The sequence below is a fragment of the Chaetodon trifascialis genome, chromosome 1, assembly GCF_039877785.1.
Source record: "Chaetodon trifascialis isolate fChaTrf1 chromosome 1, fChaTrf1.hap1, whole genome shotgun sequence".
Lineage (NCBI taxonomy): Eukaryota > Metazoa > Chordata > Actinopteri > Chaetodontiformes > Chaetodontidae > Chaetodon > Chaetodon trifascialis.
The window spans coordinates 4,591,470-4,735,648 of NC_092056.1; positions in this window are offsets into that span (position 1 = coordinate 4,591,470).

A 144,179-nucleotide genomic window follows, 5' to 3' on the forward strand; every position below is an offset into this window, starting at 1 on the left:
TGGCTGAGCCTCTCATTAGCTGTCTGCATCCACAGGGCGACAGCTGGCTTCGGGTCAAATCTCTCCGTGGTCATCTTTGACAGGTTTATATGCATCAGGGCTCATGAGATCTGCACCTGGTTTTTGTGATGTTGAGATGTAAGAATCCCCTTTCACATGCTGCACTGCTCAGAATCAGTGGACGAGACAAATTAACCACTTTGTTGATGTTGGATTAATCTGGATAGCTTGTATTTACTGTTTGGACCAAGTCGTACTCAGAGGATGCTGCCAAGTGCATCCATTCTCTCACAGTGGAGTCTCTGTCAAGTTGCTCGGTGGTTTTTGTGATGTCCTCCAAAGATTCAGCAAACTTTGCTCTTAACTCCCCGTTGATAGTTGGTGCAATTCTCTGATTATCTTTGTTCAGCTTTCACATCAGTATGCATCCCCAACCTTCACTCCTAGCCGCTTCAGTAAAGCAAAAGCCTCAGCACAGGAAGTCATAGACCGGCGTGTTTAGCCTTATATATATGTTTATAGCCAGTTGTTCTTCATTCAACTTGTAAGAGATAACTAAGGTAGAACTCTTATAGCGGAGTAAAATCTAAAGTACAATGGGATACAATGCCTGAGTACAGATGCTCAGTTACTTTCCAACACTGTCAGCTACCATTTGTTCTGTCTGATGGCGTCTCTGACTACTCCCTGGATAACATACGTACACACTGTTCACTTGTGAAGATTACATGCACTGTCAAAGGCAATTTTTGATTGCATCTGTCTTTGTTCATGTTTACATTCCCATTTATTTGCCCTTTCCAGGATGCTCTGTGAAGTTTCTTGGGTATTGTCTTAACCTTGCAGATAAAAGGCCCCTGGATGTCCTTATAGCATTGCCACGGGGAGGCCAGCGAAGCAGAAACTATACAGCTCTGATTCCATGGCTGTCCCCAGACCGTTCATGTCAGCGAACCCAGCTTGTGGAAGCCTTGTCAAGGGACGCACTACCACACTGAAGCTGGGCATCTGCTGCAGCGCGATAGCCTTTCAGCACATTATCACGTAAGGCTATTCTTCTTGAGCATGCTCTAAAAGGATTTGTAATAGATTCATAACACACCAGGCTAAATAATGTGTGTGTAGGGGGTGCTGGCTTTGTTCCTCTCCCCATCATCTTTATGCCAGTATACACATGGTGACAGAAGCTGGGTTTTTGTGTCTGGCATTTTTCATTCACAACCTGGAACTCTGTGCGCATAAGGATTTCAAGGGATTGCCTTGTTCTTATTTACAAAATAGGAGGAGGCAGAACACAGAGCATCTCAAAGTATGAAAAACCTGTGTGTTGCGGCTATTGGTCTAGCATCTGACAGCCATTTTTTATTCAATAAACATGCTCTTTATAGTGTGTTTGTGTTACTGTATTGGATATATTTACTTCTCAATGCAGTGAAAAAGATTTAATGTAAAGAGGTACCTCCATTCACACATGCAAATATGTGTTTTCTTCTACTGGATAAACAAAATGTACCACCGAGCTTAAAAAAAAAAAAAAAAAAACACCTTCTAAAGCAGCAGAATAAAATTCAACAATATATGAGAGTCAAGCTTGAAAGTACACAGAGCTGTTTACAGTATTGTGTACTGTTTATATTAACATAAGTTTATCTTTCGGAGATACAAGGCTTCCATCAGACAGCACCGGAATGATTTTCTCAGACGTTTACTCGAAAGGGAACGCGGTTGTTAATTGATCGTATATAATCTGTGGAAATTAACAGTCTCGGCTATTACGGAGGAAACTGATCCTAAAAGTCAGACAGCATCAGTTATCTCCCTCGTGTCGTCCTTTCTTGAATTGGTTGACCTGAAACTCACATTTCTTCTGAATATCTTCTGAACAAAGCAATGCCTGAATGTGATTTCAAGCAAAGAAAGCACAAAATCATTTTTGAAGCACAGCACAGATATACAATATACAATATTTGTACATTTTAGATTCTTAATATTGAGTTCACAACAGATATACTCACTCTTGCACAGGAGGGATGTTGCATGCTCTAAGCCCTGAAAGGCCAAAATTTGAGATTTAGACTCCATTTGGAGCTAAGTTATAGAGGCTGCAGAGGGGTCTGTCTCTGATGGCCTTAACATTCACTGTTCAGTACTTGTTCTAATTAAAATATGCCAAAATCATCCAAAGCACATTAAAACTACCTAAATTTACTGTAACTACTTATTGGAGAAGTAGCATTATGATCCTGAGCAGCAGCTGCAACTGTGACCACCGGCAGCTTTGTGGGGCGTCAGAGAGGTGATGAGGCTGGCTCCTCTCAAATCAAAGGAGCGTTATCAAACCAGCCAATCAGCGGTATCGCAGCAAAACGCAGAGCATTGATCTGTCAAAAACCCCTTCAGTCATTCTCATCAGTGATGTTTTGAGAGAGAGCAGAAACTGAGTCGAGCGAGGGCCGGTGGGCTTTAAGTGGGCGCAGACGAGCCCTCTGTGAGCAGGACGCACTCGACTCTTGACTCCTCTGCACGACTCCACACAGTTTTCTTTTTTGACCTCTCAGCTCTCTGTCTGTGCTGTTGACATGCTCATCTGTGCCCTCAGCATCTTTTCATGCGCTTTCACTATGCTGTACCTGCACTCAGCATACACTCTGCATGTGCAGCTGTGGGCTCAAGATTAAGAAAATGCAGCCATAGAAAATGCCATAGAAGTATGGCTGGTCAAATGATGAGGTAATGACATGTTTAATTATAACGAGCAGCACTGAAGGTTTCTCATTAGGATCTTAGATACAAATGGCCTCCACAGAGAAATGGCTGCTTGACTGATTGATAATTTTTGTTATTTTCTCATTTCAGTCTTTCTATCCAATGTTGTCAAGTTGATAATTTTGTTTGCAATTGTGGTTTCCAATTACACTTCAACCAAATTACATGGCTGTTACGTGACTCGGATGATGCAATTACTGTACGTTTTGGAAACCAGAACAAAGTGTTCTAATTGCTTGTATGCATTAGTAAAAGGAGGATTTTTTGGTTTGAACCAGTTGGAATGATAGCTCTAAGAGTCTAATTCACAGTTACATCCATTCCCCAAAGAAGCATACTTAGGCTTGGTACATTTTCTCCTTCTTGCTCAGCACCTTGCCAGTTGTCGGAGTTTGTGGTGCTTCTGTATGCTTATCGGTTGAAGAGAATAGGTTTTGGGCAACTGTTTGCTATTCACTACAGACAAGAAAAGCCCAATCTGCATCCCCTACACTGAATATGTAAGTGACCTGAAAAAGCTCCCATCTCGTCAGTTCTCCAGCAGCAATGGTGCTGCTGTACGTGCTCCAGACTGCTTGAAATTCCAACTAGATGTCGGTCCCTCAGGAAGAGCTTTATGCAGTGTAAACCCACAGAGCTTCAGCTGTCATTCTGCTGCACTGGCTCCTTTGTCAAAGGTCTCCTTAATCAAATAGACACCGTATATCCCTTCTCTCGACGCATCCATATGTATGGGCTCCCGGATTTGATAAATGACCTCATAGCGTTGGCAAAATAACAACATGACATTTGAAACACACACACACACAACGATAAACCACATTCAGCTGCGATGAAAATCTGAAGCTAATATGCCACTGGAGCCCATGTGGACAAATGGTTAGCTAAAAGACAGTCGACATACAAAAATATTCTCAAAGAAGAGCACAACTCCTCCTCGTTTAGGGTGTTTGTTAAGTGCTGCGAAGCAAAATCAAGTCTAACGGGAATATTAACAATTTGCCTCAGCTACCTTTTCATCTGTGGTAGTGCAATCAGTGACTTCTGTGTTGCTGATGATGTTTTATTAATCACTTTTCTCAAAATAATCAAATGAATTTCTTCATGTGATCATATGTATGTTTTTGTGTACTTGTATAGTCACAAAACACAGACATGAATCTTTTCACACAGTCAGATTGCAGGGACTCAAGTTCAGCACCCACAAACAAGTAAAAAAAAACATTTTATTTTAGGATTATGACATGATTTTAGAGTTAGGGTTAGAAAGCTTAGGTTAAGGGTTGGGGTTAGACATGCAACCATTATGCCTCCAGGAGAAGAACTAAGAAACTGATGCCAATCAGTACTTTCATTGTTGTATTTGTTTGGATAGTAGAATATGCAAATATCTCTTACTATTTTGGGAAAGCATCTCTGTTATGTTGCAGTAATATGTGTGATAGCATATATTGGGATCATTGAAGCCTCCCATGAGGAAACATCTGGAAGAATTAGCGGGACATCTGGCCATCACAGACCCACACACCACACTTAAACGGTAAATTCAGCACATTATATTAAGGTTTGTGGACTTTCGGTAGAGAAAGCGGATCTAGTTGGAGAAGAGTCAAAGGGACACGACTGTGGAGACCAGGCATAAATATACCAAGGTCCATTCCAACCTGCTATCAACCTACAAACAGCGCCAAGATATTCATTATGGAAATCATAAATCCTGCATATTTTCATTACAACTCAGTTACCTCATTTAAATATCATCTCCAGTCCCACGCTGCCTGGTATTTAAGCCAATCCTAAACTTGGAATTACTGTAGTTAAGTCTCCATTAGCCCCACTCCATCCTTCACCAGAACCACCGCTGCTGCAGACCTCCACCTCCTGTAACCAGCTGATACACACTGTAATAATGCTAATGCAATACAATCTCCACTGCCAACAGCAGATTAACGGGGAGCTTCAGATGAGTCTGGCCCATCTTTATCCTTATCCTGTGCCCTTAATCATTGGGTGTGCTAAACACTGGATTGTTGGCTGGCCGGTGGACTACAGCTGCTGGCCCGACGGCTAGGTGATAACATTGGGAGCAGACAGTAAACTGGGCTAGTACTGAACACTTCAAAATAAACCACAGAGACCGGCATTGGCTACTATTCATAAATAAAAGACAATTTCTGTTACAATACAAACATGCACAAATTTCACAATTTTAGCAAATTTAACATGCTCTTAACTGCTAACAGCAAACGAGTCAGTATTATAAAGGAAGTGAGTCAATGTCATGTTTGCTGATAATGAATCAGCTAGCATGTGGTTGCTACACTTTGAAAGACTCCATCAATGTCTGTTGCTATTTACTCACTTTCATTTGTAATTTGCATTTGTGGCGAAAGAAGTTTGGGCTGGATAATGACATGATTCATTATGTTGAGAGATTAGCTGGATTTAAACTTTTGTCTCCCCCATCTGGCAGTGAGGACAAAAACACAAACCATGTCCACACGCTAATGACGTACTCCATCGCTCCAGCTGCTCCCCTCTTCATCTGGCTGACCGATCATTGCTGGCTGACATAACATACATCACTACTGGTTCGCTAGCGTGGAAATGTCACTGCAGACACCAGATTTAAAAACTATTGGTGTACTGCAAAATACAGAGAGCTTTATCTAGTGGCGGTAGGCACAATCAGCATTGTCTGAGCTCGTTTGTCAAGGGCTTGCATGTAAAGGACGTTCATCTGTATGTAAAAAACACACTACAGCTTTAAGTGTTCATTGACACTGTTGGGACTAGTTTACATGTACTCAAAGGCACTGCTCAGTTGTATCATGGGAAGTTTGTAATCCTCACACAATGAATTGAGACACGTAGAACTTTTCTGGGATCATTGTTGCAGGAGCTGCTGAACCTTCACAAATCGGTCTGCTCCTTTGACTGGCATGCAGTGTGCTTGTGGGATGACTCATTTACATGTGACAGACGTCCTAAATGCTAGATTAGAGTACTGTGCCTTATCTAAAAGAACTAAAAGGGAACGAAAAGCCTTCCAGTTAAATCATTCTCTCCCTGCAGGATACCCATCAAACCCTGTTATTTTTATCTTATATACTGACAGACTAGGAGATTATGTGTAATTATGGAGATAAGAGAAATTAAAGGGCTCTGTTCTTATTGACCTGCCTAATGCAGTGGACTAAAATCTGGGTCCCTGAAAGCCTGTTTGCGAGTGCCGGATGTGCATTATCATGACATATTATGAGAGATGCTTTAAGTCAGCTTTTATTTTATTTTTTTTATTATTATTTGGCACTGGCTTGACTCGCTGCAAATGAAATGAGAAACAATCAAAACACCTCATCAGGAACAGGAATTAGAGTGCATGGAAGCTGGGATTGCAGTAATGTAAGATTTTTCATGCAATTTTGCTTTGAATGTTTTCTTTTTTTCTCTCTCCAAATTGTTGGTGTGGCAATATCACATTTCTCTAATTTGATTGGCCATTCATGCAAATAAGTGCTTAAGAACAAAACCAATTGGTAAGGCCACTGTCCTTAGATCTGGAGATAACTGTATACAGTACTTACCCCATAAGTAAAGGCCTCCATGATTGCAGGGCAAAGTAATTTATTATGCTTACTTTGCTCCCTGCTGTTCACATAACTCAGTGTGCTATCTGACAAGGAGTCCAGATAAAGGCTCTATGAAATATATACTGTATATACTACATCACACATGTCTGAAAAACACAGAGAAAACCTGTTCCAGCCTACTGACTCAAGACAATTGTCAGTAGGATGAAACCAGTTGTCAGCAGGATCATCTCACGCTATTGTCAGGGCTGACCCAAATTTGTGTTTGTTGCTATGGTAATCAACACCAAAAATCAGTATTTGAATCTTCTCACTGGGAAAGGAGGGAGGGCAACACACTCTGCTGTTCAACATAAAACAGCAGGCGTAGCTTTGTACTTAAGAATGCACTTAAGATATAAGGGCTGATGTAATTGCTAAGCATGCAGCAGGGGAGCAAATCGCTCCTCATCTCTGAAATTTGGACATTGGATGAATGTCCAAAATCTCTCTTAACAGCCTCCTCCTCAGGCCATCTGTCGTAATCCAAATGTGACAATGCTATGGGCTGATGGTAAGAAACACTCTGAGGTTTGTCCTTTTTTACTGTACATGCACTAAAAGCTTCAAGACTCAGCTGAATCATATTGAGGATGGTCATTAATGTAGACTCCAAGTCATGTCGTTATGCTCCCTAAAGTCCTGGAAGAATTTTTCTGTCTGAGTCTGTCCTTTGTAAACGGACATTCATGACTAAAAGCACGCCTTGCTAATTTAAACTGCAATTGATGGAGCGATGATGGCAACACAGAACTCCATAGAGAACCCTGGAGAAAAGCGTCAGATTGAGGTGAACTTGTTAAATAAAAGCCACTTGGCTTGTTAAATAATAGCCACTTCAGTCAGAGAAGCTGATGTCAAGAAACTGACCATTCGGTGGATATACAGTTAGAAAAATCTCTGTCTCTCTGCTGAAAGAGCTTATCCCCCTCAGACATGATCATAAATCTTAGTTAAATCAACAATATAAAATAGCACATAGACTGGGGTGATTGGGGTTGTGAGGGGAGCTGCAGCAGCAAGTGGCATCAGCAGAGTGATAAGTGTCAGGTCAGTGCTTCACACCTGAACGAGTAAAACTGGATGCTGCTCGTCGCACAGCTGTCATTGTAAAGCATGCTGCAAACAGCTGATGCCAATCAGCCAATACAAGCTCAGCTTCTTTTTCCCCATGCCTCATTCTCTCGCTCACAGTTGGCCTTTTGCTGTCAAGCACTCTGCTTTGTTTTTCTTTCTCTAGCTCGCACATGCGATGGCAATGGTCCTGATTCCAGCCGTAATTATCAAAGCTGTTAATCTTAATGAGAATGACGGGCAGTGACTGTTCCAGGAGACAAAGAAACACAAACAATCAAAATTGAATTATAGTGAAAGTGGTTGGACAAATGTAATGCACATCCCTGCGTCAAGTCTGTATGTTCTCTGTTTAACCTTCTCTTTAACTTGATTTAAATCGTATGACATCAGCCTCTTTGGGTTCCCAAACAAATGCTATCTGAAGAGATCGACTGTAGCAGAAAACAGATACGGCATGCTTTCTTCTTAATCTTATTATCTTGCTTTATTTTTAATGTAAGGGCTTCACTTTGTCGAATTAAGCACCATCACCCAGTATAACCAGTTACACTCTGAACTTAAAAAGATGAGATGAATATTCAGTTCTTTTAAAAAATGTTGCTGCATAACCAAATGTGGCTGCAAACATTAGAGAAGCCATTCCTGTTAGTACAAATAAAGCTCGTTATGTGTTTCAGTTGGATTTTTGAGAGAGAAACCTTAATGAAGAACGACGTCCTTGTGCGCATACATAATGTGGCTTGTGTGGTAATGAAACCATCTTGTATACACACTTATACAACTATTTACAAGCTAATTTCTATTTGTCAGAGCAGCGAAAGATCCAGTCATTTGTAGTGTCCTTGTCGCACATGTCTTAGACGGATGAAAGAGCTGAGAATGAGCTGAGATGCGTTCAGTGTGATTCAGAGAATAAGTCTGTCAATTAAAGATGATTAGTTTGAATTCAGAGTCTGTTCTGCTTTAATTTATAACTTTTAACTGATGCTAGAAGGTTGTGCAGAATAAATGTGAAGACCTGACCTAAGTGCATAAAGATTTCTAGAAAGTCATTTAGCTGCTCTTAGGTGTTATTTCCTTCAGCTGAAATTCATTGTTAGGACTGTTCTGTGCTAGCCAGTACCTGACCCAGATATGCCATCAGACATTCCTTCACAACTTCATGGACGCCAACACAATTAAACAACCTGTCCACAAAACATTTAATACACGTGCTCAATAAAGGGTTCAAAATGAATCGCATAGCTCCGGTTATTGTGATTTGTGTAGGATTTTCAATGGGCAAAGCTCGCTGCCATAAAGTTAAATAAGCAAAGGACACAAACACAGACATACGTGGTCTGCTCTGTCTTTTGTGTCTAGTTTCTAACCTAAGTGCCTCCTTTGTATGGCCTTTCACAAAAGCTGAGAAGCAGAAAAGCAGGATAAGGCCGAATATCTAAGAAGTGGCTTATTTATTTGTTTTGTACACTAAAAAAATGTATGTAAAATATATGATTTAGTTTTATTCGTCGCACATGCTTTGTTTGTTTTATCTTGTAATCTTGTAGCGTTCTTCAAAAAGGCATTTTCAAACTTAGGAAACCACTCTGTCAAACTCTTCGCCTTGATGCCTCTTGCGTTAGTCATTCTGCCATTGTGAGCTTGTCAACTTTACTGTCAGCTTCAACTGCAGCATCAAGCTAGCTTAGCGTGCAGGAATAAAGGCATAAATCAGAGGACTCTGTCAATCAAGGATTGCCTTTTGAACAGCAAAATTATTTTCTACTCTTCACATACACACACACACACACACACACACACACACACACACACACACACACACACACACCCACATACAGCAGACTCGATAAACACCACACGACCAGCTCCTTTGAACCAACACAAAGGCGCAGTCCTGCTACAAGAAAGCTGATTTTCAGTTTCTGCTGGATTGGCTGTCAGTTACCTGTGAGCTGGGAGGAATCAGAGTCTAAGGAGAGGAAGGGCAGAGCATACAGGATGCAAGCGAAAGCGGTTAGTATCAGCTGCAACCAGGGTTGAGAGGACAGATTCAGGTGTCTGATAGCTGCCACCAGTTTGGTGTTCCTCTTTGTCTCACCAAAATATGTGATAGCCAACCCCCCCAGAAACCCCTTTTATTGAAAAGCTGGAACCGGGGTGAAAAGGAACGAGGTCGGTTGGGGGGGTTAAGAAGAGGGAGGGAGTGTAGAGGGACATAAACCCAAGACAGGCTGCTTTTTTCCCAATCCTTGCCCAAAGCAAGGTCCCCTTTCACCCAACAACCTCCTTCTGTGAAGCTTCCAGCCCCCCTCCAATGCCCCCCCCATTTGCTGTCCTTAACCCCTCCTTCCTCTGGGAAATCCATTCAACTGAGCAGCAGCAGCATGAATGCGAGGATGTGCTGGGGCAGCCACTCAAAGTATATCATTTACATGTGTAGGGAGCACCCACCCGCAAGATGCAGCCTATAGGGTCTTTATGTTTCCTGTTCCACTCGGTTCAGTGTCTGGGTTTTCAGTGCGGCTGTCCCATCTTTCATGCCTCATTGGAGCCTCGCACTGACTGAAAGGAGGCATTTCAAACTCTGTAATGCTGAAAGGAGATCCTTGGGCGTCTCTTTATATGAATTATCCATGTGTGTTTAGGGTAGTCAGCGATAAAAGGAGGCTGTGTTTAAATGCTGGCCCCATAAGGCAATTGGACGGGGAAATAAAAGGATGTTTGCACAAATGGCCAAATGTCAAGGCACAGGTTGATGGAAACAGATTTCATTAGGTGTTATTAATAATATTACCTTCATGCATGGTTGGTTTGTGTTTGTGGAGTTTCATTTAATTTCTTTTTTAGTACATATAGACGTATTTGTACTTATGAGAACACCAAAATCCAGTTCCAGTGAGAGTCCAGATGGGATGGCTTACGTTTTTAAAATCAAGCACAGCATTGGTGGTTTTTGTATAATTTTTCAAATATCTAACTTCTACAGGTATGTGGTTTCTCAGGGGAAACCACAGAAGGTTGTCAGTAGGCTCCTTGAGCTTCCTTGTGGTTTAGAGTTAATAAGCTTTTTCTAAACCAAAAACGGGAGAAAATAGGTGGAAATTTGTACAGATACAAGTAAATAAATAACTAGATAATTGAATTAACTTGAGTTATTCATGTTTTTATCCAATTTAAATGTCATTCACCCTTTGATCAGGTGACAATTTACTGTTCAAAAACTCTATGAAACTGGTGCTAATGGTGGTTTTTGAGGCTGCAGTTGGTGGTCGTACATGATTGTGAAAATAAGACTTGCCATGATTGGTCAGGGTTGTAAGCACAGTCTTGCCAAACACCAGACGAAGACACGGCAAGAGTTCATGGCACTGTAATCGTTAGATCTGACACGTTGATCATCTTTAAAGACAAAACTTGTGTGAAGTCTGATCCCTGCATTACAGGAGATTTAACGTAGTGTGCTCATGTGGAGGCTTGTGGTGTTGTTGAATTGTACTGTGTTAGAGGTGTTTCTAATATTTAGTCTACCCTCATTGCTATGAACATGGTGGACAAAGCATCTCTGCATCCTCCACAATCACCGTAGAACATAATCACACCAGTCTAAAGACAGAAACTGAACACAATAACTGTCATGACGGTTGGATTTCCTGCACAGCTGTTGGTTTGACTGCATTAGTCTTAGTCTTAGCTTGATGTGCCTGATGAAAAGGTGAATGTGTGTATACATTAACTGTGTTTCATTAGCCATCACTCTCCAATTGGCTTTGAAGTGAAATGTTTTAGTCCCGAACATAAAGGTTACTTTCAACAGCTGAGGTCATTTTAAGACTTTTTGGTTCACCTGAGCTGCAAGTGTTTGGACTGTGGACAGAAAGCAGAGCGTCTGGAGGGGCCCTGCAGTCTTCCTCTATGTGGGAGCTCTGAAATAAGTAAATAAACACAGAGCACATTTTTCATTGTCCTTCATCTTAAAGATTGTTTATCAAAGCAACTTTAAAAAAAACTCTGACTCAAAGTGGTCTTCTCAGCTGCTAATTACCTAAAAACTGATGTGTTTTTCCATGACTGCTCAGTCTGTGTCGTGATAATGCACCATATTGTTTGTCTGAATGAGATAAGTTGGTATTTACTGCACGGGACTGTTCTCATGTTTATTATCATGTCATTCTTTTTTCTACTGAATACTGAGTGCTCACCCAAGGCTGATTACCTTGCAGATAATATTTTCTTTCCATACATTACCTTTTGCCATTGTGTGGTTTATTGTCTCGTTCCATTTGCTGCTATGGCAACATTGTTGAATTAAATCAATTACATCACACAATCCCTCGTTCAACTATTGCAGCTGCAGAGGATGAGATGCGCAGAGGCCTTTCATTTATCTTATTCACACTGTTGAATATGTGCAGACTAAAATAATTTGTTTATATTAAAATTGGCCTATACAATGAAAATTTCGTCACTGCTGACATTAATCCTGTGAGTCATCATTGTATTTGTCCAACTTAGAGTTCTGAATAAACACCTGCAAAATGTAATTCTCATCAGCCTCTTTTGTACTTTGTATTTGCTGCAAATGTAAAAACACTACACAGTAAGCATCGTATTAATATGCTGATATTAGCATTTTGCTCAAAGTACTGCTGTGCCTAATTCTGCATTCACGTTAAGTCTAATGGGAAAAACAGTTAGCATGACTGCAGACTGTTTAATCCTGGTTTGTGGCCATCATCGCTGCCCTGGCTGAACAGACCTAATTGCTGAGGGCTGGCTTGGATAGAGCGGTGGCGCTGAACCTTGAGCACCAAACACAAGCTTGGATTTTCTCAAAGTTCTTAATATTTAAGCTTCATTTAAACAAAGCAAAGCATCTAAATTTCAAGAAATGTAGTCGTAATCTTACTTGAAAACATATGTTTATCTGCTTTTCTGCATCATGAATTTGACTTTTTTTTGTTAACACTAAATATGCTGTATATCATTATATATTATATTAATTAGAATTAGAGCAGGGCTGAGTTGAGCAGCAATGAATGCAACTGATATCATGTGTAGATACCATTAGTTTGTCAGTGGTAAAGTCTATATATTCTTCAAATACATTAAACGGCTAATTAAAACCATGCTACAAAGTCTCATGGGAGTTCTGCACAGGGCACGTCAGAAATGAATTTTCTCTATCCGCTGCTGTTGTCCCCACAGTAGTTCAAACTCTAAAGTGAAGGTAAGTATAAAAAGCAACACCGTAAAAAAAAAATTGTAAATCAGTGAAGTTTATTTTCAGAAGACTAAGTGCTGCTGCCCAGTGAGCCATTATTTTGTCTGTCGACTCGATGCTAAAAGTGGCTACACAAGGGAAAGAAAGAGTGGAGCTCCTGCTTGTGAGCGTGCATGCATGTGTGCTTACGGATTGTGTGTGGTACTCTTCTTTACTGTGTGACTGTAACACTGTGGGCTTGATTTGTGCACAAGTTAAAGGATAAAGTGCTTCTGTAACTTCTGCTTGCTGAAAGGTACTTTGCATTTTTGGTTCAGGTTTGTTAACGCTGCAGTTTGTTGACATTTAAAGGAACTCTGCACCCAATAGTGAAACATGGCATTGTTTTTCCCCACCAGCATTAATGAGTCGTGGCTATATAGACACACATATGGCTGTATATGTTGATGTATTCATAGTTTTAGGCGGTTAGTTTTGGAGTTAAGAGGGAAAGCAGCAGATTTCAGTCTTGCCAAAGTGCAATAAACACCCAACCCACATGTGGATTGCTGGTTTTCTGCAAGTGCAAATCCTCTGAGACCTTACTTAGTATTTATGTGCAGGCAGTATACAGTACTGCAGTACATGTTCCATTCCAGACGTGCTCTGGGGTTGAAATTCAACATCTGTCAGTCATGTTTGTTTGCCCTAGGTGAACACATTCTTTCCTAGATCTCTGGTGGTTGAACCGATAAAAGCGTAAATGCAGAGTGCTAATTAGCATCGTTGACTTAATGATGAACATCTAGCAGGCGGGATGTTTTTTCTTCCTCCTGGCAGTTACACTTGATCCTCGGCATATGTCTGCTTACTTTGATGGGTAAAAATCCTGCCTCAGCTTTTTCTAAGCAACTTTGGAATCTCTTTGCTGCACTGCACCGAAGCTTTATCAACACCCACATACGCACGCGCACGCACACACACTTGTGTCACTTTAATTTCTCCACCTGCTCTCAGTCCCTGCTGCTTTGTGCAATCTGCACTGTACCTTCAGGGCAGGTTGATATCAAACATTCACAACTGCAAAAAAATAAAAAATAAATAAAGAAAAAAATATGGCTACATCTGGTCTGCAACTTTATGAAACCAGAAAAATTTGAACATTGAAGCAACAAAAATGTGGTACTTTATTATGTTTCTACAACCACACAGACACCTATTTTGTTGATGTTGGTGGTCGGATATTTCTTGCACTGAGCATCTTTCATGTCGAAGTATATGTCATAATATAGCAGTAACAGCGAGTTGGTATCTGCAGCTGCCATTGTATTGTTGCTGAAATGCCAGAAAAGCAAAGAGCCACTAAGGTCAAGGATTTGGAGATGGATACAGGTGAATAAACACACATGCTGCAAACTGACGACTGGAGATGGAGCATCTTTTATTAATTCCCACCAGATGCTGTGTAGCAGAGCCGGTGTCACCTTTAATATGCAGCAAAGACACTAACTTTCAAGACAGCGTCGCACCAAGAGAGTGATATCGCTGTTCAACCCGGCAACAGATGAGATCAATACTTAATACTGTACCTGCTGTCCACACAGTGTCATTTTTTGAGATTCTTCAGACAGCAGCACAGGATGAAACACTGTGAGACCTTTAAGTTTCTATTCAGGATTAATTTAGAAATTTCTTAGAAGAATTTTCAGCATTGATTCAATGAAGATGACAACTGAAATGCATCCGAACGCACTCAGGATTGCAGTTGTTCTGCTTTTCAGGGTCACTTTGCCTCATTCTGTTCTGGCTGACTTTCTGCTGGCTGGTGGCTCATTTTCCTCTATTCCTGCCCCTGTCCCCACTTTTGTCCCTGTATAATATCTTCTAACTCATCATTCACTGCCACATTGATCTTCCTCTCAGCACCTGCAGCAGCATCCTGGTAAAATGATCTTGATAAAAATAGCAGCAAATAACATTTGAGAGTGTTTTTTTTTCCATCACTGTCCTGCCCAAAGGCAGTGAAAGGGGATTGGAAGGAGAAGGCTTTGAGGAAAAGTGGAATTTTTCTGACTGCCTCCGTGCTTCAAATGGCAAATGTATCAATCATTCCCCATCATGCTCTGGCTCGGCATTAATATTGGTCAATTCACTGGATATCTTACATCCTTTCTGCCATAAGCCAGTGTGAGCATACATACTGTATGCACTACTGACTGAAACTACAAATCTTCTATTGTCCTCAGCTGCTGACAGCACCTACTTACAGAGAAAACCATATTTAGAAGATGTATGTTCGGCGCGTCTGTGAAGAGTAGGACAGCCGGTGTCCTACTCAACCGGTGGCACGGTGGAACGGTGGAAACACTGTCGCCTCACAGCTAGAAGGTCCCGGGTTTGATTTTCATCTGGGGCGCTGTGGGCGCTGAGGGCACTGAGGGCGCTGAGGGCATGTCCTCCACCATGCCTTCAGTTCCTGCTGCCCCTTATCTCGACGAAAGGGGCCTTTCTCTGTGGAGTTTGCATGTTCTCCCTGTGTTCACCTGGGGTATCCTCCATAAAATGAAACCCCCCTCTAAAAAAATATGCATGAAGATCACCACCTGACCAATGGTGACGACGAAGAAAGCTGGGTCCCCAGGTGCCGGTCGGGTGGCAGCCCACCGCTCCTGGTCTGCAGTGGGGGAAAAATTTCACCAGTGCATGGCGTGTGTGTGCATGTGCATGTAGTGTGTGTGGTTCTTCTTATTCTTCCACCCAACCCCAAACCACAGCTGGGGGTGGAGCAGCTGGCTCCACCTGCAAAAGGAACACATTGGCAAAAAGACAAAGTGTGTGATGTTGTCAAAGAGAAGGATGAATCTTATTTAATCACACGTTTGCAACCCAAAAGTCATTATTTATACATATTTTATTGACAATACATTTTACCAGCAGACTATAGCGTAGGGTGTGCACATGGTTTATCTTTTGCTAAAAACAGCTGCAGCATCTGGAGATGGGATTGGTGTGAACGGCAAACGTAAAGCTGCAGTCTGTAAAACCCAAATAAAGACACTCAATTACTCCATAGAGACGATGCTGAGTGCAGCTGTGGTCATTCTCTATGGGCTCATCACTTTTTGTGACACCTTACACGACACCATAGGTGTCATTCTGGTATTAATGAGACACTTCCTGACCAGTGTAAAGATGGTGCTAAATTGTGCCTACTGTTGCTTTTACAGATCTCAAAAGACCTTCTCGTTTAAACTCTGCCTGCAGATTCTATGCAGAGATATAAAGTAAAGTCTGTTTTAAAGTGGAAAAGGGTGCGATATGGGGATACCTGACCTGGTGACCCTCTGTGCTATGCTGTCAGCTAACTGACAGCGCTCTGAACTCTCTAAAGCGTCTGAAGTCTAAACAACAACGAATGAACTGCTGAAGAGCTTCGTGTTTATAGTTTGAAAGTTTCAAACACAGCAGAGTGAAAAAAGTCATTGTTGGATGTTCGTAACTAACATCAATCAAAGTACATTATATTTTAATTTATGTGTAAGACGTTGTAAGTGATTTGATTAAAATAGGAGAATGAAATCACATGGCACGTGTCCTGTTTGAAGAAAGGTATATAAGTGAATACATATTGACTGAAAGGAGCTTTTTGTGTTCACTGTATGTGTTCTTATAGAGGAGAGGAAGAGTTACATTGGCTAATGGACACTTACAAAACATCTCCACCAAACGTAGAAAGATGAAGTGCAGTTTTCAGTACATTTGAGTTAGAGCAATGATTACAGCGCACACTGGGCAAAATCATTTTAGCATTCCATTCAAAAACACTTGCTCAAGAAATAAAAAGCAATACTGAGTATGAAGTGAACTGCAGTGAAATGAAACAGGACAGCAGGAACGGACCACGATGCTGCTGCTCAGACACTCAGTGCTGTTGTAAAAAGAGAAAACAATCCATGCACCCTTCCTATGAATTTAATAAGAAAAGAAATCTAATTGTGTTGACCAAAAGGTTGAGCTATTGTGTCTTTGAGAGGAAAAGACGTGTTCACTGTTGTGTTGTTGAAGGAGCAGTTCACACCACTCACCATGATACACATTATGCTTTTACACTTAATTCCGGAAATACTTCAAATTGCCAATTTAAAGTCTTCTGAAAAGTCACTTCTTGAAGTTGAGTATATCCACACATTCAGCACAAGAGCACTTAGATGACTCAGCTTTATTATCTAAACATGCTGCAAAAAACACACCACATTCTCCTGCTATTTTCAGTGAGATGTGACCTTAAGTTTCTGGCTCGTAGTCCTGTGAGTGTGTGGGAGTTGTTTCCACTCCCTGTGGGAGGAAGTTCTCAAATACCATGCCAACTCCTCACAGATGCCCTCTCTCTCCCTCCTACTCTTCATCATGACTACCATCTCGGGCATCTCTAAAAGCCGTTCTGTCAGATATGGACTCTGGGGTCACTGAAGGCTTCGGGGCATCTCCACCGTCAGCATACAGAGAGCCTTGAAAAAGCAGCTGACCACACAGTTCCTACTGGGCGAACCTGTTGATATCGATCTTCACTTGAGAATAAGGTCTTCTCTCCATTTCCGGCTTTCGGTGATAAGGAATAGGATATAAATATATTATTCCTCTTCCTTTTTGCAGTGGAATAGTTTTGTGGTCTCCTGCTTTGAGAAGAGAACATGGCAGCTGCTGCAGCACAGTATGTACTGCTCATATGTGGACACTTTTAATCATTAAATTGCCACATCCAGGGTGACAGGATTGTAATGAGATGGTATTTAGAGATGAGATTAGATGAGCAGAAATGTCTGGACGGAAATGTGTGCTGGGACGAGCTCCAGCTCTCCGTGATCCTGAAATGGATAAGCAGCTGATAGAAAGGATGGTTGGGAATATGGCTGCCCAGTTATTCCTCACGTGGACTTGACTGACTGAGGAGAAATGTGGAACCTGAGGCTCGAGCAACCGGAAACCACAGATGTTAAGTTGCTCCAAAAGTGGTCACAGATACATTTGCTCACATGTGAATCAAACAGGAATTCAACGCAGAGAAGCAGCTACAAGCCCAATTTTGTTTCTGCATCCAACCAGGCAGAACACAAACAAATGTACTGTCAAGATATTTGTGCACGGAGAGGTGAGATGCAGTGTGTGTGGGGAATAGTAAATACTTCAGTTGTCAGCATTATCAGATCAGAATTTGAATAACAAGTAAAACTTTATTCATGTAGCACCTTTCAAGAGCAGAAACATCACTGACATGAATGTAGACATAAAAGCAGACTTAGGTTGAATAAAACACAATAAAATAAACAGGTATGTCCACATATCCAAAGTCCAAAAACTTAGAAACACAGTCTCCTTTAGTTTTAAGCCCCAACCGAGGAGCCACCAGCAATCCCTGATCAGAGACCTGCAGGTAATATACGGCTGATCTCTAAAGAAGGCAGGTGCCTGACCATGCAGAGCTCTGTAAGTAAGAACTTTGAATTGGATTCTGAATTTGATGAGGAGCCAGTGAAGGGAATCAATCGAAATCGATGTCTCATGCGACCTTTTGGGGTACCTGGTCAAAAGCTTAACAGCACAGTTTGGACTGCTTACAAATAATCTGGGATGCTTTGCTGAGGCAGGTGAAAAGGGAGTTAAAAATACAAGATAAAAGCATGAATTATCATTTTCAGCTCCGCTTGAGTCACCATGGGCCTGAGTTCATGGTCTTTGACAGTCATTTAAAACTCACAATTCAGCTATGTTTTGAGTTTTAAATGAGATGTGTAGTTTGATATCATCAGCTTAGAGATGATAGGAGATACCATCAAAGTCACCTGGAAAGCATAAACAAGGCAAACACAGAAGGACCAAGATCAGAACCTTGAGGCACACCACGAAAGTTTCAGAAGAGGAGAGATAGATATCAGGAGCAATGGAGAAAGTCTCATCAGAGAGGTGGAAGGAGAACAATCATTATTTACCATGAATAAGTATTTTACCTCTGCTTACAGTTATTTACCATCACACTGTAGTTATTTCTTATAGTGCTCATTTATGGTTGCTTTCACACCTGTATGTCAGTTTAATTGCTTCTGACCACGATACAACGCACTCACACATTGTTCTCTGTTAATTCTGGTTGGTTTCATGTTCCCACTGTTTTTTTAAAAATAAACCCAGAGCTGCATAAGTGACACTCATTAATAGGCAGCTGTCATCCTGCATCATCGCCACTGCATGGATCAAAATCCAGAGACTGACATTAATTCATGCTGCACTTTTACAGTGCCCTCTGGGTTTATTCATCTCTTATGTAATTTATCATCTCGTCACAATGAGCTTGTGAAAAATTGGGCAATATGCGCATTAATAGTCTGGTCTGCAGTTGGACCTCAAATGTCATGAATAAAGATGAAAAGGAAAAGGCAGGACACTTACTTGGTAAATATATAGTACTCTTATCCAGAGTGCTTTACAGTGTTTTCGCAGCTGATTCACTCATTCACGCTCAGCACACTCAGACACAGCGGGCGGCGAGATACCAGGCAGGGTGCTAGTCTGACCATCAGGAGCAATCTGGGGCTCATGCACGTCTTCATGTGGACCGGAGGACGTGTGGATCAGACCGCAGAGCACGCGTTTCACTCACTTTATTATGGGGAGCTGCCGAAATGCACGCAACTCATTCTCAACACCTCTGATCAAACTCATTTTCACTTTCTGACATGTCAAGGTAAATCCCAACAGATATGCGCTGCATACATGTTACCATGGTTACCAAACAACCTGGCATAATCATACAGTGGATCATTTCTATGTTTCGTTGACGATTCCCATTGACCTGCAGATGGAGATACAGATAGCGTAATACCTTTGTCACTAAAATGGCTTTAGAGTGATGTCATTTATGGCACTTTAGTTTGTTTTACTTCCTTGTGTTTCTCTCATTTCTGTATAAAATATGGACGCAGTCTCCATGATGTCACCCACAAGTTTCTTGAGAGTCATTGTGAGCTCGGTGACAGCGGCTCCAGATGCTGCCATCTTGGCAGTGCCTGACTTCACCACACTCCCGGACCAAGAGGTGGAAGCTGTGTGGAGCTGAAGTGGGCCAAATGAAACCTGGTTGGAGAAACGTAGCAGCTAACTGCCGTGCCTACGATTACGCATAACTTTAAGCCTTAATATAATTTAAATGACTGTACAATTGTCATGAATGTGGAAATTCTACAGATCTACAGAGAGCAAAACCATTGTTTGTAGCAGGCTGTAAACATGTTTATTTATGTTGTAAAGCTGGACATTTTAATGAGGGGGTCTATGGGGATTGACTCGCTTTCGCAGCTAGCCTCAAGTGGCCATTCGAGGAACTGCAGTCGTTGGCACTTCTGTGTTACGTTTGTTTGGTTCATTGCTGCTTGGTTTTAAATGTCGTCTGTTTTTATTTTAAAGCACTCTAAGGAGTCATTGGTATGGTACAGGTTTATTTTTATTAGTAGTAATAGTTGTAGTAATAGTGCAACTCCTTCAACAACAATACTAGACATCATTTGAACATTTTTTCCACCTTCCCAACTTCTGTTTTTCTCACAAAGCCCCAAAAGTGCTTCTCAGGAGATGTCACTTCAGTGCTGAAAGTTGAATTTTGACATTGTTCTTGAAGGAAATGGCAGTTTAGCAATGTTCATCATTTCCAGCTGTCAGTCAAATACTGTTGCAAAGGGTTAATTAGAGGAGACAGCTCCTTCAGAGAAAAGTGTATTCGGCACGAGCCAAGAAGATGCTTTGGAGACTGTGACCTTGTCAGCAGCAGCAGCAGCGAGTGAGGAATGATGGACTGCGGTGACATGCGAGGCCCTCAGGATCCTCACAGCTCAAGTCAAGTCGCTACTCATTCAGAAATGCTGTGCGTGCCCTTGTTTTGCACACAGCCTATTGTGCCTCGTGGATGTTATTTGGCTCGAATGTGTAAGTGTGTGTGCGTGTGTGTGCCTTTGTGTTTCTGTATGAGCATCTAGCCTGCAGAGGCGGCTGATCAGGCCTTGAGAATATCCTCTGTGACAGCACATCAGGACTAGCCTCTCTCTCTTCTGACATCCCCCTCTCATTACTGCGCTGTGACTCTTTGACTGTTCATTCATTGTGCTTTGTCCAAGTCGCTGTTGTGAAGGGGATGATGTGACAACCCATGAGCTCTGCGAATTTAGGGGCTTACCAAAGGGAGAGATGGAGAATTCAGTGTTTGGACAAAAAGAGTGAAAACACAAAAAGAGCAAAGGATTCTTATGAGTTTGTCCTAGCTTGTATTTCATTCTTTTATGACTCTGTTTGGAGGAAAAAAAAGACATCACTTTCATCCTATGATGAAATTATTGCCTGAAGGTAGCAATGATTTCCAGGATGCTAATTGTCCAAGAAGTACAGACTGAGTTGTCAATGCTAATTGAGCTGCAGTTTATTATAAATTCATAACGTCAAAGTGCATAATATGCTCATTTGATATGTTTGTGCAACTGCGTAAATCTGAGCAAAAGCCTCCCAAATGAAAATGGAGCGGCTGATTACCGGCTTGGAAACATGTTGAGTTAGAGACAGTAATTTGTGATGCTGCGAGATTTCAGGCATCAGATAAATCAAAGTGTTCTCCAAATTAAATACAAATCCAGGACGTATCCTACCTTGTCACAACGTGTCAATCCCAAGCATAACCCATCTCTGTAGCCACACTTTAGGCAGCCCCTTCCCAAGAAATTATGTATCTGCAACTAATTTGTTTTGTCAACAATTTGAGGGAAATTTAATCGCTGCTTGGAGTATGTTTACTGGCAATATTTCTATCACAGAAGGAAGTGCCACATTCTTGCACCATTTTTAGGATGTGACTATAGTGGGTGATGTGAGTTTACACGCTAAGTCTTGTGGTCGTTGGATTCAGGCTACAGAAACACTTGACCCTGGGAAAGATCGTGGTTTTAGTTCAATAATGTAAAAGTAAACGTGTTCTGTCTGCTTGTTGCTGGTGTTGACTGTTTCAGTAAACCAGCTAAGACAGCAAGCTGACCTTAAAAATGTCAATCATGCTTTGGTGGATACTGTCTTACTGTCTTATCTTAAATGCTTACATCCACTACATCTTGTGCAATGTTTTCTTTGTTGTATATTATTTTCTGCTGTGCAATAGTACAAACATTATATTTATTGTCCAATTCAGCCCAACAAATGGTAACAGTATTCTAATACTTTTGTTCATAATTTTGTTCATATATGTACATATTCATAGTTTTTACTATTATTATTATTATTATTATTATTATTATTATTATTATTATTATGTATCCTTTTTATCTTGATCTTTCTATGCCATTGCTTTTGTCTGTCTTTTCATGCTTTGCTGGCTGTAACACCTTAATTTCCCCAGCGTGGGATTAATACTTTTGTCTTTCTTATTGTAGGGAAACAACATATGCTGTCAGTAAACGTTTTATAGAATTCTTTTAAAAATGTGTTTTTCATCTGATGAATATGAATAAAATAGTGAAAAATGACCAAGTTATGTCCTGTGTGTTCAGGGTGATGCCATCACGCTGCTGATTTTATCTGAGCAACAGTCTGAAATCCAAAGATTTAAAATGAACAAGTGATATAAAATCATCAAACCCTCACGTCTGACAGGCAAGAGCCAGAAACAGTTCAGTTTATTATCATACAATTTCTGCTGATTAACTTTCTGTACAGACCAATCAGCCAACGGCACTGTTTTATATTTTCAGACTGTCCCAAGTGCTCATTTGGAGAGACAAATAAGTAATGAAGGTAAGCATAGAGTGTCTGCATGGAGTCAGTAAAACACTGGAAAACAGCTGCCCTTAAAAATCACTCATGGTACACTTTACATTGTCTTCACATCAAAATAATTATAACTCCTGTAGCACAAAACCAAACAACTGTCCTCTTGAATGGAGACTGTCTGATTACCATGGGTGAGGATAATGAGCCGCTGCAGAGCACATCCCTCCTCCATCCAGCACTGATTGGATTACAACTTATTGCTTGAGAGGGCTGATCAGTTTTGCATTGATACACAGCAGGAAAAAATAAGAAAGAAAAGAACGCCCACCACTAATGAAAATGTCAACTGGCACTATGTCATTAACTAGATAGAATTTAATAAAATCATATATATATATCCAGCCATATATATTTTTTATCTGTTCTGATAGGAAAAACAGAAGTCGGAAGTGATCAGAAAAAATCTGGGTAGTGATGAGAACCACCACCTTCATCATTGCCGGACTAAGAATTTCAGCTGACGCTTGCACAATTTTCTGCTCAGTCTGCATATTCTTAGCAAAAACAAATGGGAGAGGGAACCGTTAAGTGTGTTTTTCATGAGGACTGTATTCCTAGTTTGTGCACCGCATGAAATGGTAACACTGTAGAGGCACTAATGGCTCCGTGCACAACTGGCTGGCTTATGCTGAGATCAGGTTATTTGGGAATACCTCTCTGATAATGGTTAGCTCTGTGTCCATTGAATGAAATACTTTTCAGTTTAATCATGAGCAGCAATTAAAGCAGCAGAGTTCCCCCTCTTTATTATTTCTAAGTGAGCGCATCATACTGCTGGGCTGTACACTGCGGTTTGCCGCTCAGTCAGGTCTCCCTGCAGTGATGTCGGCTCTCCTTTATGAATAGCTTAACAGCCACTGTAGATCACAGTGAAAGCAATTACTGAGGTGAGTCAAAGGGAGCTGAGATTGAGCCTGCATGAATTCAGATTCAGGAGACCTCGAGCTTGTAGCTGGTGTTCTATCACTGAGACATTCTGATCAGATCAGAGGCATCTCAGATAATCCTGATTAAACAGAGGTCTGAAATTGTTCTTAGATCCTTTGATCAGGAGGCGGCATTGTTGTTTTTCAACACAGCATGTGGTGGTGATCACGATGGCTGGAATTTTTGGATCATAAACCAATTCAAGCCCTGACAGTCCTGTAATGGTCCGCATAAAATATTCAAAAGTATCATCTTAAAGTTTAAGTTGGTTTTTAACTTGGTTTCATTTATCTTATAAATCATTCTTAAAGCATCTATTACAGTAGCCATCATACTGGACTGGAGCAATATGGAATAAATAGTGGTCAGTGGACATTTCAGTGGATTTATTTGTGTCTGTTCAAAGCTGGAGCGACGCAACTGTGCTTTGATCAGTGGATGGTACAAAACAACAGACTGCTAAACTTTCTGCAATGAAATTTACATTTTAAAGGTATAAGTTTCATAGATGTCTCTGTTGTACATTAGGGTACAGATGTAATTACTCTTAAGGGAGCAGTCCTGCAGCTGCACCACACATCATGCACAGCATCCCTGGAGGCTAAAGGCTAAGTGGTTTAGAGAAGGGATGGACAGATGGTTAAGGATGGAACATGCATTTAGATTTCATCTGCGTTACACTGACTTTCATCGCAACAGTGGAATTTTCAGCTGACTCGTTTGGCTGTTTACAGGGTAACTGAACTGAGCTGAACGAAAAGAAATAGATACTTTTTGGCATCTCAGTCATGCAGCAGGCAAACAATAATACATTTTCTTGTCCTGTCCCCTGCTCACTTTGTTAAATAGCAAATGACAAGATGCAGCAAAGGCAATTCTACATGGGATTTTTTTAAAAGATTTGAAGTGTTTGTAATAGAACTTGATTCAGCCAGACTTTAATATTCAGATCAGGGTTTGTCTGAAACACGCAGGACAGCACACAAAAGGGTTTTTTGTTTTTTTTCATGGCGGTTATTTTTACTTGTCATAGCAAGAAAAGCACAGATAGAACTAATGATGGCTCTACTCCAAGAATCCCAGGACACCGTGGCAGTAAGTCAGCATGAATAATAACCGGGTCTGGGATACAACACAAGTAATTTTAATTGAACCTGGAGTCCAACCTCCTTTTGGATTTTAGCAAACTGTGTAGTGACCATTCCAGCTCGCAGTCAGGATTGTATACGAGTTTTAAAAAGGACAAATACACAGCACATGTCAGATGGTTTGGAGACTCCAGAATTAGACACCCATGGAGGAAAGTGTGATTGTCTCAATATACTGGACCAACTAATCATTCAGCTTCATGAACTACAACTTCACCTCACAGTGTTGGTTATTATTTATAATACAAGCAGTACTTATTTGTTGTTGAATATTTCATGAGACTGTCAATAGTCCACATATCAGCTTCTTTGTGGTGTGTACAGTCTGTGCTGCAGATCCAGTATGTTCTCATTTTTAAAGCCAGCCAAGGAGACATTTTGCTGAGAATATAAATACTGTCTGATGGGCTGTGTTGGCGCACACTTTGTTTTGTAAGATGCATGTGTGGGTGAGGAACACAGTGGGGGACTGTTTGAGTGAGACAGGTGTACTCCCATTACATACCACAGTGCCTGGGTTAAATAAAGGGTGATACCAAGTTGTATTTGTCTCACAGCCAGATCCTTTCAAGAGTTCCTGCTGTGATCTGTAAATGAGGCTTGTGAGGATAGAATCTTCCTTTTGTCCACAGCCTTTAGCATTTCCCCTGTTACTGTGGACGATGCATGTGTGCGATGTTGAAGGAGCTGCAGTGTTTTCCACTGAAAAATCACAATATAATCCGATCCTGTGATTTCATTTCTGCTTGCTGCTGCTGCACAGCTGCCACAGATCTATGGTCACAGAGATTGTGCAGGATATTTGCTTGGATGGAGCACACTAAAGGTTTCTGAAATGCACTTCTACGACATGATTGGAAAGTAGAAGAAAACACACACTCAAATCACCAAACAAATGACACTTGATTTGCGATGTAGTCATCTCATTGCTTAACTCTAGCCACAGCACATCCAGCGAAGCCTTTTAGAGCTAATATGAGGCACTGCGGTGCACATGGATGAAGAGAGGAACCACACAGAGCTGGACAAACAACATTATCCTGCATGAAACTCCAAGTATGTCTATGCCTTAACAACCTCTTGACAACCTGTCATCTGCATATAGATGGAGGAAATTGTATGTAGGATGTGTCAAAAAGGGAGTGAGCTCTAAAAAACAAAGGGTGCTACTTTTTAGGGGTGTGTGAGTTTACACAGAATATTATGGGGCATTATGGCAGCAGTGTATTTTGCATTTGTAATTAAGCTCAAGGATTAAGAAAGAAAGCTGACCACCCGGGCTTAAAATCAAAACCAACCAACCAGATCAAAATAATAGCACAGAAGAGCAGGCAAATAATATGCAGATATTTGTTACTCTCAGTGTGTCCACCCTTCAAAACAGCCATGTTTTAAATGTGTTGTCAGCAGTTTGAATTTAATTTGCTGAACCACGGTTCTCTTTCTGCGGAGCTCAAGGTAACCTTTTGCTAACTTGGAGTTAGTTGCCAAGTCTGCACAGTTTTCAGTTATAATCTCTTGGCTGAAGTTGGACTCCAGCACTTACCAAGTTACAAAGACAAACAAATGTTAGACCAGCTGCTCCTCTCTTCTGTGCTTAGTTCTTAATCATTTCCAAACAACTTCAGTTCCAGCAGGTTAACTCCAGTCACGTTGATGGAACAACTCGTGTTGCAAAGAAACTGGTCATACTTTGATTAAGAGCTCCAGCCCTTCCATGTTAACATAGCTGCATTCCTTGTCATAATTTGTGTCATCGTGAGGTCAAAAACGCTTTCTCAGAATAGAAGCTAATTGTAAAAGCAGATACAACTGCTTTATGTAGACTGGTTCAAAGGACTACCTGTGAAGCATTTCTAGAATTTAGACATGTTGTTTAAAGAAATGAAAGCTGGATATAAGTAGACATTTTCAAGGACTATGGCAGCAAAGAGTTGAAGGGGATGCGCTGAGTGTATTTAGTCGAACATTTTATTACAACCCAGATGCTCAATTGAAAACAGCACATTATTTAATCTTTGACCTCATCAGATTCATTGATTTTTGTAAATATCTGCGTATTCTGAATTTGATGCAGCAACAGATGTCAAACAAGTCAGGACAGGAGTAAAGTGGGAAACGGGAAAATTGTGCAATGCTCCAAAAACACCAGTTTGGATCATTCCACAGGTAAACAGGTTCGTTGGGAACAGGTGAGAGCATCATGACTGGGTATGAAAGGGGCATCCTGGAAAGGCTCAGTTGTTCACAAGCGAGGATGGAGCGAGGTTCACCGCTTTGTTAAAAACTGCATGGGAAAATATTCCAGAAGAATTTAAGGATTTGACCAACTACAATCCATAAACCAACCGAAAACCAACATTTAATGCCTGTGACCTTCAACCCCTCGGGTGGCACTGCAGTAAAAACCAACATGGATGTATAAAGGATATTGCTATGGTACATGGGCTCGGGAGCTTTTTAAAAAAAGCAGTTTGTCACTGCATCTATAAGTACAAGTAAAGACTTTCCCATGTAAAGCAAAAACCAGATTTCAGCGACATGCAGAGAGGTTTCTCTCGGCCTGAGCTCATCTGAGATGGACTGATGCAAAGTGGAAAAGTGTGCTGTGGCCTGATGAGTCCACATTTCAAACTGTTTTTGGAGATCATCGACAGTGTGTCCTCAGGGCTAAAGAGAAAATGAACCATCCAGACTGTTACCAGCGCAGAAGTTCAAAAGCCATCATCTGTCATGGCATGGGTAATTTGCACTTCTGTGAGGACATTATTCACAAAATCTGGAGCAACATAATCTGCCATCCCTGCTTATTCCAGCATGATAATATGACGCCACCAAATTCTACTATACTGCTAATAGTAGACAGGTCTGCCTGCAGTCCAGACTTGTCTCCTGTGTGGTGCATTATGAAGCACAGAAAACAACAATGGAGACTCCAGACTAGAGGAACTGAAGTCCTCTATCAAGCAAGACTGGGGAAGAATTTCTCTTTCGAAGGTTCAACAATTAGAGTCCTCAGACTCTAAGTCCAAACTCTTACTGAGAGAAAAGGTGATGTACCACAGTGGTAAACACGCCCCTGGGATCAAATTCAGAATGAGTGTATTTTCACGAAAACAATAGTTCATCCGTTTTTGAGTTTTTGGAAAGGATTCTTAGCTTGGCAGAAATCTAAAGGCAGAGTTGACATCCCTGACAATCATCCACATACACACACCAACCAACTGGAATATGACAGGAAATGATGCAGAGCACGCTGACCAATACAACACTGTAAGTGCCAATGCACATATACATAAAGATACCACACACATGTATAAGAACAGTACCACTGCTAAGGCAAAACATGACAGCTGTGCAGACGGATGATGAAAGTTCATGTGTCGGCTTACTCATATTTTCTATTTACACTGATTCGCCAGACAGTCATCTGACAGGCCGCAAAATTGACACTTGTCAGTCTGACACAGATTGTAATAAAAATTTTATTAGACCCATCTTGCACAGTGTGACTTGTAACAAACCTGTAAGACTGCTGTCTTCACATACTGGGGGACAGATGTGAATGTGCTCAGGGTTCATAATGTTGTTGTCCTCTCATGAACACAGGGATCAAGGAACCTCAGTAATGACAGAGGCTTTCACATCTGGGCTCCCGCAGATCCCTTGTTTCTTTCTTTCTCACTGCATGTTCCTTTGCTGTATTGATCACTTTAAATCCCACCACTTTTCTCACAGCCACTGCTGTACTGCGAAAGGGCAACACAGCAAAACACGAATAACATTGTTAGACAGCCACACAATTTTTTTTTAAAGCAGTTTGGGTTGGTTTAAGTGCACACTACTACAGAACAAAATGAAGAAGAAGAATGTTAAAAGGTGGAAGTCGCCCACATTTATTACTGGGCAAGTGAGACGTCAATCAAGCACCGTCTGCAAATGCCCACAATGTTCTGGCAGGAGGTCTAATCAGCCAAAACAAGTGAAAACACCTGTGTGGGTGGATTTTAAGTGTTCAGGGCCATGAATCCCCGCTGCGGCACCAGCTTGGTTAGGCGCTCTATTTAACACAGTTGGCAGTGTTTGTGATTGAGACTCTGGTAAGGGTTCTTCCTGTACCAGAAACAGCTGGGGTGTATCATGAACCATTTATGTTCATCCCTTAGTGAAGGCCATGTCAGGCTGAGAACAATGAGGTCCTTTGGAGTATGTAGGACACTGTTAAAAACTTTTTATGAGTCTGTGGTGGCATCTGCAGTGGTCTGCTGGGGTTGTGGAAGGTCTGGGAGTGACAGGAAAATACTAAACAAACTGGTCTGGCTCTGTTCTGGACTGGCCCCTGGACACCATCGAGGAGGTGGGTGAGAGTAGGATGTTAGCCAAGCTGACATCAATCATTGACAACCCATCCCACCCCCTGCATGAGACAACGGGGGACTTAAGCTGCTCCTTCAGTAACAGACTGCAGCATCCATTGGGTAAGACAGAATGCTACTGCAGATCCTTCATCCCAACAGCTGTCAGACTGTTTAACTCCAGCATCATGTAAAGCGGCTCTGTGTTGATGCTATTTTTCCCATTTCCCATCATAAACCTACTGTTTTGCACTAGTGTTATCTATGCTAATATATGCTCATATTATCCACTACATCTGGTGCAGTACCATTACATCTTGAATTTGTTGTATATAACTGTGTGATAGTACAAACATTGTATTTATCATCCATATTGGCAACAGTTTTTTTTATAAACCGTACATATTGTACATATACATGACCTTATGCAATTCAGTGTCCTCCTTATACAACAGCAATTCTCAAGTGGAATTCAGCATATGGCATTGGTAATAGTATTTTGAGGTGCAGTAGTATTTTATGGCAATTGGTATTTTTATAATCTGTACATGATGTACATATACATAGTCGATTGTTTATTCTTTATCCTGCATCCTCCTTATCTTGACCCTATCTATGCCACTGCTGTTTTTGCTGTTTTTGCTTTTTTATACTGCTGCCTCTAACGACTTAATATTCTAAGCGTGGGTTCAATAAAAGTCTTATCTTATCTAATCTTATAAGGATTGCAAAAACTTCTCAACCTGCAAGGCAGTGCGAACAGGCAAACATGTTGAAAAAAGGTCAGGTAACGAGCAGCAACAGGGTTCTGGGTAACAGCGTCCAGAAGCTCAAAAGCCATAAAACCACAAAATAAACTTTGAATATCTGGCAAGGAGTGAGTGGAAAAGGTCTGAGGGGGGTACTATGAGGTTACATTACCGGGTTTGTGAGGTTTTCAATGTCATGAAGGCTGCTCTTTTCACCTGCTCCGGCAGAGGTTATATTCAGCTTCGTATTTAAAAAGTGCCATACTTTCACTGATTCTCTTCTTGATGATCGTTTCTATAACAGGTGCGATTCTCGGCTGAGGGACACTTTATATATGCAAACTAGCTGAGCAGCACATTAGCAGTGTTACTGAAGGAAGCTGTCTGAATGCAGCAGAGCAAACTGTTAGCATCACGTTGAGGTTTCTTTAACCCAGAAACCTTCATGCAGCAAATCATTTCTTTTCCCCGCTTGCTTCATGCAATATTAACACTTTAAATTTTACACATGGTATCATTGAATGATGAAGGCACAGCAGCTGTCGACCACTTCGAATTATGTTTTGATGCTTGGTCCAGTCTGCTACCAAGTCCATTTTACACTGCTGGTGTTACAGCTAATATAACATCGATTAGAAAATCGCGTAGTCATCATATCACATGTAGTATTCAATCAATAAAATTCATTTCAAAAACTATTACGATTTCCATGTATCATTTATTATGGGACAGTGTCAGACCTAAATGCAATTCTTGAGTTTGATATAAATATGCTGCATCAAGTTTAAAGTTTAAGAACTTGAGAATGTGCAACTGTCACATTCGAATAAATCATAAATATATTTACTTATAAATTTAAACGATTATCCATATCTGCCACCATTCCTCTCTTGCCTTAGTGACAGCTGTAATCATTTTTTACATTCTTCATAACTCTCGACATGTTCCTCTGATGTAGACCACACGCCATTGGTCCATTTTGTGTGGAAGCACATTGACTCGCCAAACGCCCCCCTTTAATGAGAACATGCATGGAGCCTGATGAAGAAGACCCGGTCGTGGTATAGCCTGCGCACGCAAAGAAAGCGTAGTTATATCAAACTTGCTTTGTACCACATGTCTCAGGTTGAGTACTGCAGGGCTGAAGAGGGAGATGAGCAGGTGGGTGGGGAAGGTCGGGAGACTGGGACTGGAGGGTTATTACGGGGCAGGAGTGGGAGTGGGTGACTGGGACAGGAGCAAAAGTCAGTGGTATGAGGGGAGACAGGAAGAAAATGGCAATGAATGGGTTTAAAGGAGGAGAGACAGAGAGGCAGAAAATGAGAATCCATGTTATCAATAACTTCTCTGTATAAAGGTGGTTAATAAGCTGTATTTAACTGTGAGCATTAAAGCTTGAGCCAAGGAATCAATGTGTGTCATATTACATTAAAGTCAAATTAAATAGCTGCAGATACAACAGTCTTACTGTAAGTCAACGACCAAGCTTCAAGAACCTGACACATATGACATGGCCTTTGTCACCTTAATCTTCTGTTTATTATATTTTGCTTTGTTTTCAGTCTTTGTTTACTCCCCTCTTCAAACACCATTTCATAACAGTGAATGCATTTCTTCTTCTTCTTTTTTAAGCGAATCAGTCCAGGAGGACTAAAAGTGGTGCAAAGTGGTAATAGCAATGGATTAAGATGGACTCAGAGGAGATTTGACTTGATACTGAGTTGCATTTCCAGCGCTGCAAAGCAATTTTTGACAGGTGCTCTAGAGGAATACAGTGACGGAGTGAAAATACATTGATATTGAATTTTCATGAGGACTTTCAGAGCAGTGCAATTACTATGCCTGTTTTTCAGCGTAGCACAATTGTGCTGGGAATAGTTTCACTCAATGCCTGAAAAGGCTCAACTGCAGGGGTTAGATGACACAGGAATAACATAGAATGCTTCGGCATAACTGGCTAATCTTTGCAGAATTTTAATTTGGCTAAAACAAAGGATGCAGAAGACTTGTGGTAAATTTCTGTCATTTATTTTGAACCTTTGGCAAAATTTCATTCTTGACTGTTAATGACAAGCCATCAATGCACGGTTATGCACACAAAATTGTAAATGTAAAAAAGAATCAATAAAGGTTAAAAAATGCAAAGAAATGTTTCCCTTAATGTCAAAGTTGCAAGACCGGAACTGCTGTTGCATCAGATATTCCAGATTAGCAGAACAGTGGCTCCCAGTGATGATACTGAGTCTGTATACCATGTTTTTTTCCACGTAGTTACACAGTCCTCCATCCCTGGTCTTACCTGAGTGCTCTGCCACTCTGCCCGCTCTGAAGACACGGCATCCCTGCTGCTCTTTCTCATTGTCTGGGATGCTGCTGTTAAGCCACGTTTCAGTGAGGCGTAGCTGAATCAGTTGGCCTCGCTGTCCTGCCGATCTCTTTGGGGAGCTGAAGTTTGTCGAATACACTGCTTGTGCATTGAAATCTTAAATCCAAAAGTTGCTGTCTGGTGCGGGAGGTGTTTGCAAAGCTGTAATGAGCTAACAGGCTCGAAACCAGTAGGAAAATGATAACTGTATCACAAATTCCAGTGAGACGCTGAGCCTCGCATTGTGCATGTGCCACCATCTTGGTTGTCGATTGGGAGCTAGGTGTCTCTTGAGAAAAAAATATGAACACTGATGGTGATGACATTTGATATTTACGATGATATTTCGGCAAGATATACCTAAAGAGGTACTGAATATGCCTGATCTTTGTTAATAGCGTTCAGCTGTTGAAACCAAATTTGTAGGAATGTGCTTTTATAGCACTTTACATTTTTGAGTTTATCTAATTTTTGACGTGTGGTTTTTATTTAAGGTGAAACATGAACATGAAAGCATCACCACAGTATGAGAAATAAACTTTCCTGTCTTCCCTCTCTGCTATTGTCATAGCAGTACTTAGTATTTGCTCACTGAAACTGGTTTAAAAAATCTGTTGCAGCACGCCAACTATACTAGGTTACTGGTACTTAATGGTATTGGTTCTGAATGATCTCTGACTGAAACTCCATGTTTGAATATATCATCTTGATTATATCTTATGTGCGTGCATTAGACCTGTGTAAGACCAGTAATATTTGCAAACTGCCCTTTTGACAAACAATTTTAACTTTATAATGGTGGCACATTTTGGTCCACACTATCTGTTGCACATCAGCTGCTCCAAGAGACCCAAACATGGTGAGAGGTTAGCTGTCCGACTGTCATGTGTGGATGGACTAAGGAACAAGGAATAGTTCACTCAAAATGTATAATTATGTAGTTGTCTCGCCCTATAGTCTATGGCCCGTATTGATCGCAATATCTGCACTCCATCTGTGGCTAATGTTAATTTCATAATGATCGTTAATTTTTCTGAAGTCAAGCAGCAGAAGTTAAGTGACAATGTGCAAATACTACTAGCATATTTTTAGGTGAACTAAATATGCAAAAGTAGTTTCATATGTCAGTCTTAATAACATAGGGCGTTTATCCTTTGCTGGACGGGTCGCTTTAAAAAAAGGGGGGGCATAAATTAAGAGTATACACTTCTTCAGGCACCACTACACTACTGGTGGTCGCAGTAGTAGTAGTGGCAAAGACAAAGTGTCTGTGCCTCAGAGTACAGGAAATACCGGAGTGGAGACTTTCACTCCACAAGGCGATTTCACACAGGAACTTGGTTTTATAATTGACTTTATAATGGATTGTGTCACACTGCCTGCTCTGCTTCAAATAAAATTCACAAAGGTTAAAGCAAGCACTTTAAAATTGCAAATGTGTTCCTCAAGCCTACATTAAATGGGAATATTTCTCAAATTAAGAATCAATGTTATTTCTCTGTTTAATGGCTTAATGCAAACAGGTGAGACATCATTATGGTTCGTTTTATCTTTTCATCCTCCAAGACGTAAGAGGAACAATTGAAGCATTAAACTGTATTTGCAATTGTTCATGTGTCGCTGAGAAAGTCTGAGTCTCAGTCTAATTTACTGACTTACTTTCCTGGAATTCATTGCTGTTGCAGTTTTCTGGGACAGTCAAACTCAAGGGCAAGCAAAAGCACATCACACAGTTAAGCTTTGAAAGCTGGACAATTATTCACTACTGCAGGAATTTTACATTTTTATTTAGTCCTCAATGAATGCAGATGTCCTCACACAGGAAGGTCTCATGCTTTCTTTTCAGAAACCCTGCAGAAAATGTTGTTTTGGGTTTCTTGGGTGTCTTGGGTTTCTTCATTGTGGCTTTCCTCCGTTAAAGCCGCAGCCAATGGAGAACGTATCATTAATTTATCTGCAGAAATGATGGACAGAAATGGAACATTTGTGTTCTACATTTAATATGCATATAGGTTTCTGCTGGCCAGTGTCCGGTCTTGTGGTGTGGGTACTCCACATGCATGCAGCAGAAGTGCTCCCATTAATGTTTAAGCAGTTTCAGTGCATACATTTTCTGTAGGCAGGATTTGCTGCCCCTCTCAGCAGATGCTCATTTTGGAGAGCTACTTTGATCCATTTGGTGCTCCATCTTTCTCACAGGTCAGCTAACCTACCTATCCACAGATGCAACTATTCTTGTATGTATATATACAGTAAAAAAGCTGCTAGCCGTGCCGTATGTTATCTGCTGAAAATGAAAAACAGAAAAACAACTGGTAGCAAAGCTGTGAAGTATAAATTGTTTAATCAATTTTCATTTCAGTTCACCTTATTCTAAAGCTGCAGTCTACAGAGAAAGTTTGCTTTGAAGATGTGATTGACATCGCTGCTACCACCTTTGTCTTCGTTTTCTTGCTTTTGTAGACATTCACCATCTTTTGTCCGGCTGTCGTTAAGGCAGTTGAATAGTGATGAAAATAGGTCAAAGCAAGCTCATTAGACAATAGCCCAGGAATGGATGCTGTTGAGGAGCAGGTCCACTTCAGATACTGTACAGGCCAGCTTATACAACACTTTTGAAATGAACTAGCTCATGTCGGACCTCATTAAGGACGTCACACAAGAAGCTCTCACCGAATGAGATAAAACTGTAACAGTGCATATTTGTGTCTGGAGCTTTTGTTTATTATGTATTGTTCCCTGGTGTGTACACTGTGATTATTGTGCTTTGTGCAAGCAGACCTCCATTTTTTTTCTTTACAATAACTCCTATTATTATAGGTGAATGATAACAGCAGTCACGAGGACTGATGGACTGAAAGCAGCATTTAACTGTCAGTTAGACACCGCCATCAATCACTTTACACTCAAAGTTAACTAGAATCAACCATAATCTGCAATTGATTTAAGTCACATGAATCATGTTATTCAATTTGTTCAGCGTTTACCTTCTTAAAGGAAGGGCAATTACAAAAACCTGGACAAAGTGATATGTCTCTTAAACTGAATAAATACTTGTTTTAAATACTAAAATGAATCTAGAGATCTTTGCTAATGACATGGGGGTGCTGGTGAAGACTCTTTTTACCAATACCTGTGGTCAAAGAAACATGGATTTTCTACCGAAACATGGGCTGGAATGAATACAGTCCTTAAGTGCTGCATATTTCACTGTTCATCCAACTTCCATTACTGAGTGCAGCCAGGAATGCAGCCAGAGGAAGATATATTCAACATTAAACTGGCAATGGACAAGTTTTTTGCTTTAACTTATCACTGTGAAGTAAATGTTGATTGTACACTGTTATGGCGACAGAATAATGATATCATTAGCAGCTGACGTTCCCTTTAAGCCCAACGTCCCAGTAAAATGAAGACTCGACTTATCGCACAAAGTGCACGAGCCACAGTTGATAGATCGTCTACTTGTTTATACGAAAATCAACTGGCAGAAGATGTGTTAGCGCTGTGTCTGTTGTGCAGTTTCTTTCATTTTCTGAAAAAATGAAATAACTAAACCAACCCAGTCCGCTTTTCTCAGCAGATACTAAAGACATTCGATCTGCCTTCATGTCTCCAATGTCGACTAAATGAATGAATAAACATCCACTCTTCTTCTGCTCCACCCTGCTGTAGTTTGCATGAAGGAATATTCTATATTATTACTCCACAATTTACCTCTCACGCTTCAATCCTCTCTCTTTTTTTCCAAAGTGGTAACGATCAATTCTTCATGGATATTTGGAAACAAATGGAGCCGATCCTGAGTTTTCGGTTGCGAAGCGATCTGCTCGGAAAGCCCTCAAATGTTAGTTTATTAGTTGTTTTTGCAGGTTTCTGTTTGTGGCAACCATTTGTATGTAGCTGTGGCTCAGTTCTCAGAGCGTCAGCCACTGATCTCAGGCTGACTTCTTGCTCTGGGATCTGTTCTCAAGACTACGAACCCCAAATGGCTCCAAATGTTTGCGTCTGTCACTTATGACAAAATGGATTTCGACTAATGCAAGAGGGAGAACTGTGAGAAGTGGAAACCACCATATCCGTGTGAGATATGCTGTTCTGGTTTCTGCTGCTGATGAAATGAAAAGCTTTTAAACTTTGAAGCTTATTTAACCTTATATATAGGGCTTATGGAAAGGTTTCCATTTAGAGACAGATTTCCAGTAAATACAACAGCAGCTCCACACTGCAGAAAACAACGTATATACCGAGAACTAGCTTGCATTTAAGAAAAAAACTACTGCTTTTCTCTCAAATTAAATGTCTTACTCTTAATATCTACGTATGTGGCTTCTATATCCCAACTATTAACAGCACAAAGTGTTTGTGTGCAGTGTATCTCTTTTGTCTTTATATTAACACTAGTTGGATATTTCTTGTTCGTCAAATGTTGGAGGAGGAACACAAATGCAAATATGGTTCAGGGATGGGAACATAAAAGTGAGTACATTGAATAAAATACATTTTCTATAATAACCTTTTTTATCAGCGCTAAATGCTTAATGAAAATGTGAAACTTACATAAAAATGTCTTTCCAAGGTGAAAGCTGGTGTCTTTCCTATCAGCAAAAGGACCAGCTCTCGGGGAAGGTGAAGAAATGCCTCCCGGGCATGTTTGATGTGTTGGATGTCAATGAGGCTTCTCCTGGGCTCCCAGTCAATGAACAGCCTCACTGCTGCAAGTGCTGAACTGACAGGAAATGCCTGGGAGCAGAATAACTGCAGACTAGATGCAACCGACTGCATCAATAAGATGGCCTACTTAAACCTTTGTGTTTTGACAATAATGTGTGCGACTGGCATCAGGTAAGGGAAACTCTATGTGTAGTTAATACAGGTGTGAGGTGTGCAAACAGACCTTGAAGGTTAAAATCTGTGGTGAAATGTTCCCTTAACTTTACTGAAAGTCAGAATGTTGCACCTCTGAGGGATTAATGATCAGGTGAAATAAAATTGCTGTTACGTATCAAAATACATGTAAAATTCACTGCAGTATTGTGCAAGGCGTTTCATTGTGTGCAGAGCAATGTTGTACATTCAAAGTGCTCATTTCTGCCGGGTAACATTAAGAAGTCCTGTCATTCACCTTGGTCTCACTGCTTCCCTTTTATTGGCTGACTTTTCATCTTTGTTTTCCTTTAAGTACCGCAGGTGTAAGGTTAATGGGAGATGTGCTTTGTGCTTCGAATCGCACCGTATTTAAAGTTTAAACTGTCTAATAAGTAAAAACACCTGGCGCCGATGCCCACAAACTCCTTGACACTGAGCCATATTGCAGTACAGTAAAAATAGTACAGCTATATTCCTACGTGCATGCACACACATACATAGATGTCAAAGGGGGCTTGAGCACCTTCCTATTGGCCTCCTATTGAGACAGCGCCCTTTTTCTGTTTTCTTTTTATAGTAAATAAATAAATAAATTCCTGTTTACACATGTCCTGCCCTGCTGAGCAGATATATTGATTGAATCAAAATATCAGGACCCTGTGGTGTACTTTGTCCTCCCTCTACACCCACAACGTTGACTTTCACAGCAGCAGGCACAGAGGAAACAAGACGAAATCAGAGATCTTCAACATTAAAACCTGGATAGTAACAGACATTTGAAGCAGCTCTACTTCAGTGCATCACATGGAAACAAGTATTGAGTCAAGAAAATGGACTTTACGCAGGAGAGTGCAAAGTAAAGCAGGCAGGTTTCGTTGTTTTGGTGTTGGCTATGGCCTACAGTAGCCTTGGTACCGCCTGCTAATAAAATGCTAGTGTAGGGCTTCTCAAAGTCTGGACCTTGGTCCGCAACCAAGGTCTGTACAGCAAGTCAATCTGGACCCAAGCCATTACTCAGCCATTATCAACAAGACCCAGTCTATCCAGAGAGTGTTCTATTTGCCAACGCCTGGCAACAAGCGAAAAAGTCTGAACTTCCCAGTTCACCCCTTGCTGTAGAATCAGGTTATTCTCCAACTCCAACCTCTCTACTCTGTGGACCCACCATCCAACCGCTCGGCTTCCAGGCTGATCGTTCCCTGGAGCCGACAGCAGCACAGCGAGACTGCAGGGGAAACTCCGGAGCTGAAGAAGAATTACTAAACTAGATGGAAGAGGTAACATTTTTTTAACATTTTGAAATATATTTTCTATTCGGTCCATTTATTGTGTCTCATGACCTTAAAATAAATAAATCAATAAAGAAGCAGTCTAAAGTCTAAAAGAACAGTTTTGTTGCACCACAGCATCTTTAATGTCTGTCCATTACTTACTTAATTACTTATTATAAGAGTTGGGCTGATTAACATGTGAGGATAATTCACTGAAATACATGTCACTACTCTGCGTGTATCATCAATTAACTGTCATGTAGCAGTGTTTAAACCAAGCTAACTCTAAGTGCATACATTTTAATACCCCTTTAACAGCATTGCAAAAGTAGTCATTCCATGCACAGGCTCTACTAATTACCTGCAAAAAACACTTTTCATGAAATTGAGCCCCTCTCACATCCTCTGCATGTCTTTTCCTACCTGCAAGATAATGCTAAATAATAATCCCGCCTGCAGATGCAGGTCAGCTGTGTTCGTGGATGAATGCAAGGGTATGGGTTTACTATGCATCCAGACATTTTTTGTTAAAAGAGAGTCACTGCCTGGTGAGCGGCTGAGGAGGTTAAGATGAATACAGCAGTCATGCAGGTTAGTGGGAACATCAGTAGAAGATCCATTATCCTTCACATCTTACACTGACGTGTTGAGTAGATTTTAGAGGTTAGTCATAAAATTTCAATTTTGATGCTAATTATAGTCAAGATTGCCATTACAGAGAGGGAAATGTCTTTTAATCATCTCATACAATCAGTATCAGTGCATACGCAGACAGCATGTCTGTCTTTACCTTTATTCGTCACCTGCTTCTGCGCTTGATACAACCCAATTTCATGCTTTTGTTTGCTGCTAATGGCCTGTGTTTGCTGTGACCCATGTAAAGCGAGAACAAAAGAGGTCATGGAGGAGCGTAACCTCGAAACACACAGCAAATTGGGGTCTTTGTGTATAGCTGCCATTAAATGCTCGCTAGGTACAATCAAGCTATTATGCTTTTTCTGCCTTTCAGTGGCTGACCCTGCACTAACCTTTCCCTTCAGTCCCGTTTCTCCTTCCACATCCTCACACACAGTATGCACGAGTGCACCCTTGTCTGTCTTTTCCAAATGCTCCACAGATTACTCATGATAACAGAAGGTAACCAGTCAAAAGAATGACCCCAGAATGAAACATGAAGCATGACGCATTTTATTTTTCATCCGCCTTGAATTGGTACCCTTTAATCTTTTCACTGAGCAGTAGCCCTCATGCTTCACGAGAAGGCAATACAATGCCAAATACCACTGGTATAAATTAATCTGACATGGCAGCTGCAGGAAAAAAGTACCTATCTCAGAGCTGAGCTTGCAAAAACGTTTGGCTTTCAAATCTTTTTTTCAATCCCAATTTTTTAGCAGTTTACTAAAGCAAGTACTAACAGATTCGAAAATATTCTGCTACAACAAATCGCAGCACTTTCAGTTAACTATAAATTCTGTGGGGGTCTTTTTTTCATTGAAATGCGCCCATTATCTAAATTATAGTATTACTATGTATCTAGCATTATTATGTGTCTTAACTGGACACTAATGCAATGAGTGTAATGCTACAATATGCAGTTTAAACGTTCCATTAAGTGTATTGTTCTAAGATAACACGCTGCAGGATTTAAGGTCACACAAACAAGTTTTGCTGTACGTGGTGTTTTTTTTAATTAAGTGCTTTTAATTAATGACTGTTTCAAGAGCAACCGCATGTTCACTGAGATAAACTCTGCGAAAATGTCTGCCGTTGCTGGAAGACACTGCTTGTGTATCAGTGTGTTTGTGTAAGTGTCCATTAGACTATGTCAAGAAAGCGTAGATTTCTACATGACAATTAAATTATAATTAGCTCCTGCAGAATTGTTGGAGTGAATGACTTTAGTGTGCCATTGGTTTGACTCAGGCATATCAAATGAACATGAAGTGAGCGCAGTGGTTTGGCCTTATGAAAGGCGTGTGATGAGCCGCTGTGCACACAAACCAAGCAGTGCAAGGTAAAGATTAATTAGATGCGTGAAAGAATTATTTAATCAATTCTGTCGCTTTGTGTGCATGTGTGTATGAATGTCCTTTGGAGTGTTTCCATACCATCTCTTAGGACACACTGGGTTGCTAAATATAATGACAGAGAGAGAGGATTACAGTAGATTCAGACTGGATTAATGATGTAATCTAAAGCCCACTCTCAACATGCACTCTTCTCAGATCACAACCTGTGTTGACCTTTTGCTCCCATTTTCCTTTTTATCCTTAATGAGGGTTGAATGTATTGTGCTTTGGACATTTTTACTCTTTTCAGTATTTCTGTTTCTTGGAAGTGCTTCTGTGGATGTGTTTATATATATATGAATAGATAAAGGGATTTGAAAAGACATTCAATAATGTAATATTTCATACTTATACATCTTTTTCTCATGTATTACTCACTGGCTTTTGAGCAGCTAAGTTCACTTACTGTTGGCTAGGATCCATTTCATATAATGTTAATTTATAATAGGTTGGCACAGTGGTGCAGCAGGTAGTGTGCGTGCCTCACAGCAAGAAGGTCGCTGGTTCGATCCCCGGGTCGGGCAGGGCCTTTCTGTGTGAAGTTTGCATGTTCTTCCTGTGCATGCGTGGGTTCTCTCCGGGCCCTCCGGCTTCCTCCCACAGACCAAAAACATGCTCATTAGGTTAAATGGTTACTCTCAAATTGTCCGTAGATGTGAGTGTGAGCGTGAATGGTTGTTTGTCTGTATATGTTGCCCTGCGATCGACTGGCGACCGGCTCAGGGTGTACCTCACCTCTCGCCCGTTGACAGCTGGGATACGCTCCAGCCCCCCCGCAACCCTGGAAAGGGATAGTCAGGTATAGACGATGGATGGATGGATGGATGGATGGATGGATGGATGGATGGATGGATGGATGGATGGATGGATGGATGGTTAATAGATAATATAATCTTATATTGCTTAATGCAGATTTAAAGGATTTCCAACTCACGAGGGCGTTCATGTAAATGATCCCATGATTTGTTTTATTCATGATGTTGTTTTATTCACATGCCTTTCTGACTGTTAAACTGGTTTATAACATACATCAAAAGGTTTCACATCAGTCTTGGAGGTCACGTGTCTGAGAATTGTTTGCTGTTGCAGGAGCTGCCTTGGACTGTTACTGTTGTCACTATACATGCTGTCTGTTGTTGAGATTAAGGTTTCCATAGTTATGCAGATGTACATCTGTGCTGAACCAAATGGGGCTGCAGCTAATGAGGACAAAACTGAAATCCTAAGAGTCGGCCCGAAAAAACAAAACAGAAATATTGTTTAATAATCTCGGGAAAGTAACTCCCTGGATTAAATCTGAGGTTATAAATCCTTGTGTTATCCTGAATTAAGATCTAAGATTCAAGTCCCACATCATCAAGATGACAAAGACTACCGTTTTTTCTGATTCATGCCTTCATTTCAAGCCAACTTGGTTACTTTAACACACTATTTGCTGGTTTCCTGAAACCACACTGCGAGAATTCAGCTCTGTCAAACATTTGCAGCTCGGCTGTTAACCAACACCAAGAGGAGAGAGCATGTCAGTCCAGTTTCAGCTGCACTGGCTTCCTGTAACACACACAAACTGATCCCTTCACTTTAGCCTTTATGACTGTTCTGCTACAGACCTGGAACTTGTCCTCACACTTCTGCACTGCTGCACTTGTTTTACTTGATTTTATACATTCTATGTACTCCCTTTTTAACTTTATCATTATAATTTATTGGCTTTTATTTCCCATCTTATGATAAACATCTTCTTTATTGTGTCTATATTCTATTTTAGCACATTTTTGGGTTTTATTCTCCATCTTGTTTTTCATGAAGTTTCTGTCCCTGTTTTATGTTCTTTCTATGTCTTTTTTATGTGAAGAACTTGATGCATGTATTTTTTTTTTCTTGTAAAGCACTTTGGAAGTACCAGTGCTGATTCATGTAAACATTTTATATTGCTCGTTAGAAGCTGAATGGGATAATGGGCCATTAGCGTTGAGGTAACAGATGTTGCCATGGTAACTGCATACATTTCTGTGCTAATGTGGGCATGTTTACTCGCGACATGTTTGTAGCAGCCTCTGAATTACAAGGGTCAAGGCAGTAATTTGAGTTTAATCAATGAACATTGTTGGTGTGTACCTGTGAGATAATATACAGGCAGGAGGTCAATATAAGGTGATTCAAAAGAAGTCTGTGAAATCACTTCCTGTTTGTTTATCAATGAGTAACACTAAGCAGTAAATGTGCTGCTGTAGACGAACACAGGCGGACTGAGAAAAGATCACACATCAATCAAAGAAGCTTGCTTCCTGTTCAGATACTGCATCGATGTTCAGCGGTTATCTTATTTACAGCAACACCACCAAACTTGCCAAAACCCGATTAGTGTAAAAGCTCACTTAAAGTGATTCTGCTTGAGAGGCTGATGTGTCGATGTAACCTGCTGGGACATTGTTCACTTTTGTAATTGGTTCATTGGACATTAGCTTTTATTTTCATCTCACCCTTCCGACCAATTTCAGCTGGAGCAATAATAAAATTCCCACCAGTGGCTTTGAGTTTACTGTATCTGGAATCTGGGAAAACATTTTCATTTCATTAAAGTGCAGTCACATGACTTGCATGTAGAAAGTTTTTTTTGTCGGTGTTTTATATAGAAATATGGTATGACACACATCTGGCCACTTTGTATGCACCATTCGAACCATTTATAAAGAATGAGGCAAAGTGCATTTTAATTATGGTGTACTTCAAAATCCTCTTAAGCAGAAATGAACTCAACTCGTGAACCCACTCCAGTGAAATGGTAATTAATGAGAGGGAGTTTAATGGAGTTCTTCCAAAATGTGATTTCGTGTCAGCCGAGTGTGAAGTAATATAGGCGTGGTAACACGTAATGGAGAGAGTGTATTTTTAATGTTCTTTTTAGTGTGACAAGCAAGTAAGGTGTACATTTGTATACAGTATGTCAATGCTTTGTGCAGCAAGATCGAACACTGGGGGGTACTAATATATCATGTATATGTATAACTTTGACATTGACTTCCTTATTATAGCAGAGGGTACTTTGTGATAGATTATAGCCACTTGGAAAGGAACTGCAATATCAATATTGGACTAATAAAATAAAGTCAGACCCTGTATTGAAACTTCACTATTCAAACCAATATGCTCCAACACAAGCTGGGCAACAACTGCAAACTCACTGACAGTGAAGTTCATTATTTTGGATGAGGCCACTCTAAGGTTGGCTAATTGGTGCCATTGGTATTGGCATTAGAAACAAATCTAGCTAGACTCAGCCAAGACCTCTGATTAACCAGTCTGTGAAAGGTGGTTCAAATCTCCATCTTAAATTCTGCAGTGGACGTGCCTCTGAGCAGTGCACGAATGCTTTCACTTGATTGAACTTCACAGCGTTTGCACTGGACAGCTCTCACAAATGCGTCATTTAATGATTTTAAAGCAAAGCTAAATAGCAGAGATGTACTGCAGAGCTCTTAATGCATGACCTTTTCAATAAATGTTCTCCATTTAAGATGCCTTTTTGTTCCAGCAGTGCCAAAGCTGGACATAACAGACATAATGCTCTCTAATGACAGCAATTTTATTACTGCTGAAATTGCTGAATTCATTGCAGTAATATGGTTTTTCTATAATTATCTTTTCAGCAGATGCCATGCATGAATTATGACAACCTGAAAAACTGTAAGCTCTGCTTGCAGGAGATTTCAAAATTTCACAACCTGAAGCCACAATCTGGATCCAAATGTGAATTAAAGGTCAGCTTCACTTTTAAGATTCAAAACACAGATTTGGAAGCTGCTATCATTTCCAAACTGATTTCTTAAAGAGATGCAAAGAGTAATGCACCAGTTTATCATTGCACTCTTTCCCCCCTTGCATTCTCCTTCCTGTCAGATCCTGGTGCTTACATTACCCAAAGACTTGACTGCTGACAGTTCAGTTGGAGACTTGGGTGTGTTATGCTGGTAGCAGCTAATGTAGCCTGACCTGCTAGCCTCAAGCAGACATGAGAAGCAGCAGGCAGCAGAGGTCTGGTAACCTCTCGTCACCTCAGATTTCATTTTCAAACTTGGATTCTTCATCATGTCGGATTGTTTTTTCTTATCTACTGTATGTATGAAAACACACATTTCTATGTTCATAAAATTACACCCTGGGCTCTTACTTATTATACTGAGGTACTTAGCTTGCAATTAGTTTGAAAACTGTGCACATTGTGCAGATTTAGAAACATTCCACTTTACAGTAAACCACTATGCATAATCTTATTATACTCATATCTTTGTAAAAGTGAGAGAGAAGTATTGCAAATCTGTGACACATCTGCTGTTCAGTGTGTCTACAACCCACATTTCAACCCTGCTCAAAACACGTCCATATGGTGTCGAGCGGTGCTCCTTAAATCTAGTCCTTGGGGTCCAGAACAGTGCTGGTTTTCTATCTCACCAGGTGGTTAATTGCATTCACCTGCCATCTCAGGTCAAAATCAGCCCCGGATCACAAACACAGAGTGAAGATTGTCTGGCAGAGTAGAAACTCAGCAGTGCTCTGAACTCCGAGAGCTGCATAAGTGCAGCTATAAACACTCTTTTAATTATATCAGTGTCAAATCTTGCATGTGAAGTTTTACTCAACTTCTTAAGCACCCAACTTTGGAGCAATGTCATCCAATCGTGATGGGATAGGAGGACATATGGGAGACATAGGAGGTTAGAATTGTAATGTAGGAAAGATAAACACTTAAAACATGCCTGTTTGGTTAAGGGACAGCGTTGTATAGTAATGCAAAGTGGGAATTTGGATTTCACTTGCCTTTCAGCACCATTTCTCTCGACACAAGAGCTTCACTGATTGAGTTAATACTGCAGAAGGTGCTTAATTACACACTCAGTGCTGTGACTGAGCAAGAAACGGTCACCTGCTATGACATGCAGCTTGCAGCTTTCAGTCCACCTTCATTAGACTGCACAATCAGCAAAGTGAAGTTGTCTGCTCAAGAGGCAGGCTCATGGCAGTCCTTTGTTCATAATTACCGCAGCTACTCATGCCTCCGCTGTCAGCTAAAGCTGGCCCAATTAACAAGTTTTCCCACATTTTTTTGTTTTCTGTTGTATCTGTTCTTTTGCTGTTTTAGTGTTTGCTGTTCTTTACATCACGTTTAGAGCTTAGCGAACATCGTGATTGAGTCTTTACACAGTGCAATACTGCTGCGTGACCACTTGAGCTGCATTTTCTTTACAGTTAATTAACTGTTTCCACTTGTGCTCTTTGCTCGTTTTAAGTGACTTTAAAAGAGAAGTGTGTGCACAGTATGGGTTAAGTGTGACTCTATGACAGTTGAATAAGGGTAAACATAAAGGAGGTTAAGTCAAAGGTAGACAACGTGTCATGCATGTAAATTGTAACAAACTTAGATATGTGTCAATGGCATTAACAGGATGAACTGTCACACATGATACTTGAACACAGCGTGGGGTTGCTTAGCAATGGGGAGCAGTGTTTTTGAGTCAAAAGGCTGAAATTCATTTATGAAAGAAAACCAAGTGCCTGTTTTCGTTTTATGCAGCGTAGATCATTTTGTCATATGTTGTATAAGAGCAATAACATACGTGAGTCTGTGCTACGGCTGAGATACTAATACCTTTATGACAAAGCTGAAGGCTGGCTGCTATAGGTCATCACAGTAGAGCCTCAGGGTCTCAGATACGCCATGACTTTCATTATGTTTTCTGTCCTCTGAGCACAGACAGCATCCTCCAGCAGCTGTGTGATTGATCACTTTATAATATATTGCGGAGCACTTCCAAATCGGGTTTTGAGATCACATGGTCATGCGGTAGTTTCTGAAGGTCCTGCTACCTCTCCGCTGCTCTGCTCTCAGATGGCTGCTCTGATGTCTTATTCTGTCAGCGAGATGATGGCCACCGGGGCTTAACAGCAGGTAGGCATATACCTCTGTTTATATCACAGTGCCCACGCTCAGTAGCTCTCAACAGGTGATAAAGGACTTGTGGAGAAATCCTGCTAGAGTAAGCCCTGTGGGCTTCATTGTTAATAAGACCAGTCACCACCCGCATGTTTGGAATACTAAAAGATCTGCTGCCTTTACTGCTTGCAGATGGTCAGTAATGTTGTGTATCAATAAGAGTGTGTGAGTGTGAGTGTGTCTGTGTGTGCATTTGATGCAAAGACAGAAAACAAGCGAACTAGCAAATTAGTGGGCGACAGCATATATTAAACATTTCACTAACGTATGCATATATAATGAACATTTAATGTGTAATGTCTCAAGTATTCTCAATATACTACTCTATTTTGCACTATAATATACTGTTAGTCAAGCTTGTATCAGTATCAGGGTTGGTTGTATATTCAACAGGGATTTAAAGCAATTTATTTGACACAATAAATATAATCTGAAGGTGGATGAATATCTTGGGCAGCATACGTTTATTACTGAAACATCATGAAGAGAGTGGTAGAGACAGTAAAGTGATCTTTGACTGACTCTTTTACATCTCAAGTTTTCTTTTTAACATTTAACAGCCCAAAATGAATGAGTAAAGAAAAATCAGAGCAAGTATTGATCCCGTTATTGGAGGTCTCTTAATGTACCATTGAACAATATTGCAATGCATGTTTTATGTCCACTGCCGGCATTTGATGCCAGTGCAGGAAATAGTTCAGCAAAAGTCCTGCAAATGAAACAACAAAACACATCGCTGTTGTCCAGAACAAAGCGTAATAATGTTTTCTGACTGGCAAGACGGAGCCTTTGATTGGATTGGACCATTGTCTGATCTGACACCACTGCGGGGTTCTCACTGGAAAAATCCAACTATAAGGTGAAGTTTTGGACAAGAATAACTACTTGTTAAGGTTTAAGCGAGCATTACTGGTTTGAGTGAAATTCATGTTCAATGTTCACTCCTCCACCTGCTCCCTCAGTGTGCTTTGTGGCTCTGTAACCATGTCAAAACTATCTCCTCCTTTGCTCCTGAAGGACAAGAGTAATAATGGTTTTAATAGACCCATAACAAATGTTAAATTTCCATTCAAAGAGGCTCCCTGCACAGTGATGCATGGAGGTTATGCACTGGTGCAGCTGCACCTGTTCAGATGGATTAAAGTCAGATAATCAGACACCGTCCTCAGTGGCACCAGCGTGAAGTTTCTGCTGCAGAAACTATACAATGAGTATATCCTGGAAGAATGGGCGGTTGACCTGTAATGGCTGATAGTATAACTGTTTCTATTCAGTTGTCTAGTCTGCCATAGATCATGCTGAGCTGAGCTTTGGATATTTAAAAACTAGCTACTACTATAAATATTGCAACTATTACAACCACATTTACCTAACATACACCTGCAAGAATGACACAAATGTTCCTGAAAAAAAGTTGAAGCGAGTGCCTTAAAATGACTTCATCCTAACAATTTAACAAAGCACTTAACAAAAACCTGACTGGATTCAGCCAACTCATCACACACTTTACACACCCTAACTGATGAACACGTAGCTTAAAGTAAAACCAATGTATTTGTATGTTACTTTTGTTTCAGGTAAGATTTTAATGGAATTTGGTATATTGGTACCACAAAGTGCTGCATGTCTGAAATAATGTGATTTGTCAAGTCAACATGTGCACTGCCGACTATGTTTTGGAAGTTTCTAAATTTTCATACAGTGCTTAGGAATATACAGTATTTACACTACTATGTACTGTCCATCTATATATATTGTATTATGGGTATGCAACCTTTTGAATTTCAGAACTAACCTTGGTATCAGAGAAATGCATGAGGCACTGAATGGAACTCAGACAGCACCAAATATTCACTGTCCCTCTCTTTATCCACTTATCCTTTAACCTTGCCCTGTTCAATCGACAGCACATAATCCCTTTTACTCTACTCGCTGGTGGGTTTCTATTCCTCTTTCACTAAACCTTAACAATACGGGTTAATGATAGACGATGTTATGAGGTAGCTCCCACGTGTAATCACTGGTTTTCATTTTGCTCATTGTTACAGTAATCCCGGATAACAAAAGCGTGTTTTAGACAACAGCGGGGGTTCTTCAGTTATCCAGAGATAATGAGCAAAACACTGAAGTATCAACAAATGTAAAAACTGCAAATATTAATAGATCTTATTATTATTATAATGATCATTATTATTGTTATCATTAACAGTACTTAAAGTAGTAGTGTTTTTGTTCAGTTTTTCGGATCTTTTAAGGATAAAAGAAATAGAATCAAATGTGATGTCATGACATACAGGCTTGTATGAAGGTGCAGTACCAGCAGGTGGCGATAATGACACGATGAATGTAGTATAAAAAGTGAGTCTGTGTCGGTATTGGTCAAACACAGGACTTTACCGCAGGTAATTGTTCATGTGTGAAACCAAAAGTCAACACTGACTCGCATGCAAGGACGCGTACGCAAGTTAACCTACATCACGTACCTGCGTAACCTGCTTAGCTTACGTCACATACGTAATTCAATCCATGATTTTTTCCTAAACTTGACCATTAGTTTTGGAGCCTAAACGTAAACAAACTGTGACCGTCATCTGAAATGTTTCCCAGCAAGCTTTATTTTGAAAGACTAAGTGGACATGCATATTTATTCATTCTGACTTGACCGCAGAATGAGAACTTTTACTTTTCATGGCTGGGCAAAGGTAAAACTTGACATTGGCAAAGAGGACTGGCAGGTCTATTACATGCTTGGGCATGATTCCAGGTTGTACTTCTGTGTGTGCTTTCACCTCTCATGAAGCTTCTGATCTGAAGATTGAGTCCATCTTTGGAAAGTAAGAACATTCATGAATGGGACAGAGAGAAAAAGAAGAAGGGTTCAGTATGTTTTACGTGCCAAGGTTCATCGATAAAAAAGCTTTCAGAATCATAAAAATGGCTAAAAAATATCATGTATTTTATTGACACTGTGCATGCCACATTTGTGCATCGTATCAACAGAGTGCTGTCCCAGTCTTCTAACTAGATGTACTCCAGCTCGCTCTCACTCCGTTTTGACAGGAGGCTTAATGTGGGATTAACTGTTGGATGGCCTCCATTAAGGGCTTGTGAAGAGGTCAAATGCAGGGGGGGGGGTATAGGTTCTGCCAGGCCGACCGACCCCTGGGAGATGAGGTTCCAGAGAGCAGTTCAAAATGTCTGATGCTTCACACTCACTTCTCTTAACTGAAACTGTGATAGAACCCTGAACAATAAATGTAAATGCACTTACAGGCCTTTGTCTTTAAGCAGTGCAAATGCCTGCCTTTCCCATTACCTGCATCCAAATAATGCGGTTATAATGGACTGAGAGTGACTGTCCACTGGGACGATAGACCAGGAAATCAGTGCGGTCAGCAAAAGTGATTGAAAGCACCATGGAGGAACCCTTTCACATTACAGAAGGTTGTGTTTTTCAAAGCAAGTAATGGTTATCTAAAAATAATATCTCAAAACAATAAGACCTTGGAAAAATGTTTTTCAAACATCTATTCAGCATTTGAGAAAGGAAAAATAAGGTGCGTTGTGCAGTAGTTTAGGTACTGGAGTTTTGCTTTATTATAAAAATGCTGTAGCGCTTCATGACATATTGCGTTAATGCACAGACTTGAACCATCGAGTATTTCTCTCTGCTTCCTTTTTTCTGACTGTGTTCATGCATCTAAACTGCATGTGCTCATTTTGGTTGTGTAAGTCTCAGTGCACACTCAGAAGCCACCATTGTTTGAATAACCATTTCACATAGGCGCACAGAATGGGAACGCAGATGTACAATAAACATAGGATGCACCCACGTAAAGCTGGACTGACTCAACAAATAGATCCCTTGGGTGAAAAGCATTATAAAATGCAGCATGCTCCTTTATATTGCGATTAAAAATAAAGAAAAACAAAACAACAATACAATTTAAAGCTAAACTTGAGGTCAGAGGTGCAGCAAATCATGGATTTTGTGGAGCTCACAGAGCTATGGGAGGACGTGGTAGATGAAGCATGTCAATGAAAAATCATTCATAACCCCAGGTCTCCTAACAGACGCAGTTGGAGGCCTACAGCCTGGAGCCCATGGAAGATGGATGCCGAGGATTTGTACCATAGGCGGTGTAACAGCACTAGGTGAATCAGGTATTCATGTGTTGAGTTTAAAGCAGGCTGTAAGGGCTGTGTTAGAAACAGCAGTGGGAGCAACTGTATGTGAGTGGCTGAGCAGAGGCACTGCTGCTGGGCTTTACGTGTTTTGCAAATGCATATATATTAAAAAGTAATGCTGTTTTAATTATTTTAAGAGGCATGTGAAAAAATACGAACAGCATAGTTTGGGATATGTTTTCCTTTCATTGCACCCTGTCGACACCAGCGACTGTATACACTCTCACTCTTTGCTGGACGGCTCTCTGAAGCCTCTTTATGTGATTCATGTCAATTTTGTTTAGCATTTGTTTTTCTGGGGTGGTACATTACTTGCCTGAGGCATGTTTGTTAAAAATTGAGCTTGTTAGTTGAAAAATTGCAGATATGCTTTGCTACCAGCATGCTTGATAAAGATGACTAGTTTTCTAGTACTTTGCCACGATGGAGTATTTTTCTTTTGTTTGCTAATATGTTGCCTTTCTGCCATAAGCTCATTAACAAACTAGTTCACATTTTTAGTTTCAATATGTTGGCATAGCTTGGTTGCTTGTACTGCTCTCTGTACCTTAATTAGTGTGTGTATCACTAGCTTATCCTGATACTTAGCGGCCCTGCGCACCCACACAGGTGTTTTTAGTTATGTTGCTTAATTAGGCCTCTGCTCAGGTTGAAGCTGAGCAGAGCTTTAGTGTGTTGTATGTGCCACCAAGAAAGTTAAGGTACAAGTCTTCACACCCTTTCTCACTGCAGACATCTTGTTATATCAGGAAAGGCACACGTGTAATTTTTAACATTTATGATGGATCTGTTCTGTCCAGGAGCCCCAGTGAGTCACGACAAAGAGCCTGCATGCACAATATCGAGGTCCTGGAAATGGAGCAGCTAAATAGTTTGCAGCCATTATTAAGGTTATTAGCTACAGCTGTGTTTGAGCAGAGTCAGTATGACACCCCCACACAGCCCTGAGAGAGGGTTGAAGACAAAATTGGAAACACCTGAATGGATGGATGTATGGTACCATGTATGGCAACTAAATGACATGTTCAAGGCTGGCAAACATTTTAGGAACACAGACCAATAATTACACTTCAGCTTAAGCAAGATTTCAGCAAAGCAACAGGTTGAGCTGGATAGCTTCATGTTTTTCCCATCAAAATTCGTATACACAAATTTAAGCGACCTAAAAAGATAGAATAGCAGCAACAAGATGAAGGAAGCTTCCTCAGCCTTCGAGCAGTTGTGCCACTGCTGTCATCGTGGTGCAGCACTTTGCTGTACTTTACAGACAAAGCCTCTATTGAGATATACATTAGTATTCTCATTCCTCTCTCAGTGTAAATGCTGCTCATACCATTTAGACGAGTAACATTCACTAGTGCAGCACACTAGAGGACGGGAAATTAAATTACTGCGTTATCTGGGATAGTCAGAGCTCCCACTTCTGTCTCCATCTCAATCCACTCTTTACCCCTTGGCTGTCTCACACGACTCTCTCACTGAAAAAAAACGGAAAAATCATTGAGTAAAGCAGTGAAACATGACAATCGTGAGACTCTGACTGGAATTAAATTAGGCACAAATCACTCCAAAACATGGTTATAGCTATGAAAAACAAATCAGTTTATGGGCTGTCATGCACAACAAAGCTGCATGTAGCTGTATGCTCACCTGTTTTAATTAAGGGAGTTATCCTTGCACGTCTGTCCTCTCTGCTATCAGTAACAGCATAAAAATTATATGACTTGCGTGCAAATTATGCTGTTAATTGTTACTTTTTGTCACTATCATACTCTGGGCACAGTATTGTGTGATACATTTAATTTAACATATTGCAAAAACGTTTAAATCAATAATTACCTGTAAATTATCTTATTGTGCTGTGAGGTCTCAAATATTATTTGCAGTAAGGGAATGTTAAGTTTTGAATAATTAATAATCATTTGTAATCATTTTGCAAGAATTCCAGACAAATGCAGAGATGAAATCTGTAATTTATCTTCTTCTTTCATGATGGGAAAGCGTAAGCGACAAATTCATAATTGCCTCGGCTCACATTACAACATGTCAGCCTCATCGCATGTATTAAAGCTTTGGAGAATAATGCCCCCTGTCAAGTGGATGTCAATATAGGTGCATTATGCATACGCATTCATTAAGATTTTCACTCTGGGGAGGGTGTAATGAAATGAAGACCTGTGGGTATTGTGCCAGTGCATTTGATACCTTCCATAATGAGGAAGTTATTACGTGTCTTTGACAATGTGGTCTCTTGTGTGAGCTTTGTCCTAATACCCACTAATGAACTGCGGTTGTCAAAACCCACAATCATTGTCAGCAGAGAGTCGAGTACCCAACAGGGACTACCCTCTCAATTATCTTTAATAGCATTGGTATGCTGCCTGCACACTTTAAAATCATTTAAATATACTATGTAAAGGAGTCGGTGCTGGACCTTGTCTCAGCTGTTTTTCTATCTTTTTGGCCTTGTAATATTTGAGTTTGCATTGTGGAGGGTGGTGTAGGTTTTGGATGGGTACCATGAAAGGCAGAGTGACTTTTAATGATGGATTATACTTGGCTTAAATCTGTCCCTGGTATGTTGTTAACTGTTTTAGGAAAGTGGGACTGTTTTCTTAAATGCAAGCAAGTAGGAAAGGTTGGAAGCTGCAACTCATTAAACTGTGAAAAGCATAGCACAAATTTTCACTTTTTAGATTACTACCCATTACTTTATGCTGCTCCGATCACTTCTTCAAGTGCAATAGACTTAATTTATGCAATTTATTTATGTCACACTTTAACTCCTGAGCCTCTCTCAGACCTCTTTATGTTGCTCACATGACATTTTATGGTAGCACTGCAATGATGAACTGTTAATGAGACACTTGAGCTCATTGTGGATCATGACCCCCAATGGGGGTGAGAATATTAAACCTAACATTGTGATGGAGATGACACAGACATCAATACTAAACATTAATTCAGACCATGTCAGTCAAGTAATCCTGAAGAATCAATACAGAGGCACATGTCAACTGCAACACTGTCACACACTTCACTGGTTTAAATTGATTTTGATGGACAATCATAAACAGACATCGTGCTAAAGGACACATGGAAGACTCAAAAACACATAAGAAAGGAAACATACTTCTATTCCTCTGTAAACAATGTCTTGACAGTTGATAGTGGAGAGGGAATGTGAGAAATGGACTTGAACTGGAGACGCTGTGGTTTGTGGTCCTCATACCACAAAGCCATCAAAGACCCCCGAAAGACGTGGACTATGGTACAAAGATTAAAATGTTTCTGAGGATGTTTTGGTACCTTTTTTTGTCATATACCTTAGTCAGCACTGGAATCAGTCTTAACTGTTGACAATCCAAACTTACCACTGCTGTCCTCTGCAAAGGATTAAATACATAACCAAATACTCTCCCCTTTAGCGTCGACATATTACCCCACCGTAAGATCACCTTATATTAGAATGATAGCATACGAATATGTATATGTATACAGTATATATTGGCTATTAATGACCCAGCTGTTATGAAAAAGGATCTTGAGATTCATTTTCCAGTCACAGGTAGTTAGACAAACTTGATCACTGTCAGTAGTGTATTCATCACACACCCTCATGAGGATTACCACATCCTGCAATACTGCATGGCAGTAACAGAAGATTGGGATATACTGTAGAGGAGTAGTAGCATTCACTTTGGACAGGACTATTTGCAGGACAAAGGTCCATAACTGGTGGCAGTCTAACTTTCCACAGTAGGTACTGTAAAGTGAACAATGGGCCGATCCATCAAGGTCCATTTTTTATTCTTGTGTAAATAACTTGGCCAATGGTTCAATATGGCAACAGTAAACACAATTTAGCATTCCCTCCCTGCTCTACATACATGCCTGTTTGGCTTTCTTACATATTTATTTATTTATTTTTTCCCATATCCTTCTCCCTTGATTGTTCCACATACAGGAGCATAAAGAAACAGTGCATACATATCTGTCATCACAAGCAACAGTGATCGGCAGCCTTGCCTATCCATTATTACCCATGAAATTCAACGAGTGAAGCATAAAATTGAAATGAAGAGCTGATCTGTATTGTGATGGCTCATTTCCTTATTCCACATCTCTGCATTAATTCTAATTATGCCCAAGCTGTCCCCACTTCCCTTCTAGGAGAGGTTTCTGTGTCAGGGATTCTGTCAGAGCTGCCTCTCCATGATGAAGTAGCAGGGAGAGCCAATATTCCTCACTGCCAGAGATAGGCTTCACACACATCTGGAGGCCTATTTATCAGGCAGTGCCACCACTGGTGCACGAGGACACACATACATGCATCTAAATATGCTCAGAACAGCACACAAACAAAGGCTATACATGCGTTTTATATGTACATACTTCATGTGCAATTACCATACATACATAATTACACATTCTGTTACTCACTGGTGGATAGTTTGAACTTGACATCATCTACACAACAAGGAATGCAGCTTAAAGCACATCAGAGAGTCCTGCTTGTAATTCTGGAAAACAGCAACCTTGAATGTTGCTGTATGATGCTGTATGGAAGATTATATAAAACATGTTTCTGCATGTTAATGTAAATGAAGATACATATGTTGAGCTTATATGCTGTGCTGCATTTACGATATGCTGTAAATGACTTTTCAGGGTCGCAAGAGGCTTGGCTTGTTAGTGCCTATCATAAGAAAGTGACAAAATAGCTTTTGCTGGGAGCTTGCCAACATTATAACGACTCGCCCTCTTGGTCTCTTGCACAGTTATTTTATTTATTTCATTTATTTAAAAGGGAGGGTGTACAGCTCAAACATAAATGTCACCGTTTGATGCCCCATACCAGATGATAGCTTCATGCTAATTCGAACCTGTAGTCCCTCTGCAGGTCAGAGCAGAGAAACAACACAATGACAAGCAGTATAAAGTAAAAGCAACATGCAAAGCTACACAAAAGTGAACACACAAGACAGGCGATTCAAAACTACACACAAAAGCACATCACAAACATGTGCTTGTCAAGTAAAAGACAGCCACAAAGACCACGAGATAGAAAATCAAAATCAGCGAGTGCAGAACTAAGCAGCTTTTACAGACTTTCTAACTTGGTTTTGAAAATGCCAACAGAGCTGCAGCTCCTCACATCATCAAGTTCGGTGTTCCATCGATTTGTCTCTGTTACAGAGAGACCTGATTGTACAAATGCAATGTGGCAAAATGGTATGGTACAAAGGATATTCTGGATGATCTAATAGAATTTAAAGAGCGAGTGCACACATGTGGAGGAGCGGTTAAACCATTTAAACCAGACAAATTTGAAATTTGAAATTTCCTAGTCATGCTACCCTACAGTGATGGAAATGCATTACTTTTTGTTCACAGAGTTTGTTTGTAGATGAGCCATAAGTCCTCAACCAGCACCAACACATAACGCAATAAGATATATGGGAAAGCATTGTACCACGCCAAGATATTTAAAACTGATGACCATGTCAGTCCTTTCACCTTTGATGAGAATATCAGTGTTAGGAGGTTGTACTATGATGCAGACATGTGCGATCCCTTCTAGTGCAACTGTTAGCTTGGCAGCTTGTAACTCAGCTGACTTTGCATGTGAGTAAACAACAGTGTCATCTGCATAGATTTGCATATATAAAAGCTAAACAATAAGGGTCCTAACACTGATCCTTGTGGAACACCCACTGTACACTTCATCTTATTGGATAGTGCGTCACAAACTAGTTGATAAATATGAAGACATCCATGCCATTGTTCTAGATGAGAAGATAAATTGATTAACTGTATCAGACGCTTTCTGCAGATCTAACAGCAGAACAGAAGCAACTACTCCTTCTTCATTGATCCTTGAATTCATTCTCTATGAAGTGTAAGGTAGCAGCTTTGCAGATGTCCAAGGACATCTTTGTCAGCAACATCTAAGAGTATTGGTAGTATACTTATAGGTCTATGGCCACTGGCTTCAGGGTGGCCTCAAGGAGTGGGTAACACTCTGTATTATACACACAGTATTTTTCTCTTGAAGTATTTTCACGTTGTGTTGATAGTTTTCGTGAGTGACTTAGAATAAACTGCAAAAGTTTTTTTTTATTGTATTTTTTTCAACTGTATTCTCTCTCTGTATTTCTCTCACATTATCTCATAAACATTTAATTTCCGTCTCCTCAGCCTGAGCTGGCTCTCAGGACAGTCCCACACAAAGTCAAATTATATGGGCCACTGCTTCACAGACAAATGCCTAGAATTAGCATCTGAATATGCATTGTGCCCCAATCTCCCACACCAGCAAATTTTAATTTAAATATACAGCCTTACTGGAAGTCTGAGCGCGCTCATTCAAATGAGACCAGAGTACCTTTTTATTATGTTATGTCTACAATTTTTTATCGCAGAGTTGCTCAGGGTTACAATAGGCCATTCATTAAACTGTAATGGATTTTCTAGTTGATACATTCTGTGATGAAACTGCACACTGAACAACTGGCTGAATTGTCTGATTTTGCATGAGAGTGCATCATGTGTGAAAAACACTTTTTTTTTTTTTTTGCACAAATTTTCACTATTTTATGTAATTTGGAGAACATGTTTAAAGTCACTTGCAGCTTTGATGAATGGATGTTTCTCTTTCCCAAAAAGAGAATCAGATACCATAACAGCCTGGTTCTGTCTCAGGGGGAGATAAGCCTTTATTGATTGCCTTTAGGGAAATTCAGGTGTTGCAGCAGCAAAAGGACATATATAAATCCAGATAAATAGAGAGAAGTAAAAATAATAAAAATAATTAGTGTTTTCACTGATACAGAACACAGAACAAAAACAGAAAAGCATCAGATTTTATCTCATTTTTAAAATATGACTTTTAAAAAAATGTTTTATTTCAGTGCCGTTTAACTCTACTGATATTAGGGTGACAGCAGATGGCATGAAAAAAATCTCAAAAAAACCTCATCTATCACACTGTAACTGACAGATATTTTTTCTCTCATCCTCTAAAAAAATCTTGCGGAGAGCAGTTGAAGGGGAGAGTGTGAGGTTTGATGGCAGGCTAGTTGAAAGGCTGGGACTGATGGTGCAGCCTTTACCCTGAGCTGAAACTAAGCAAAAAATAAATAAATAAAAGAAAATGAAAATCCCAGGATCACTGCAGCTGCCTGGCACAAAGAGGGTTAAAAGATTACATACCTAGTCAGGTGCCAAACCTTAAAAGTGATCATTAATATTTCAAAATTAATCCTGTTTCATAGGATTTCCTGGGAAGCTTCAGCTAATGTATAAAGATAAGGAGCCATGTTCTCTGTGAAAGATTCAGGCCACTGCATTCAGGAAGAGTTGAGGTCATTCTGTTTCTCAGGGAGACCATAGAGAATTTGTTCTAATCTACTTAAAAATGACGAAGCCACAAGTTTCTAAGATAGTAATTACAAGATTTAGTAAAGAAATTACAATGAGAAGAATCGGAATCAAAGATTAGACTCAGATTTCTTGCTGTTTTTTGCAGGTTGAAAGAGTCAATTCTGCCATTATACATCACAGTTGAATCTGCGCGGTAATTGGCCATAATTTGCAAGTTTCCGCCATTTCATTATAACACTTACAGAAAGTTACAGCGAGAAGAGAGGAGGAGAAAAATACTGCAGCCACATGAAGTTATTTAAATCTCCTGCAGCAGTTAATCACTTCCTGCGTGGAGAGATCATTAGACCATGACCACTGTGTCCATGCTCCACACCTGAATTTAATTTGGGCAAATCTTATATGTCCCAATTAGGGGAAACATAACTGACTCACCTCCTTTGATTTCTGCCAATAAAACAGGTGCATTCAATAGAAGGTTTGATAAGTTACACTCAATAAATACACACAAAGCTCCTTAAATGATAGATAGTAGATAAAAGAGGACAAAAGGCTTTCCTCAGGGAATTTGCATGTGCTATTAATTGTTTTTTTTTTTTTTTTAAGTAAGCAATGACGAGGCAATTTGAAAACATTTTTTTTTTTTAGTAGTAGTTTGACAGGGTCTTTTTCTTGCTTTGTCATTCTCACAAGGCCCCATTCACCACAATGAACTGTTGACCTGAAAGAGAACATGAAATTCATTCTGCCTTCTCCAAATTGTCGGGCAAATTAGCTCTGTCAAAGTCAGAAAGAGGCAATTACCTCAATCATATGAAAGCTTCAATCTGTAGCTCCTCCATGAATAATACACAGCCCTCCAAAGGACTCATCTGGGTATATTTTTAGGTTGTTTCCTTTCTTCTTCTGTCATAATGTTTCTCTTAATCGTGTAAGAGTAAAATTAGTTTCTCGCTGACATCTCTGGGTTTCCTTAAGTGCATTTTACAATACTTGAGTGCATGCATGTTATGTTGCTTTTCACATATATATCAATGAGAACAATTTCAAAACATTAAGTTATCTGTTGAAATGGGGAACAAAACAACATCAGGTACATTATGCAAAATATCCACTAAAAGAAAATGGGGTCAAAAAAGCCTTTTTGCCTTTTTGATTTGAAGGGTTAAAGGTTCCCTGCTTGTGTTGTAAAATGCTAATTCTTGATCACATTCTTCTTTCTCCTCACAAATCGCACTCAGTCTTCCACATTTCTTTTTAATTACTAATTCAGCACAACCCTCCGGGCTATGCCACCTTGCTCTTTATTCATTCTTGCAGGCATTCATCCCCTTGGCCTTCAATCTCCTCCTGCCACCCTGTACCTTTCTCTCCCCTTCACTGTCTCATTTTTCTCCTCATATTTACTCCTTTTTTCCGACTCATTTCCAGCGATCCTGCTTCAGTGTAAGAAGAATCACAGCTCTGGTCTATGCAATCTATTCTCTCCCTCCCTCTCAGTCCTTTCCTTGCAGCACTCTCCTTTCCATTTGTTAATGATTTGCTTTGACTCTCTTTAACTCCACTAACACCAGCATCCTGGTCTGTATTTGAGAGACAGGATTATGTCCTCTGTTAAGCACCACTTCAGCGTGACTGGCCTTGAGAGCTTGTGTTAGGCCTTGTGCTCCTCCACTATGTGAAACAGAAAATGAGAAAGTATTGACAAAGCACATAATGTGGAAATCAGAAAAGGATTTGAATTCAGTGCTGGATTCGGACATTACTGCTTCTTTGGATTAAACTGTTTATATGCAGCTTTAATAATATGAAGCAATGTCTCCCTACTGTAGTGTACAGCAGTGGAAAAGACCAAAACTATCTGGTCTTTTTCATAAAGCATGATGGTTAATTTAAGTTACACTTCAAATATAGATGGAAAAAGACCTCAGATGCTGAAAAGAAATTAAATCTAAAAAAGAATTAAATATTGCAAATGGTTAGATGAATAATACAAACAATAACGGCTGGTGTGAAATAAGTTTGAGAAATCAGTGCTCTTTATACAGCACAACACTGGAAGACCTTCTATAAATTGAAAGGTATGGAAGTATGTCCACACAGCTAAAAACACAATCACAATAAATAACCATTAATTTCCAATAGCCCGCAGGGTTGGCCATACACTAGGCAACAGTTCATCTAACCTGCACATCATTGCACCAATAAGTCCTTGGCAAAATAGGTTGTTTGCAATTGCGCTCCAGAACATCACACATAAGCACTTTCTGGTCTGATACTGCATCGTCATATTTCAGCACCTTCCAGAAAGTATCAACAAATCACTGTTGCTAAAGTAAAACCTGATCTGGCTTCACTATTGTTACGGCTTAGGTTTAGACTGTTAGTTAAGGTAAGAAAGCAATTGTGTTCATGGTTATAAGCAGCGGTGCACATAACCAGCACGCAGTTGTTGTTTCAAAATGTGTTTAGCATAGCAGGCAGCAACTGTCATTGGTCATCAATACATGTTTCTTGGATACAAATATATCCTGAGACGTCCAAAAACAACTGACATTAAGTCTCCACTAAGTCAACAGAAAAAGAACTGACAAACCGAATCTGAGCAGAAGACTCTGCGGTTTGTTAAGACTAAAGGCAGGTATACTAAAGCTTGAAGAAATGGAACCCTATGATTTAGCCTGGGGTTCAATGATATCATTCAGATTACAAAAACTGTCATCAAAAAGATGACCCGAGGCAACAAAATGATTATCAAAAGCAGTGCAAATTTCATTAAGATCTTTTAGTTGATTGTGCCCACTGCCAATGTGAGTTGGAAATGAGCTGTCACAATTAGGAAGTGATTTAACAACCATACAAAATTTACCTAGATCATGGCAAGAGCTTGTAAAAGAATGCAGGTAATAATCAGACTTCGCTTTTCTTAGTGCAGCAGTACAGCGATTCCTCAACTGTCCAAATAAAAGCCAATGGGAGGGGCTTTTGTGCTAATTTTCGGAAAAGGAACATCCATCCGTCCATCCATTGTCTATATCCTACTATCCCTTTTCGGGGTTGTGGGGGGCTGGAGCCTATCCCAGCTGTCAACGGGCGAGAGGCGGGGTACACCCTGAGCCGATCGCCAGTCGATTGCAGGGCAACATATACAGACAGACAACCATTTATACTCACACTCATTCCTAAGGACAATTTAGGGTCACCAGTAACATGTTTATTAAAAATTAAGTTGAAATATGAGTTGCGATATCAAGTAAACTGGATTTTGAGATGTCATTGATCGTGTGGGTTCAGAAATTAATCAAATTCATACCAATACAAATCAATTTCAGCTTGTTTTTTGCAGACGATAACCAGTAAAGATTGAGATCACTCAGGTTAGTAGAGGTGACAGGAGCTCAGCCAGCTTATCCTTAGCTGGGGTAACTGAGTCTGGATTTAATATAAACAGCTACCCCATCAGATTTAAAAACATTATAGTTAGTTAGCGCCACCTCAGCATCACTAATACTTCTCTTTAACCAGGATTTAGAAACAACAAAGATATCTGGCTCCATCTGAGATATAAAGATGCTTATGTGATCAATTCTATTTTTCTGTAATAGGCTTATTGTATTTAAATGCATTAAGCCCAAACCTCTCCTTGACTTAAAGGAATGTAAATCTGTTTTTTGAGAGGAAGAGCTTGATGCATTTTGCCACTCCTTACAATGCCTGTAAGTGGAGGTATGGGTAAATGGAATAAAAATATTTTGCTTCCCGAAAATATTCACTGCAGCAGACGGCTTCGATCTGTTTGAGATTCTGACTGGAATGGCCATGGGTGTATGAGTGAGGTCCAACTCAGTAACATCATAACCCATTGGGTTGAACAGTTTAAAACTTAAGCTCAAACGGGGCAGGCCAAGCACATCAAGATGAACGCAGTTCAACGCGGAACTAAACCTGTGAGTTCTCAGCCTCTGTCGACATCAGGTGGAGACAGGACTGTCTGCATGTGTCTGTGAAGGCAGACTATTGTCAACAAGTCCAGTGCATGGTTACCGACCAGAGTGATGGAGAATTTGCAATAAAATAAGTTTGCCGCCAGCATTTGAGAGCCTGCTCTATTGAGATGGAGTCCATTGCATTTAAAAGCTGTGGAGCATCGCCAGAACAAATTAGAATTGTCAATAAAACCAACCTTAAGCAGCATCACTGAGACTGAGGCCAGTTGTTCAACTGCAACAGTTGAAAGGGGAAAGGAGAGAAAAAAAAATGTCCTTCTCAGTGAGTATCAGGTGGTTAAAAAGACACTTAAAATCACATTTTAAGAGCTTGGACTATTGCCGGGAGGTGTCATTAGTACCAATGTGGATAACAGCCTTCTTAATGGAAGTATGTTGAGACAACAGATGAGGAAGTTGTACCAGAATGTCATTTATCTTGGCCCCTGGGAGACAGTGTGTGATAGCCCTGCTGGACCTGACGTCTCGGATAATGAAATCACCCACAATCAGGACTGAAGGCTGCTGTGGAATGGGTTTTGCAGATGAGCGCACCCAGCTTACATGCACAGGGGGATGTGGGTTTTCACCCCAAGCAGACGAGGCTTCCTTGTCGTGGATGTCATTCTTCAGCTGATGATCAGAAGGAACCATCGGTGAGGATGTAATTGGCTCAGGGGAATGAGGAACAACGGCAAACTCTGTGTAATGTTTTCCTCATGTGAGAATGGATTTTCTTATCTTCAATATAATAAAAACCAAGCAGAGATCTTAAATCTCACACGCGTCTCTCAGCCCTGATGCACATTTACCTGTCAAAGACAGCCACAGGGGACATTTGACACAAAACCAGCTGTTGATTGGTGGATGCAGACAGCTAATTGGAGGCTCAGCAAGGAAGTAGAAGGCGAATCTCCATCATCTACCATGCAGGAAGCTGAAGGGGAGGGCAGTGAGGGACACTGTGGTCATTAAGACAATGATATGTATCAGGTGAGTACCAAACACCATCTCCTGGAACACACCTGACTAAATACGCATCGTCCCCTCGGCACGATGAATACTGAGAAATCAGTATTGACTGTCAGCAGGAGGTGGGAAGCAAAAAGTGGTCTCTGTCAAATTTTCTGTTTTGTTGACCCATCTAGCCTCCTGACCACTCCCTTTACAGACTCTGTGGCTGTAAAACAACATCACATTACCTTCACCTTTACTTCCAATGCATTTAAGTTATTCCTAAAGGCACTAGAGGGCTTCATCAGTCGAACATAAACACTATTGTTGGCCATTTGCTGAAATGACTGATGTTGATGGGTTTTTTTGGTGGACTGTTTCCATTGGAACAGAAGGTGGAAGCCAGGAGGATACAGGACCTTAAATGACGTATATAACCATACAACAAATTACCTTAAATGTGATAAATGTAAAAGCACATCACAGTACAAAGGTAGGTTAAAAGACGTGGATGATTTAAATGCTTTATTTTAATAGCCCCTTTTGTGCCCTGAGTGCCCTTTCATTAGTATATGTCTGGGCCCAATGAGACACTTTCATGCTTCATTGTTTCTGTAATATCATACCAAAGTGCTTTTCTCATCCCCTACATGCCTCAAGTTGGCCCTAGTGCCTCATTGGTCTGCCAGATGCACCTTTGGGAACCATAACTGTTACCCTAACTGTAAGCAAAGGTGCTCCTTTTTCCTTCTCGTCCTTGGTCCTTGGAGAGTCTGTGCACATCAGTAGAGACCAGGGACATCTGCTGCTGTCTAATGACCGCCAAACAGTTCTTCAAGCAAAAACTGGGGCACCAGTGAAAGAGGAGAGAGGGCCTCAATTCCCACGTCCAGGTCAACATCATCACACAAGGGCTGGAGAAAGAGCCAAAAGTGGAAGCCAGTCAGTATTTTATATGCCCCGGGCAGACACTGCAGTGAGTCAGGGGCAGAAGGAGTAGCATCATATAAAGGGGAGCAGAGATAAGACAATCCTTGACCGCAGGTAATTGTCTCATTTGTCACGTTGTTGTGTCAGTCACTAAAAAAAAAGTGGGAGGCAAAGCTTAGTTTCGGCAGGTCCTGGCACAGTTTAAACCAAAAATAAATATCCTGCAAACATAAAGAAACCCTATTGTTTATTATATGTAGGCACAAGCTACCACAGTGGAGATCACAGCCAAGTATAGTGTCACCCTTTGGTCACAAATCCATTGTTTGGCTTGCAAAAGGTCAAATTCTGATTTGTTTAGACTTTACTGCCACTTCTGTCAGGCTGTCCTCTCACTGTGCAGTTGCGATTTGCCAAAATGAAGTTGTGGTAGACATGTTGGGCCCACAAACATGATGTCTGCATCAAAGCATTCCATTTATGGACAGAAAACAGAAAATTAATTGTTTCAGTCATTTTTCAAGCAAAAATAACATATTTGCTTGAATGAATTGCTTGCTCAAGCTTTTAAAATGGGAGGACTTGGAACTTTTTCATTTGTACATGGTAATAAAATGAATTCAAATGCGCCACCTTGGCGTCTAGGACTCATTGATTTACAGAGAAAAAAAGCTCCACTCTAAGAATCATGTTTAGGGACTTATGTGGATTACGTTGCTGAACAGAACCTTCTTTACATTAGACCACATTTGATGAGGCTCTGGGTTTTATTAAATCACACATATAACTCAGTAAATGAGTTTCTTGGAACAGGCCCTGGATTATTTTCAGTTTTCTAACACGCATCCAGCATGCAGTCCACTGTTGTTGCACACACTGGGGCTGGATTTTCAGAGCGGGTATCAAATACATCATATGGCAGCCCACTTCTAAGCTGGCAGTCACCTTCCTCTTATTAACCAAATATGTAACTAAACATCACATAAAATCACTCGACTGGGAGCAAATGTTCATCTCATTACCAGGAGCTTATAAATGTTCTGCTCAGTTGATTATTTTTCAGAATGGATTGCAGACAGAATTTAGAGAAACTGCATATTTTATTTTAGATTTTACTTACTATTTGAGAGAAAAAAAAAAAAGTGTTTTCTATATTGTAAAACAGAGAAAACCTGAAACTTGACACAAAAAACCACTGTGAATAGTTACTGCATGTAATCCTGCAGCACCAAGACAAGGATTATTCTAACTTGGTTGTAATGTTGACATGATTGTGTTGACATCTTCTTGGTTAGAAATTACCAGGTTAAAAATAGACCTGTATGTGAATGAAGCCACAACTAGGAATTCATGACTTTTAATGTTTCTGTTACTTGGAGATAAAAATGATGTGGTAAAAAGGTGTCATAAACATGTGGGGAGGGTTTTTGCAAGGTGTCAGGGAGCTGATTAGTGGAAGACAAAAATCTGTTAAGTAGCAGATTGGTTTTCTTTGCTTTGCATTTGATCTGACAGCTAATACCTCGACGCTGCCAGCATTTGCTTCTTCTCGAGGCTTGATGTTGCCACCGCAGTGAGGGGACTCTGCACTGGTGTACAGTCGGAGACGCTCAAGGCGCAACTTGAAATCCAAGTGAAAACACTTAAATAATGCAATCTCCACCTTCATGGTAGCCACAGGGCACATTCAGGAAAACTGAATATTGTGTGCTGTCTTTCATACGGTGGCTGTGCTCTTGTGAATGCAGTATGTCATTTTTGACATGGAGCGATTCATAATATAGTCCTACACATGCTTAAAATGGCAATAGTTGTATATAACTTTGTACATTTGATTAGCTTGTTCCTGAGGAAAATATATTTTTATATGTCACAGTAGACACAGTGTGCACTGCTATATGCTGAAATTCCTCATTTTAACGATACTGAATTTAGAGAGTAAAATTCCTCTGTTTGACAGACACAGTTTGATTGATACTCTCCTATTTGTGCTTTCTCCCTCAACTTATCTTCATATGAAAGGTACACAGACAGAAGAGAAGAGAGTGACTCCGAAAATAGTGCTGTTTCATAACAAACAGCATGCAGCAGTGGACATGACAGCTTCCCACTCCTCTCTCCCCTTCAGCCTTAAGTTAACAAAGAGTGAGGAGTGGGTAGAACTGGAAAACTTTCAGAGCATTCACACAGCAAATTCTTAATACATTCAAGATTTATTACCATTTATTGTGAGGTGAGAACAAGTAAGCATTTATCCATGAGAGACTTATTCCTCTGGCAATCCTTGGCTTTCTTAGCGTGCATCATTTATCAACCTGAGCCCAAACAATGGACGATTATTGTCATGCCGACAATCATCAAGACCCTTAGTGAATATAAAACTGAATAATGAAGGATTTTATTTTCTATTGAGTATATAAAACGAATTGCTGCAGCTGTGTCTTGATTTTACTGGACTAGGGAGTACCGCTGACAGTCATCAGAGGATCCAATCAAAGCACTGCTCACACTGGCTCAATCCTGCTTGTGATGCGTTGTTACCTCTGTCACACACTGTAGGTGAGAAATGTGTGAAATGAGCGATGAGAATATTGAAATTAATGAATGAAACAGATCGTATATAGCCTGTACCATGAGTTTATCTATTAATCTGTATGTCTGTGTTGGCTTTCTTACTGTACCTCGTATTGTCAACATTAGCCATTAAATGTGTTTCAGATTCAGATGATTCTCGATGGGGAACTCAAGATGCAAACACAAAGACATGAGGAAGTCAGACTCCAAACATGGTGGGTTATTTTGTCAGAGCAGACACAAAACATGGAATAGCTGGCATCTGTTGATGCCCACCAAATAGCCCTCCACCAGAAACTGCCCTCCACCAGAAAACCAAGGCTGGTTGCCTGTTTCAGCATTTCTAAGATGAGATTTAATCACCTATCCTTTTACACTTCTTAAATGAAAAGACATTTCGAAGATCAATACCATCCTCTGGTCTGTCCATTAAATACTGTTTGTTCAACGGTGCAAAAACCAAACTCTAAAAACAACAATTTGCCATTTTACAGTCAGGGGTCATGTGCTGGACTTTCTTAGCCAAAACCAGTTGCCTGGCAACCAGTGGAGACTCCAGGAAGTTCTTACGCTTTGGTTTTTGTATGTATTAGATAAATGAGATAAAAAGCATTGATTAGTGAGCTTTAGAGGTGCTAGTAGGTGGATTTTGTTTCCATTGTTTTGAGTCTTAGTGTTAAACTAAACTAATTTGCTGCTGTAGGATCGTTTCTACAGACAGATAGGCCAACCATGAGAGTGTTTTCAATCTTCTAATCAAACTGAAAATTCAGATTTCTTTCACTCTGGTAGAACATATTCTGACAATACTGAGATCAGAGTGGGTATCAGAGATATCGTATCCAGTCCAGTTCCAAAGCGGTGGTCACCTTACTCAGTTGCTTGACTAAACACCACATAAAATCGCTGTTTATTTTATTAGTAGGAGCTTATAAACTTGCCACTCAGCTAATTATTTTTCAGAATTGAATGATGTTTTTGCAGACATTGAAGATAGAGCTGCAGTAGACACAACCAGTGCCAGCAGGCTAATGAAATAATAACCTCAGATTTTGCATACTACTGCTTCAGCTAACCATTTGAGAAAAAAAAAAAATGTTGTAGACACTATAAAAGCAAAAGGAACACAAAGTCGATACTGTAACACAGAGTCACACTACAGCATCAAGCCAGCAGTGCAGTTTGACCAAGACTGGCATTGTGTTGTGAAGTGAAGAAAGACCCTCGTTAAAAACATAAAAGGTTATGTTCCACAGAACAGAATGTGTCACAATGTGCAAATACAAGTCAGAAGAAATAATGAAACAACATGATTTTCAAATGTGGAGTTCATCTGCATACTGTATGACTTGTTTGATCAGAATAACCATCCTCAGTTCATCAAGGACAAGTGCTCCTCATTATTGTAGTCATCTTTGAATGAGGCCTAATGAAAATTCTCTGGTCATGATACCACCGCCTCTAACCATTGTAGTATAGAGCATTGTCTTTGAATGCACAGAATTAAGTTTAATGAAAGGACTCATATCAAGATGGCACTATGTATTATGTGCTCAAGTTGCAGTGATAGTCAAGCATACTGCACTAGACTACACTACTACAATTTATCAGCATCACAGTTTCAATCTGGTATCATAGAGCAGGGGTCCTCAACCAGATTTATCCAATGGTCAGAATTTTTCTAAGCACTGCAAGGGACACTCAAACACTAAATTATTTAAGCCTGATTAGCCTATTGTTGTTCACTACTTTTGCTTTCGTGCAAAAGTAATGTCATCTTTATGAGCCTCTATAAATGCGAACAGATTCCTAAAAAACATGGAAAATCTGTAATGATAACTGTATACTGAACTAGAAAATGCTCTTAAACCTCAGCCAAGGAAGCAATCAATACAAAACCCACAGTTCAACCACCGATGAATGAGTCTCAATCAATCAATCTCAATCAATCTCAAATAAAACTCCTCTTCATGATCCAGGGAAGCAAACAGAAATACTCAATGAAAATCAACCCAAACCTAACTCGTCTTAACCTAAATAATGCAACCAAAGAAGGCAATGAGTACTGCCATTCATAGGCAGAGTAGGGCACGTCATTCCCTCGCCATCCTAAAATAAAAAAAATGTTTTTTCCAATGTTGAGTTAATATGAGAGGTGCATTTTCTGAATTCAAGAATATTCAGCTGGCCCAATGGGAAGCTTTGGCAGGCCAGATGTGACAATCACTGTCTCGCAGGTTGGGCCAGTCTTAATTTGAGACTGTTGCACAAGCTGTCCAACCGGACGAATCCATTTTGATACTGTGCATTATGTTCAGCGCCTTATTGTGTGAGCTGCAAACATCTCTTGTCTTCGAATTGCTGGGATTTTTTAACACAATGTAAAACGTCTGTTCAATATACATTCAGAGTAGTTCGCACCCTGGGTGGTAAGAAACACATTCGGTTATATCTTCTGTTTGTCTGTGCAGATCTTATCAATTTTACATTTCACCTTAATTGGAAGACTTCTCAATTTCATGATTCGTACACAGCAATGTTCCTATCCCACTCTGCATTAATGATTGAAATTTTCTTACTCCCTATAAGTCGAAAAACAAGACAGAAAATTTCATCAGAATGTAATTTTTGTACTGCCTGGGAGATGGATTTGGAGCTGACACTATGAGTTTTGAATTAGAAAATGTGCCCTAAATCATCTGGAGTTCTATCATAAGCGTTCACTCTGTTGGGTACTGTCAAAATCCCTCCGTCTTTATCAATTGCTTTTCCATAGAGCTGTCCAACTCTCTGCAACTTTATATTAGGTGACTTGCAGTCTCTCAACTCTTGTTTATTGCCATGGGAAAATAAAGTCAATTTTAATATAACAACTTACACAACACAGAGGAACAGTTATAGTATATAAAAGTTGAAATTAAGGTATAGTCAGTAACTTTCATCGAGAAAATATGCTTTCAGTTTAATTTACCCACTTCTATTTCACTGTGATTCTTTCTGTTGTCCAGTCAATTGGCACCATGCTCAATGGTCAGTGGAGATAACTACTGTAGTGATGGAAACCTTCTTACATTTATTCATCTTTTTTTTTTTTTTTTTTTTTTACATGATTTTGTTTCTAGGTGGTATATGTGCTAGAATGGTAAACAACCAATGCTCAAAATATTAGATATTTCTTAAATTCCAAGATATTTCTGATGATTTTTCCAACCTGTGACTCAGTAGTGTATTGTGGCACGACAACCATTAATAATTCAAACCAAAAATATGCATGCTGCAAAATAGATAAATAATTAAACACATTTTTCATCAGCTGCAGGCATTGCCTACTACAGCAAAGATCAAAGCAAAGGGAACACTTTTATGTTCACTAACTTGATGTCATCATTAAAGCAGCAGATTGACATGAACATTATATGAATGTGGGTCTCAAATTCAGTAAATTGATTGACTAGTTTCATGCTTTTCTGGCATTTGCACCCACCCAAGTTCATGATTATGCTTCTAGTGCTTGCATGAAAAACTGCCACTCTTCACCTTGTAATTATAACCTTCAGCTGGTTTAGCAATGCATTGTTACACCGAGCAGGAACCGGGAATAAACTTGTTAGCTCATACACCCATTAGCGATTAGCTCCCCTAAATGGACATGTCAGCAACACTGGTGACAGCCTTTCCAAGGTTGCTCCACTATCCCTACTGAATATGAGAATGTGTTCCGTCCTTCGGTTTAGCTCTTCTGCATTCACTCGCTCCTTCGCCTCCTCAATAGCCTTTAGCTTCTCACAGCAGTGTAATGTCCAGGTGGAAACCCAGCACTTCCTGCTCCTAAAGCAACGCTACAACACTGCCAACAGGCATACAGTATCTGTTTCTTTCAAACACTGTAACAACCCTAGGGCCACTGATTGACCCAACACCAAACAGGACATCCAACAAACAGGATACCCATGTTGGCACAGTGGAAGCGTCTTAGCTTGAGGTCCATGACGTCCTGGGTTTGCCCCAGTCCATGGAGCTAAAGGTGCGACACAAAGTATAACAAAGTGAAAACATCCCTGAAGATAATCCTGCTGATAGTAGAAGCTGACTGACCTGGCTGTCGTCATGCCTGCCTCTTTCAAGGTCTCGCTAATTCTTTCCCACGGGAAAGTACAGAATCCTCCTATCTGATATAATGCAACTCCTATACATTACCTTTTACCAGTGATGCTCAGCATGTAGCAGGTATTAGTGACACTTTGAATCTAACTGTAGTGGCAGTTTGACCTTCTGTGCCCTCCTCCCCAAAGAGAGAATGACAGGTCGGAACAGGACTGCAAATGTCACTCCTTTCACTCCTGGGCTCTGGCCATTCTGGGTGGCTTTTACACTAATTTGAACATACAGAATGGTGATGTACAGTATCTAAAACAGAAGCAAAGGAACAGTCTGCATTCAAAGCTATGTTTGTACAATCAGTTGTTAGCGCTTGTAATAGGATTACTCATTAAAATTCAACACCTAAAGCTTTAAAAGATAACACTTAAACGCCTGAGAAAATATTCCACTCTGTGCCTTTTTAGTCGAATCAAAGGATATATAAAACTTTGTGACTTTCAACTCAAGTACAGTCAACTCAGTCATTGCCACAGCAAAACGATAAGCGTGATATCTATGACCAAAGGGTTTCGATTTATGTTACAGCATTGCCAGTCCCAAATGTATTTCTATGCTCAGTCTGGTAAAATTAGGATTTATGTTCAATGGAGGAGGGTATAGTTCAAGAGAAATAAAAGGCAGTTTGGTGTAGGAGAAAGGTGGATGTGGGAGTCTTTTCATCCCCTCAGGTAGCTTCAACTTTCCTGGCAGAGGGAGTAAAGGAAGAATACCTTTTTGTCGAGAAGTTGATTGAATCTTTAAAAGTGCCGATAGAAACATAACACACATGTTTTAAGCAAAGGATATTCCCCTGTGGAGGACCTTGTAGAGTTTGTTGCCATGGGCGAGTTTCCTGAAACTCCATCGATAGACAGGATATCATCGCGGCAGAGCAAAGAGGAATGAAGTGCAGGTTGGTACAGCAGGTTCAATGGTTTCCCCACACTCATATGACCTCTCTGTGTTCGACCACGGGGAAAGCCTCCGAGAGGCTCCACCATTCTCCTCCACCGTACGTCTGCATGACTAATGAAGTAAGCCAAGAAGGCTGGGGCACGACTCGAGGAGAAAGATTAAGAAAGAAGACAAAAAGCCTCCTTTTCTGAGGGAGAAACTGTACTCTTGTTCAATCTGCCCACATTACCTTACACTGTTATCCGATATAAAGAGACACACAATGCCAGTCAGTGTCGATGTGCTAGTGTACAGAAAAAGAGAGAAAGGACAGCAGCCTGTGAGAGGGGGGTGGGGGTGAGGGGTTGTGATTGAGCCGCTGAAGTGATTGTCTCCCAAACAATCCTGATTAAAAACTGATGAGTCAAGTACCAACATCAACTAGAGGGTGCCCGTATTGCATTCAGTGTTAATGAAAGAATTAGGCAATGGTTGCAAGTTTATCTTACCCAATAGCAAAAGACCAAAGTACCCTTATCTGTCATTTTGTGCACTGGTGTTTATACAATGTTTGGCGGCCCTATTGCAACATTTAATGTTCATCTCAGTTCATATGCACAGATTTTAACCACTTACAGTGCTACTGGAATAAACTAAACTGAAACAAATAAAAATTATAAGACCTTCTTGATTTAAACAGGCGCAAGAAAACCTTTTTAAAAAATACACAGGAGGCTTATGTCTCAGCATTTCATTCATTTCTGTGAAGAAAACAAAATGAGATTGTTATTTTCAAAGTTTAGATTATTATTTAAGATACAATCGAAGTAAAAATCTCCCAGGATAAAAGCAGCTGTATCCACAGAGCCTTCACTCTCTGCTAAACAGCCTCGTCCGGCATTTATACAAACTTTCTGCACGTATTGCATTCTCTTTTTTCGGTTAATTGCAGTTTTTCTGGTGTTCTGTGCTGTTACGCATTGAATTTAATATGGAATATCGATACAGTTGATCACTTGGTCAGTTAAGGAGTCCCTTAAGGGAAAATGTTAGAGACCGTTGCTCTGGTGGCCATCATGATTACAGTATGACAGTATTTTGGAATTTCCCCTCGTGGGACTAATAAAGGAATATTGAATTGAATTAAAGGTCATTAAAACATCAGACTTTAACACAGGAGATGGCTGATTGCTTCCCATTCAAACCATGAGTCACATTTTTTCCCACAGCATGACCACAATCATCCATTTAACCAACCTTATCCATGATGACAAAGCTCCCCTTATCTTAAGGATGCAGCCATCTTAGCCCAAACCATGACATGTCTCTTAGCCTGTGCCAAACCAGTCCATAACCACAGCTGTGTCACATCATAAAACAGATTAACAGTCCACCAGTGATTTGTAAGTCACGTCATCCTGTTGACGGGGGTGTCACATCAGAAAATGCTTCTGTGTTTGTCTGGAGGGCACGCACAAATATTTTAGCATTTAATTTGGAGCATTTGTTGGAAGGTCAGGACTGGTTCTATAAAAGAAGATTTGTGAAATAATGTAATCTCGTTGCTCTTTCTTACACCACCTCAGTATTCTTGACAATACAAGTATACCAAGAGACTTCAAGTTTCCAAACTTTGGCCGAAGCTCCCAGTGGTGGGTTTTTTAGCACTTAAATTAAAAAAATATGTCATTTTTATGCCAAGGAATCCCATTTTATACACAGTCACTGAAAGTAATTCTAATTCATTGACGTTCGGCATAATTGGCCATGTGTGTTATTTGTTTCAAATTCGTTTCAATAATACTGACCTTCAGCGCTTGAACACTCAACTTGGAATCCTTTTCTGTCCTCAAACAAAAACCACCTGAGATTCTGCTCATTCTTTCATTCTGAAAGGATTTTTAGATAATAATAAAAAAAATTCTCTGTCTGGGGCATTGCTTTGAAAAGTTGAATAGAGAAACTCCACAAGACCTCAAACATATCTTGCATTCCTCTATCCAGTCTGTCAGAGTGGTATTCATACAGGAGACTAGGAGACAGGAGAGTGGCTGATATTCAGGCGGCTAAGGCATGTCCTCCTCTCTATGTGGTACTTTAGTAGGATGTTTTGCATACAGACCTTTTGTGCAACCATACGTGCTTTAAGGGGCATAGCATTCATCTACGAGCAAGATGGTGCGAGTGTTTGAAAGGTTACTGCCATAAATATAGTCCATTGCAGACCACTGGTTATCTGAATACATGTTTTAAGAGTACTTAAAGCATTGGTATTACTCCAACTTCATCTGATTGTAATTGCTAATGGGCTGCATTTTGGAAGATTGACTGAATATTGAGTTGAATTGTGGGGTGGAGAGCCATCCAATCATCATCTGCAGCCATGATTAGCCATAATTTGAATGTTCCAAAATGATCTGCGTTTCCCTAATCTCCCAACTAACACACCCTGACAGAAGATAAGCAGATAATGAATTTAATCAAAATGCTGATGTTTCCTGTTGGAGTCCAAGGGAGAAATATGTTGTAATCATTAAGGTGTGTTTGTTACAGTAATCAGTCACTTGTCGCTCTTGTTTTGCTCCAAAGGAAATATATCTTAATGTTTTCTGGTTAACTTTATTTCCTGTCTTCTGTGTCTAGTAATTTGTCAGCTTCAGCATAGTAGCACAAGTAATAAAAGCACCTGTGGCTGTCATTGAATTTTTTGCACTGATGACATTTTAACTGAACTTTGCTGTGTCTAAACAGGCTTTAGGGAGTTTAAATTAGTCTTTGGATAGCATAATCACACTTTATCGTCTGATAAGAGGGCAGTTACAGTCCATGACAGCAACGTCCCATCAAAATGGATCATTTTCTTTTTTAATTTCACAGTCTTTTAATTCTGACCTCTTTAAACTCCCAAGACCTGAAAAATGAGCATTCTAAATATAAACATACAGAAACGTGTTAAAGTGTCCCCGGGGAGAAAAGTGAAACAATTTTATGCTCATATGCACGACTGTCTGCTGCAAGTGTGGGCTCTTTTTTCCAATCCACATAAGCACACACTTCACAGGCACGCAGATGCCGAAGACAAAGTGCTCCGCTTCCTCCTCTGCTCTCAGGTGGGACATATAAAACGGCCAGCAGGACTGGTAGTCTGTGCACAAACTCAATATTCCTCTCATAAATCTTTCGGTCTCTTAATAGAGACAAAGTGCAAGTGAGCATCTGGGTCGAAATTCCATTGAAGGGGTGGAAAGTTTGTTTTCCTTTGCCCCTCATATGCTCTCCTGCTTGGGGGATCAATTTATCGTGCAAGCAAATGATCCTTTTCCTTTTTTTTTTTCCTCCTGTTTCGCTGCGGCATGGTAAATCGTTCTGCAGTTTTGACATAAATTGTAAAGTACGGACTTAAGAGATGGTTTCGCAGTGCATGCAGCAGTGGGCGTCTCCATCCTCTGCTGAGTGGAGCTGCTTTCTCTTCTGTGCTGGCTTGGCTACAGAGAGAAGGCGTATCGGGACTGTTGTTCAGGTTCAAGAGCGGGCAGCAAAAACCATTCTCCTCTCGAGTGCTGTTTGGTAAGATACTCCCTCAACTCCCACACAAATAGATGAATAGCCTTGCCTCCGTTTTTTTGCTAGTGTGCCAAACATGAAGCGCTGAATTGTCCTGCTGATCCTCCACCTCCAAACAACCCACAGTGAGAAAATGGATAGATCTGACATGCTTCCATGCATTGAAGAACACAAATACCACTTTGATGCACATTTGTTTTTTTCACCAACGGCTCTTGTCGGTCAGATTATCTTGCATTCCACACATCTTTGTTTTGCAGCCACTGCAAATCAAAACGACCTGTCCCATAAGTCATTGCAGCTGAGAGAGAGGGTGGGTGTGATTTTTTTCTGGTGATTTGCAAAGGAAAGGAAAAGGTATGTTAAAGAGACGAGGAGACGAAGATGAGGCCTTTTGAATGTGACATTCCAGGCATGGTTCACTGGTTTAACTGAAGCCACATAACAGCTCTCATATAACCTTTTCTTTTTACTGTATCCCTTTGGCGGCTGCTGAGGTAAGCAGTTGATCTCATTAAAACATGCGCTGAGGCTGACAACAGTTTGGAAGTTGTCCTTGAGAAACAGACAGAGCAGCCTTGGAGTATTTGCACGTCTCATAACAAAAGGACGCCTTTTTTGGCAATTTCTGCTTTTTATTCAATAAACCTTCAAAGGTTTTGTGTCCCGCTTAATTAGCATGATAATAGGATTCAAGAGGACACAGTACGATGTTGCAGGGCAGACCTTGATACCCTGCAGGATGGGCATGCAAGGCCCTGAAATTCTTTGCATGCAGCGTCTTGGGCAAGTGCTGTGAATCTAGAATACCTCTGCTAAGGTGTTCACACAAACAAAAGCTGATATTTAACACAATGACACAAGGAACACAAATGTTTTTGTTGAAAATAAGCATAAGCATACATGGCATGTAAATATACAGGATATGATAATTATTACCGTTACTGTGTAGAACTTCCTCTCTCGTCTATTCTGGCCTCAAACCATAGACATTGCAACAGGTTACCTGGGGCCCCTGCCTCTATTATTCTCTATTTTCTGGGAAAATAGAGGTGTGCAACAGGAAGCAGCGGCAAGCCATGGAGGCTTTGTTTAAGGTGAGAAAACAGGCACAGTGGCATTGTTTATTCGAAGCAACTGTTCACTTTTTATGCCTCCTTTTTGAGTTAACTCCTGTGCAGCACGTGTATTTGCTTGTGTGTTCTTTGAAGCATTTTGAAGCAAGTGCAAATTTATAAGGATACTGTCTTTATTTCTTAATTTGCCTCTAAGCTGCAGTACACTGAGCTCTCAGGGCGACTGTAAAACACAGGACAACTCTTAAAAGTACGACTGCGTTCATCCAGTTAATGCGTTCGGATATTTGCATTCACAGCGAAACAGATTCCAGTCCTGATCTCTGTGTGTGTACGTGGTAACAACTAAGAATGCTGCAGCTGGTGTTTACTCTCAGGGCACTGGCATTCCCACCTGAGCTTTAACTGCTGTGGCAGAATTTTATCAAAGATAGTCGTCATGGTCAGGGTCAGCTCCCCATGGGAAAGTGAGGAAGGTAATCCTGTTAGAGGTGTTATTATCACCTCTGACAGCTACACACATGCTGTGACCATCTCAACTGCAACCACGTCCGCTGAGCCACTGGCTCCTGCATTTTGTCTTGTTTTCTTTTTTAATCAAGTTGCGTATTTCACATACTATCGTCTGACATTTACAAACACCAGAGGATGGTAACCATGCGTTTGTTAGTACTTTAAACTCAATAAATATGTCTGGACAAGTCATTCATTTATTCATTGTGAGACTTGGTAGTCATCAGGATGCATTCAGCTTATATCTCAGACACTAATTTTAGAGGCAGTTTGTTTGGCAGAATTGGTTGCATTTAATTTAATAACAACAACAAGAAAAAGATTTCAGCTTTTTCTGCCAAAACTGTAGCTGCTGTGTTTTTCAGTGACTAATCTGAATAGTAATTATGTTGACAGACAGTTCACTGCATTGGATGGATGCCACAGAGACCTCATCAGCTTTGCACAAAAGATGTTTGTAAAACTAAACATAATGCTTCAGATACCTTCAAGGAATAAAAGCTTGCCTGCAATCACAGCTTAAAGCTACCTTGACAATATCAACCTTGTGGGATTTTAACACTGCCTGCTCATTTAATGTTGAGTGACACATAAGGAGCAAAGTAGAACTCATCATTTTAGTGTGCTCTCACGAGGTGTGGAATTAGAATGAAGCAGACTTAGAGTTTCCAGAAAGCCTCCTGAATTTGTATTGGATGACTGAGTTTAATTGTAAATATTTAATTTACCATTCGGCGGCTGTGGCTCAGGAGGTAGAGCGGTCATCCACCTATCGGGAGGTCGGTGGTTAGATCTGACTGCAGTTCTTGCTTGGGCTGCCCCAGAAAGCAGATCTCCCCATTGACTTTCTCTATGCTGCACCTCACAATAGTGCACAATGACTATAGTAACTTAGGACCTAAGGTATGACATCGCATATAATACATGCTGTTTCTGTACATGTGAAGTTGCACTCAATTCTATAACACCTGCAAAAATCAGGTGAATCAACAGCCTGCCTTGGTCAAATAACACTTGAGAAAGAAAACACTCAGGAGAATGGACATTGAAAAGAACAGTCTGGTGGTGTCTAACTTCCACTTATTAAAAAGCAGTGAAAACAAGTAGGTCTTCCTATTTCTCCAACATCATTGCAGCAAACTTTCATAAGAGTCTTTTTCAAACCTACCAAATCTGTAACAAACCCTCCTTCTAGTCAACAGCCTGAAACCTCCCTCATGTTCTGTGAATGTCCGTCCTTCTTTACAAACAAAATAAATGAAATCAAACTCCAGATCAGTTGTGCCACCTGTGATCCTGCTCTACACTGCGACCCTCTGCCTTGCCTATTCATTACGAGGCTCTTTCATTGTGCATTCTGAATTCTCCCCTGCAACCACTTCTATCACAGTTATGCATTACTATGTATGACTGTATGCTCAAAGACCTCTCCTTTTGAAAAACAATCATATTGCTCTGTTCTATTGTGTCATTGACTGCTGACTAGAGGCTACAAGTGATCAACACCAGCTTCAGTTTGCCTCCGGACACACCTTGCGAAGATCTGCACTCTACTGCGTGCACTTTTGTATTCATCAAGGGTTTCTGAGAGGCTGATTATTGAAGTTGAGTTTATCTATAAACAATTATGTTTTTGATCATCCTCCAGGTTTACATTGGCGTCACAGCACTTTTTGTGAGTCTGACCTTTGGTGTTCCCCAAGGCTCCATCATTGGCCTCTTGTTTTTCTGTGTATACTGTCCCTGGGAAATTTCATACATAAACACAAAATTCTGTACCATTGTTATGCAGATGACATGCAAATTTATCTCCCATGAAAAACCAGTGAAGCCAGTTTTCATGAATTATTATCTTATCTGTCAGAAATAAAGTGCTGGATGTGCTTCTTTCTCCAGCCAAAGACAAATATGAAATAATTAATTGTGGTCCTCCGAAGTCTGTAACAGTTTTACAGAAACATCTTGGCTCCCTGCCAACAAATGTCAAACCTGTAGCCAGAAGCTCTGATGTAATATTAAACAGTGACCTTTCATTTGAAAAACTAGTTGCAAAAGTCATTCAATCATGTTTTTTATCAACTAAGGAGCATCGGAAAGTCAGGCCTTTTCTCTCATGGCCTGATCTTGAGAAGGTCATTCATGCTTTCATATCATTATTGCAATTCACGGTGTTGAAGGTTATGCCAAAAAACCATCTCACACTGTCAGCTATTAAAAATGCAGCTGCTCCCCTTTTAATAAACACAAGAAGACAAGATCATTTCAGCCCTGTTTTAGCCTCTCTTCACTGGTTATTAATACATTTTAGAATTGATTTTGAGATTTTATTGATTAGTTTTAAAGCGCTTCATGGTGTAGCTCCAAGTTATATTGCTGAATTGATGCTCCTCTATGATCCAGAGCTCAGCCTTAGATCCTCAGGCAGGGTTCTGCTGGCTTTCTCTAAGTCCTGGCTCAAGACTAAAGGTAAGCAGGATTTTACAGGCAGGGCCCCTCAACTGTAAACTCCCTGCCTGAAGATTTGAGGCTGCAGAATTGGTGACCATCTTTAAAATCACCTCTCAAAACCTCTATTAATGCAAGTATACTTTTTTGTGTTTCTTCAATGGAAAATTACGTATTGTAATATGACAGATGTCATTAATAGCCATACAAATAATGCTGAAAAATATCTAGTGAGTTACTGAGCAGATAAAGTAAAATATTTGAAATGCTCTTGGATACTAGGTTATGTATACTCATGTCATTTGTAAAGTTAAATTTAAGATAATTAATAACAATATGATAGAAAAAAAATATATATATTTGATATGTACAACAGGATATGTTTTCCAGTATATGGAATTATATTTGTAAAATAATATCTTGCTGTGCATTTTTTATATAAAGGTTCAATGTCACTTCAGCCTCAGATCATCTTCAATGAGTTGAAAGTGAGCACAGTTTTCTGCCTGGTTTCTGTCTTCAGATAAGTGCTGTTCATATTTATAATTGATTAGTCTGCACCAGACTGCAGCAATAACAGATCCATGCATTCTAAGACTGACTGGTAGCTGTTTTTAAATGATATAAACATAGCACAAAGATGCACAGTGATGAATCTTTAGAAATCATGATTACCCATTAGTGCTTCATTAATCATAACGCACAATTATGAACGGGAGATGTAAACCCCTCTGAAAGAAAAGCTGTGAGTTGATTGAGAGGTAAGTCAGTTTTACAGGCAAGCTGCCACCTCATTCAGTCGGGAGCAAATTCCATCAGGAGCAAGACTTTAAGAGGCAAAGATGAGGTTTTAAAAACCAGAGCCTATTCTAGCATTTGAGTGTGAAAGGAGCAATTCACGAAAGAGATCCATAGAAATGGACTGCCATCCAAAAGTAGCTGCAGATCCACTCATGGTCTAACTAACTGTAGAGAAAACAGCTAATGAAATACACACATGTAAGACCAGATAGACCAAACACATGAAGACAGACCATCCAGGAAATGATTTGGGGTTGATAGATACTACACATTTGTGCCTCAGTGAATGTGTATGTTCCTGCATATTTATTTGCATCTGTGAATGCACCAGGGTATCACATACAACAGTCACACAGTTATGTACACACATTTCATTGTCATTTTCCATCTCTATCTGTTGCTTGCACAAGTGAAGTTGTTCTCTCTGGCTGACAGATCGGGATAACAGATTGCCTTGGGTATTTGCACTCCAAGATTGCTATTAAAATCCACATTGATAAAACCTCTTCTCACCCTAGATATAAGGCACATTGAAAGCCATCGTAAAATAACTGACAAAGATGCCTGAGACACTATAGGGGCTATTATAATAGAGTGATATTAATACTCTTAGCAGAAATCTTATCTAACATCTCCATTTGTATCTTAGAAATCTTGCAGTTTGGACATTTTTCACTAATTACACTGTTCATTAATTGATTAATTATTGGCCATTAAAAATGAAGTTTAGACAGTTGGACAGTTTCTCCAGGAATGCATTGCACTACATGGGCCTGAAATTATACTTCAAGTACCTGTCCAACAAGAAACAAATAACTTGTTATTTAAGTCAAGTATCTCAAGACCAAAAAAAATGTTTTTGTCAGGACCTGGAGAGCCAAAATGGAGCTAAAATATGTTGGGCCTATACAATATATGCCATTATTTATTTCCCATAAAAAGCCAATGCATCGGCCATAAATATATAGATGTAACTATACTTTTAACTCTGTGTGTGTGTGTATGTGTGTGTGTGTGTGGGAGAGAGAGAGAGAGAGAGAGAGAGAGAGAGAGAGAGAGAGAGAGAGAAAGACTAAATAATAAATCAGGGCAGTCAAAATTCAGTTGAGGCAGCTTTAACTTTTTAAAGGATAGTAAAAAAAAAATGGCCACATGCATTCTTGTGAGTAAACTTGAATGAATATTGCAGAAGTGATAATGACATTAGGTCACAGCCGGTGACAGCGTGGGATTTCTGAACTCAGATCAGTTTCATGACAGAAACTGTCTGTGAATAGGAATGAGTGTTAAAGCTGTAAAGTGCAGGCTGAAGCTGCTGTTGTTGTTGTGTTGATGGTGTACCCTGTATGTTGAGCTAAAAAAGAGAACAAATATATATTTATTTAAGTTGTACTCACAGCTCAGAGTGAGTCACTCTGCTCTCTGTCCTTACTTCCAAGTTCAACAAGATTAGCACGGTAAGCTAACCAGCACACTGCTCTTCAACAGGAAACGGGCCAACCGTGTGTCACCTTGTCTGCTTCTCGTTTTGTCTTTCCGTCTCCTCAAATGTGTGTCCCCCATTTTTGTTACTTCTACTCCGCTGCCACTGAGCATTTCTTCCCGCTGAATGCTGCTGTTGCAGAGAATCATGCCTGTTGGGACACTGAGGAGTCACTGACCTGCGACATGATTCTGAGGTTGTACATGGCAGCGATGTTAGATCAACAGCAGATGCAAACAGCGGCTTTCGCAACTCAGCCTACTGCCTTCTGCAGCTGAAGTCTGGGCCAAAGACATAAATAATAGTTGTTACATTACCGGTATTGTTGTTCCTGCTGTTGCTGTTATTCTCATATTGTAATAATTATTGAGACAATGCTCCTGTATATGTTTTCAGTATCATCGTTGGAGACCGAGAAGGAACTCAATCCACACTGTGCTTTATCATAATGCAGGTGATTTCCTCTGCAGTTATGGCGGGTTTGTATGGTCTACAGTGTGTTTGATTGGCTATTATTAGTGCTGAGTGCTCCTTGTGGAAGCTGTTTGTGGCTGTTGCCTCCAACCTTTGTAATATTAAGAATGTGGATTTTATTTCTATGCTATTTCTATGCTTTAATAATTTTCTTTTTAATTCCTTGTTGGTTGGAAACTGTTTGTCACATTGCATTAGATGCCTTAGAGTGCAGAGTTGCCCAACACTGTAATGGGCCATTTGCAGACTGTGTTTTGCTATGGTGAATTTAACTTCATGCAGTCGTACAGTCAAGCCTGCGACTGAGAACACTGCGGGTAATAATAAGGTTAGCCCTGCAATTGTGAAATTATTTAAATAGCTCTTTTACATTGCCCTGTATTAATTTGTTAATTTGTGTTTGTGTTCTCCGACCGGACTATCTGACTGACGTGTATACCTGCCAACCAAAACCAATTACATTTCCCAGCTCTTGGTCTAATTTTTCATATCTCAAATAAAATTCCTGTTGTTAAACCACAGTATTGGGTGACTGGACAGTGACAACACACAGTGGTTCCATTTCTAATCAGATCATTCAGGATGACAAATGCAATTGCGATTGTTATGCAATAGCCATGCTTATATCAGATTCATTTTTGGGTCACTTCACTGTGGATTCATGACTTTTACATACTGTACAATGGAATATTCTGTACTTTATTCAGAGCATGTATCTTCTCATCAGTTTTTCATCGAGCCACAGCTCGTCAAAACTTCTGTGAATATGCCCACGTGTCAATAATCCATCCGGAGTTAAAGACAGTGTAAAACTTTATGAACAATAAAGAAGACCATATTCAAACTGTTTAACATACTCTGTGTAACTAAGACAATACATTTGCAAATGAATCTCAGTCTGTTGTCCTTGGCGTGACTCCACCTCTCAAGTGAAAGTGAAATAAAAGTGTAGCGAGGCTGTGAGGAGAGATAACAATGCTGCTCACTGGTTTTTACAGTGCAGGATGGGAATTTTCTTGGCAGCTGAACTTCCTATGAACTGGAACAGTTTTAGCACTGGGACATCCTGGGATATGTCTGGCTCCCCCGACAGTTCACTACCTACTGAACTAGTTTGAGCCACACCCATGTGACTTCTGCTGCCCATGACTTCCTGGACTGTGAAGGCACAGAGGCGGCCAACAGAAGGACATAAGCTGCTGCCTGACAGCTTAAAGAGCCACCGGAGGGTTCAGTGTCTTTCACCTTCCAGCATGTGAACAGTTGCAGCAGCCAATCTACACATCGCCTCGACTGTTGACCTCGCCGCCCCAGATCACAGCCATTTTCTCCTGACCCCCCGCGTGGAAACTGACCAGAGGATGATAGTGACAGTGCTGTCATGCAAGAGGGCAGTGAAAGAGGGAGGTAGGGAATAAGAGGGAAGATTTTACTGATAGAAAAGAGGGAGTCAGGTGCTTTTTGGAAGGGGAGAAGATACCAGGAGGAGGGAGCTGTGTGTGCATAGTAATCCAGTAGAGCTGGTAGAACGTGGCTCAGCTCAGAAAATCCTCTGTCTCTTCTGTAAGAGACTGCTGCAGGCCAGGCAAGCTACCAACAAGGCTGTGGAGATAAAAATGTGAGTGCGTGCACACGTGCAAGCCCATGTTTTATACATACCTAAGTACCTAGTTACTGCAAGTGTATGTGCGCGCTTCTTTGTACTGTGTGTGTTTTCTGCGTGTGTGTAAGAGACGGCATCCAGACGGGAAATTGTTGCTCATATCAGTGGCTGGCCAGTAGCTTTGGTGAGGGAGGAGAGCTGGGTGAGGGAAGGAGGCGATGCACGGCTGCCTCGCTGTCCCCTTAGCCCTGAATTTTGGCAGCCCATCAGAGGCGAACAGATAAGGCCTCGCACATGCTTCGTGTTTGGTGAACTGGCAGTCGGCTATTCAGAGACAGATGCTGTGGCCCGGTGGGAGGAGTGGACATCGCACTTTCCGTCTCCTGTCTTTCTCTATTTCCTTCAGCAGGATGCTGATTTACACTAGAGTAGCAGCTTCTAATTTATATGAATAATGCATGTCTCCCTTTTCCTATCACTACCCGCCTTCTTTATTCTCCTAACAAATAGTGCACAGGAAAAGAAATCAAGCTCCAACAACAGCAGTGAGGTTAAGTCACACATGTAGCACAGGAGAACAAAATGGATGAGCACCAGACTCTCTACCATTAAACCTAATGGCTTTAATTACTTACTGTTAATGGCGGGAGTGTACCACCATCCATTTTGGAACAAATGCTGAAATTTGGTGCAGAAGAAATGGTCACAGTGTATTGGAACATTTTGTCATATCGAAATTCAACCTTGATCTCACTGAAAGAAATCACAACCTTTCTGATTTCATGCTGCGCTCTCAAGATAATATTCGCATTCCAATTATAGCGAGATAAAAATTGTGCTCCGTTCCATTATTCAAAAAGTCACCCTTTCATCTTTAAATGTCACACATTACCTTTCAGAAAGTATTCACCGTCCCTCCCACCTCTGTGATTTCTTTTCCTGCATTTTGTAGCATTGAAGCCCGACTTGACAATAGAATGGATTTTTTCAATCGCAGATCTTCACACGATTTTCCATAACGGCAAATTGGGTATTTAATTTGCAAAGTAAAAAGAATGAAAAGTTGAAATGCTGTGTGTCAACACGCTCAGTCCCTCTTCCCATCAATGACACTTAAATCTGAATTACTGCAAAGGTGTGACCCTGTTAAATTTAATACACTGTGATTTCCAGAACCCTTTGAATGTTTTTTGAATGCATCGTAGTTGTTTCTCGCCTGGTAGTGAAATTTCTGAGCATACCTGAACGCATCACCTGCAGCTCTCCGTGTGTGCGAAATGAGGAAAAAAAGAAAAAAAAGATAAAAAGAAAAACCTCGTGCAGCCGCAGAGCAAAGAGTCCTCTTCGATGACTAAATGTGATGATATTTTGTGTTGAAGTGTGACAGAACTGCCGTTAGAAACGGAGTGTGAAGAAAAACTCACCTGGTAGCACCTGGTAGAAGTGAAACTGATCACGGGAGAGATTCGGACGAGTGTTTCCTGATCTTTCTGGACTATTCTGGTGAGTTAGCGGCCTGTTAGCTCTGTTAGCAGTGTCATCCTGCTTTGGTATATAGGGAAAAAAAACAGTCAGAATAGCTGACCAATGTTTAATGATACTGACATATGTTTTTTCGTGACGATGTGATGATATGCTATTAATGTGCATTACCGTGACGAACGGGTAGCGAGTTAACGAGCAGTTAACAAGCGTTAGCTCAGCTGCGGCCTATTAGCAAGGCCGAGCACGGCTCCACGGCCGTTGCTGTTGCTTATGCTAAAATGATGTGTTGCTGCACATGTTCGTGGTCCCTGTTGTTTATTCTGTTTAATTAAGCCATATAGTTTAATGGACACTGAAAGAGCTAACAGAGAGTTGTTTAAGTTGATAAATAATTCCGCTGCATATTATGCAGGCTGGTTTTTTGTGAGGACGAGTTCTTCGTTTCAACTGTGATTCCACACCACCGCCGCTGCCGCCGCGTGGAGGCTCTTGGTTCAACTGCGACCCGCATTACCGCCATGCTGCATGGAGGCTTTTGGTTCAACGGGATCACAGTGTGGATACCAGTGTGGTAGGACAGGCTCAGTCCTGAGGAGTGACACCTTTTATTTGCGCTTTATTTTCTGAGATCTCTGTTTTTTTAAATTCATTTTCCCTATTTTTTTTTTTTTACATTTTTGCTAAAAATCTGATTGAGGAAATAAAACTGTTTTCTCATTGGAGGACCCTGAAAGACAATAAATAAATTGAGTAAACAACGGAAAACCGTGAATAAAAAGGACAACTTAACACATTAAAGGGGAAAGAAACATTATTTTTTAAACTTTTTTATTTTATCTTTATTTTCTTAATATACCGGTACTGGTCAGGTAATTTCCAGTTCATACTGTGAAATTAATTTCATTTAATGTGGAAAAGCCAAAAAGCTGCTTAATGTGTGAAAACTGGACATTCCAAGTTGAAGAAAAGGAAATTGAATACCTGAACATAAACGTTTAAGCTACATTCTGTGTTGTGTGTTGTGTGGGTTGGAAATCATTTGCTTTAATGCTCAGTGCTACTGCCAATCTCCTTACCCGAACCTAGTGAATAGACAGGACCTAATAGAACCCAAGAAGACTAAGAAAAAGGTTACAGGTGCATCTGGACTCATTTGCAACACTCTTGAGTTACAACTTGAACAGAATCATCAGTAGATATTTTAAATGAAGAGCGAGAAAAACCTGCAGGAGAGAAAAACAAAATCAACATGACTCTTAGATGCGGTCCACTGAAAGTACTGGCTCAGAAGGTTTTAAGTCAAACGTGGTCATTTATGAGCAAACTGCAGTTTGCAAAAGCACAATACACCAAAAAATAAGGCTTCTAAAGATTCTAGAGGAACTGTATTGTGTTTTATTTTTGCAATGAAGATTTCAAATGATTCAAATCTTGTAATACTGCAACCACTGATGCAAAGAAAACATTTATTAAATCTACTTTTTAAAAGACTTGACTGTCAAATCTGACTTGATGCAAAATACACTTAAAGCTGCAGAGGGCTAAACTTGTGCAAACCCTCCACCTGCCTCTGCTGCTGCATCAGTCCGCCAAGCCCCTTGCACCAAACCCACAAGTTCAAACAGCAGCAGAGGGACTCAGTTGCCCTGCGAAACCTCATACCTTGTGGGGTCTCCCAGCCCTCTCTCCGCAGTTTGAGCCTCACCCAGACCCTAGTCCTTCTTGCTGTGACTGGTCTTCTCAGGGGCTCCTCATGGCCCCGGGGCAGAGCGCCTGAGGCTTCAGAGGCAGCTGCAACGGCGTCTAACAGCAGGATGAGAGGCTAGTGTATCTCACACACACACACACACACACACACACACACACACACACACACACACACACACACACACACACACACACACACACACCACTGTCCCCCCTTAATAGGGGTTCCCCACAGTTTGTCATCATGCTACTCGTTGATACGAGCACCATGGCTTCGAGCACAATGCGCCTGAAACTCGGAGCTGGGACGTCTTCACACACATTTTCTACTACATGCCGCTGGAAGCAAAGGAGGTATTTCAAATTTAACACAAGTTGCAGGATTTTCTGCAGGATTTTCCACCACTGAATGAGGCTGTCACCATCTGAAGGGACGTGCACACGCATCTGTATCTGTAGAACAGCCAATAGGAACGTGCTCTCTCTGAAATGACCTGTGATTGGCCACTGTCTCCCATCACAGGCTACATTTCTAAAGCCTGAAAACAGAGCCAAGAAGTCTAGTTTTCTCTCAGACCACCTGAATTACAATATGCTGAAAGGAGTGGAATTTTTATCCAATGATGGCAACAAATTACTGCCTACCCAAGCTTTAATTTATGTGAATGGGCTACATTTACTGTTTAGGCATGTGACTACACCAATGCACACATTGGAGTGTGTTAAGAAAATGTTGGAAACCTCATATTCCACAAGCTACGTCAATCGCACTGGTCATCGCTGCCCTCAAAGACCATATCTGGACCTGCATTATTAATTCATCTGAGGAAAATTTAATAAATTATTCAAGAGAGTAAATCCCCAATGAAAATACAGGGGAGCTGAGGAGTTGTCCAACTGTATTAGTTATCAACAGATGAGCTTTGAAGGAAGATTTCCATCTGTAAATGTTTGTAATTAAGCATGAATAAATCATGATGCTCAGTGTATTTGGATTGAAAGGACACTCGCACTGTAGCAGGTCCGACTTCAGATGAACAATCAGGCAAAATTATGACAGAAAATGATAGTTTGATTATGTTTCTGGTTGTATTACTTTAGTACTTTCTGTAATTTGATCAGGTGACAGACATTTAATTCACTATTTGGAAATATGAACGTTGACATGAAAGTTGACTGTTTAGGATATAACAACACCCTTACAGACACAGGAGGTATAGCAATTAGTTGTGCTCTGGTGGTCCATGCAAAATTCTTACCTACTGGTAGGCTGACTGGTTAGCCAATCACTCCAATGAAAACAAATGTTTGTGGATGGGAGGCCGGCTGAGCATTATATCCTTGCTTCTGCACTTGCAGCCCCCGTTGTGAGGCCTCGTGAAGCTCCGTGCTGGCAGATGAAATGAAGCAGCTGACAACACTGTGTGTACCACATGTCTGTCTGCAGCTCTTTCCAAGCCAACACCAGTTTACTGTTTACAGTGCATCTAAAGTAGGAGGAAAAGGGGAAAAATCGATAAAAATATGTTGAATCGCTACTTTTTTTGCTTATAAAAGAGTCAACGTCATAAGCTTTGCAAGAATTTCTGTGTCTTCTATATTTATATTTTAGCCCAACTAAGCACTTTCTGCCGCTGGAAGAAAATAAATGCCTTTATTGCGAAGAGAAAAACGCCAATTGTTCTTTATTACAGCTTCAATGACGCATCAGAAATCTGTGGGCCTTGTGCTTAATGGAGCAGAGACAGTAGCTGAGCTGTCCGTTCACATATTGGTTCCACCTTTAGTTGCCATATGTTTTTCTGCTCTCAGTCTTTTCTCACTGTGTTACAACCATCTGGACGGCTGCATGATCAGAATATCCAAAGAGAGCACAGCAGAGCTGACCTTTAAGTGTTTATCCTCGCTGCTCATACACCTGGAAAAACACTACATATATATATTTATGATAATTATTAACAATTGTAATTGTCAGCTGTGCTGTTGGCCTTATGATAAAGCTGACATACTGTCATTATTTTGGCTCTTCTACTCTAAACACTTTATGCAAACAAGCCCACCATGTTGAAATATCAAACCTGCTATTTCCTGTTTCCTCTATCAGAACATTATGAAGAGAAACACTCACTTTTATGGATTCTGTATTGATTTTGCTTTCGATTTCAAGGTGTCAATACACCTTTGTTTTTCTACCTGTGAGGATATATTTGAAAGAGCTGTGACAACACTAGATATAAGCTGTTAACTATTTTGTCTATTTTTTTTTTAAATATTTAGTTGAATAGAACAGTATTATTGAAATCAAGTTTGACATTTTAATTGCCAATAACCTTCAGTTTCCAGCCTATTTTTGAACAAATAAATGTTTCTCATCATGCTGTGATGAGTGGTTTCAATGCAACAAAACAGCATTTTTCTTCCCCGTATTTGATTGTGGAGTATTCTAACTTTATTGGTGACTCATAGTCTGTGATAAATACTCACAAATTAGTATCTACTCTTGGAATTATTCATGTACAATGCAGACATTCAGTTCATTTCAGCTTTGCAAACTCTAGAATGTTTGCATAAGATGTAATCACCTAGACAAATGCTGCTGCGTCTCAGTGGAGCGCAGAAAGTTGATTAGCTGCAGAGGAAATGTCAAGAGCTGAACTGGATGTTGACTGATGAAAATGTCCTTGACATTATTCTGATCCCTGTATTGTTTCCTGCAAAGTAGCCTCCAACGTATTTAAATCAGGAGGTTAATTTGGGCCAATGTCAGTTTTACTGCCCTGTCATTGTTTGTGGATCAGCCAGCAGTTATTGCTGTCTCTGTGACACTTCATTACTGCCTAATTAGCATTCTGGATTAATTGGCCATCTTGTTAACTGTAACCTCTAAATATTATGATAAAGCTGCTGAGCAATTAAAATGAGGTGGGTTAGAGGCCGTACAGCTACAACAGAGAGGAGTGTAAACTGCACTCCGTCCTCAGCGGAGGGGGAGGATGGTGGATTTAGCAGGTCCAAACTGGAACATCAACCATTATCTTGATGCTTGTGCTTTGTAAGAAAAACTGAAAAATGCATTGATTTGTTCATGAAAATTAGGTCATTTTAGTGGCAATGTCAGATAGAATTTATTCCTATGCTAAGTCACAGTTCTGTGGCAAAAGAAGATGATTCAAGCCCGACTTCTGAAACAGTGCGCTCGTTAAATTTAATGCATGTGGCTTCATTTGCACCAACTGAATTCATCATCAGTAACACCTTCAGTGCCATATAGTGTTTGGAATATACTGAACATGTGAACAGACAGGACAGATGTGAGTGATTGCTAAGTTTCTGTTGAAACTGAAGCTACGAGACTGTCCTCCCAAGAAAAAGAATGGCATCAGTTGCTTCAACAAAAGCCCAAAAGCAATGTTTACGTTCAAGTGAGAGCCCTCCAGGAAATATGACTCTTGTCTGTGAGGAGCAAAAGGAGGAAGTCGGGTGGCATTATTATAAAGCCACAAAGTCCACATATGGACGGCACTGGGGTGGACAGATGAGTCAACAAAATGTCCGACTTTAACACAGAGGACAGCTGTTCATTTCCTGCTTCCTACTGAAAGTCAACACAGGGTCCTTTTAACCACGATCGTCCCTGAAGAGGTAATTTTTTTAAGCCCAAACAAGATGTTTTTCCAGCTTAAACTTTTAACACAAACTATCAAACCAAAGCTTAACCATGGCATTGTCAGATCATCACTATGTTGTTGCTGGCTACAACAGATGCCCTCCAGGAAGGAGCAAGCTACAAATCGCTTAAAGAATGTTTGAAGTCGAGTGTCTCAAAAGATCGATTTTAGGTGGAATATTTCTTTAAGACATAAGGTGCCTGGAACACCTCCCTGGGGAGGCGCCCAGGGGGCATCCTTACCAGATGCCCGAACCACCTCAACTGGCTCCTTTCAATGCAAAGGAGCAGCGGCTCTACTCCAAGTCCCTCACGGATGACTAAGCCTCTCACCCTATCTCTAAGGGAGACGCCAGCCACCCTCCTGAGGAAACCCATTTCGGCCACTTGAAACCGTGATCTGATTCTTTTGGTCATGAGGGCTGGATCATGACCATAGGTGAGAGTTGGAACGAAGATTGACCGGTAGATCGAGAGCTTTGCCTTCTGGCTCAGCTCTCTTTTCGTCACAACGGTGCAGTAGAGCGAACGCAATCCCGCCCCCGCTGCTCCGATAAGTAGAACATTTTTGTTGGAAATAAGTCTCCCTGTGTGGAGGGTTAGTGACAAGTCGTGCTGAACACCCCTCGCCTCAGCCTCCCTTACTAAACTCTAAAAACAAACAAAAAAAAAAAAGAAAAGAAAGAAAAAGGCGACCTCTACAGCAAGTGTTTGGTTTGTCCTTTCTGGGCTACAGTAGAAACATGGCGGTGCAACATGGCGGACTCTGGGAAAAGATCTGCTCCCTCCGTAGTTACAAAGAGCTCATTTTAAGGTCATGAAAATGATTCTCATTTTTACAGGATTATTTACAATGAAAACACACTCACGTATATTTTCTTCTGCCACGTTCTGCCCACAGATCTGCCTGAATGGACTTTTAAACTGTTACCAAATTTACAAGTTCAAAGCATCTTATAGGTTTATATATTTATACTGGTGTACTATTTATGCTTCCAAACATCAGCAGAGGATTCAGACCTCTTGTTTTTGGCACCGTTCACTGTGACCCAGATCTTAGAAGATAGAAGTTGATTAATCTCAGTGTGCAGAAGAGGCAATTTATATGTTTACTGATTATATGTGATTTAGACGTGTTTTTTTTTTGTTTGTTTATTTATTTATTTGAAGGGGCAACCAGAAATGAACTCGCTAAATCATTCCACTATGTAATCTTCTTCTGTGCACGCACTAAGCTAAAAACTGACAGGTGCTCGCGTCTCGCTGCTTGTCACAGTTTCTGTGACGCTCTAAATCTAACCGCTGAAGGTCAGATTTACGAGTCTGATTTGGATAACGAGAAGCAGTCGGTCAGTAAATCAGGTCAATGGGCATAATCCAATATAATCCACTCTAATCTCACAGAGTACTCATAGTAGGAGATTACCTCGGTGATTCATTTTAATTGCTATGTTAAAATCCTTATTTGGCTGCATATGATTTCCGAAACTAAAATGAAGGGACTGGGAAGTGTCCTGAAATCGCAGGGACATTAAAAGTCTACAGCCATTTGTTTAATTTCAGTAAGCTTTCCCTTTATAAAAGAAATGCCCTAAATAATAACTCCATTCAGAACCAAATACAACAATTAGTGGCCTTCATTTGTTGCTTACAGCATAGTCATGTTGCTTTACTGGTCGGCTCTCATTGCAATGAAACATGCACAATGGCAAGTAAAACCTTTTACTGGCAATTCTATCAAAATGAAACCAAAATAACCCATTAATCCCCAACAGAAAATACCCACTAATCTTACCAAACATACAGCTAAACAAAAGGATTCAGACCACAAGACAGCACTGCAGTTCATGCACACCACGCCCAGCGTCCTCCATCAGCCGCAGAGCCAGAACGCTGGTAGCAGAAAGGAACAAGAATGAATCTCTTGGTAGTTTCTAACCCACAGAAAATCTTGTTAATATGAAAATCTTAAAGGGCACAAACAAGATATTCTGTGCGCTAAAGCAAGATATTGTATCTGCAGGGTGTATGCGGTGCAGAGAGCAAAATCTAACTGATGAAAATACACAAAATAAAAGTGAAATATGTTTGTTTTTTGTCTGAAAAGCTCTTTTTTCTTACCACGCAGTTTTTATGTTAGTTAATTTCACTTTATTCAAGCTTTTTTGACCTTCATTTTCTAAAGATTCAAAAGTAGTAAATAAAAGGCTTTGCCATGGGCTGACTGATTGGATCATCAGTGCAACTAGCTGCACCTGTGAGACAGGAGAGGTGTTTTCTATAAAAGGATTCCTCCTAGGTGGTTGCTCTCCCTTGCTGGGCTGGACTGTGCAACCATTTACAATTCCTTAGTGGACCTGTGCTCTAAACGCTCACATTCCTACCATCACCCATCCAGGCTTGCTTCACACCATCAGCTCTTTCCACATCTTATTCCTCTGATACTTTAATACATTTAAGCAGCATTTATAATCTTTGTGTGCCCACTCTCATGAGCTGGGACCTGTGACATCATTAGGACATCATGATCATTTCAGATTATGTAAGTGAATGTTGGAGCATTTAAACATTACTTCCACCATGTAAAGTGAATAGTCCATGTTCCATGACCGTGCATCATTTGAGCTTTAATGCACATGCGGTGCAATAATCAGACAGTGACTGAACAGAACAGAAAGGATTTTTGTGTTCTGACACGAGGGCACAGTTGGCCAGGGTTCGCCTACGTACGTGGCGAACTGATGAATGGATTCCTGTTGAGATGGGGAGGCATAATGAGAGCAGTGGGTGGCAAGCCGGCTACGGAGGAGTCATGGCACATCATTCTTCTGGGGATGGATGCAGAGCCACAGGTCTTCCAGCACTTCAATCCATTGCTGAATGGCAGGGATGCATTGATGAGGGCAGACATCTGAATGATTGTGGCTCGCATCAACAGGCAACAGGGGTTCTTAGTTTGCTTCCTTTCCAGCTCCGGAGAGTCTCTACCACAAAGTTGTCCACAGTCATGTGACGATAAAGGGCAAGAAAGTCAGCATATGGAAGAAAGCGTGGACGGGCCAGAGAAACACACTTTGAACCAGGAGATGACTGTTTGTATCTATGTGAAACTGAAAGTTAACATTCAATTATTTTAACTTAAACAATGTACTTAAGTTACGTTTTAACCCATGATCTTTTCCTAAGCCTAACCAAGTACTTCTGGTGTCTAAACCAAACTGAGACCGTTTCACAAAGTTAACCACGTGAAGATGAAGTTCCAGTACGCCTGTTGCTGCAGCTCTGCAGCTGTGACTCAAATGTTGTTTTGGTAATGGTCATATATGTCGTTCTGGGAGTCATTGCCAATCAACCTACTGGGTTCCTTAAATGAACCTAGAGTTTTGGGGAGTCATGTCACAGAATGCTGACTGACTGGCATATCAGGGACTATTGCTTCATCCTTTGCTGTGGTGCAGGCTATCCAGACTGCACAGGCACAGTCCATTACGCATACAGGGCCATATACAGGAGCCCCACCATAACATCGTGTTGATTTTGGTGAGAGGTCTGAGTTCAGGCGCCCTCATTCATGACACACTTTCTGCAGGGATTGACACTACAAAGGCCAACCGTTTCCCCATCTGCCCCACAGTGGGATGTTTCTGCAGTGGTCGCGGTGCTTTCCCATGAGCCATATACACACAGTGAGATTTCCCTGAAGTTGCTGTCTCTGAAGAAAGCCCCGTCGCTGGCCTGAGATTCAGTGAGGCATGCTAATAATTTACAGTATATTCTCTGCTCACCTGTGCTGTTTGCAGCAGCGCTATGTTTCAGGCGAACCTGTCATGTAGACCGAAGAACAGCACTCATTTAGGTCCAGAGTGGAGCAGCTCTATGCATCTCCTCTCTCACTTATGCTACAGAAAACCAGGGTGAGGAGCACTGATAATTTGCTGCCCTATATGAAGTGTGATTCATAATTCATGGTTAGAGGCTAAAAAAAAAAATTGCTAGTCACCTTCATCTTCATCAACCTGGTCTACAGTAATGGATCCAGGATGTCTAAGGGGCAGGGTCAGGAAAAATAAAAAAGGCCCCAGCTGCACGGCCCAAGCTTGCAGAGAGTCGTGATGCAGTTATGGTGAAACATTTCCAAATCCTGGTGACTCAGACTAATATTATACACCTCCGGAAGGGCACTTTATCACATTATCTTGCACATTGGGCGCCATAGATTTTTTTTGCATGCATAACCTAAGACAAAGCCTGCTGAGCTTTAGACAACAATGAGTCAAATTACTGTACAGTTGAAAGTCTCTTAATTCTCTTATCACATATATGGAACAGACCATAAACCAACTTGATTCATAAATCTCAACACAGAACCAATGGTAAACCAGTCCATGCTGAATTCTGTGCATCATTTCAACACCTAAAAAGTACTGATTTCCCCACTTTGCAAAGAAACATATTGTAGATGGACTCAAGATTGATCAATATTTTCCAATAGAACAGAAAGACAGTTAGAAACTCTCTATGTTGCCATGAGATTAATGTAGTAAGAGAGAAGAATCACATGGGCTCAACTCACAAGGAAAAGTAATTGAAAATTTCAGTACTTGCTATGCTATGCTATGCTATGCTATGATAGTGTATTCATACACTGCACCTACACACTATTGATTTCTGGGTCATTTTTCTCACTTGCCAGCCAATTTAGGGAAGGGCATCACTTATGAGAGCACTCTTACTTCAGATTATTTGAATAGATGTTGAAAATGAATTCACCTGAAGAGGTGATTATGGCTTGATGAGTCATTTAGTCCTGCACTCCAACGTTCACTCTCACAAAATCAACAGAAGTCCCAATGCCAAAAGCTCATTTTAATTAGTCAATCTGAGTTCATTACCTAAGAAACGTGTCCCATTTCTCTCAAGGCGGCGAGGTTACCATATGAACGCTCATCTTAATGTCTCTCTATCCACCTGAGTGATTTTGCAGTATGAACCACTGTCCCCCACGGGTGCTAAGGTATGTGTGGTGCAAAATGGAGACCTAATTGGAAATGATCGCTGACAGCAGCCCGAGCCACAGGGTCCCTTAATGATCCAGGCAGCACTTGGATCAGACTGAGCCTATACCACTACCTGTGAAAGGCATTTAGAGCAGATGACAGCAGCTCAAGCCCTGCTGAGGGACTGAGGGGTTACAGCTATGTTGTGCTCAAAGCATTGCAGGGTGGTAGAGAGGGAAAGATGCAAGGGGAACAGCAGAAAGAAGGGGGGCCTCTTTGAAAGATGAAAGCAGGCTGGAAATTGAACCAGTGGTGGCTCAGATGTCATGAAAGAAAATGTTGCCCAGTTCTGAAGTGTGATTTCTTGACTGAATCTGTTTGGAACAGCAGGGGACAAACGTGTTCGTGTGTTTGTGACTTTCTGGATGCACCGTTCCTACAGATATAAAAGCCTGTCATCTGCAAAGGTTTTCTCTTGTTTACAGGCAGGCCAGCTGTGGACCACGCAAGAAAGATATTCTGTCAGTCCGTCATGTGCAACAATTGTTATTCCACACACTACTGTATGTTTCACACATTTCTTCTTTTAAGTCACTTTCAAAGATGTATTTTTAACGAAAGGCTTTCCGAAAAATGTTGCTTTTAATTTCCAGGTTATTTTAGTTACTTTTGAGTTACACTGAGCTTTATTCTTGATGTTGCACTTAAGTCTTGCACAGCTCTATTTTAATTCAACCACTCTTCACCCTCTTTTTACATTTTATCCCTGGTGTTTTAATCATGGTGTCAGCCCATATTTTCTAATATTACTGTGTATTTTACTGCTGTTTTTATGTTTGTTGTAAAGCACTTTGTGTTGGTTTTGATAAGTGCTATACAAATAAACTTTATTAGTAGTATTATTTCACTGTAAACATATTCGGCTGTCACAGATAACAAAGATGTTGCCATTTTCCACAGGAAACACGTTCTGTTTCTGGCAAAATCTACCTGCATCTAAAGGTTAGTGTAATTATTGTCCATGTTCAAGACATAATACTTGCAGTATGTGCGCCAGCTGTGTCAGAATGGAAAGGAGACCCAATTTATCTGGGAATGATATTCAGAAGGCTCCTGTACTGCATATAGTACCAGCAAATATGTTAATAAGTACTTCTTGTGATTCGTGTGGAAACCTCAGTGATCCATCTTTGTCAAATGTGGGCCTGTTCCGCTCACTAGAAAAGAGGAAAAAGATGGCGAGTGTTTGGGTTGCTGACACGACAAATGGTCTTTAAAATACAGCAAATCTTTTTTTTTACTACTATATCACAAAACACAAGTAGCCGAAGGCCATGCTGAGCAGCTTTTCCATTTCTCAACAATAGTAATAAAATGCAGTACTGTTGAAAATGGGGAAGTATTTGCATCTTTTCCTGCCACAGTTTTAAAATGTTTGTCAGTGCTGAGACACTAACCTTTGGAGGAAGCTTTATCTTCCTTAAATCTACAATAGAGACAAAAATAACACCCCAGGCAGCCATTTCAAGCCATCTTAACTTATTGTCAAAAGCCTAAAGAAGACCTTGTCAAGTGAGATCCTAACCTTGGTCTTTAATATCACAACACATGCCAACAGAGAAATTTTGACAGATAAGCCCCCAGGGGCCGCGTCACCGAAGGCGAGCTTGTCCAACCCGTGTCATTTCCTCGTTGCCTCGGGTCTTCGGGTGCTAGAGCTTCGAAATGTCCTCCTGTCTACGCGGCCGGGCTGAACGGAGCAGCACAGAGTCAATGCAGCCATCCATCATGCAAAGTTAACTGACAAGGTGACACTTTAATGAAACGATTGAAAGTTCCCCTCGGCTCTTTGAATGATGATGAGTGACGTCCTGATGGCACATTTTCATCATCATGCAGCTGAAGTCTGGAACTCTGCGTCTTCTTGTGATGTTGTGCAAAAACCTAAATACAGTTAATGTTAAGATTGCTGTCATGAACTTCTTGCATCTGGTATTAAGCTATAACTGTGACTTAGAGAACGTTTTTTTATTTTAAAAAAAAAGCATATGGAGTAAACTGCGTGTAAATGTGACTTTTCAAACATTCAGCAAAGACGGCGACACACAATAAGTACAAATGTTTTTACTTATCTGTTGACAATTGTCTGCAGCAGCTGACATGATGAATCCCTGAAAGTCAGGGCACCCTGATACACTGCTTTGCCGATCCAGAGAGACGTCCTCACCATGTCTGCTCTTGGAAAAAGAAAAGACATTTGTCCTGTTTGGTCACTGGCAGATAAAACGTTCTGCCATCTTTGCACAGCTGTATTTTAATATCATGGAGCCCCTTGCACTCGTGTTCCACTGTGTACAATTACATGACTCCCTTGCTGCTCTGCCTGAAATAGCATATTGGATACAAAGGACATAGTGCGGCTGTTGTGCCAGGTGCTGCAAAGGTCATTTATATCCATTTTGGTATCTGTTCTCTGTCATGTCATTTTTGCTCTTTCTATGCAGAACCTGTGTCAGATAAAGCACTTTGAGTATTGATACGTGCAGTACATCTTTGTGCTTGAAATACTGCTTGGTCTATCCCAGATTAACGCTGCAGCAAGGGAATGGGTTAGGTGTTACTTTAATGTCCTGAATCAAACCAATTAAGCCAAGCGGGTTAAACAGATGGAAGCACTAAATCATCTGCAACAAATTGGGGCACATATTACCTTCTTTCAGGAGTCTCATATGAAAGTTTCACATTGCTATATTAAAGAGAAATGGGTCATGTATACTTCAGGGGGAGTCTACAGGGATTTTGGTTTTAATAAATTAATCAGCTCTCCTGACGCTACTGACCCCGATGTACCAAACTGCGGCTTAGCTTTATAATATGTCTGTAAGTTTATGGATTCTTGGAAGGGTCAGTTATGAGTTGAGATAACTGTGCAGCGATGCCCGCCACAATGGAAAACCCTATCATCTGAAAGTATTTACAAGGAATGTGCAGGATATTTATCTGACTTTAGTCTTCTCTGTTCATTCTCTGTTTTTAAAAGCTATTAGTGTTGGTCATGTTTTCCATCTAAAGGGAGGTTACACTATTGACCCACTAGTGTTTTGTAATCATGGTAGATCAATAGTGCTGTGAACCTGTGATAGATTTCCCTGCGTCGGCAATGAAGTATTACACATCAAATCAATCACATCATGCACATCACATAATAACATGGCAGGTTATGTAACACAATATAAATCCCTCAAAATGCACTTATAACAACATGTGAGTAAAGGCGTGCTGGCAGACGGTGTCCAGGTGGCCATTACTGAATAAAGTTTAATATGTTTGAATACATGGCATTATGCTGTACATGTTTATTTTTCAAGTGTCTCCAAGTTTGGGTACTGTTCTCCCCAATACACTGAAAATCTGTAAAACTTAAAGAGCAAAATAAAAGCTTCTTTATCAGGTTTTTTTTTTCTTTTCCTTTTTTTTTTTTGTTCTATAACAAATTAACACCTGAACTCACCGCTGCATGATGCATGAGCATTAACTACAAAGCCGAATTGCGCAAAATCATGCAGAATTCAGGTTGAATCCCATTAATAAAGCAGCACGAGCATTCAACCTTGCGTCAGTCAGTGAGGTGCGGTGGTCATGCATTTGCCTCAAAAGCGGCTGATATCAAGCAAGAGAGTATTCTACTGTATCAAGTGCTTTAGACGAATCAATAAACACAAAACAGAAAGAGCGAGGCAATTCCCCTTCCTATCCGGGGAACAGAGTATGCCATTTAACAGATAAATGAGTAGTGTGCAGAATCATTTCTCATCTTAGGTACAAGTACACAGTGAGTAGTTTGGTGTCAGTGATCGATAAACAATGTATTTATCCAAATTGTACCGAATGTGTCAGTTTTTATTGCAGCAGACATCCAGGAGGTGCATTTTATTGAGCGTGCACTCAGGGTTTTACACCAAAACTGTGTGACTGTCTGAGAAGCGTCTCTGACTTACTGTGCCCCTAACAGTACCTCTCACACTCTAAATTCAATTTGTTAAATGTAAATGTTAAGCTGCAAGCTCTTGGGCATGGAACTGGAATCTATCTTGCCGTCTGTCTTCTCCCAAAACAGCATGGCTATAGACTCCACAGCCAACGTTATGCCGTGATGGAGTGATAACCTTTAAATTTGAAAAGTTGGAAAATGACATTCTTTTGTATGAGTATAAACTAACAATCTTACAGGGTGAAAGCAGCTAGAATAGAGTGGGGTAAGTTTTGTTAAATGCCAGCTAAATGTCATTGATGATCTCTGCTTTACTGGCTTCTTATGATTCAGATTCCTGTGTCTGCAAACCTTTGGACTCATGGCATGAACAGAGCCACTGTCGGATTCTGTTTGAAAATAAACTTCAAGGTTATTTCTAAAGCGCATTTGTTTTACATGCAGACGTGAGAGCTAATTCCGGAGTCCATTTGCTATCAGAAGGTGCCTTGATTGGTTTATTACACAGATCTGAACCCCTCGAGAGTGTGGCTTCGCTACGTTTCCGGAGCCAACAGGCTGGTGATCCTCTGAGCGCTTCAGTGCTGGGTTTGATTAGAGAGGTCACCTTCAACTCCGATGAGGATAAGTATAAGGGACTCTTCCTGTAACCTGCCTCATTAACAGTATTAATTCCCTCCACTCTGAAATTGCGGTTAGTGCATCTCAGAGGGTCTGGAAATAGTTCAGACAGCAATTTGTTTTCTTGTTAGGCTTCAGAGAGGACTCGCTTTCCTCTGTGTCTGACTAGAGCTATTTCCTTGTGGTTTCACTTTGAGGTGTTTATGTCTTTGAATCTACCAAAACACAGAGAGAATTTCATTGTTTTTGTGACTTAATTGGCAAGAAGCTTTACTTTGATGACACGTTCGCTTCTCATTCCTCGTGGATTAGGAATAATGAATGTTATCACATATGCTGCGGACAAACTTTTCTTAGTGGATAATCATGAGCAGATTTCCAGTGAAGGGCTTACCTGCTAAATAAGATATGGTGTGTGTGGGTGTGTAGTGTTGTTGTTTTTTTTTCTCCTCCACAAATTGAAAAACAATCTCAATCCCACTTTACCTGACTGAAGCAACAAACTGAGTGAAGCCGAACCACATAGCACGAGCTACATTTCAAATGACCTTAATGGGCCGTTGTGGTAATGAAGCGTGGCTTTTGGAGCCATGTTTTGTTTTTGCCATTATTTAATTTTAAATGATAATACAGGTAATTTGTTAGCGCCTTCTGAAACAACAGCATTTCCTGATTGGCCACCCAGTTGTGGGTAAATTTAGGTAACTGAAGGAAGGAAGGAATTAATGAAGGAAGGAAGGAAGGAAGGAAGGAAGAAAGGAAGGAAGGAAGGAAGGAAGGAAGGGAGGAGCGCTGGTGCAGGTCCTTCATTCCTACTGCTTTCAGAGCATCATTTAACGTAGCGCTATTAAATATCCATTAAATCTGTGCAACTTATATCGTGACAGATATATGTACGTATATTTACTGTGCAAGAACCCAAAGATGGTGTATTTTATTATTTATTTATTATTTTAAATGTTGACTGTTGGCAGATGGCACGAATAGTGGTAACATTAGGTGTGTGATTTAAGTTAGCTTGAAAGCTGAAAGGTTAGCATGGTAGCTTATTAGCTCAAATAACACGGACGCTACTACATAAAATTAAAGTAAACCTGTGTGAGGTTGAAGTCGATGATTTTCAGCAATATAACAATGTTATGCCACCACTGACTTTGCAAAAGAGACAAGGCAGTCATTATTTACAAGGTTGTCCATCCCACAAGCCAAACAAAGGAGTAGGTTTGCCTTCCCAAATGACCAATGTGTGTGTTTTCAGAAAAATTACTCTCTAACCTCTATGGCTGAGGTTAGGGAAAAATTGTGGTTGTAATTATAAAAGCAAAAGCAAAGTCAGATTGGAGACGGGTCACCTGTCAGCGAACATGAACAGTTTGTTACAAACATTTGACCAAATGACAAATGGTGCCTGTTTGTGGTGGAGGTGGCCTCTTTTAGTCTTTCAGTTTACAGGCCCACCATTCAACTATGTCATGATTAATACTAATATTTGCTTTACTGCACCGTGTTAGCCGCTTATACTCAACATTTTAGAAAGCTCATGCTCTCAGTCTTTGTATGACACTGTGTCTACACAACAATGTCTCGAAAAAACCTTTCCTTTTTGTCCCTGTCTCTCTCTTTTTAGATTCAACCCTCACAAAATACATCTGTTTTGTTTCTGAGAAAAATGCTTTTCCATTTTGATGGGTTTTGAGCAAAACATGAGCAAGTTGTGTCTGAAAAGCTATTTCAATCACTGTCTTTTAACCGGTGAGTGCCAAGGATTTAAATGAAAAAGCTTTAAAAGACAAAAACTAAATGAGGCAACAAATAAATGCAACCACTGGTCTTCAAGATAGATGTTTTAATGACTCTGCATTAGTGACAATAAATATCACCAGGGGACCTTACTGCACAGTATAGCGCGATTATGGATTTGTTTACATGTGGGATGCAAGGAGCTGGATAATTTGCTGAGATACAAGCCTTCACAGTCAATGAGTTATGAGAGTTCTATGAAATTGAAGTGAGCTGACCTTCAGCTGAGAGAGGAAGGTTGGCTGGATGTGTGCCACAGACGCTGGCCAGAGTCACGCCTGGTGTCTGATTGTTCCCAGGAAATTTGGTTTGTTGACTCATTTGACTTTGTTTTGCCACCGCTCGGAAGAGCTAAACAAATTGTGGTAATGTCATTGTGAGGTGATGTAGCTGCGCTGGATGAGTCGCCTTATCCATCCTCCATCACGGCCCTCCAGAGTGCTGTGTGATGGATTGACCAGACGGCACAAATTTCCAATAACAAGTATTTAAAATGATGGTTCAGCTGAACCGCCTGAGACTGCGGGATCAAATCGAAAGAAGAAATATTACTAAATAAAAGGTTAGTCACCACGGCTGTGAGCAGGCCTCCAGCGTTTGAGTCAGGCCTCAGTCTTCAATAAAGACTTCTGTGACTCTGGACGTGCTTCTGACTCAGTTTAGTTTTGATTATGCATCAATTATGAACTGGGAACTCCTAGATATAATAAAACCAAATGCCTCATTGAGATCTTTCTTAAACCCCTTCTTTCTGGCATAACCTGAAATAAAAATAGCTTCTCACCCAGTCAACTGTAAACTTGTATTACTGTTGCATGAGTCGTTAATCATATGATGGATTTCATGCAGAATGGATGGATTTCACTTTAAGATTAGATTAACATGGGTTCCACCTATACAGTTAAAAATCTGGTATATTCTGAGCTTCCGTGCGTCTGCCATGTGTAAGCTTCATCGCTGAATGGTTTCCTTTTTTGCTTGTTTTGTGTTTATTGATCCCTGTGTCCGCATAGGTTTACTCTGGATGCTCCGGGTTCCACCAACAGTCCAAAGACATCTGTATTAGGGTAATTGGTGACATTAAGTGGCCTGCAGGTGTGAGCATGAGAGTGAATGGTTATTTGTTCGTGTGTCAGCCCTGTGCTGAACTGCTGACTCCCCTGCAATCCCCAAAGGATGAGCGGTTATAGACAGAGGTTTTTAGTCTTGTGGCCTTGCACCTCTGATTAGCTGTCTGCATCCACAGGTCAACACCTGGCTTTCGGTCAAATGTCTCTGTGGTCATCTTTGACAGGGCAGAGAGATGAATCTTTGATAACTGAGATCTGCACTTGTTTTTTATTATAGTGAGATGTGAGAATCCCCACTCACATGCTGCGACGCTCAAAGGCAGTGGAACAGACCAATTAACCACCTTGTTGATGCTGGATTAATCTGGATTGCTTGTGTTTACTATTTGGACCAAATCGTACTCAGAACGCGCTGCCAAACATTTTCCTGCTTGCTTTGAGTGCATCCGTTCTCTCACAGTGGAGTCTCTGTCAAGTTGCAAGGTGGTTTTTGTGATCCATCAAAAAGCAGCCCCCCAAAATTCAGCAGTCGGCAACACTGCTCTTAACTCCACACTGATAGTTTGTGCAATTCTCTGCATTGTGTTCAGCCTTCATGTCAACATGAACTACGGTCCCAATCTGCAAGTGCTTGTGCTTAAAAATTGGCTAAATAAATGGGTTTTTTTTTAAAACCTGTGTCGACTGACAAACTGTCTTTGAGTCCACCTGTACACAATCAGGCTGAAATTGTCTTCAGTAGATGTGAGGCGTGTAGTCAGAAAACAAACCCTCCTCCCAAAGAAATACAGTTCATGTATGCCTGTCATGTGCCAAAGATTTTGTCATTAACCACACATAAATCCATATGTTAAAATATAGTGTTATGAAAAAGCTACACCATTTTCCCTGTTTGTATGCAAGGTAAAAGTTAAAATAGTGTGATTGTAATACGACACAGCGGGAGAGGCAGAGACCGCGGCAGAAGAGGAGGGGGAGGAAATGGTACAAATGTCACATGACATGTTTACTCAGCTCTCTGTCTCCCATGTGACTGTGATTGTCTTTTCTCCATCACCCCATGTTGTTGTAGCTTTTCTTGTTTTCTTGGATAGGTCACACTAGAACGATTGATCAATGACCTCCGCGGGAACTTCCAGTTACACACACACACACACCAAACAGGCAGTGCAAATAAATAAATTAGCGCCTCTGTGTGATATGCAGTTGTGGTGTCCTTGAAGGTCTGAGTAGTTGGCCTGGAGAGACATGAGACTGAGGAGGCTGATCAGACCTTGAGAAGATCCAGAGTGACAGCACATCAGTGCCAGCCTCTTCTCTGACATCCCCCCTCATTACCACACTGTCACTCTCTAAATGTGCAGACATGCACACAAGTAAACACACACACACACACACACACACACACACACACACACATACACCCAATAATATGCACATGCACACAGTTAGTGAGCAGTTCTTTATGGAGATTGACTATGTAGGGCAGCCTCCTTTACTGTGTACGGCAGTGACATTGACACATGATAACAGAGGAGATTCATTTCCTCACAGGGTTGGTCCAGGGTTTATTTTAGGCCCAGGAGTTTCATGGAGCAGATCAGCTCACTGCACACTCCTGAAGTGGGTGAAGGTGTGGTAATTTAGCCAGCACGTATGCATGCATTTAACATCCTTTTAACCCTTACCTCCCAACTGAGGTATTGTGAGGCAAGATCGCACACCCCTCTTCTCAGATTCAGCTCTGCGAGATCTACAAACATACTTTTTCACTGGTCCAAGAATGCCATTGCATACTGTAGATTCCTGGAAGTAACAGAGGACAATTAACTTTTATTCAGTATCTAAATAATTTTATTTAGTATCTAAAGGTAGCTTTTGTCTAAAAAAAAACAGAAACTGCTAACAGAAACGTTCCGTGGTGCCGATCCATCCTAAGATTAAGAAATACATGTTGAAAAAATCCACAGCTCACTCAATAAGAGGTCTTCATGGGTCCAACGAAAACTGAGTTCCTGCGATCCAACCCAGGATCCTTACCCAGATTGTAGCTTTCAAATAATAGGTATAAATAGATATTCGTTAAACGGGACTTAATAGCTATGTTGGCTTTGCTCGTTTAATTAGCATAAGGACATTATCAAGTAAACTGCTCAAACACAGATGTCCGGGGAAACCAATTGACAACAACCTGGTAATTATATGTGGGATACATGCGAGTGAGGTTGGTGAGCTCTTTCTGCAGTACATCCATCAGTTCCGGCTAAGTCAAAAATTATTGATTACATCCAAACTAAAACAATAGTAATGGATTGACATGGCATGGCAATTGATTAATCACAGCTATTTAAGGATGCGGGGGAACTGCAGACTGAGTGTTATTGTCTTAAATGCTTTTTAGGATTGACTGTGGGAGCTTGCTTTAGCTCTGTGTGGGTGGTGGGTAGTGAGAGAGAATGCATATTTGAGAGCAGCGCTTCTGGCAAACTGCAGGCACAAAAAGCTCTACAGTGGAGTGACAAACACCAAAAACAGTCAGTCCTCATGAAGGGAAAAAAAACACCGGAAAATAAGGCCTCAGTGGAAATAATGTGCATTATCCCTAAAAACTGTCCAATCTCTCTTTGTGACCTTTATTCTAAGACATTGCAGGATTGTTGATGAGCACTTTACCTCTTTTCAGTTCTTTTTACATCACTTTGAAGAGATTGAACAATATTAAAAATCACTGTAGTGCATGTGGTAGCTGTTGCGGCAGTAATAGTTCTAAAATGTGTTTTTGCAGCTTGAAACAGCGCCATACCTCTAATAGCACAGTGCTCTGCTGTCCTCAGGGATACTCCTGCTCTGCCTCATCAATAACGTTCCCATTCTCACAAAACAACAGCAACAAATTAGATTCTCACAAAGCACAGCATAGATCATTACTGACTTGGCTCAGTCACTGCAGTTTGGCACATCACTCTGGCCATATTATAACCGTTTGGCACTAAAGAAGCTAATAGTTTATAGTAAGTTAAAGAATATGTTTTTTATCAGCTGTCAAATACAAAATGCCAGCTCTGACTTCCCTAATTGTGGTGGAGTCAGAGCTACGAAATGCATCAAAGTTCCACGCAGACACAGCACAGTGCAGTGGCAGTTTTCCACCCACTGACTGATGATTCGCCCTTTAACCTGAGACAGACTGGGCCGCTCTCCAGCTTTGGATGTGCCAAAAGGCACAAAACAGAGCGTCCATTGGCACAAATTATGGAAAGGATTTCTGAAAGAATGAAAAATGTAAATTAAACACTTGAAGTTAACATTTATTTTTTAATAAATCTTCTCGGCAGCATGTACAGTAAAGACATTAGTTTTTGGGAGTATTTTGTATTCACCCAAAATACATTTATGCCTCACAAACAAGCCCATAATGTGAAAGCAAAGGTAAGAAAAAAATAATTTAACAAACAACACAAAAGCATTGTTTGCAAGACTGCATGCAGCCTTTTTCTCAAACTATAATTTGATTTTTCCACTCACAGTAAAAAGCATGAAATGAAAACATGACAAAAAATGCCCTCATGTGCTAATGTGGAAATTCTAAATAAATTGAAAAATCAAACTGTACAGTCTTTTCTGTGATCAATTATTCATTGTTCATATAAGGCAGGGAAAGCACCATCGCAGCAACAAAAGTGACACAAGGCAAGCAAGGCAAAATGTAAGACCAGTTGATTTGCCCCCACCGCCCCCTTCCCTTGTTTTCCTCCCACCAATGCACTCCATCCCCACCCTCTAACCCCAAACACGATGAACCAAGGCAGTGTACATAAAAACACAGACACAGAAACCACAAACATTGGCAAACTACCAGTCCGTCTCACCCTTTCCCCCCACCGCCACACCCCTGCTACCCAGGAATCCCATGACCATCACAGACATAAACCAACAGCATTCACACACAAAAGAAACAAGATAATTAGCTCATTTCCTCTATCCTGCATCACGACATCTGCAGAAATAACCAAGAGTATAAATAAAATATATGCTGTATGTATGTATATGAGAAGTAACCAAAGAATGTACATGTAGTATATATGCATAATAAGCAAGTCAAGCAATCAATATGAACACATACAGTAGCTGAAAAAACACAAGTATTTATGAATAAAACATTCATTTTCTCTCATAGCTTTGACCAGCAGATAATAGTCTGTTTTTGGCACGGTGTAACAGTGCTGTAGAAAGCTCCAGCTGTGCAATATCCCAGCAAGCAGAGAGCCATTCTCTCACTGACAGAGCGTGTGGTAGTTTCCAGCCACAAGCTACATCCTTTTCGCGGCTGTGAGACCAGCTAACGAGAGGCGCCTATCATCTGTAGTTAGCTTCAAAGAGGAGGTGTCATTAAGTACTAGCAGACAGTGTGGGGGGAGGAGGGCTCTCTTAATAATATTAGACATAATATTCAAACATGTCCCCAAAATCTATTAACCTCTGGGCACTGCCAAACCATATGAAGAAAAGAGTCAGTGGTATAGTCTGGACAGAGGTTGTAATATGGATTAGCTCTGAGTTTCACTGGTAATCTTCAAGGTTCAAAAGCTTTAATAAATTCATAGTGTCAGTGATGGTTTGGATTTCTGGATGACAGGGATATATTTGACCATATGCTAGTGGGCCAATCCAGATCTGAGGAAGTACTAATATATATGTTCCAGAGTCTGGTAAGTGGCAAAGGTTTGTAAGAGTCAGTTAGAGACAACATCCTTGTGTTTCCCTTTGATGCCAAATATCAAATGAAGTGGATGCATTTCTGAATCAGTGTCACGCCCTGGGCTCGCATTGCTGCATGCAACTGTAGATAAAAAAAAAAAAAAACTAAGTAAAAGTGCAGTCATAGGACCTTTGCAAATCTTTTAATTTACAGAGACCTTGTTTCCCACTGAGAGACATTTCTATCACCCCACTGTGGAAAGTAAATTGGTTTCCCATCTATCAAAGAGAATTATTATGGAAAACTTGAGACTTGTGAAAGAATTTGTTCAAAATTTTGGATAATTGCTGGACATCATGCTGCGCGGTGAAAAGGTATGATATAATTGGCCCGAAGTCCAGTTTCACTAACTTATAGGGGAAGTTGGAATATATCAAATTCGGTAGATTATGTGGATATTTTAAATACGGTTCAGTGGGGAGCTGTGAAAATGAGGCTCTGGATTCAACCAGATTGTAAGTGAATGCAGAACATGTTAAGCTGGTTAACTATAATAATGGCTGTTCAGTCTAGACTGAAAGGATCTCTTTAGATCACTATCTTGTCATTTAGGACTTTATTGCATGAATACTAAAAGAAGCAGTTTGGCCACTTTTCACCACAATTGATCCACTGGCATCAATGTTGATTTTGCTCATTTTATATCCAAAGATATTATGGAAAACTGGAAGATTTTAAAGAGATGAGATCTTGAGGGATTTTTGGTAAAGATCAAAATATCATCTGCATACAAGCAAATGCAACGCAGTGTGTCGTGTATGGTGACTGGCTCAAGGACTGCTGGCTGTTGTAATGCCTGAGCGAAGGGCTCCAAAGAAAGAGAAAATAAAAGCGGAGACAAAGGGCAGCCCAGACGAGACCTGGAAACTGAGAATCTACAAGAACAAGTATCAGCTGTTATCTCTCCTGCAGCAGGGTTAGCATTCACTAAATCACAGTGATAAAGCCTTCACTGAAGTGCATGTGTTGGAGCACAGACCACAGATAGATTGACACTGAGGTTTTCTGACCTTGAGGCTGAATCTATAACATGAAGGACATTATCAGATGTTAGTCTGGATCAAACTGCATGGTCAGGTGAACCGTCACAATACAAAAGCAGTCGCAAGCCTCTATTTAAAATATAATACAGACAACAGAGCTTTTTCAGATATTTTGACATGTCATAGCAAGAAAAGCACAGATGAATTCAATAATATTAGTGTCGGCTGTGATCCACTCAGAGGAGGTCTTTGCACTGTGTGTACCGTTTCACTGATTAGGAACAGAATGGAACTAATTCCACCTTTGCTTTTCCTGGTATTACAACTCAATATCATATCTGCTGTGAAAACGGTGTGTGGAGGCACAAGTGCTATCTCCTAGCAACACTGATTGTTCATTTCCTCTAATGATGAAGGTGATCTTGGCCTAAATTTAACCGAGCGCTTTTTAGCTGCAGAAACCCCGAAACAAACTACTGCTGATGTGCCTTCATTCAGGTGATGGGGGCAGTCGGTGAAAACATATTTCTCATATTTAGAAATGACGCCTTGATGAGCATTGCATGAAGAAAATAAGCTTCACGCAGGAGGCAGAACTGTGTGAAGAAGGAAAAGAGGTTAGACGGCCAAAGAAAAGATAAAACAGCCAAAATGAAGACAGAAAAGATGAAAATTAGGCCGCTTAAGCTGAAATCAAAGGTTTAAAATACCAGTGTAATTAACGTGTAATTTGTGATTGCCTTAGCCGAAACATTTAAATCCGAAAACGTAAAGTAAGAGCCGGACACAGACTGAGAGAAGACACTCAGAGAGAGAGCAAAGCACAGGGACAAAGAGCTTTAGAGAACCCATACATTAGACTCAGAGGACATAATGGATAGCAGAGCACACCGGAAAAAGGCAAACAGTTGCAAAAAGCAGAAAGATGAGCACGAGCGTTCCCAGTTGGCCATACAAGAGAGCACTATAGTAAATGGCCATCTTGAGATTCTTCTGGAACATCATAAATGTTGCATGGCAGAAGCAATTAATCCCCATTTTGGAGAGGAGCAGGAGAAAATCTGATTCTATTAAAAGGTACAGTTCTGAGAAATGCGTTACTTTTGGCCTTGATTCCTGTTTCTCTGTTTCGAGGGGGAGATATTTAGCGTGAAAGTGGAAGGTTGAAAAGCTGCTAAGACAGAGAGCTGCTATCTCCTTCACTTCTCGGCCAGGAGCCTTGGTGGAAATGTGTGTAAAAAATGTTATTTACTACGGTAACAGAAACTATTTAGACACTCTTCTCTGACTGAACAACCCTGAAAACTGCTCGAATGTGTGATGAAGGTGTGAAGTCACCAAAGCGGATTGGATGAGGAGATAATCGGTGATCTCAAGGTTTGCCGACAACCTGTTTGTATGGATCGCATCACATCTATCATCATCATACCGTCCAAAAAGCCTGCCTGTCCACTCAGATGAGAAACAAAATTGCATTAGGATGAAAGTAGTGCAGCATGAGCGGAGTGATTGTCCTTCAGTGTGAAGGTCTAAACCCAAATAATCCCCGTTTGAGCAAATATTCACCCAACTGAAGTGTCCTTGAAAAAAAAAAAAAAAACCACACAGAATCCCAGCGGCACTGTACTGTGGCACAATTTCTCCTTTGGGGATTACTAGAGTATCACAACACTAAAATTAAACCATGCACATGAACGGGGCTGCCTGTTGTCAAGGGAAACCATCAGAGAGAAGAAGCTGAGACAGTGCTGGAAAACCTGTCAAAGGTTTTGGAAGACAGTTTGATGCAATACGTGCACACAAAGACAGGTTCTGCTGTGAATGTAAATAGGATGGTACATTTTGCCAGTCAAGGTAAAACTGCAATATTTGCAGTTCAGTCTGGTACCCTTGATTTAGCCACTGGTGTATGAATCTTGGCAAGACAACAATTGCTAACAGGGTGCAAAGACATTAAAAAAATGAAGTGTACAAGCTATTCTGGGCATAAACTGCAGAAGAAGCAATTTGACAAAGTATGATTTGAGCTCATATATAGTATTTTTACCTGCACAGGCGAACCTGCAGTGAACAAAGCAGTACCATTGGAAAGTAGGAAATTGCCAGTGGAGAAAACATGTTCCCTGGAGGAAGTGGAAACATGCCAGAAAAGCTAAAAGGGGTCAGCGATTGAACGGAAAGACCAAATAAGGCTTAAACTACGGATAAAAAAAATCCAAATCAAATTAAATTATGTCTAACAGCATGCCATTAATGCACGACTCCGGGATGGCAAAATGAAAGCAATAATGTCAGCAACGAAATATCCCATCAGGATATAATGTTGGTATTTCCCAAGGTCAATTCATTTCATTAAGTTTAAAACCAGTTCTTGAAGTTTCAGCAAATGAGGATAAACAAAGCAAAGTTAACTCATTACCTTCTGGGGGAAAGAATGCAATACATCAAATAAGCAATGTACAATGTGCACATGAAGAATTATTTTTAAGTGGGTATACCTTTAAGGCAGGAAGGAGAAGATTTTGGATTAGAAAAGCAATTTATGCTCCCGCCAGCTTTATGATATGTGACCTGTTACATCAGTTTACTATTCAGAGCTCTGTTTAGCTCCTGTACCCTAGTGCATCATGGGAAAATAACAGAAATAAGCTTAGTTTCAGCTACACTTGACAGAAGCCAGGATTCCTCGTGTGGCTGCTGGAGTAGATTTGCAGCCTCTCTTCGCCACCAGTGTCCTTAAAGATTTGGGTTAATAAATTCTATTGGGCCACAAAAGTAACATGTGAAGTATGAGAAAGAGACGGCAGCGGCTTTGGATAAGATGCCATAAAAATGAGTTAATGTGCCATGAGGCGATCGCTATGGTAGTATTAGTAGATAGTCATACATCACCCTGAGCTCCTCGAATAGATATTTGCACACTGTGTCGACTGTGTCGTACGCTGACTCAGTCTGCGTCTGATCTGCTGGATCAAACGAGCAGGATCACTTGTCTGTTCAAGGAAAATAAAGTAAAACAAAAATGCTAGTTTCTGAGTCACAGTTTTCTGTACAGACCTTTTGAAATCCGCAGCCATCGCAGTGCAACAATGGAAGTGAATGGCCGGATTGGATTATTGACTCACTGGGACATTCTGGAAAGACATGAAATTGTCAATTTTGGTAATTTTTTAATGCTTTTTTGATTATGTTGAATCTGTCAAAGTCCTTGGAGACACGATGAAGCTGTCTACACATCTAGATGACACTACAGTAAAGAGGAGATCTTTTATTTGCTATTATTTTGGGTAAATGGACCCTTTAACATAGACATTTTGATGTCTGCCCTTTACTCTTATTATTCCACCTTATTGTGACTTACACAGGTAACATGCACATGGACAACACAAGCAGTTTTTATCAGTGTTTGTGGCGCTACTGGGACTGCTCAATTCCTTGATTTGCCCTTTGGAGGATGAAGCTGTAATGTGTACATCATCTGTAAAGTGAGCCAGATAATAAAGAAGACATACCTGCTCTCAGCTACAGCAGCCTCTGCCTTTAATGTCGCCGGCAGCGCTCACAGCCGTCATAAACATCATAATGGAAGTCTACACCAGAAGCACTGTATTCATTAAAGCCAAATAACGGCAAATATTGTACAAAATATCCTGCTTTTTAATCCCACAGATATTGCTGTCTGAGAGATATTGGGTTAGATGAAAAAGAACCACTGGATCCGTCTTCAGCCGATTTTAAAGCCATTTTAGAAAATTAGAGGCACACCAGTGAATAATAGCGAGCTCGATGCCTCAGATGCTGCTATTTCCAGAATCTCTCTGTGCCAGAGCAGCTGTGTAAATTACAGCAGGCCTGTAAGATGTTTGTTTTTCATTTTTAAGTCCATCATGTCTATCATTCCCATCATTTCTGTTCTTTTCATCTATTTTTAAAATGCAGGGACAATAACAGATGGGCAGAAGACCATTTTCCTTGAGTTTTTTATGATTGATTTTCTCAGACATTCAGAAAGGCAGAGACATGTTTTTTTTTTTTCTTTTTTTTAATTTAGACTGAAACTGAAGTGGAAACACAGTCGTTGCACAACATTAAAGCGACATTGTGTAAGAATTGGTCCCTCAAAGCAAACAGGGAGCAGCATATCACCAGAGTAACCGCTCATTGCTGCTCACTATACTCTGCTGGAGCCATCTTTGGCTGCCACTAGCTGGCGCTGGTTAGTTAGCGCGGTTAGCCATGGAGCTAGTGGCTGTGTTAGCTGACTGGAGTCTACCCTAACCAAGAGCTCAGAGCACTGGGAGGTGTTTACACCTGGGCTCAGCAGCCTCACAGTAACACGACCGGACTGGGACCAGACAGAGCGAGTCGATTTTAATTGCATTTTAGAACACGCACAAGCACCTTCTTAGTCCAAAAATGTTAGTCAGTCCTCATTGATGCTTGATGCTCAAATGTTACCTGTCAAGTGTTCTCCTTCTTGTGAGGCTTAATCTGCAGTTCCCCCACTTGAAAGGGTAGCTTGCTTCAGAAGATAGGACTGGATTTCTCTCAAAGACCAAGATTCAGCTTTCTTTCTTTCTTTTTCTTTCTTTTATTTTGAAAGTTGCCCCAGTCAGTGCAGGTGAAAAACCTTAAGTACAAACAAACAACACCTTAAAAGATTGTAACCCAAATACCACAATTAAATATAAAGCAAACTCAAATAATTTTTAAGTACTAGAAATTAATCGTGGAGAAAAACAGAAATACTCAATTTTTAACCTACTAGTACTACTAAGTAGAAAATATTTAAAGCACCCAAAATAACTTAAATACTTTTTAAACCCCTGTTCACTCATGAATTTACCCTTACAATCTTCAGCAGTTTCTAACTCTTCTTAAATACACATTTTTAACTGTACTTTTAACTCATATGATTTTAAATATGACACATTACTCCTCCCATACATCACACTTTAACCTGGATTTAAAATGCATTAAAACTCCAGTGAAGCCTAAAGGGACGCATAGATGAATCAAAGCTCACCGGCTCCTTCTTCCTCATTTGAAACAAGCTTTTAATTTTGCAGTCGTCTCTTCTCAAGCCCAGTCTCTGGCCGTTTGTCTCCCACATTGCATGCTCTCATGGTCCTTCCTGCGAGTGTGTGAGAGTGAGTGGGTGCTTTTCATTCGGTAAATTGGTCTCCTTGTCTCCTCCACTCGCTTCCTCTCCTCGCGTCTTAGCTCCTCCCAGCGAGGACATGAAAGAGGGATGCGAGGAAGAGATGTGAGGACGGAGGAGACGAAACTGACAGATACAATTGTTAAAAGGACACAGTTGAAACAAGAATCAAGATCACGGACTACTTACATTTGTGAAGACCTGCTCCCGCCATGATTCAAATGTGTGCCACATACGACACGCCCCTTAAATAATAAAAAAGACTTCTGCATAGGTTACACCGGTGTATCCTCACTCTGATCTCCTTCAGAAGCCTCCTCTCTCCTCGTCTCCTTGAGGTGCATTTAAGCAATTGGAAGATCCTTCATCATGGCGGAGGGGAAACGGCTTCTAGGTCGACGAAGGAGAGAGGCGACGAGGAGGCACAATTCAACGTAATGAAAAGCACCCAGTGCTCTCCAAGTTCCCTGACCAGCAAACTATCTCCACCTGGTGCACTCAGTCTGCTGCTGGGAGCCACACCCACACCTGATGCACCCAGGCAGAGAGCGGCATGGCACAACTCAACTCAACATTTCGTGTGCTGACTTTCAGGGGAATATGGAGACGGACTGCTGGTGCTGCAGCACTGCTCTCTATAATGACAGCCGGACTTCACACTGCAAGCCTTTCGCTGCATAATGGGAGTGAAAATTAACTGCGTGAATGTGAATTGGACCGGTGATTGACTCTGTTCTTACACGCAGGCTGGCAAAATGTACTAAGCTCAGACAGTAACAAATCTGCATCTCTCTCTTTCTCATTAGAACAGAGTACAAAGCATTCGGGAAGTAGCTTCTCATTTTTAGCCAGCGCAGACTGGTGATTTCGCTGGTTAAAAAGACGAATGTCAGTGGCAGGAGGCCATATCAGCTGTCGCTAATTAATGTTAATTCTGCGAGTAAGTTGATGGCAGGCCAAAAAAAAACTTGGCTGTTCTCGGGTTTGTGTGCTCTCTGCAAGCAGCTGTCTGTATTCTGCCAAAGCTTTCGTAGGACGTAAAAGAAGCATTGCTCTGTAAGACCACTGTACAGCTTCAAATGGACCGAGTTTGTTCTGTAGTCCCAACTCCAACAGCGTGATACTTCCTCTCTCTAACTGATCGCTTCATGTCCTTTTCAGGAGTCACGTTCTCCCAAAACTGAGCTCTTAAAAAACAAAAAACAAAAAAAAGCAATAAAATGGGGGAAAATAGTGCTTAAAATAAGCAAAATTCTCTGCCAACAGTACATGAAACTATCACTGACCAAGATTTTTAAAACAAGTAAAAATATCTTGTCTTTTAATTGAGCAAATGCAAGTACCATCATCTTCAAATAAGGCAACATGTTAGGAAATATATCTTAAAACCAATACAGGTTAAATTGTCCAGATACAAAGAATAATTATTTTTCTTAATATGTTGGAAAAAGTGCTTAAATTTAACATCAAATGTTATTGCAGTTGTCTTCAAATAAGGCTACCCTGAAATTTACAGACAAAAACGGCATATTGTGCTTAAAATAAGTGACCTTGACTGATAGAAATGTACCACCACTATGAGATTAGCTTGCTTAAAGAAAGAAGTACATTTGTTTCCACTTCTTTCTTTAGGACTCAACATCTGTAACAAATGCAACAGTGCTTCAAAGCTTCCTAGATAATAGAGCTCATACAACCAGGACCTTCAGTGTTTGGATCAAGTGGATCAACAGCTGTTACTTCAATTTGTCAGATATTTAATCATTTAGGTAAATACAAGTTCCATGTCAGACAGTATTAAAGGACTTAGATCAGGGCCAAACAAACAGAAATGGCCATATCACCTCATGCAGTACATTTTGTCCGGGGCTGTTTTTCATGATTGGTCAAGGCCTGTCAGTTTGTCTTTCAACATGACAGCACTCCCATCCCCGTGGCCCATAAATAAATTGTTTTCCCAATTTGATGTGGATGAAATCAACTTCCCTGGAGCCCTGACCTCAACCCCATCCAACACATTTGGGATGAGCGGGGACACCAACTCTGAGCCAAGCCTTATCGCCCACTGACCGACTCCGCTAATGCTCTTGTGGCTGAATGGGAGAAAATCCCTGCAGCCAGGTTCCACAATCTTACAGAAAGCCTTCCCAGAAAAGTGGAGCCTCTTAAAACATCTGTCCACAGTTTTTGAAGCACATATGCGTAATTTTAGGGAGTCCGGATACTTCTGGCCGCATAGTTTATATGACTGTATCATCGGCTCGCTGCACTTTGTAGCATAACCAGGTACAACTGAAAGCGAAGAAGGCAGTGGGATTTTGTGTAGAGATTTAATCCTTCCCTCCGCAGAAATCCGGTCTCCTCTGGTTCTTTTGAGATTTGACTCTTTACTCTTCCTTTAGTCCTGCTGTAGCTGCAGACTTCCTCCAGCCTGAGTCTTTAACCGTCTAACTATTCCAATATCCACAAATTCAGCTTGTATCACGCTGTGAAAAGATCAGATCGAGGCAGTAATAAATTCATAAACTCCATCCGTGGCTTATATTGAGAGGTTAAAGCCTAAGTGAGGTACGGTATTTGAACAAAGTAGATTTGCTAAATTGGATGTGATACTGGGAAATTACTTATTCTGCACATCCAAGCCAGTGACACCCTCCTCCTCATAAACACACCCAAATGACTTTCCAATCCAATTGGCTCTACGGCATAATATTACATGAATTTTAATTTTCCTTCACCACTTTGGATATTACACACCAAGACAGTGAAATGGCCATTGTAAAATTATTCATCATGCACGGTCCTCTGCGCGCACACACACACACACACACACACACACACACACGCGCACACACACACACACGTGCGCGCATCTCAGATTTCCATCAAGGTTTGCACAAATGGGAGTATCTTCATTAATTTCTCCTCCCGTGAAGTCCAATTACTGACTCTATGGATTTTTGCGTATTATACTTTATTTTATTAGGATTTACAATATTGTTGACTGATCACGACAGGTAAGAATCCTATTGGTTGCTTTTCATTTCTTTGAACAATTTCTTGATTGCCTCGTTGTTGTAAAAGCCGCACATTTAATATGCAGGTTTTCTTTGTGTCAGCGATTTAGTGCACAGTACTGCAGCAGGCTTGGCTGAAAATACAGCAGCCAAATGTCAGAACAAATAACGTCCGTCAATTGTGAGCAAATAACCTAAAATGGTGTAGTCGTTGCAGCACTACACCGTGTCTAATCAAGTTGGAGTTGTACTACAAGCCACCTGAAGTGATTTCGAGGCCGGGCTTTAACCTGCTGTTACGTTTATAAGTGGTGCCACCGGTGCAGATCATTTTCTCAGAAGAAGTGAGCACATTAGGAACTGAGAATTAGTGCAGAAGCATTCGTGCAAGCAGCCGATAATGACGTCAGGTGAAGCGCGTGGTTCATTATGAAGTGAGAGCTGGTCAGAGAAGAAAATACAGGCACACAGCAGGACTGTAACTGGAGGCATATTCAATAAATACATGTTGCTTTTACAGCGCCTAAATGAAGTCGGATTTAAATGTATTTGCTGCTGAACCAGTGTTTACTTTTACATTAAAGCTGACGGGTGGGGGGATGAAGAGGGAGTCTGGATCTTTGAGTTCAGCCCCTCTGGACGTGGCTGTTTAAAGGCGAACAAATTAAAAATGAGGAGATAATGAATGCTAACCCTCATGCTCTGTGTGTTTACATCTTTTCTGAACATAGAGGAAAAATAAACTGAAATCAAGTGCAACTTCCTGCTCTAACCTTCACTTTAAAATGATGTGAAGAAGAGCTGATCTCTGCATGATTCCCTCAACTCTCCATAGGGTAACAAAAAAAAAAAGTGAGGGAGTTAACCGAGAGCACAGGAGGGAACAGCCCCTCAAGCCAGCTGGCTTTAGAGAGTCGAGCTGAGTTTCGCTGTGTGCTGCCGGGAAATCAAAGAGAAATAAAGGACATGTAAAATTGTGCATGTGTGTTTTCAAGACTTGCTTAAGGGTTTCATTGTTCCCAGTGTCAATCAGTCCAATTAATTTCCTTATATCTACAAGATGTTTGACCTTTTGTACACAAGCGACCTTTACGCAGTAGTATTGTCATAGTGGGCGGTGCTGTATGTTTTCATGCACCCCAAAGAACCAAAGCTCATTAAGAAACATGTAAAATGTGTAGCAGAAGACTAGTGTGAACAAATTTATAACATGGCATCAACAATGTGGTTTACATTTTGATATACTTTATGTTTAATGGTTGCCAAAGATAACACAATATTGTTATTTAACAGGCAAAATCTGCACGTGCACATGTCTCCAGACAAAATAACAGAATAAAACTGCATTCATGTGTCTCACTTACATGAGATTACCACCGTGATATATAGTACTGTATGTGTACATGTGCAGTATGTGCACATAAAAATGTAATGAATGCAATAACCTAATGACAAGGACTAGATTCAGTATTGGGTCAGGTTGTGTATATATATGTGTGTGTGTGTGTGTGTGTGTGTGTGTGTGTGTGTGTGTGTGTGTGTGTGTGTGTGTGTGTGTATATATATATAGAAAATTTTTGTCATTATTGGTATTATTACAGTATTAGTATAAGCACTAGTAGTATTCTAGTATTCTATTACTCTTGTTACCAGATGTAGAAGGTGGCACCACACATATTTCTATATAGATGATTGAAATGCATGTATTGTATTATTACTCTTATATAATGGTAGAAATTGTACCTGAGCCGGTTTCTCCTCTGCATGTTCTCCCTGTCTCTGTGTGGTTTCTCAAGGTGCTCCGGTTTCCACCCACAGTCCAGAGTCATACAGGTTAGGTTAATTGGAAACTCGAAGTTGCTAGGAGGTGTGAATGTGAGCATGGATGTCAGCACCTACACTGACAGGCAACCTTTCCAGGGTGTACCCATCCTGCTTCAGCCACCTTGGTTCAGAGACACTGCTGCTGGATGCCACCAGAGCCACAACAACTTGTAGCTTCAGGTTCTGTTAGCAGCAGGATGGCAGCTGTTTCCTCCATGCTGATGTGTCAGGACAAGACTTTTGAGATGCTGCATGCAGCCACTACACCTAGAGTTTGGTTTGCCAAACAGATTCAGCTTCTAACCACTCTGCATTGAAAACTAAACTGTTTATTCACTATTCACTCTCTCATTAATAATCATGAAGCCCAGGTGAAACCACCTGAGTAATACCTGAGTATGTGTAAATACTTGCTAAAACTTGAAAATCATGATTCATGAGCATCCAAAACATACCTGCAATACAATTGTATTTCTCACCAGTATGTTGGAAATAGACTTAAATATACTTAAAATGAAGTGAAATTAAAGTACACTTTAATTAAGCATGCTGATAACAAAGGAACTGAAAACGAGTATACTTTACACAAGTGCACTTTATTACAATTAAACTATTTGTAGTTTAGTACACTGAAGTACAATTTATAACACACTTACAGTACTTTGAAATACCACTTCAAGTGTTGCGGAATTCATTTTTAATACGTTTAGTAGAACTTTACGACATTTATTTAGAAGTGCACTTTTTAAAAGTATATGTCAAACATGCTTTAAATCATGCACAAAAAGTAAAAGTGTACTTGTAATGACTTTCTAATGACTCAAGTATACCACTGTTTGACCTGAGGTACAGTATTTTTGTAGTTTGATGTTAACATTTCACACACACACACACACACACACACACACACACACACACACACACACACACACACACACACACATATATATGCATACACATGCATGTTGTGGTTTTTCTGCTGAAGAAATTATGATAGGTCATTCAAAGTTGTTATCGTTATTAATATTGTTATTATGTCTTTGTACAGGAGATTGCTACAGCATAACAAAAAATGAGAACAAACCTAATTTTGCTTTAATCCACTGGGGAACATGACATGTTGCTCTTGATTGCAGGATGATTATGTATTATGAGGGACAGCTACTGTCAGCGAGCGAACTCCCAACATGTGCAGCAGACAGGATGCTAACATCTCCTGTCAGACAGCTTAACAGAGCTGACAGCAGCGCCGCCAGATGTTCTTGCACACCAACAGAGTCCCTCACATGCCAGCCTCCCTGGCCCCGCTCCTGAGGTCCAATCAATCGGCTGCTGCTATCTTCACTTAATGAGTTGTTAAAAAATTTGAATGGTGGGTCTCAGGATAGTTGACGTGTCATAAATAAATCAGTTTAGGAGGTTATTTTAGAAATCTGGATGTAAGAAAGTGTGTGTTTTAGGGGAGGTGAGATGACACAATGTTGGGAAGCGGATCTGCCCACACACACACATTCATACACACATCACCATCAGTGGATAATATATACAAATCCTGTCAAATCCTTTTACTGGAACCAACCTAAATAATCTCCACATGCACAAAACAGAGTGTCACCTTCAACACCTTCAGTTTACCCACTGCTGAGGGAGAGAAAGACGCCGAGCGGATTCCTGGAAGGTGTAAAAATAATGTCAAATTCAGGATTTGTGGTGATGATGTACTTATTCCTTTGTTTTTTTAGGTTTTATGAACAGAGGACACTGAAGGACTTTTGAAAATGTGGGGGAAGAATTTTTTTATGAACTTTAAAACTTTTATAGCAACCACAGCAACGTCTTGCTCAGCAACTTTCTCAAGGGCGTTTTTGACATCCCACCCCGACAAGAACTTTAAACCCAGTGCTGGCCAACATAAAAGTTCACTGTGGGGACCTGAAGTGGGTCATACAGAGCAAATGAAGGCTGGTTTACAAAAACCCTCAGTCAAACTTTATGGAGCTAGACTGCAGGGTGTTTACAATGAACTTGTGACATATTGCAATTTGAATTAAAGCTCTTATTAACAGTATGTTGTAATAACTTTTTATTACTTTGTAAAGGGAAAAAACATCGTATGATTGTTAAAAGCAAGTTATAGTAATTATTTCCATATTTTTTAGCTCCTTTTAGCACCACCATCTGTCTGCACTGGTTGCTGTGACAATGTGGCGCTAATTAGTGGCACAGCCTTAAAATGGAGACTTAGAAAAAACATAATGAAATAATAATTGTGTCACATTAACCAGCAATTTGTGAATCGACTCAAGAAATTATTTAAACTTGTCTATACTTCAGTATAGACAGTTTAGTTTCTCTATAATGTAACTGTCTATCATTCACTGTGCATATGTCCCTCCTACTTAATTCTGTGAATTTTTTGCACATTCCTGCACAAAACACTTTCTTAAATGTGAAATCTCACTGGGCAATAAATTCTGAATACAAAATACCAATATGTCCTTATGTTTCATGTGAAGTTTTATTCCATATTGTCATTTAGCTAAGAAGCTGCTGCTGTAAATAAATGCACAGACACAGTAACTGATGTTAGCTTTTAAGCCTTAGCTTAGCCAGGCTGCTAACGCTACAGTGCCGAGCTGGCAAACAAGCGAGGCCAGCTTGTGAGCTTAGATTATTGCCCAGGATCAAATTAAGAGCAGATGTTAGCATTGTTAGCTAACTCCTGTGTGTCTGTCTGTTTGAGGAACATCCTTAGATACAAGACATGGCTCTGAATTAACCAGCAGGCTACATGATTTGTCCAAAATGCCTCCAATCGCAGAGCAAAGGCAAAAGTGATAAGCTGGCTAACCGTGCTCTGGATGCGAAAACATTACATGCCGTTTTGCAGGTGTTGAAAGATTAAAATTTGATTTGAGAAACCAGACTGAATGTGAGAACTCTGATTTGAACTGGATAGCAAAGCACCAAGGTATTCAATCTGATTTGCTGGAAATCTTTTCCTTGTGTTTTTCTTGTCAAGATATAATAAAAGCCATATGGCTTAAATGTGCCCACATACAGATGTCTCCTCTGAGTACCACCTAGAAGTCATTTGGAGGAGGAAAAAAATCCACTGATTGTACCTCGGCCAGATTTTTCCAACCACTAATTACAAGCAGCAACTATCAAGTCATAAGGTCACTGCTCTGACAATTTGCTTGTGACTTTTTCTAGTTATTAATGTTCATGGCTGCACGCAGAGGTTTGAAACCAAACTGTGTGGCTGTGCTGTATGAGTATACAGCACAGCTGAAAAGAGGACATAATAGTCCTCGAGGTCCAAGCCGAAAGGAGGGTGAACTTTGTTATGCAAGTTTTAAAAATTCCAAGTGACTGAAAAAGTAAAAAAAAAAAAAGGGATTGAATCCTGAGGGATGTAGCTCAGTTAGCTATTTGTACTCATTAAGTGGCTGTCAAAGACCCACTGAAAGCCATGTGATTCAGTCGTGAGAACGATCATAGAGTAAGTCACGAAGTCAAGATGAAGTGAAAATCTCTTATCTTGATCTTGCCAAACTTTTCCTTCTGGACATTGTATGGGAAATACTCCATAAAAAATTAAATCTTTTATTTCTCAGTAGCACAAGTGTAATGAGTTCATGAATTTTTAAGAGTCTGCTCCATGACAGCGAGGTGCTCACGGCATCAACTGACTTCGTCTTTTTTCTTCTTGTGCAACCTTGTATTCTGCCACGGAGGTTTGCAGTGATTTGTTTGATGAGAAGGATGAGAAGGAGATCCGGCTCAATGTGCTCTCAGAAAGCATCTCTGATGGAAACATACAAAGGTATTTGCTTTTGTGCCTCATGTCCTTCTACTCTGTTATCATGGACATACTCTGGCAGGAAAATATACTTTAGAAATCTTAGTTTACGGCTGCTGCTCGCTATAACTGACACAGTTTTTCCGAGTAGCTGCATCTGGATGATTCATTACACTCATATTTTGTAAAACATATGGCATGCAAGCGGAGGCGCATCTCCTGCTGTGCTTTCCCCAACATTTTAAATAAGTTTAACCTTTTGTCATAAAACATTCATCATTTCCCTGAAAAGTAAAATCTTTGCATTTTAATTACTGCAGTCGTAATTATTCCTAATACAGACTTTGAAATAAAGTGAAGATATGCAGATATTACCTTCAAAGCCTTTAAAGGTTTTCAAATTGTAACTGAATTGCATCATTTATTGCAGTTTCTGTCCATTTCAGTGTTATAAGCCAACAGATACTCTCCAGTATGAAGCAACTTTTCAACAGTTCTCTCTAAATAGATAACTTTTGATTAAAACATGTTTTCAGTCAGTCTGTGTTTCATATTCAGGAACAAATATAGAACTGAGATGCGTCCGGGCTTGTTTCTGTCCTTGGCGGGGACGTGATTGACATGCTGTGTACTCTTTCCATTAATCTTTCACATGAGGCAAAGACCCAGGTCACTGTTGTGATACAGCACAAGTTGATAATGCACAGCCCATACAGCATGTATGAGAGCATGAAACATTCATCACATGTGCTATATTTTCTACTTTAGGCTCCTTCAAGCTTGATAGGCTGCATTTTTTTAGATATCCTCAGTATTTGTGTGGGTTTAGGAGCCTGTCCAGTGAACTGAGGAAGAAAAAAAAAAGACATCATTACGCTGTTGGTATATTTAGAAACAGACTTTAATCCAAAAATGAATGAATTCAAGCAAAAAGAGCTCAATCTGTGGTGCCAGACAGAATCATTTGTCATTATTCTGACTTCCTAAAGCAGCAATGAACCAGCTTTGACTGTTTATTAGAGCAGCCCAGTCGCCGGAGCAAAACGAAGGCAAACTACAGATACTTTCAATTTCTATGTTTCTTATGCATCTGCATCTCTGCATGAGGTACAAAGTGACACAGTTCAGATTACCAGTGTTTGTTTGAGCTGAGCCTCTCGTCGGGAGGAGGAGGGGACAGCGATGGCGTGACGGCAGCAGACCACCGTTCAGTCGTGTTTTTAATGGGAGGCTGGGACATTTTCCAGCCGTGTTTGTGGCGACACGCTTGTGCATTTTAATCCAAAACGTGGTCTTTTCCAAACCGTAAGCAAGCCGTTTTTGTGCCTAATCAGATCTTAACCACAGCACTCTCACATAATAAAACATGTCCACATTAAAGACACATGCAATGCCAACATTTTGTGGCCATTTGGTTGATTAGAAATTAGATCCTTTTTAATGCTTTAAACATTTTGCAAAGAAAAATCACCCACAGTAGATTTCCTGCCATTTCATAAGCCGGTCGTTAAAGGTTTACAGTACGGAGCATCTGCCTGCATCTCTTCAGCTGTGCATAAATATTTAAACAAAGACTGACCTTCCCATATGTAATTACTCCTGACTGACTGACTAACTGATAATTTACTCATATGAAACTAATCTTTCCCCAACAGGCTTCAGTCCCTCACTGAAAATGAGCTGTATTTACCCCAAACACACACAATTATTAATAACCATTAGCTCACCATTTGGTATTTATTCAAACTGTAATCTCAGCTGGTTAATTAATGACCTTAACAGGCAACACTAACAACAGATATCATTCAACAGCCTGCTGAATGGCTTCAATGGGCACTAATCTGATTATTCCGTTCAGGACAGAAGCCATGATTTCCTCTGAGGGACACAACAGCCATATCTGTCTCAAAGTGTCATATTGTTTGCACAGCGCCCTTCCAGAATAGCTTGAATGTGAGAGGAATGCAGCCAAGAAATGAGAAATGGAAATGAGCGATGAAGAAGAGTGCTGTAAACATAGAAGAGGAGCTCTAATATGTTAATATAAATTGCCTGAAGTGCAGTATTTGCTTTGCACTGCACATCATGCCACTGAGGAACGAGGAGCAGACCGTTTGGAGTGAGCGTATGCATGCGCATCTCGGTCTGTGATTGGCTGACTGACAGGCAGGAAACACAACAGAGATCCACGCGGGATTCCAGGCCAACATCAGCACCCTGTAGCTGGAGCATACAGTGCAGGAAGATTAGAGGCAGAAAGAGAAGCGGATGACATTTTGTCAGATGTAAACAACTGACTGTATGTGAAATCCTCTGTAACAACCCAGTTCGCTCGTTTATTGATTATTTTGTAGCAGTTGACGCCCTGTCAGTCACACTGATCGAGCTGACCTGGAGTTAAAGGCTGATTGTAGTAGCTGAGCGTGCTTCAAAATAACAAGTCATTACCAAAGATGTTCAGCAGTACACACGAGTACAGACAGCAGCCGCAGTTCAAGCCGTAAAAATCTATAAATAAGGAATCCAAGCAGGTGGAGGTAAAGAACAACAAGCCTTTTGTGGTGTCAAGGGAAGACAGCGCGACTGTGTGAGCATACGTGCAGTTAATATAGGTCTTATTTATAATGCACATATTTTGCAAATTGCTCAATCAAACGTCACACATTTGACAGTCAGATTCTGCCCTGAAGCAAATAGAAACCTGAGTTAGACTGTGGCCAACCATGCGACGCTGCCTCCGAGTCATTTCTCAGAACCTTTTACATAAATGCTATTCAGGCAAAAATGCAAAGCAGCTTCTTCAATACAAGCCCAACGGAGGGAGCATGTTTCAGCGTCTTCCCACATTTGCATTCAGTGCCGTTAATTGAGCACTTTTTAGCCATTTTGTGGTCATTTTAGTTCCCGTTTTATTTCTTTACAGGGCTTGACTGGGATATATGGCTACGCTCTTGCTAAGCCTGTTATTACAGCTCAACATGTATTATTGAAAGTAGATCACAGCTTCAAATCCACATTTAAAAATATTACTACTGCCAGTCAGTGTGACAGGTTGAGCCTTTTTTCACTTACAGCAAAAATCTGAAAGATGTGAAGAAGTGTATGACAAGCATGGAGTGTGTGTGCGTGTGTGGGTGCGTGAGTCCTCTTGTGCTTCTATCTCTGTGAGGACCGGTATGAGTTTTTGACCTTAAGAGGAAATTTCTGGAACGTCAGCACATTTTGTTCAGGCCTCACTTCTGCAAAAGGCTAACGGAGAGTTCAGACCTCATTTTAAACTTATGTTGGCATAGATTTAGGTTGATTTGGGATGAGTGAAGAATGTAGCTGAAATGCTTAAAGGTGTACCACAGCAACTCAGCATGACTCCTCCGTTAAGTTGGAGGGTTTGTGTGAAATAAGTCACAAAACTAATGGTTAAAACTGAAGATGCGGAGGCAGAGATACAATGACTTTTAGTCCAAAGCATGAGTCACGCCCCCAAAAACCCTGCCTGCAACACTTCCCGTAATTCAACCTGCTTGCATCTTTCATAACACCAAAGAAGACATTGCACCATTCTTTTCATAGGCTCGTTTGTTCTCCACACAACAGGTAAACTGACCTTGATAAAATAGGTGCAGGGGCCCTTTAGGGCATGCGTTATGTCAGTGAGCCACCTCGCCAGTATTGACATACAAACACGTGAGTGTGTGGGTGAGAGGTGCAAGCGTGAGCTCTGGCCTTGTGAAATGGGAGGAAGTGACTTTGTCAATGTGTTGATGCCACAGAGCAGCTTTCAGCTCCCTGATTTAAATTCACTCTGAGCGTGGCGGCATCCTGCAGCTCATGACATGTATTAAGACAGAAGTCAAAAGTTAACAGCGTTATGTATTATAAGTATTAGCATTAGTAGTATAGAGTATTTCACTGTAACCGTCAAAGCATTAGCCTTTCAGAATAAAAGTGAGCTTTTAGTGGATTTTTGTCTGTTCAATCAAAAATCAAACGTACTGTAGCATATCCGTCACTCTTTTCAAATCTAAACACAGTTGTGAGGCAGTGCATTTCATAAAATCTATAATAACCAGAGGAAAGATGTATCTTAAAGCAGCTAGATGGAGTTATTAGCAGACCGGTTTGACAAGAGGTGGTTATTCAGAGAGAATCATTATGATGTGGAAATAAAAATCATCCACAGTTCGTCTGTGATCCTCCTGAATTGATTGCTTAAATGTTGTTAGATTCACTGCCTGCATCACTCGCAGTATTACTGTCTGCAAAAATAGAGAATAATGTGTTAATGAGGGGCGAGTTAGGTTCACCAGAAGAGTTTGAAATCTATTTTCTGAGACTTCACTGCATTGCGAAGAGAGCGTTTATGTGGGAGATTGCATTATGGACATGTTATATTTCTTTCATTTGCTTCTTTCTGACAGTACCAAGCACTAAAGGAAATATATTTCTTTCCATGGAGTCAAACTGGAGTTATCAGGGTTCATTTTTAGCTGCCAATGATTTTGCTGCATGTCAAATGTACAGAAAATTGATTCGCTAGCACTAGCTCATTAACCTTTATTTCATTTTGCTTGAGGAAATGAAATTGCATGTCAATCTCCTGACACAAATGAGTATTCAAAAATACATCATAGTTTAATTATGGTGACACACCGGTGCAGTGGTTCGCATTGTTGCCTCCCAGCTCTAAACTGCCCATAGGCACGAATGTGAGCGTGAATGGTTGTGATGAACTGGCGAGATGTCCAGCGTCCAGCCTGCCTCTCACCCAGTGTCAGCTGGGATTGGCTCCAGCCTTCTTGTGGAGGATAAGCAGTTATAGATAATGGATGGATATTTAAAATATTCAGTTAGATACAGCGTGGTCTGAAACGCTTCCAGTGTTTCAATGCCCTGTAGGCCCTTTGTATAAGCACACAACATTTTGGAGAGAGGAGTCATGTTGGTATCAAGCCAAGCATCAAACATCAAATTAAAGTCTGCTTTGCTTTGCAAAACAAAAACGAAGATGCTCTTTTAGCTTGCTTTTTCCTTGTATTGTAAAGTATTCTGAGCATTTACCAACCATCCGGAAAACTTTTCCAACTAGATTGGACAAGTTAAGACAATACTGTCACTCAATCAGCGACTAAATGTCCAATTGCACTTCCAGTAGCAGGCGGGTAATTGGAAATGCAATAAAGTCAGTCCTGTGGGTGCGCCTGCTGCGCCGCTTGCTTTGAATCTGAATGGCTCTTTGCAAGTTCTGTCACGACTTCAAGCCTCCAACCATCTCCTCTTACTTCCTGAGATGTGGGTCAGACTCTACAGACCATCTGGTTCGGTGCTGTCACACTGAATCTCCAAAGCATCTGCTGCAGCTGCTGACGAGACGTCCCTGCTCATCTGAAGAAGTGAGCTTCCTGGATTTGCAAGTGGAGTAGATTCAGTGTCAACATCCATTAGAGCGCTTGTAATTGAAACTGAGTGCTAATAGACGCTTGGGCACATTGGAAATACACTGCAGCAGTTAAAAGTATAGAAAAGTAATTCGCAGATAAGATACTTTCGAATCACTTGCACACTCGTGCTCAAGGCTTTCACTTGTAAGGATTCAAATGCAATCAAGATAACCTTAATCTTCCATCAATTGATTAATTAGCTCTGACCTACATGCTGGCTTTTATGTCAGTCAGCTTTATCAACCTCAGTAGATGATAAAAGTGAAGCAGGAGGCCTGATAAAAGAAACCTACCTCTCTTTAATGAGCTCCGCTGTCCTCACCTCATCATCCTCACACAGATCAGGTTGATTCAGCCTTTGGTGTCACTGGCTGCCATGATGGACACGTTCTGCTGCACCTTCACAGCTCTGAAGGCTTCCTGTTATGGATTTCCTCTTCTGATGATTTGGTTGATGTCTCCGGATGGAAAAGCTCCTCTCTCGTTCCCCTGCGAGATAGCACTTTATCTTCCCCCATTATGATGCTATTTAAACTCTTTAAAAGCGCTGAAAATGTTTGAATGAATTAATAAGAGTAAATAATATTAGAACGAAATTAATAACAAACTTTATGAATAATTGATTTAGCCTCTGGCAGCCTTGGGCAGCCTCTGTAGCAGACCTTTGTTCAACTCCAGCCACTACGGTGCCTTCTGAGGAGCAGCAGGGGCGGGTAAGGTTGTGCAGGGCCACCACCATCAGAAATTCACACACACTGGCTTTAAATAACACGTCCCGAAATGACACCGAGTCTGCGTCATTTTGTTCCAAAGCATTGTACATCTTTCGTAAGCACTTTCTGTCTTTTTCCCTGTTTTGTTTTGGAGGATGATTCATGTGCTTCTGTCTGCGCTGGTCTGGGGAATCAATGGAAACCAGATGACGTCAGACCATCTTTATGAAACTCTGACAGTCTCTCCTTTTGTTTCTTCCACTCATTATTTGCCCAGAGAGACAAATTTCTGCTTCCATTTGTGCTTTAGCGGTATGAAAAATTCCACTTGCTCATTGTGTGCACATCACTGTAGAGTACACTCAATGTACTTGCATAGGAACAATAAACAATACAAACAGTGTATTCATGCTGCGCTTAAGCAGTCTTGACATCCTGAAAATCCATCCATCCATTTTCTATGCCGCTTATCCCTTTTGGGGTCGCGGGGGGGCTGGAGCCTATCTCGGCTGTCAACGGGCGAGAGGCGGGGTACACCCTGGACCGGTCGCCAGCCGATCGCAGGGCACAAACACACAACCATTCACACTCACACTCACACCTAGGGGCAATTTAGAGTCACCAATCAACCTAATGAGCATGTTTTTGGTTTGTGGGAGGAAGCCAGAGTGCCCGGGGAGAACCCACGCATGCACGGGAAGAACATGCAAACTTCGCACAGAAAGGCCCGACCCAGGAATCGAACCTGCGACCTTCTTGCTGTGAGGCACGTGCACTACCTGCTGCACCATCGTGCAGCCCATCCTGAAAACCTATTTTAAAAATCATGAAAATAAGCCACCAAAAAAAAATGTTGCACGCTGAATGTTTTATAAAATATTAGTGAAAGTCTACACCTCCAGAGAGGCCACACCCAACACCCACCACTGACCATCGATGGTGCTGCTGTGGAGAGAGTGAGCAGCACCAAATTCCTGGGGGTGCACATCAGTGAGGACCTCTCCTGGACCACCAACACCACATCACTGGCGAAGAAAGCCCAGCGGCGCCTGTACTTCCTGTGCTCCACCACCCATCATGAGCACATTTTACCGAGGCACCATCCTTTCCAGCTGCATCACTGTGTGGGGCGGGAGCTGCACTGACTACAACAGGAAAGCCCTGCAGCGCATAGTGAACACAGCTGGAAGGACTGGAGCCCCACTCCCCTCCCTGCAAGACATATACACCACCCGCCTCACCCGCAAAGTGACCACAATTGCAAGCGATGCAAGCCACCCCGCACACAATCTGTTCAGCCTCCTGCCCTCTGGGAGGAGGTATAGGAGCCTCCGTTCCCGCACCACCAGACTCACCAACAGCTTTATCCATCAGGCTGTTAGGATGTTAAACTCTCTCCCCTCCCTGTCCTCAGCTCCATCCAACAGGCTGTCCCCACTCTGGACACTCTGGACTCTGAACCCTCCCACCCACATAATGACTGTCTTTGCACTACTATGCCACTTGCACACTTCAGTCAAACTTCTGCTGCTATTACTGACAGTCTTTGCACTATTACAATCCTCGAACTTAAACTTTTTGCTGCTACTTGTACATTTACACTGTGAACTCTTATTCTCTAATGTTTATTTTTAGTATTTTTCAGTTTATTGTTTACTGTAGTTGTTAGGACACGTCTGTCTTTATTCTTTGTGCCTGTGCACTTTACTGCTTTACTTGAAATTGTCACACCGTGGGATGGTGGGAAACGTAATCTCAATTCCTTTGTATGCAAGAAATTGACAATAAAGTTGACTTTGACTTCATACTGTAGGTATCAATAAGTATTCAGCTTTGTCATTTCTTTGGTTTTCACAAGGTTTCTTTTCATAGAAACTCATGGGATACTCAGTGTTTTGTGAAAATTGATGACTTACATAGCAGATAGTCCTCAAACTACTTTTGCTTCTAATATATTCTTCTCTTTTATGGATATACAGTATATTTTATTGCATGTATACTAAGACTAAGATTCTCTTTTTCTTGCTTTTTCATTTGCTTGCATGTTTTTCTTTTAATGCATATTGTATGAACATTTATGGAGAGAGCCTGAGAGGAGGACGGCTTCATTGTAATTGTTCTGCAAATGACATGAAGACCTTGAAACTTGAAACGGTGGATTGAGACAGACTCTGTACATGTTGTGAATCTGACACAGATGATGCCAGAGAAAGAAAAGCAACCAATACCAATGTTCTGAAAATGATAAAAGAGATTAATAAAAACAAAGCTAGAGGGTGCTTTATAATCAATGTTAGCAGGTTTATTATAAGTGCTCCAAGAACAAGTTTCCTACTAGTATCTTAAATATTTATAGAGCCATTTTTTACCCATTTCTGGATAAATAAACACCACTTATAAACAATGCAGTCTGTTAAATGAAGTGATTATTCTAAGCGTTGGTTCTAGGTGTTTCGTTTCTTCACATGCAGCCCTGAAACATGACTTGAATTAATTTTGAGGCTCTGTGAAAATGGAGAAAGTAGCATCCCAGGGGTGCCTCTGTGTTTATCGGACATATTAAAAAGGACACTCATTTATTTTTCACCGTGTCGTGACATTAATAAGAAAATGTAAAACAGAAAAAAAACAACGAGATGCTGCAGTAAAAGTGAGCTGTCTCTTTTTAGTCTGCTCTCGCTTCCCAGAGGAATTCCAGAGTAATTATGATGATGGCGGCATATCATCACTTTTTAAGTGGTTACTCACATCAGCATCAATTATACAGTTCCCATTAAAACATAATTGTCCCCTCACACAGAGAGAGGATTAATGAATAAACTAACTCACAATAATCAGAGACCAGTGGATGCCATTGTGCTCGATGGCATCTTCGTTGCGATATCTTTTAAAATATGAATATGTCAGTTTATCAAAGTTCAGAAATGTAAAATATGACTCAAACAACATGTTATTAACTGAACTTTTAGCAAACAGCCTTTAAACAACTTTGCAATTACAGTATGCAGTATGTACACATGCTGAGTATTAAATAGTTTAAACTGGAACAGCTGCAAGTAGCTCAATTACATATTTTATATAGATTAGATCATTTAGACATTTTATAGCATATAAATCCTTACAATGGAAAGCCACACATCAAAACACTTTGCTGAGAAGCTAATTATGGGAAATGAAGGTAGTGCTCTCCTGAAAGTAAGCACTGAACAAAGCGAGAGCAAATATTTTGAAGTCGTAATCAAAGAAATACAAAAATGAACCTTCAGGACGTGGAAAGTGGTTGTAGTGAAAGAAAATATGATTACACAGCAGATCATATTTCTGCCTTTCCTGTGATGACCAAGAAGCCAGTTAGCTGCCCTTCAGGTGCATTCTGTTCTTTCCCATTTCCCTACTGATTGAAATGCAGCTAAGTGTGTTCCTCATTTTGTTGTCGGATTGATGACCCCGTTGTCCGTACCGCGGCTGCTGTGTCTTTTCCTGACTGTGGATCTGTGTACGTTAGTCACAACAATGGGAATTGTGCATAAATCTAATCCTGTCAACAGAAAGGTGTCTGCACACTGAAGAGGAGAACGCAAAAAAATGCAAATCCAATTTCCTGAGTGCGTTTTTCCTGAGAGGTGTAATGATTACATGAAGAAGTCAAATGCAGTTTAATCAGATGGAGATACAGTGCTGATGTCTGAACGTGCCGTTAGTGTTAAGGCAGCTTTGTGATCATTAGTGCAGGGATTTTAATTATTGCCTTAAAATGTCATTGAACAGCTCGCGGTGAGAATTTGGGTCCCTTAAGTTCCTCAGTTAAGTCTGGCTGTGGAAGGTCAAATAATAAATGCACATAATATCACTGCTGTGCTGCTCCTGTGCGGTCCGTGGAAAAACGAAACGTGAAACAGACTTTGTTTCACGTGGAGTGGCTGGGATTGTTTGTTAGCATAAAAACAGCAATCCGGGAAACGGATTCCTCTGAGAAGAGAGTGACTTTCTGACCTCTGTGGAAGGTGAGCGAGAGCTTTTGCAAATTACAACATGCAGGCAGGAGACGGTGTGCTGAGAAAAACAGAAAGTAACAATTCAATTTCACCTGCTTCACCTGCTGAGGGGGCGTTAACGGTCAAAGGTCAACCTGCAAGGATGGAAAACAAGGACTCCTGTTGGAAAAACTCAATTTACAAAGCTGCCACGGTGTGATATGGTCTCAAATGAGGCGCTGGAATAAGGAGTGAGAAGCAGGTGTGAGAGTTAAATAACACAGGATGATACATAACCAAGTAAACCATACAGTCTCCACTGTACAGCCTGCCTGCTATTATGATGACAGCCAATTTGTTTCTTTGCGGGATTGTTTTCTAAGATGATGTAAACTGGATGGTGTGTTTAATTAGCTCTTAAGATAAACGAGTGCTGTGTGTAAAGCATGGTGGCATGTATATCATATCCTGCAAGACATCTTCTCCTGAGTTAACTCACCTTCTCCAGTCAGCACAGAGTATACAACAAAATGTCCCAAATATTAATATACAGCACACGACATGTCCTTGGGCAGACAGCGTACTGTTTTGAATTTATTCTTGAAGCTGCATTAATTGTTTGTTTTTTCCGCCTCCTTCGGCGACAGAACCAGCGACAGGACATTCTTACAAGGCTGTGAATGGGGAAAATGGTGACCGTGTTGTCTATTTTATGCATACAGGAGACACAGAGCAGCACTAGCATTCACTTGCATGTGTGTTTCTGACCACCTGACAAATTTAAGCGCAATAATCACTGTTTTAGCACAGTTTCCATCTCCACTCACTCCCAAGGAAAACATCTGGCTCTTCAGCTCCACTATGTTCACCATCTAGTACCTGACTGTGTCTGTCTGTTTGGGCCACCAGGTGATCCCAGTGTCAGCAGGGAGAGATGGTGATAAGGCAGAGGGGGGCGCACCTGGGACGCCAGGTGTTGCCGATGAGCCCTCTAGAGGTGTTGTGGGCCTATCATCGAAACACCGATGAAAGAGGGTGCCCACCTGATGACCCCAATGATGCCCGGACGCACCTTAGCCCCAAGGACATCTCCTGTTTCCCCATCAGAATACAGGATCGTCTCCAGCTCATCTCATTAGATGTAGATAAGGGATTGTATCATCTAGTCCTATGCAGAGCTTAGCTGAAATGGGCTGAAAAAGAGTTCAATGAAAGCAGAACTGTGGCACGTAAACCAAAAAAAAAGGCTCCATAGACCGGAGGACGCTACAGCTGTTACATTTATTAATGTTTACATGTTGTTTACTGACTGTGAGTGACTTAACAGGCTGAATTCAGTCAGTCATACTGGTTTACAGGCACAAGATAGCTACCCAATTTACACTTGTTATTTCAAGTGAAATCCCGGTAAGATTACAGACACTTTACACTGACCACATGCATCTCTGCTGGCAGATCACCTGAATGTCTGACTGTCTTTGAATGCGTCTTTGTTTTCCTGAGCAATATGCAAATGAGTGTCAGCCATCCACCGGTCCAGAAAGAAGCGATAACACACCTGAAGCTGTTTGGAAACTGGCAGTTTATTTACAACATCAGTTTAGTTAGCGTGTGAGACAGAAGTTTGAGCGTTCTCATGGGCTGTAACACGCCATTCTCTCACCCACACAGATCATTCAGCGGCTGAACTGGTCAGGGATAAGATAAATGCAGCTCGACACGTCCCTGTGTTGGACATGTGGAGCTGTTTTTTCCTTGAGACAGAACACAACAGCTAAGTTCAGTGTCATTTCAATGTAGCATTAGCAGAGACAGACTGCTCACTGGCAGCTGGGAGGTGGTTTGAGCAATCAGGTTTCAATCCATCTTCATGCTTCTCAGATGCATTTACACATAACTGTTTCAGATTGCAAAGCTGTCCGAACTCGCCCAAGATGCATCATGTGACCACGTGTGAATACACTTCAACACACTTAATCAGTCAACATTTGGAAATATGTGTGGAATCACCAATCGAGAAGAGAGCAGTAAGTCAATGCCATGTTGGAAGATCTTTGCTGAATTATTTAAGGGATGCTGCCCAGTGAGAAAGCCTCAGCATCACCACTGGCTTTGTGTCTGTGTGGTAAAAACAGCGCTTCATGTGAGCACTGGTGAGGAAAATTTTATTAGTTTAAAATCTACAAGACCCCAAATTAAGAATTCCATTTATTTTTTAATTATCTTGTCATTTTGTGTTTGTAGAACGCTTTTGCTCTACAAGGAGTTTAATTGGATATTTGATTGTCTGTCGGAGGAGGATTCCTAAACACTGAGAAACATTGGTATTCATAATTAGAACATACAGAATTATGTACATAATCATAGAGGGGTCATGTTGACATCAGTCTTTTGTCTTGTGTCTTGTGTTTATGATCAATAAAGGTTTGCGTCATAGTATGCCTGATTTTGAGCTGTGCTGGGAAGAAATGCAGTAATTGTTTTGGCATTGCTTCTGAAATCTAGAGACACGATGACGAGATTAAGGCCACATTAGATGATTCTGCAGCTTATGATTTATGTCCAGGGTCAATTAAGGGATAAGGGTTTGGAGGAGGTGCGGGATGGGTGTGTAAGGATCCACGCAGCTCTTTAAAGATATTTAACTCTGTCACACAGTGTTTTATTTCCTTCACTTGGGCTTTCACCTGTGAATACACCTTTGAGATGGATCATTTAGGGAGGACACATGCACGAAGGTTATATTTTGCTTTATGATATTTATTTATTTAATTTTTATTTTTTGAAAAAAATAACTGAAAATCATGCCGTTCATAATGATACTCGTAAATTAGTAAAATGATGACATCGGGTGGCAATACAGCATATCAAAATGGCAGACATCTGGCTCATTAAAAAGAAAAACAAGAGCTATTGAGACAAATCTGTGCTTTTAAATCCTCTCTTGGGGTTCAAGCAAAAGGTCTGTATGCTCCAGATGCAGAAAATCCTTATTTTCTTTAAACTGGGACAGACGTGGGAGAATCAATGTGCTGTTTGCAAACTCCAGATTAGCTAAATGGCTGAAATTTTCAGCCTCTCTCTGGCCTCATGTTTCCTCCCTCAAAGCCCAGTTCTAGTACAGCCAAGCTATTTTCATATTGCCCTCAGCCAAAGCTTGGCAAGGTACTAAAACCGTCCTGGTTTCTGTAGTACAAAACAAATGGCAGCTGAGCCACAGACTGTGTAAAAATGGACGTCGTTCCCATGATGTCACTCATAGGTTTGTGAAGAACCAGTGTGAAGCTCAGTGGCAGCAGACTCTGACTCTGCTAAACTCCCAGACAAAGAGGCGGAGCGTGGGTGGATGAAGGCTGGTTGCTGAAACCTAGCGGCTAGCTGTCACTCAAAGTGGGCATGCCCATAATTATGTATAGCTTTAAGAATCAATATAATTCAAACAAGTGAGTTTTATAAAAAAGATCAACCATATACAGTATAGCTGTCATGAACGGGGAAATTAGCTGTAGAGACCAAAACTGTCTTTGTACCAGGCTGCAAACGTGTTGCAAAATGTTTATTTCTGATGCAAATTTGAACATTTTAATATGGAGGTCTATGGGCATTGACTCTCTTTGGAGTCAGCCTCAAGTGGCCATTCAAGGAACTGCAGTTTTTGGCACTCCAGCCTTTCAGCCCCGGAGGTTTCTGCTTAATCTATACCCAGAGTTTCAGAGAATTCACAGCTGTAAGCCCCTTGCTTTCATTTATCCTTTTATATTAATTTTTACAGGAACGTACACAGAACATTCAGTCTGCAGACTCATGTTACATACTGCGTAATAGCATTAAAAGCTCTAAATGCTGTGATATAGCGAAGCTAATGTGTCCAAAAGTACTTGTTAGTGCTAACTTGGCAGCGTGTTTGCAGCTGTTTGGCTCTGCTCGAGTCATCTGATAAATCTGCTGCCTCTCTGGCAATGAGGAATGTTGGCTCCTCTCCCTGTTTTATCATGGGGAGGCAGCTCCAACAGGAAGTCTGACACCGAAAATCCTTACAGAGGAGAAGGTGAAACAGCTTGGCCATAATTAGAATCAAGGCGTGGAAGAGGAAGCAGGGAAATAAACCATCGCAGCAAAGATCAGCTCTCACTATGGATCGCTTTTCCAGGTTTTTTCCAGGTCACGTTAAAACTCTGATGAGTCTTAGTTGTCTGTATCACTGCGATGGTGCAAACTAAACTGTGGCAGCTGCATGGAGAGGGGAGATTAGCTGAGATGCCTGAGGAGAAAAAGGACGTGGCAGAGCTGGATATTGAAAATATGAGTCATACGTGAAAGGCAAAGAAGCATACTATTCGGGAAATAGTTTTAAAATTCCTCAGATCTATGCTTCTTCACCCTTAGATAGATAGATAGATAGATAGATAGATAGATAGATAGATAGATAGATAGATAGATAGATAGATAGATAGATAGATAGATAGATAGATAGATAGATCTATCGCCAGGATAGCAGTCAAGTGAGGCTGTAATGCTCTTTACATACAGAACAAAGTTGTTAAATGGATTTAAAATGAGGGAAAACTTTGCTTTCCATTGATCCTTCACTGGTCGTAAATTCCCAGTCTTTTACTGGTCTACAGGTTCCAAAATCTACATCGATGCTTAAATCACATAGAGGAGGGTGTGATGGACGTTTGGGTCAACAAAGCATGTAGCTTTGACACAGAGGACTGCTCTTATTTCACTTTTCCTTCCCACAGACAATATCGGACAGATTTTCCTGAACCTTTAAGAACCAGTGTTTTGGGAGATCTATTAAAAGAATATTCAGGTGGACTTTGAGTCCAATGCTAACCTTAGCGTGCCCCCATATGCTAATGTTTACTGCCTTGTCATATTTAGCATGGTATCAGTCCATCATTCCACTAAGGACTGTGTTATAATGTGTTGATTACACGAGTACACACCGGTGAAGGAATATACATTGTAAGATTGCCAGACAGAGAAACATTGCAGCAGTCACTGTATGGGCAGAGCAATGTGAAAGCAGTCGGCTTTCATCGCATGTGACGCCAGCTGCTCATGTGCAAATGGAAAATATCCTTTTTACGTGGTCAGATGAGCTTTGTATTAGAGCGACGTGATGTGAGATTGCTCTAGACTGTGTTCAGGTACATCGAAATGAGCTCCATCCTGTTATCTTCTACATACCGGAGCTGCTCATTACTGCGCGGCAGCTGAGCGGAAACAAATGCAATCTGTATGGAAATGCATGCTGCTTAGTCACAACACTGTCTGCGGGTAATAGCGCAGTGTATCTCCTGTGCTTATGCCATGTTCACATCATATCGGAGAATGTCAAAGAAAGGGATGACGTCTCATTGCTGCAACTTGGAGGCATTCGTGTGTTTAAGCTGTTGAAAGGTTCGCATTTGAAATACTTTGTATCTAGACTGCATTTGTGTGGACTGCATTTGGATTGTGCCTCTGAGCTCAAACCATCCCAACAGACATACTCACTTTTCTTAAAATAGGCAGGAGAAAATGACTTTGAACATAACCCAGTAAGCATGGCAATTTCTGGGTTTTTCCTTTCTTTAGAGGAGTTATGGTGATTTTAACATTACCTGCGCTGGTCAGTAATTTCTGTCCAGTCCAGTGCATGTATATGGGTATTTTTTCATGGCTTACCTCAGTAATGATTACAGCTGTAATTGCCTACTGTGTTTTGGCAAACTCACTGTTTTTCCCGGAATATAAATCCTAAACTGTAGCGACGTGCTTTTATTTTGAAGCAGATCTCAAAGTTTCTTCTGAGTGAGCAGCTGCTTGTTTTATCAGCTCACTGTAAAATATTGTGCAACTTTTTTTTTGCTAATCTGACAGACAGAAGCATGCTGTCACTAACGCATACAGTAGGCCTATTCAGGAACTATGAGGGGAGCAAGACCTCATAAGAGCTCATTAAATGGGCTTTTGTAATGTCAGCTACAGGTGTTTAGCCTCCACTGTATTTGTTTGCATGTTGGCAAATTGGCACTATTAATAGTGCACTGGATTTGTGAATAATGCAGTTTCTTTTTGCATGCTACCACAAATGTGCAGACAACGATCACTGGATTACTTTGATAGTGCAGAAAACATAAAATGAGACGATTCTCGGGCAAGTTCTGTTACCTCTAAGAGGATTTATGGGCGTTTATGTGAGTTGGACGTCAGAGATAATGATATCCTGAGGAAGTGTGAGTCACACTGAGTGATATCAATATGTGTTTTACGTCCGTATGTTACTGTAAGATATGACCAAGTTATGAATTCCCACACATATTATCCTGCTTGTAATTACCACTTTTTCCACCAACCACAGGTTTTATTCACAGTAAATCCAAAATGACATGAATGCAACAATAGCGCCTGTGAACTGGTTTTCTATGTGCCTCATTACGAACTGTGGTATTTTCTCTGAAGCTCTTCTGACAGCTCTCTCCATGCTTGTCATAATTAAAGCAGGATTTCTGTTGCCTTTGTTATCTGAACGAAAAGTGCGGAATTTATCAACAATTTTCTCTGCAGGAAAAGTTCATTTTAACAAGTCATACATCAGGTCTTTTTAGATTTTTTTTACCAGTCGGCCCATTAAAGATAGGATTTCCTGCATATATTTCTTCAGTTGCACCACGTGCCTGTTTTAGCCTCCTGATTTCTCCAGTGAGAAACAGGAGCCGGTGGCCACGATGAAGTCTATACACAACGTTGGTTAAACATGAACTGGATTTGCCCCAAAACATCAACAGGCAGCACTGGTTAAAAGTACAGAAACCCTCTCAAATGTTAGCATAAAAAAGAGCCTGTGTCTGATACGCAGCTGGTGATTGTCATTGTGTTACATTAATGCAAAACCTCAAGCAAATGGTCACTTGTTACAGCCTGTGTCAATGCAGGGTTTAATATAAATGGCCTATTATTTATCAGCCACACAAGATCATGAAAAGAGACTCACCTGTTGTTTTGTTTTTTTTCATGCAGAAAATCAATCTAGCAACATGATTTATTTTTTTGTCCAATGTATTAACCACAGAGCCTGACAAATGTTCGCACAATTCACTTAACAGCCGTAAACTGTCACGGTAACAGCTGTGTCCCTGCACCCCCCCTTCCCTGTGTCTCCTGTCTGTCTACCTCTGTGTCTGTCGTACATCCCAAGTCTCTTGTAAGTCGTGCAAGTAATCCATCAACGAATGTCAACAGACGAGGTACCCAGCTTGCTAGGTTTCTTTTGAACTTTCTGTATATTAGCAGCAGCTTCTGGCACAGTTCCACAGCAGTCTGATTGACATGTTTTGGGTGAATTTTCAAATCTGATTGGCTGCAGGCTGTTCATTAATGAACAGACAATGAATGAATGAAATTGTCTATTTACCATTCTCAATCACTGTGCAGCCTGTATCAAAAATGAGTCAAAGCCTCCGATCGATCCATAGATTGATAGATCGAAGGGCTTATAAATGCAAGTTCTGCCCTTATGGCCGTCTTTTTCTGATGATCTCAGGAAGTCCTATTTTCGAGATAATCCTCTCTTACGAGTGCATGTAAAAGGTTGTGGGAGTGCATTTATTAGACAAACAAACCAGCAAACCTCAAGAGAAATAAACATGAAATTGATTTAAATAAATCTTATTATCGGGGAATACATTCCAGCTCTGAGAAAATGCAGAGGGGTAGGGGCGATTGAAATCATCTATCAAGCTGCCAGCAGAAACGCTGTTTTAGCATAATTCAGCTAATCAGGATGGAGGTGCTTAATAAACGTGACAATCAAATGAATCGAATGTGCAAGGTCAGTAGGAAGCAGACGCGTGTACTCGGGAACACCTGAAGTTTACCTCAGCCTCAAACTGAAAGCAGTGGGTTTTATCACCGGGCCACAGGCTTCCTTTCAACTGTCCTAGAAATGCCAACTGCTTTAGCCTTATAAATATGGAGGTCACAAAGTGGGATTACATACTGAATTAGCAAACATGAATATTTTGCGTCAGAAGCACAGGAATCTCTGTATCACGTGTCCCAGAGTGACTGCAAGCGTAGCTTTGCTGTGTAAAAAAAAAAAAAAAAAAAAACTCATCAAAGAGCAAACCAGCTCACACACGACTGCACACGCAGAGATATATAGATGGGAGATGAAACCAATTAAGGTAAAGCATGAAAGACATGTGGAGGTTAGCTGCTTGATTTACTGCTTTAATGCATCAATACATACAAACCACACACACATATGCAGATTTTAAAGAAAATATTTAACAATCCATGAAAGCAATTTATTTATTTTTAATTGCAAAATATATTCAAAGTGTATTTTTCTGTCTCTCTGAAAGCTATGCATAGTAAGATATGCTCCAATGACATTTTATAGCCATAAAGCCGCTACATTTAACATTAAATGTAGTGAAGAACACACACATTTTTCATCTTGGTTTTAATAGTGTAATGTCACTGCAGTCATTTTATAGCTTGCAGTTGGGCTGTTGAACCTGAAACTACCTCTCCAGTTCCACATTGTTCCACTTTGGCCAAAATTAGTGATTGCACACAACTTTTAGTGTTGATTCTTCATGTGGTAATCAAGAAAAAGCCATCATGCAGCCAACATGCCCACACTGTTTGTACATGCATTCATGTGCTTTTTGGATGATCTCTTTCAAGTGCAGACATGCTCACACTTACAAGTAGGCTCACAGAGTGAGCTTTCATGAGATGGAAGAATGCAAATGGGATTAAATCGAGAGAGAACAAATATTAATCCAACATGCGAAGCCAGAGCTCATGTGCAGATGTATGCACGGGTTTGTCTGCATGTGCAAAGATGCACATCCAAAAGAATCGATCACATTCAACAGGATCTTGGAAAAGATGCATCAGAATAGGAATCTGTAGGTCGGTTGCTTTTGTAAATCCATGACTCACTTGGTAGTTACACTAATGCAGCAGCCAATGAACTGTTGGTGAGAGCGAAGTATGTCCTGCAGGGAGGCTCGCCACTCTCTCGATTTAGACAAAGACGAAGCAGAGCAGGAAATCGGGGACATGTTGGGAGGTCGCCCACGGAGTCATTCCTAATAACTGCATTTGTAATCAGCGCTTCCCCAGACAATGAAGGCAAACTGATGTGATGCATTTGTGTATTCGAGCTGAAGAGTTTTGTGGCAGCTACATTTTGGAATAATTTTTATTCCATTTTCTTTTTTCCAATTTGCTCGTGAGAAAAGCCAAAGTAAATTATTTCAGAACGAGGCACATTAATATGTCTACTATATTTGTAATATTTACAAGGGACCCAAATTTAAAGTGTCTGTCTTACATTTAAGCAAGAGTGCTTCCTTAATTGATGAGATGTGTTCTAACTGATCATAAGACGAAACTGTTTGTTCTAAATTTGTGATAAAGTGGTCCCTCAATGCTTCCGCTCAGATTATTTTTTTGACTCTCTAAAAGCAAAATTCAGATGTGCTAAGCAGGAAAAAAAAAAAGCAATTGGACTCAGTGAAGTAGCTCCAGTAAAGTGCACTGAAGGAGAGACCAGCATCAAGCACGAATTGAGCCTCATTGAGCCGTCCATGGCGAGGGGAGTGGAGACGTGAGGCGTTCAGGTTCAGCGTGGGACCGTTAGCATCAGCAGAAAAGAAAGACGACGGTTTGGGTCAAACAAATTGGCTGCGCTCCTCTGTTTCTCCTCCTTCTTGATTTTCACTTAGATGCGAATGTTTTTGTTGAATCAAATTGATCCGTCGTATGTATTCATTCCACAGAAAATTATTTCTGAAGTTTTCTTTTCCCTCTGAACAGCAAGCACATTACCATAGCGCACGTTGGACGGTTTCCATAGAAACAGCCTCACTGAACCTTCATGTTTAGTGTCTGGGTTTTGTAATTTGACACTGGAAAACCTAATCTGAGCTGCTGATGAAGCACTAATTTACTGATAGAAGTTACTGATATAAATATTAATGTGTGTGTGTGTGTGTGTGAGAGAGAGAGAGAGAGAGAGAGAGAGAGAGAGAGAGAGAGAGAGAGAGAGAGAGAGCCTCCAGAGAACCCCGTCCCGAAAGGTGTCCTCACTGACTCAGGCTGAAGACCTTGAATGGACAATATGAGACCTTTTCCACGTTTTAACATGTCCCAGCGGGAAAGGTGAGGATAATAACATGAATGGTGGCTGAATTCCATTTAGCTGCCTCAGTTTCAGGGTCCTGGTGTTCATTGCCACGCTGCTAAGTCATACATCTGCCCCCAAAAAAGCTGTTGAAAGGGTGAACGTCCTGTCACACTAATGGGTCCAACAAATGCAGCACAGGACGATGAGAGACACCTGCGTGATTTTGAGACGAGGCCCGATAACGACCAACCAAACAAACAGCATCATCCATGATTAACTTAATTTCTTCCAGTGGTGAGCAGCACTTCTGTTTCCTTTGTGTTGCATTGTGGGAGAATAGTGCACGTTAACAGCATACTCAAAAAACAAAAGTTACATATTGATGGTTTTGGGGTTGAATTTGGGATGTGGCAGGTAAAAAACACAGGTGTAATCCTTAAAATGAATCATGATTTCTTTCCAGTCACAGTAACCAATGCCAGTTAACCAGCATGCACAGGACCACAGCCATGAAACCTGATCATCGGTTACTGATATTGTAAATTGCAGCTATTTTGCATTGATGTGGAAAACACTGCCTGTGTCTCATTGTGCTCAATTCAACACACTGGAAGAGAAGGCTATTTTTTCTCACACTTAAGTTAAATAACAGATTGATTTTTATGTTCAAAGTTTGATGCAAACTTGTGTTCAAGGTTTATGTGCTGCAGCCATTGCTTTGTCAGAAAAAATACACCACATTTGATGCAATCTTGATAAAAAAAAAAAAAAGGAGTTTAACCTCCTACACCTGACGAGCCCAAACAGTGGCAGTATAGCGTTCATATCAAAATTAAGTGAAGCCCAATAAAAAATTCATCCTTTTTCACCTCCTCAAAAAAGCAAAAAGGATTGAAGGTCAGGAGAAAATCCACAATGTAATTTCCCTTTGGAAATATTTTTGTTTGCTGCATGTGTTTTTTTCTGCACTCTCCACTCAAGGTTTGGTTTGTCCTTGAAAACTTAAGCAGCTCTAAGACGTGTTAGAAAATGTGGAGAAAAGTTCACATTAAGTTTAATTCGTTCCGTAGTGAAAGTGGCACTGCAGGATTGTGCCGAAACGACTGCATGAAGGATTTTGAGACGAATATCTCTCTGAATTCCTGTGAGGAAATAATCCTACACTGGCATTCATCGCTGTAGGTCTCATAAACACAAATAATTAAGCTTTTCTTTCTTTGCAGCTTACAGATTTCAGTCCACGGCGTGATAAGTTAATTCAATATATGTGAGTAAGAGGTTTGATGATGACATATCTTTACCAAATATTACACAGACATGGGAGGAAGCGGTAATATTTCCTTGAATAAATCCCAACTCAACCTTGAAAAAAATGAGTATTTGGCTGCTCATGATGCAATTCCTTCATGCAAATCCAGACAGGCCACAAAATATGGACACAGCTGATCCCAGAGCAGAAGAGTTGAAAGTAGGACATGTCCAACATGTCGGGCAAATGAAATAGAATTAAATTCTTTCCCATATTAGACGACATCTAATGCACTCGGTTCTCTTGTGCCTTGCTAAAATATCTTATGCATAAAAAAGGCTGGGAATAGGGGAAGATGTTTAAGAGAAATTCTGTTTGATATGTGCCTCGGTGAAGATAAGAGAGTTAATGAAGTTGGAGATAAGTAATTTAATTTCTCTGCCACCTCGGTGGAGAGAGATAAGAGCATAATAGAGAGGAGGAAAGTGTTA